Here is a 144,179-nt window from a genome sequence, read left to right on the forward strand (position 1 = left end):
TCTCAGCTAGGCTAGGGGCACAAGTGACCACTGGGGCCTGCTAGTGTTCCTTAAAGAATGACTAGGGGTCACCTGGCCAGTGTGGCGGATTGAGCATCTCCTCATGGACTGAGAGGTCCTGGTTCGATTCCCAGTCAGGTAGCGATCAATGTTTCTCTCACATCGATGTTTCTCTCAATCTCTAAAAAAATTAGTAAAAACATATTGAAAAAAAAATGGCTAGGAGTGGTAGTTGTTGTCACTGGGGGAATTAGGTGTTAGATGTTTTTGTGATGTTACGAATGCTTCATATTTTTAAATTTTTGTAGAGTATATACGTTTTTTACGCTGGTTCTGTCTTTTTTCCTCCAAATTATACTCTCATTTTCACTCATTCTTCAGTGGAATCAAAGTGCACGCCAGCAAGTTAACAGCATGTGAGTAGGAAATTGAAGGTTAAAATATTTTTCATGTTTGTTAACTGCACGTTGAGAAACCATGGAAAAACGAAAGAGCAGATTTAAAATTTATTTTAAAATTCAGTGTCCATCCTCAAACTGACCACTCTACCGTTTACTCATTTTTAAATTCATATTTTGGTCACCTTCTTTTCTATGGCATATTTATTTTGGTTACAAAGATATTTTAGTTTTTTAATTGTTTGCTTTCTTAACATTATTAACATTTCACCACTTTGCTGGAAGTTTTCCAACTTTTAAAACAAAGATTCTATTGTTTTAAGGTTGAACATTTCCTTTTTGCGATATATTTTTGAAAAACAGCTTTATTGAGATAAATTTACATATATAATTTACCCATTTGAAAGATACAATCCAGTGCCTTTTTGTATATTTGTAGAGTTGTGCAATCATAACCCCAAACAGTTTTAGAATATTTTCATCAATCCCCCAAACCCCCATACCCTTTAACATTAATTCCCTATTTCTCCCCAACCCTGTCTCCCTCCAACTCTCCCCACCCCCAGTTCCAGGCAACCCCTAATCTATGTCTGTCTCTAGATTTCCCTACTCTGCACATTTCATATAAATGGACTCATACAAGATCTACTTTTTTGCGAATAACTTCTCTCACTTGGTATAATGTTTTCAAGGTTTCTGTGATATCTTTTGGATAAGAGATCACATATTGTCCTGGGATAGCACCCGTATTTCATCGCTTTTTACATGTTTCTATATATTGCTTTGCCAAAGAGACCATAAACATTGAGGGATTATTTTATTTATTTATTTATTTTTTATCCTCACCCGAGGACATTTTTCCATTTTTTGTTCAGATAGAGTGGGAGGGAGAGAGAGGAAGAGAGAGAGAAACATCGATGAGAGGGACACATTGAGTGGCTGCCATCCGCACGACCAACCAGGGCCAGGGACAAACTGCAAGTGAGGTACATGCCATTAGTGGAAACTGAACCTGGGTCTCTCGGGACTGCAGGCCGACGCTCTAACCGCTGAGCCAAACCGGCCAGGGCGAGGGATTATTTTGATACCCCTGGTTTTGTATGTCAAGAACGGCACTGTCTTCTGCTAGGAAATGACCCTTTCAACCATGGTTCCAGGGGAGCACCTTATGGGGCCTTTATACAGACCCTTTATCCCAGGGTTCAGTCTGGGGATGGATAGTCGACCCACCTGATCCTTCCCTGCACGTTTGGACTGATGATTAAGACCTGGAGTCCCTCGTGCGCTCAGAGATGGAGGTGAGGTGGTCATGTCTGCTGTTATGTGGACCCAGGTGGCATGGTCTGGACGAGATTGAAGCCCACACAGAGATGAGCCAAAGGGATACCTGGCAGCATTCGTAGTTCTGGCTCCATGTATTTCTGAGGTCCAGCTGCATCCCTGGCCCTCCCACGTTATCCAAAAGCACCCCATTACACATTTCAACACGCTCTGCAGCAGGTATTTAGACATGGGAATGATCACTGAATCTAAAGTATCTTGAGAGTGTTCAGAAGTGTGGTCAGCTCTCTCTGGGGGCATGATGTTAATGGCTAAGTAGGACCTAGATTGTTGATATTAATATAGGTATTTTATATAAGTTGCAGATTTCCATGAGCAAATTCAAGTTCTCGATTCACATTAGTGATATATCACCAATTTTGTGGGTATTTTTTTGTTCATTAAAAAACGCATTACCTAGCACATGCCTGTGTGGAACACAACCAGATTTTTTTCTTCCACATTTCACTGGTTTGAATGAATAGATGTTCTTTCTCATTTCCGATTTGCTTAGTATCATAAAATAAGTAATTGGAAACAGAAGACAGGAAGGACTTTTGGGCCTGCTGAACATTTTTCTACTTTGAATGTATATTTTAGCAGTTGTGCGTGCGCCGAGCACTTGAAAAACTCCCGAAATACAGAGTTAACCTATTATTACTTTGTAACGTTACATCTGGCTATTTTGTGTTTGAAGAAAAAGGTTTGGGTCTTGACACCTTAAAACTTATGAGACTATAAATATTCTTGTTTATTCAGGTGTATATAAAAGACAAACTCTAAGAAAAAAAACCCCTAACCCCCTTTGAACTACTCCTTTTCTGTGTGGGTGTGTGTTGCAGAAAGAAAGTCTTGGCATTTATAACAATTCTGCATGTTTGGTGGAAAATCCTGGGCTCTCTTTATGCTGCTTGTTTTTCTCCCCAGTGTCCTATTTTACCAGTTTGCAGGTGAACCTTAACATCAGTTCTTCTTACTAATCTATGACATGGCTGCCTGGGCCCAGCCCTGAGGGACAAAGATAAGAGAAACAAGGATGCAGGTGGAGGGCAGAGGGACGGGAAGAAGAGAATAGGAGGAGTCAAGAAGGGAGTGAGACTGAACAGATTTCTGACAAGCTGGGGCAGGAGCAGGAGAAAGGTGCTGCTGGCCCAGCAGGGCAGGGATCAGCATCTGCCGCCGGGTGACTTGCACACCGAGTCTCCATGCGGTACAGGGTCCGACCAGAGTCTGCAGTCAGATGGCGGGTGCAGGGCTTCAGATGTTGAAGTTTCTCATTGAGGTGGAACACAGGGACCGGGCGGATTCATTGTGATGAGATAAGACTCAAGGCCGGGAAGAGCCAGGCTGCAACCCTGTGAAGGTTCTTTGGACCACACTTGTCACTCTGGATGGGGACTTGCTGAGTTGTTTCGCCTGGACCCCTGCCCAGGGGTGCTGGAGGCAGAGCCTCCTGGGCTCTAAGCTCCAAACTCTGCTTCAACCAGAAACATTCCTTTTATCGTTTTTTTGTGTGTGCAAGTGTATGGGGGATGTGCATAAGGTTTGAGAGAGAAAAAGCATTCTGCTGCCAAAACATTAAAAAGTTAGAAATCTTTCCTCCAGAGAGAGGTTACAAGGAGGCCACGAGATGCTCTAGTGGGAGCTGATCCTGTGTCAGAGAACGAACACACTGCCCTCATCCTTCAGGCTGGTCACCCTGGCTGTCGGCGGTCCCTGATGTCACGGTGAGCCATGGAAGAGGCACAGGAGGAAGTGCTTCTGGGAGGAGAAAGGTGAGGCTCTAGGACGTGATGTAAGGAGGGATCCCTGGAGGTAAATGCTCTTCAGGGAGACACCACAGTTCTGTCCTTTGACCATATGGCTTTTATGTCACTTGACCACGATAGCCCAACAGCAGTCAGAGGCCCAGTGCCACCTGGGGAAAATCAGCAAGTTTGAGTCTTGCCCGTCATCTAACAGATGTCCCGGTCCTGGAGGGCAGTTATTTTATTTCACTGAGTGTTTTGGTCATTAAGGGTTGCCAAGTGACAGACCTAGAAAGCTGGGTGGGGGGCAAGGAAATGAATTTATTTTTACTTCAGCCAAGAAATCAGACCCAAGTTTAATCAGTAACTTGATCCGGGGCGTTTACACTCTGTACTGATGCATGCGTGGTGTTTGAGGGGGGAGGCAAGGGGAGTCTTTCCAGGGAACCCCGCCTCTTGCGTGAGGTTCTGCGGGCACCACCAGCCTGAATGAGGTGTCACCCGATTGCACAGTGAACTTTGAAAACTTAAGACCCCTAATTGAGGAAGTCACAGGGCTACTACATGCATGAGAGTTGCTTGAGTGTGTAGAAAAATGCAGGCTCTTTAGGCCTCCCCCCAAAATTCACTGAATGAGACTTTGTGGGGGCGGGGCTCAGGAATATTCATTTACACCCAGTCCCTGAATAACTCTAGGTATTCCAACCTTAGAGAATCATTGCTTCTAGGCTTGGAATGGCTCAGATATGAAGCTTTAAATCTGGAGCAATATGATTCCACATTGCCCTCTGTGGTGTATTTCTCGAATAATGAAGACTTACAAATTGTATTGCAGGGGAATTATTGTGTTTCAAGAACTGCGGGACTGGTGGTGAGGGAGGGATCTCCGGGTAAGACCAGCCTGTGGCTGCTCAATGGGAGAAGAGAGCGGAGGGGAAATCTTGAGGCAGGGAAGGAGGATCAGAAGTTGGAAGAGGTAAAGATGAAGGGAGATCATTTACGAATATTTCTAAACGAGGAAAAGAAGTCAGAATACGAGACCATGACAGGGGTTTGTTACAGCCCCCGGAATAGAAGATTTGGAGGAGGAGGTGATTGGCACTGCTCCGAAGGTGCAGAGTCAGGAGTTTTGAAGAGTGATCACTGGATTTTGGCAACTAATACCAAGCAATTCCTAACCTGTAAGAATATAGTTGTATTCACTGCAGGAGGTAGGGTAGAAAAAAATGTCAGAGAATTGACCAGAGAATGGGGGATAATGAATGGAGGCTTCTCTTTCTGGACGATTAGCCAGCTGGAGGAAAGGGATTTGTTTGTTTGAAGTGGAAAAGCCCCGCCCCCGAGCTGAAGGCCCCCCCCCCCCCCCCCCCCCCCCCCCCCCCCGGCTCTGTAATGTGAGCATGGGAGCATCCTTGGACTCTTTATCAGCCTTAGCATTTTCTTTTCTTTTTCTTTTTTTTATGGTAGCTAAAGGTATACATACCATGTTAAATTAATTTTTTAAAGATATAATTATTTTCAATTCATTCAGAACACGCACATCTGGTATTTTAATTTGTAATGAAATAGTTTCAGAATAGACTTTCTTCTAATTCTGGGTGCCTCATGACTTTATGATGCCAACTAATTGGGACATTTATAACATTTCCAAAAGTTAGGAATTTGCAAGTACTAGGTTATTGTCAGGGTTTCTTTAATAAACTTAGCGTGTAAAATTTGAAGTTTCCACATTGGCACCTAAATTATACACAAACTATATGTTGGACAGTTTCCTTTCCTGATGAGCTATTTCAAAATTCACATAACTTCTTTGAAAACTAGAACTAATCTTTGGAAGCAGACTATAAAACTTAATAGATTTTCCATTTTATCAGTTGATAATGCTTTATCTTAATTTTTCATGGCACACTCCCCATTTTTTGTTCATTCATCCTGCCAATTATAATTTTTTTTTTTATCCTCACCCGAGGACACTTTTTCATTTTTTGTTCAGATAGAGCAGGAGGGAGAGAGAGAGAGAGAGAGAAACATCGATGTGAAAGGGACACATCGAGTGGCTGCCACCCACACGACCAACCAGGGCCGGGGACAAACTGTAACCGAGGTACGTGCCCTTAGCGGGAACCGAACCCGGGTCTCTGGACCGCAGGCCAACGCTCTAACCGCTAAGCCAAACCGGCCAGGGCTTTTTTTTTTTTTTCCCAATTATAATTTTTTATTGTAAAGTAGATTTAAGTATTTGCTTTTTAAAAATTTGGATGCCTGGGGGCGGGGGCAATCAGTGGGGGGAAAAGGAGAAACACCTGTAACAAAAATCAATCAATCAATCAATAAAGTTAAAAAAAATAAATAAAATCTTATAGTGTAGGAAGACAAAAAGAAATAAAAATAAAAATTTGGATGCCTTTTCAAAGTGGCAAGTCTAAAGTAGTTTCCCTCCTTGATTAAAAATGTGTGTATATTTAACCATGTCAACTGTACCAAGTGAAACTCAGCCATACTGTTTTTGAGCAAACTAGGAAAACTGAAATTTTTAAAATGTAACATTTTGGAGTGATAACACCCATGTGAAATGACTTATTGTATCTAGGCTATTGAAAGAGACCACCTTCAATTCACTGAAAGTTTTAGCATTGTCTGAAAAACAAGGGAGCAGGCAAATTGGTAAGAAGTTAAAAGGAGAAAAAAAGTAGTTTTGCTTTAAAATAAAAAGTCTGTGCAACATTGTGAAGAGAGTACAAGCAAGTTTGGGGAGCTTGAGAGGAAGTGAAATTTATCCACTTGCAAATAATAGGTTTAAAAAGAAACAGTGAAATGTATAGGAAATTTGACAGCATTAGATACATTTTGATGGGCTTATTCATAAGATGGAGAAGATGCTGGTGAATACCGTAAAACACTTCATGAGTGATATGCAGAAAGAATGGAATTACAGTGTCATTTTTTCCTGTTAAAATAATAGCGAGACCCTCGTCTTCCAAAAGGGGGAGTGTTGGAGTGGACCAAAAGCCCCATGCCCTGACTGATGTGTAATTAATGAGTTCAAGTACATGTTGAACATGATGTGAAATGTATTTGGCCAGTGGAAATGAAAATCGAAAAGCATTGTAAATATATTAATCCGATTGAATTTTCTGTATAAGTGAAACTTACAATTAAAGCACACAGAGAGGTAACAGAGGAAAAACCCATCTTGGGGTGTTAGACGGAGGGGAAGGAGCCAGGGTGTCCCCTGAGGCTCCCTCCTCTGAGAATGGAGGGCTGGGAACAGCAGCTATATATATACTGCCAGATGACCTCGCTCCTAGGAATGCAGGAGGAGGCCAGGCCATCGTCTCACTGAGACGTGGGTGAGGATAGACTGGAGCGTGAGCAGGGACAGAGGTTTGTATGAGGGGTGTGTGGCAGGGACCCACAGGAAGCATTGCGAGTATGGTTCAGGTGTTCCTCGAAAGTGCTGGAGAAGAGCGCAGGAGTGAAGTCCGAGGTGTGGGCGAGGAGTAAGCACCGGGCTCTTTATCTCCCTCTGCAAAGTGCAGGCAGGTGGTGGTGGGCCGTCGGGAGCCCCCGCCCAGCACTGCCCTTGCCTCTAACCTGTGAGGGTGGTCCCTCTCCCAAGCAGGTGTGTCCCTCAGCCAACCTGGGCTCTGAGATTACTTTCGCCTCCTGTCTTTTTCCCGGATCCACTTTGTCCCATTAAAAGCACCTTCTTGAGACACAATTAACATGATTTTGGCTTTATATACTCTCCCTTATGAATTTACTCTGTGACCTTGGAAACGAAACGCAGAAGAACGAAAGAAAAGAAAAGAAAGATTGTCATAGGGGAGGGTGGTTGGGGGCCTGGGTGAAAAAGGTGAAGGGATTAAGAACTACAAATTGATAGTTACAGAACAGTCATGGGATGTAAATGGAAGCAAAGGGAATACAGTCAATAATATTGCAATAACTATGTACGGGCCGGGTGGGTACTGGAAATATTGGGGGGGGGCGTGCTTTGTAAGGCATATGATTGTCTAGCCACTATGCTGCACACCTGAAACTAATATAAAATAATATTGAATGTGCAAAAAAGAAAGGAAAGGTCACACACTCCTTATCGGAAGTTTTAGAGTTGTTCCCACACATGCGAGGCAGCTTTCTGTTATCTGTCTCGGGAGAGGGGCGCAGGGTTGGCAGGCAGAGGATAAGGAGGAGAGCTAAGAGTTTAGGTGGATTGTCTAAACTCCAATTTCCTTTCCTGATGAAGTGGTGACTTCTCTGCAGTAATTCTCACAAAGTCACTGTGTCCTTGGCCCACGTTAACACATCTTGTCCCCAATACCCGTCACCATATTTCTCTTCTCTCTTAACCAAAGAACCTTCTTCAGGCTCCTCCGTGCGACTGTCACCCCAATTAACAGAGAGCAGCCTTGTTTGGCCCCTGGTTTGATTTAAGAACACGAGGCTCCTATGAGCAGGCCTTGGGTCCAGCGCCGTGAGCAATGCCCAGCGGAGCAGAAAGATGGTGCAGCGAGAGGCCAGACCGGGGACGTGGGGCAGCCAGGGGACATGGGGCAGCCAGGGCGCACACTGCATGGGGCAAGGCCGAGAGGCTGCTCCCAGCTGGGAGGGCTTGGACCGGTTCAGCCGAGGGTGACTTATACCTGGGCTTGCAGGTTTTAAGGGAGGAGGCAAGATGTGGACCAGATGCCAGGGAGAAGGGGCCAGGGCCTTTGTGGTGGAGGAGAGCTGGTGAGCAGAGGCAGGGGGTGGGGAGGCTGGGGAAGGAGGGGGGTGGAAGGAAGGGAAGAGAACCAGGCCAGGTCTGGGTTGGAGTAAAAGCAGTGTGAGGAGAGGTAGGGTATATTCTAGCTCTGCTTGCTTTCTCTGCTCAGGAGTTTGGATTTTCTTCTGCGAGCAGTTCAAAGCCTTTGAAGTCTGCCTATACTTCATTGCAAAGCTTTCTTATTTATCTGCCTATTTGCAGTTAAATCTGTGTTTCCCGGTTTCATCTGTTAAGAAGCAAAATCTGGACCTTCCTTGGTTGCTGTGATGCCATATTTGAGTCCCGTGCTTTCCACGAACCCCGTTTTATCTGGGTCCCCCCTTTTGCTTGGCTCTTGCTGATTGCCTTCCGGCACTATCTGCACCCAGCAGGTTCTGTCGCTTTGCTGCTCTCGAGAGATCAGGATCACAGTTTTCCTACTTTGAGTTCTATTAAGTATTCTTGCCATAAAAGGGAAAAAAAAATACAATTACGCAATGAGCAATAGGCGGCATTCTGAATATTGTTTATGTTACAACTGAGATGAAAACATTAAGAAACACAGCAAAATCTCATTCCCTCAGGAGACTTTTGGCCCTAAAACCACATTAAATAAAAATTGACAAATAACACAGTGAAAAGAGGCTTTTGATCCATATAAGTTTTGCTTGGTAACTTCAATAATGGGAGTTTTGGAGGCTTCTTCTGGCGGCACTTAGCAGGTAGTTCTGCTCTGAGAGAGGAGTTCATGGCTACGTGGGAGACACCAGGGGACTTTCTCCCATGCTGCGTACACATCGTTTCTATTCCACATGTAGTCTCCACATTTTACAGTGCAGTTATATTACATTAATCACAAAAGAGCAAGCCATCTCAATGTTTAATCAAAGGGAACGTTGATGAATATAACACAGCCACTTGGTAGATGCTTTATTAAAAAGGTGATTACTAAGACCATTATGAAAAAATAGTATGATGCAATGTTAAGGGGAGAAAAGCAGAATATAAATGTACATATCCCCTGAGACTGAAACCCTTTGAAATGAAGTGGGTCTATTGTACAGACAGCCTCTCAGGCACAGGTCAAAGGTGGCCCCCAGTAGGGGCTGACCAAATGCAATCCAAATCTGCAGCTAAGTGAGCAATAAGCATTTCTGAAAATAAATAAGTATGTTCTCGAGAGACACCCACTCTAGGGAAACAGTGTTGCGTACCCACCCTCCAGGCACCAGGGAAAACAGATTTGCTGGCCACTCCCTCCTCCTTCACTTTCTTGTGCCCCCCGAATACTTTCCATTTGGGTTGTTTTCTCTCAAACTGATGCACAGGTGAACTTCTCCATCAAATTAATGTTTGCAAACCTCCCCAGACATTCAGACCCTTGGGTTAGACCACTGCTGTCCGTGGCCTAGAGCTTTCTCAGAATCATGAGTTCTACGTGTCTGTGGCCCGTGTGGATCGATGAACTCGAGGCTGCCTCCTTCTCCGCGTGTCTGCGAGTGGATTCCCAGTAACAATCGATCGCCTGGTTCTCCCAGACGCAGGGTCCGGAAGGTAACTTAGGCAGATGAGCAGGTGATGGGTTTATGGTGGAGGGTCCCTGGCACACTGGCAGAAAGTTGCTTTTAGGGAAAAGAAGAAGAGAAGTGGCCACCATTTCTTGGGTTTTGAGTACCCTTCTCTTAAGTGGGCATGAGGGTCATTATTAGAGGTTTTTACTCTCTTTTTCAGTGCTTGCTAGTCTCTGGTGCTGAGCCCTCTCCCCTCCCCCCGCATTACCCTTCTTTTGTTTTATTTTGGGCTGTGCTTTCTCCCCATGCCTCCCATGGAGGGCTCTCAGAGCGCAGTCCAGTTTGCCTGGCCTCCCTCGCACAGCCCTCAGTTTAGGACAAGCGGAAAAGCGAAAGCAAGCTCCCTCTCGGCTCTCCTTGTTCCTGCCCCTGCAGTGGTGGGGTTGACACATCACCCTCTGCAGGGGTGTCCAGCCTGAGAAACTTAGAAATCTGTCTGCATAAGCTGATCTTTCCCCTTCCTGCTTCCCTCGGATTCACCAACCCACTGACAGCAGCCTGGCATGCTTCCGTGTGTGTCACAGGGCCCGGAATACTGCCCCTGAGCGGCGCGTCTCTGTCCAGCAGCATGCGGCCGAGAGCTGGCTCGTTACCTGCCTTCCTTTCTCCCTGACCCTTCGCCTCCGAGTCTGGGAGCTCAGGGGATCACGCGGAATGCAGATCCCGAGACCGTCCGGTTCACGCTTCATTGTCCAGAAGGGGCAACGGAAGCCCAAACAGCAATGCTTGAGACCCCATGAGTGACAGCTATGGGACAGTGGCCTAGGTCACTTCCACCCCATGCTGGCAGCCTTTGTATTATATCATCATACTCACTTGAGTTCCTTTCTTGAGTCCAAGGTGCTGTGTGGGAAAAGCCTGGGTCCTCCTTATAGCTTTGTCCCAACGCTCTCTCACAGACCTTTCACAGACGGGCCCGTCGTAAGACACCCGCATCCTCCAATCTCCCTTGGCATTTTTTAAAGCCACGCAAAGCATGTGTAATCTATAGTACTATCATCCATTAGGGTTAATTATGTACATATTTTACCCTCCCTCCTGGGTTAGGAGAGCTGCTTGAGGCGAGGATGGCCCCGTCTTGTGTCTGTGTGTGCTGGCGGGGCGCTGGGCAGCGGTGGATGCAGGAAGGGTCGCCCGGACAAGGAGAGAATGAATGAACGAATAGCACTTTTGTGCCCCGCTGGAGTAGGGGTGCTGTAAATCAAATGTGAGGCCTCTCTGGGGACTGGGAGGTTTATGAGTGATGGGGAAGTTTTCTGTCTCTCTGGCTGAGCGGGCAGTGATAACATTAAAGCTGCAACCTTGGTGTAGCTAGCAGTGATTTAGGAAGTACATTCGTATGGGCTCTTCATAAATAAATCAACTAAATTGCTGCCACCAGCCAGTCAGGCAGATCTGCCCCTCAGTGGAGCAGGTTCTGGTGTTCACCTGCTGGGCCGAGGGCTGAAGTGGCCTCCTGTGCCCAGGGCCTGCCTACCGGAGGACTCGCCTCCCCAGCTAGGGGAGGGCAGAACGAGCTCACCCCCTGGTCACTGTTCTGGAACCTGGGCCAGCTCCCCAACTTCCAGTCTTCCCTACACATGGCTGATTTTTTTTTTTGGCCTAACTTCACTTGGTAAGTTTTCTTATCGGGCATTCAGTGGCCTTGAGCCCAAAAATTATGTCTCAACTAGGAACTGTGGGAAGTTCTGCTGGATAAGAAAATCCTTCTGAATTCTAAGCCATCTCAAAGAATAAGTGGATTTGGGAAATGATTAAGCGACTCCAGGCATCCTCATCCCCATTAAAAGGCTTTTGCTTCTTTTTTTTTTTTTTTTTTAATCCTCACCCGAGGACATTTTTCCATTTTTTGCATAGATAGAGTGGGAGGGAGAGAGAGGAAGAGAGAGAGAGAGAGGGAAACATCGACGTGAAAGGGACACATCGAGTGGCTGCCACCCGCACGACCAACCAGGGCCGGGGACAAACTGCAACCGAGGTACATGCCCTTAGCGGGAACCGAACCCGGGTCTCTCCGGACCGCAGGTGGATGCTCTAACCGCTGAGCCAAACCGGCCAGGGCGGCTTTTGCTTCTTTATCTAAGTCTCAAAGGCCGGGATCTCTGGATTTACAAGGTGGCAATGAATTGAGTTGAAATGCTGATTTGTGTTACTGAGTTCATAGGAGGTGGTGAGTGAAGATTCTCGAAGTTCCTTCTTTCCCTCACAGTTTATTCAACAACAGCTAGGTGTTGAGAGCCGAAGATGTGTCAGGAGACACCACAGGCCTCGGGGACAGACATATGATATAGTCTGTGCTTTAAAGGATTAAATCATTTGATAGGGGCAGCAGGGATATACACTGATGAGAGTATACAGGGAATAGACCTGTGGTGGGGCCCGGTCCGGGGCTCTGGGAATAGGAACGAGAGAGGAGCATATTGGCTCAGGGAGGGCTCACTGAACGAGGACTTGAGGAGTGAGTGGGGTTTCACTAGAGGAGAGGGGCGGGTACTCCAGGCGGAGGAGCTGCATGGAGAAAGGACGAGCTGGTGCATGCAGGGCATTGGGCTGGTCATCGGCATCCTCTGTTACAGACAATGAAGGAGCAGTCCACGCGGCAGTCTCTGGGCTGACCACGGTGTCACTCAGGAACATAGGGGCTGCCTCAGTTAGGGCTTAGCCTTGCAGATGGAGGGTAGACGAGGCTGGGAGGCTGGGCTGTTAGACTGAGAGGCTCTGGCGCTGGACTGAGGTGTTTGGACTTTGGCTGGAAATGCTTCTGCTTATGGTGTCTAACCAGAGACCAGTCCATGAACGAAGGATGTTTAGGGTGTTTTCATTGAAATTTCTTTCTTTCTTTCTTTCTTTCTTTCTTTCTTTCTTTCTTTCTTTCTTTCTTTCTTTCTTTCTTCCTCTCTTTCTTTCTTTCTTTCTTTCTTTCTTTCTTTCTTTCTTTCTTTCTTTCTTTTTACAAATAATCACTGCAGTGAATAACTTTGTACATACATCACTTCATGCATGTGAGAGCAGACCTTTGGGATCAGTTCCTAACATGGAATCACCAGATCAAAGGGTGTGTGCATTTGTAATTTTGGTGAATTTTGTCCATTTCCCTTCCTTTGAGGTTCATCAGTGTTCACTCCCAGCAGCAGTGTATGTGATGCGCTTTCCTCCCTACTCTGATTCTGAGTACACACGCACGCACACACACACACACACAAACATGCTGTGAAAAGGACAGTCTGTCAATGTACTTTCCAACAATTGTCACTCCTGTGGGGACACAAATGGTCAAGCTCCAGCTCTCTCTAAAGGAACAGAGTGAACTGGAGATGAGTGAACTGGAGTTCTGTCCTGGACAGACCCCAGAGTACCTCCTGTGTTTGAGCTAAGTTCAGATTTCTGTCCCTGGGGACCCAGGGTGAAGCATTACAGGGAGAAGTCACTGGACTCCAGCTGTTAGACACAAAGGTTAGGAGTGTCTCCACATACGACTACTCAGTGGGACCCTTAATAACTCACAGTGGATGGATCATGGATGAAGTCTTAACATTTCCCTGATTCTTTCTCTCATATTTTCAGTGGTGTCACTTCCTGGGGAAATGATTGCTCTTTTGTCTTAAACTTTTAATCTCGGAGTGTGCAGGTCTGTGTAATCAGCCTACCACATCAATAATAGTTTATGCATATTGTCCTTTTCATGCAGAGTAAAAAGCTAGTAGCATGTGATTCCTTGGGCATGTTACAAGAACTTCAAACTTAAACGTGTCTTTCAGTAACCCCACCTCCCCCCTCATACACACATAAGTGGACGATGAAGGCAGAAAGTTGTGCTTTTCGGGCAGAAATCCCATGCACATGAAATAAAAGATAACTGAAGTTTGACCCAACTATCTCAGCGTCATCTCTGTCCTCCCTCTGACTACGTGGGGATCGGCACTGACAAGAGGCTGCCGGATTAAGGATGAAGGAGCTTGGCAAAGGCTCACAAGGCACAATCTTGCAGCTGTTAGCAAAAACATCAAGAGCAAGCTGCACGGTTAATTTGTAGCCACTGTATCAAACAGATACTTATTTTTATGGGATTGTAAAACTCAAGCAAGTAAACAACTTGCACTTATCAAGGGCCTGTTCTGCTGAGGTACTCTATTAGGTATTGTAGAAGGTACTTAATAAGTAAGTAAATAAAAATAAACAAAACAAAAAACAAATAAAAAGTCAGCTCTAAATAATTACAGAGGAGGTGGGACAGTAGATTAAAAAACACTACCAATTTAATGACTATCTGAGAATTAACATTATGAGGGTACAAAAACATAAAACTCTGTTCAGTGCCGTGCAGTTGGGCCTAAGTGACCACAATAGCTCAGAACCAAGAAGGTTAGAGCTCTGTACTTGAAAGAACTCATGGTGCCCGAGGAAAGCTTGCTAGCTAGGGAGCTAGGTGTATCTTGCTCCCTACCTGCTATCCATTGAGCTCCCTTCATTCATGTTCTCGTTGAACATCTCCCATGTGCTTTGCATACACCTTTGCTTTGCTTCCTTCTCCTTGGGGACCTTCAGGATACCCCCTCCTTTGCTTTGCACCTCGGTGCTCCACTCAGGATAGTACTGCCTTCCACCCTTTCCGGGGCTTTGTAGCTGTCACCACCCTTATTCATGACAACAACCCAACCCTGTGCCCCGTATTCTCCCTGCTAGAGGATCAGTAAATGCCGTTAGGTCTTCAAAAAGTTGAACATGGAGCTACCATATGGCCCAGATACCCCCCTCCTAGGTAAAGTCCTCAAAGAACTGAAAACAGGGACTCAAACAGGTATCTGTACCCCAGCGTTCATGGCAGTGCTATTTACACTTGCTAGAAGGAATGAACAACCACACGCCCATCACGGGTGCATGTTTAAACAAACTGTGCTATCTCCATACAAAAATGTTGTTCAGCTACAAACACAAAGAAGTACTGACAAATGACTCCAACATAGGTGAACCTCAGAAACATTACGCTAACTGAAGAAGCTAGACCCTAAAGGTCACATGCTGTACAATTCCATGTATATACAATACTCAGCATAGGTAAATCTGTGGGGACAAAGCAGGTTGGTGGGTGCTGAGAACTGGGCAAGTGTAAACGGAGAGTAGCTGCTTCATGGGTACAGGTTTTATTTCCAGCGATGAGAGCATTTTGGAACTAGATAGAGGTGGTGGTTGTACACCACTGTGAATCTACTAAATGCCACGAATGGTCCACTTCAAAGTGACGAGTTTCATGTTATGTGAGTTTTACTTTAATTAAAACAAAACCAACAACTACTTCAGGAAACATGTCGTCGGGAGCCAGTAGGTTAAATGCTCTTCCTCCTGATATAATAATCACTTATGGTGGTGGGGTGCGTGTATGTTACTGAAGAAACAAAACCTTAACCCGGAAAGGTGACTTCCAGGGTGTAGTTTTCAGCAAATGACAGTAATTCTTCAGACCAGTAGAGAACTTTATAGTTTACACAGTGCCTTATGTTCAACACCTATACACCCCTTACAACTTTCCCTCATCACCCCTCCTCATCTCCACTCCCAGAAGATCATACTTTACACTTCTTGTCACCCGGAATAATGTCACCCCGTCTGTGTTTGAATCTGATTCATTCACTAAGCTCCAGATCAAATGCCATCCCCTGAAGCTTCGCCTGGAAATACAGGCCCCTCTGGCTGCTCCAGAGAACCGCAGGATTAAGACAGTCCCTGATCATAAACCAAGGTAGCTGAGACGGACGCAGGCAGAGATGACACGTGTTTTCAGCAGGTATCTGATATTTGGACACTCCATGTGAACAGCCACCCCCTATTGTCAAAATACTGACGTTATTTATAATCTAAAGGTGTGAGGATGGAAGGGGGAGGGACAGAAATAACAGGAGTAGTCAGAAATGGGTAGGTCAGGGGAAGCTTGTTAAGGGTAGGTCAGGAGAGCCTCTTCAGTGCCCAGAATTCCTGGCGCAGTCACCATACCTGGTGCCTTCCATGGCACTTTTCAAAAATGTTGACCTAGTTCTTTTGTTCATTCATTTATCCATTCCCTTTTGGCAAGAGGATGCTCTTCAGAATGTAAGCCCCCTGAAGAAAAGGACCACGCCTCTCATTCCCCAGCGTCTTGCAGAGTGCCTAGTATACTTCATCCTCCATAAACACTTGTCGAATGAGGGACTGAACTGAAGAGAGAAGGTGAGCTTTGGAGTCCCACAGTCCTGTGCTTAAACCCCAGCTCAGGCCCTCACTAGCTGTGTTCTCCTGTACAAAAGGGAGCTGGATAAACCCAACCTCACACTTTAGTGCTGGACACGTTTCATTAATGAGAGCTGTTATTCACCCATCAGAGAATGATCAAACCTAAGCAATGTGCAAAGAACAACAAAAGCAACTCCCTTTGGCAACTTAAAACCATCAGTTCTTATGCCTTGGTCCCTTGAACCTGGCCGAGTGCTCATTTACCCATTCATCCAATGACTGGTTTTTGAGCTCTTACTGTATCAGGAACTGTTCTAGGAGCCATAGGAAGCCACTGGAGGGTTGTCACCAGAGGAGCAACATGCTTAGATAAGTGTGCTACAAAGGTCGCTCTGCTTTTCTGCGTCAAGATGGCTTAGAGGCTGGCGAGATGAAACACCAGAGAACAAGAGGGTGCGTCTTGGTGGAGAGGATGGCAGCTTCCTGCAAGGTGTGGGTGCCCTTGGGACCCCGTTTTTTTTTTTTTCTTCATTGGAGATTGACCAACCTACCTCTAGGTGGGGGTCTAAGAATGTCTCCCATATTTATGATGGTTTTTATCTACTCAAAACACTTTTGTGAGGGATAATTTTATATGCTGGAGTGCTATCTAATTATTAGATTGTCCTATCTAATTATTTTATTCATTTAAATTCTTCAACGTACCTGTCTCCTCTCATGTATTCACGGCCACCTTTACACATTGTAGAGCCCAAGCAAATAGTTCCTGGAGAGGGTCAATGGTGTTTTAATCTGCTAACAAAGGACTTGGGGTTTTCTAAACAGAAATGACTTCTCAACATTCTGGAGACGAACTCAGAGATCAGGCCGTCAGCGTGATGGGGTCCAGCGAGTGCCCTTTGCACAGCCGCAGCCGCCCAGGTCCTCGTGTGGGCTGGAGGGGGCTGTGAAGCTGGTGAGGAGATGTGGACGATGTGTTAGAGACTGAACAAGGAGGACCCATGACGGGTTGGGCAGGGCTGGGGTGAGGAAGAAAGGAGGGCATAGGTTTGAGGCTCAAGTAACGGGGTGAGGGGAACTGCTATTTCCTGACTGGGTGGACACTGGGGGAGGAAGAGATTTGAAAAGGAGTTTTGATAATCACAGTTTCCATGTAATACCGTTGAGATTCCTATTGGATGTGGGGTTCAGGGGAGAGATCAAAGGTGTACACATCTACTTACAAGTTGGTATAAAGGCCTTTAAAAACATGAGAATGAGGAGATCCCTTTTAACAGATAAGTAAGGGAAGGCAAGGAACTGGGCTGTGAGGGGTGCCTACATTTATTTATTTTTTAAAATATGTTTTTATTGATTTTTTAGAGAGAGGGGAAAGGAGAGAGAGAGAGAGAAACATCGATGTGAGAAACATCCATCAGCTGCCTCCTGCACACCCCTCCTGGGAGTGGAGCCCACAGCCCGGCACGGGCCCTGACCGGGCATGGACCGGGACCTCTCGGTCCACGGGACAGCACAGCCCCCTGAGCCACAGCGGCCAGGCCAGGGGCTCCCATGTGTAGAGGTCAGGAGAGAAGGAGCCCCGCACGGAATTCGGGGAGAAGTGTTTCTAGCAGGAGTGGCCGGTACATCAGCTGCTGCTGGGAGGACGGATGAGACAGGGAGGGATCTCGGAAACGGGCATCGTGGAGGTCACGCGTGATCGGGGAAGGGCAGCTGCGATGAAGTGAAGGTCGTGGGAATCCCAGGCGCGTGGGTGGGTGGGCCCGTGGGAGGTGAGGAAATGAAGGCCACGCGGACCACTCCGTCACGATGCTGCCTGTGACGTGTCCCGCGCCAGGGACTGTGGCTCCAGGTGGATGCGGGGTTCAGGGCGTTTTGCCCTCTTCCCTACAGCGTGCCTGTGGGTTGATGGGAAAAGCCAGGAAGAGGGAGAGACCAATGATGGGGGGGGGGGGGCACTAACAGCAGGAGCGAGTCCCTGAGAAGGGGAGGGGGGAGGGGTCCAGCCCACGGAGACGGTTGTGTTTTGAGAGGCTCTTCTGGAAGAGGGAGAACGCAGGTGATGTCCGCTGGGGCAGAGTCGGGGCATAGGAGTAAACACGACTCGAGGACAGTGAGCTCAGTGGACCAGGTGCATCATCACTCTCCTTAAATAAAAATGTGATCCTGCGAGTGTAGGTCAGCGACCCCCTATTGTCAAGATATTTCCAGGAGGTCTGATGTGCCTAGGCTTGAGGCATAGGGAAGGACCCGGCAGTTTCTAGAGAGGGAAGAGTGGAAACGGAGGAAGACAGTGTGGCGGGGACAGAGCAGAAGAAAGAGAGAAGAGAGGAGGCAGGGAGAAGGTGAGCGCTTTGTCTGAGGCAGCCCAGGGGCACCTGTGGCTCTGCCTTAACTAACTAACTAACTAACTAACTAACTAACAACTAACTAACTAACTAACCAACCAACCAACCAACCAACCAACCAACCAACCAACCAACCAACCAACCAACCAACCAACCGCTAAGAACAAGAGGCGGCCTGAGCCCCAGGAAACTGCAGCCCCCAGGTGCCAGGGCCGGCCGGCCCGCCCTGCGGGCGGCGGAGGAAGCGCAGCCAGCGCCTGGCTATAATTAGCAGCCACCGAGGCCTAGAAAGCCGCCTGCCGGAGCACCGGGAGTCCAGAGCCAGCGCCGCAAGCAGCTGGGGAAGCTCCGCTGGAGGCTGGCCGGTGAGGTCAGCGTCTGCCTGGCTCGGAGAAAGGGCCCTGCAGACGGTGGCGCTGGGCACGGCCCCTGGAGCCGGCATGGCTAGTGTCAGAAGGAGGGCGTCCAGAATTCCTGGACTGTCACTTATCTGTCTGGGCAAACGTCCTTCATGGCTGGCTTTCCCTGGCTCCCGGGGCAGCCCCCGCCCGTGGGAGTGGCACTGCCTTGGCAGACGGGCACGGCCTTGGCAGGCACGAGAGCGGAGCTCTCCCGAGGCCTGTCTCCTTGGAGTCTGTCGGGTGCCCGGGCACATCCACACTGCTCCCCCCACCAGGCCCATCTTTGGCTTTGCTGTTCATTTCCCACACGAGGACATCTTTTTAAAAATCTTTACTCTGAAATAGGGAGGAAACCCTTCAGCAGTGAACACAAAAGGTCCTCCTGCTGCTACTGAATTACTTCTCATTTAACCTTAGTGGTGGGCGGCAGCCATACCACCCTCCCAGGCTCAGGAAGCTGACTCCCAGCCCCAGCGGAGGAGTTCTGACCTCCTCCCTCTCTCCACCTGTCCGATCCGAGGAAACTTCTTTCTCATACAGATCCTACAGCGATTTCCTGGTGACTCTATCTCTAGTCGTGGTTTTCTCTCTGAACATCCCAGATTTAGTTGCCTCCCCCTTCCAAATAAGAGCCTTCCTTATGTTTGTGGAACAATCATACGTTGCTGCCTGTTTTCTCTTTTCCAGGCGGATCATCCCCAGTTAGGGTGAGCCTCGTTAACTCTCTAAAGATCCGTTTGTTGCCAGCCCAGTGCCTCTGTGGTGCTGGGTGAAGGGATGTGTCCATTCACAGATGTAGCCCTGGGAACTGGAGGAACTCACATTTTTGTTTCTAGGAACACTAGTGGACAAAATAGAAACATCATAAGATGAGAATGGGAGATGGTAAGAACCATAATAAAAGAGAAAAATTTCTATCATCTGTTGAGGCTTATCTCATAGGGTACAAGTGTGCCGTGCACACGATCTGAGAATTCACAGCATCATCATCGACCTATAGGTGGTCAAGCACCCTGGCAGCCTCACAGGCTGTTTAAGGTGGCTGCCAACCTTGCGTTGAAGGGCAGTCCCAGGATTTCAAACCACTGAGTTTCACCCTCAAGTTCACACATCAAGGGCAAGGATTTGAACTCAGGACATCTAGCTGCAGAGCACATCTCTTTGCCCATGATGCCGTCTTGCTTTCCTGGAGGGTTGTGGGAATACCGAGACAGCAGGATATAGGAGCCTCCCTAGCAGGGCTACTGCCTCCAACCTGTGCCGAAGAGATGTTTTTAGCTACTCCCCCAGCAGGAAGCAGGATGTGCCGGCTCTGACCTTGCTGTGGTTCTTGGCATGGGCCGTTCAGTTTCATGTTACTGACACCTCCGCTGCTCTGAATACACACTTTCTTCCAGCTCTCTCTTCACACTGTCACGGAATCTATCACGCAAAGATGAGGCCGCTCCAGGCACTTCCCACAAAGGTCCCTTCTGAGAACAATCACCTTCTAAGGCCATCCTGAGGGCTTTTGAATGAACTTCTGCCACTTGGAAGCCAGCAGTTGTCCTGGAGAGGAAGGGTCGAGCGCTTCCACCATCGTCTGACAGCCTCATTCTAACTTCTTGGGGGAGACGAGGATGCCCTGCGTGCTTCTGTGACATAACCGCTTAACACCTGCTCCAGGTGCCCACTGTGAGGGGCACAGGGTGGGGAACTAATAGCTGTCTCCGTTCACCACCTTCCCTGCCAGGCCATCAGTAGGCACTTCTTGGCAGGTTCTGTCAGAGCTCAACGGGAGACCACATGCTATTCCATTTCCTGGCTCCAAGCAGCTTTTCCGATAATTGCATATTTCAGTACGGGGCGGTGTGTCTGCTTATTATTTCATTCTGGATGGTAGTGTGACCTGTACTGAGTGTGACATGCAGGAATAATTACTATTATCATCATGATTTTTAACATCAGTTGTGTGCCAGTGGGTGTTGTTAGAGAACAGGATTAGGCCTACCCATTCCCCCCCTCTATTTTTTTTTTTACCCAATTGGCTCTCAATTTAAATTAAACAGAGATTTCTCATCAACAGGAGGTTAGAATGGTGATGCTGAGGGGTGTGAAGCACAAGTAAATGTAATTTGTTCCTCTCTTTTTATGGGGGAGGGGGCAGATATTAATCCTTATATTTCTTCTCTCTGATTTTTTAATAAAAACCTATAACAATGATAATGATATTATGCAGAATTTGGACCTCTCAGGCAACATTTCTGCAATGATTTCCAAACTCTGGGTAAACCAAGATTCATTAAATTTGAATTCGCATGTGCAACAGCCTGGGGAAAATTGCCATCATGGTCTTGGGGGAGCCTGGGCTGACGGGGGCGTCAGAGACTTTGCTGCTCTGAATTTTCTTTGTTTGCTTGTTCTTTCCAGAGCAAGTATCCAGCTTCTCTGTGTCATGATTGCTTTGTCAGTAATGACGTTTATGTGTCCCTCTGTTCCATGTCTCCTTTCTGTGAACTACTGCCCTTCTCCCAGCACCAGTTCTAGAGAAACCTTCCCAAATGAGCTGTTCCATCCAGGCCACCCCAGTTCTCAGAAGTCTTCACCACTTCTCTTTGGGGTGCTGCTACCTCAGAGCTCCGCTGTCAGCTCATCTAAGCGTTTACAGATCCATGTCCCTCCATCCCTTCAGCCTCCTGTGTGCTCTTCGGTTGCAAAGACTTGATTTTCTCATTAGCTCACAAGCTCGTCTTGCTTCCTTCTGCTCTGGGTCTCTGGTCAAGTTACTTCCCTGTTTGGCCATGATCTCCCTTCCCCTCCACTCTCCTGCTGCCACCCGGGTCCTGGCTGCTGGCACCAGCTGCACGACCTCACTTCTCAGACTTGGCAGGGATCGAATTGTATTCCAGGCCCCGTGTCTCCCAAGCTCCTCAGTTGTTCTTTAAAGGTTTTCTTTCCTTTTCAACATGGGAGGGCCTCCCCTTTCCAACCTGTGTGTGTGTGTATCTGTCTGCCTGTTTATGTGAATATGCAGTACACCAATTGCAGCACTCTACCCACGGGAATTATGGCTCCAATAGGTTCTTTAGTGCCAGATAGTGGCAGACCTAGTTTTTGTTCAGATCCGTGGCAGCTGTTGCCTAGATGGTCTAGCATCTTGCTTTACAATATGGAAACACTTGGCCTATGTTGAAATGACAAGACAGCCCTGGCTGGTTTGGCCCAGAGGTTAGAGCGTCGGCCTGTGGTCCAGAGAGACCCGGGTTCGGTTCCCACTAAGGGCATGTACCTCGGTTGCAGTTTGTCCCCCGCCCTGGTTGGGTTGTGTGGGTGGCAGCCACTCGATGTGTCCCTTTCATGTCGATGTTTTTTTTCTCTCTCTCCCACTTTATCTGAACAAAAAAATGGAAAAAAGTGTCCTGGGTGAGGATAAAAATAAAAATTGTATACCTTAGAGATCTTTCCATGTTCACTATCTCATAATTTTAAATGGTTGGATAGCTTTCCTTCATATCTTTTACTCTTCTATAGATATTTTAAAAACATTGATATTATTTATGTTTGTTTTGCTATTGCTAGCAATGATGCAATAAACAATGTTGTACACATATTTTCTATATACTTTCAAGTATATCCATAGATAAATTCCTATAGATAGAGTTACTTAATCAGAATGCACAGGCAGTTTAATATTGCAGAGTGCCTCCAATATACTTTATACTCACACAGGCAGGACTTAAAAATGCTTGTTCATCCACATCTTTGCCTGCTAGGTTTTAGCATTAAAAAAACTGCCAATCTAATAGGGGAAAAATTATATTCTTGTGTTTTGATGTGCATTTATTCATTAACAAGCTTAGACATTATTTCAAAAGTTTGTTCATCATTCTTATTTTTCTTTTTATTTACTCCTCCTTATGCCCTTTGTTCATTTTAATATGTTGCTCCACTTTTTATTATTGATTTGAATGATGTTTAGAAATTAAATAAAATTGCCCTTTGTTCATCATATGTTGCGAATATTTTTCCAGTTTGCAGTTTGTCTTCTAATTTTGCTTATGGCTTTTTGTTTTGTCACAATAATTAAAAAAAATATGTAGTCAGATTTATTGTCCTTTACTTTCATGTCCTTGAGTTCATGGCTTTAAACATCTAAATGGGAATTCTTCTAGATTGGTAGATTAAGAAAACGACACAAAATATTTGTATAAGGACTTTATCCACGTGTTTTATTATTATTTTTTATTTATTATTTTTTTTATCTTCACCCGAGGACATTTTTCCACTTTTTGTTCAGATAGAGCAGGAGGGAGGGAGAGAGAGAGAGAGAAACATCGACGTGAAAGGGACACATCGAGTGGTCGCCACCCGCACGACCCAACCAGGGCCGGGGACAAACTGCAACCGAGGTACATGCCCTTAGCGGGAACCGAACCCGGGTCTCTCCAGACCGCAGGCCAACGCTCCAACCGCTGAGCCAAACCGGCCAGGGCTCCACGTGTTTTATAAAATTAGCCACGATATCCTTGTGAACAAAATGGAGAAATGAGAGTTGGACGATGATATACATCAACGTGGGTTTATAGTTTGTTCAGTGAACGTACATGAAGAGTACTGATTGATGGATCCATGTCAACTGGGTTCCCTCGGCCTTGATGAAGATAGAAGATACAATTCTCATTTTTTCAGACAAGAGAGGTCAAGATGGGATATTTAATCCCCTGGATAACAAAAATCAAGATTCAAGAAGATCTTGACAAGCCAGAATAATGAATATAAAACCAAGAAGAACAAGTTTAAGAGAGAGAAAGGTTTGTATTTTTGTAAAAATTCAAGTATGCAAGAACAGATGAGAAGGCATAGATACCAGATATTCATGTAAATAACATCACAACAAAGATATAATTCAGTTTGAGTTAATTATGTAAATACCAAGAAAGTCAGTGTGGTCTTGGTTTTTTTTCTGAACTACTCAACATTAAACAGAAACAACAACCTTTTATTTTGAAATAATTATAGACTTACAGAAATTTGTAAAAAGAGTCTAGAGAGGTGTCATGTACCTCCTCCTCTAGATTGTTCCAGTGGTAACGTCCTACATAGCTACAGCACAGTATTTTTATTTTTATTTTTGGTACGTGCCCCTAGCGGGAACCAAACCCAGGACTCTGGTCTGCAGGCCAACGCTCCAACCGCTGAGCCAAACCAGCCAGGGCTACAGTACAGTATTAAAAGCAGAAAATTGACATTTGTACACTCCATACACCTTGTATTTCACCAGTTTGTACATTCATTTATATGTGTAGGATTCCGTGAAATTGTATCACGTGTATACATTCAATACATTCTTTGCAGTTTTTAATTATAAAGTAAAAATAGACTTCATCTGTAGAAAAATTGGTTCCTCTCTTTCAGACAAATCAGCTCTGGAGTTTTGACATTCCCTGGAGAGAAGAGTAGACATGGAGTGAACTTGCAGAGTGCTCCTGCTGTACTCTGATCATGCTGTATTTGTAAGCCTGGGATTATATTAAGCTGTGTATTGACAAACCATGAACTGAAGGGAGATGGGACCTATAGCAATGATTTTCTAAGGTCCTGTGAAGGCCTGTTATGCAACAAAGGTATTAGGCTTATTCTGCGTCATCGCAGTGGTGGTTTAGAGAGATCGGAGGCAGTTATAACAAAACTTGTAACTTGAAACTTTGACTTATTGAAATTTTGATTCAAGGAATTGTTTCTAACAGGACAAGCTGTAGAAGAGAAGGCTGGAATTGTTTAAACAAAGGCAGAGTGACCACATTTCAAGAGGGGCTTAGAAGGGGTTCTTGAATTAATTAAAGTTTGGATTACAAGACTTAAATTCTTCTCAACTCAAAGGCTGTAACACTCTATGGTGATGACTATCACAAAGGAGCTGGAATGTTTGAGAAGATGGGTTTTTCTGTGTATCCCAGAAAGGGAAAGGAAGTGGAAGAGGAGGGAAGGGAGAGAGAAGAGACAGAGGAGGTGTTGGTGGTCCTACTGGCACACATGTAGTAAGGAAAGAAACAAAAGCAGCATGAAGATATACCTTTAAAAGCGTCCTCTGTTTCCTATCAGCTTTGTAGAGAGCAATGGCTGTAGGCAGCTATGGTGCCTTTAATTATGAAGATAAAGATGTTTGATAGATGTTTTTGTTACTGTTACTCTCTCTTCTTTGACTCTCTTTTCTACATAGATGTTTTGCTCTAAGAATACTGTATCTAGTAGACTCCTGATACTGTTTTGACTGCTTTTTTCTAATCTAACATGAAGAGACCTAGATTATTAGCTGGTAAATTCACAGTTCTTTGGGTCACACACTGTCACTGGTAAGGATCCAAAGAGATTGGGGGTTGAGCATGATGTGGTTGCTGTCATTCTCTGAGGCCTGGAGTAAAACAGGTGCCTGTGTAAGAGTAGAAGCCTGGCCCTGGCCGGTTTGGCTCAGCGGTTAGAGTGTCGGCCTGCAGTCCGGTTCGGTTCCCGCTAAGGGCACGTACCTCGGTTGCAGTTTGTCCCCGGCCCTGGTTGGGTCGTGCGGGTGGCAGCCACTCGATGTGTCCCTTTCACATTGATGTTTCTCTCTCTCTTCCTCTATCTCCTTCCCACTCTGTCTGAACAAAAAATGGAAAAATGTCCTCAGGTGAGGATTTAAATTAAAAAAAAAAAAAAAGAGTGGAAGCCTGCCCCAAGGAGCTATAAAGGAGAACATAGGCTCTAAAAGCATCTTGAGTAAGAGAAAAGTTGTCAGGTGTATCGGTTTGGATTTCATACAATTGAATAGAAGAGAGCACCCAAATAGAGGGACTTCAGCAAATGAAGACTGATTTATTTTTACATAAGAAGAGGTTAAGAGATAGCACTTGCCATCATTATCTCTATCATGTCAGGGCGGCTTCTCTGCAGTTTTCTGGGCTTTTTCCTCATGGTCTCATGAGGGCTGCTGCAGCTCCAGTCAGCCTGTCAGTATGGAAGGAAGGAAGGAAGGAAGGAAGGAAGGAAGGAAGGAAGGAAGGAAGGAAGGAAGGAAGAAAGGAAGGAAGGAAGGAAGGAAGGGAGAGTGGGGGAAGGAGGAAAGGGAAATAGGAACAGATCACATCAACTCTTATGAGGAAGTGTAATGCCTTCCCAGAAATTTCCCTCATGTTTCTTTGGCCATAATTTTTCCTTTATCCCACAATCTTGAGTCCCACAAATTGACTGAAGCATTTATACAATGCTTTAACATGAGAGGAACCAAGAGAGGGAGTTTTGTATAATGTACAAATGATTTAAGGACATTAACTTGTGAGGACAGACTAGATCTCAGAGATTTAACTTGACATTTTTTTTTTTTGTAGATCAACCCTTCACTCCCACCCCATACTTGGGATTAAGATAAAAGAGATAGAGGGATAAAGATTCTGATAATTTTTTATTGAATTGACTCATCTACAGGATAAGATATGACATTGATCTCAAAAACTCTTCTTATGAGTGTGCTGTAGCCATTCTCTGGAAAACTACCAATTTAGAGCAATTTCTTCATAGTCTCAGTTTTTTTTTTTTAATTTTTAATTTTTTTATTGTAAACAGGGTAGGGTGATGTTCTGGGCTGCTGCATTCTGGAGTCCAAGTAGGTTTCAGAAGACTGTCCCCCTCCATTTGAGAGTTGTGTTTCTGTAATTGAGACCAGAGCTTGACTCCTTGTGTCCACAGTGCTACTAAATTGAATTAGGGATTTCTTGGAAAGAACAATGAAAACCCAAATTCTGTTACTATGCTATTTACTTAATATGTACGAGCATTCAGATCTTTTAAGTGGTAATATAAAACAGGCACTGCATTCTTGGGCTCTAAGTGCTGGTTTTAGAAAATGTGTTTGTTAACATAACTCTGATTGTTTAAAGGGACTTTGAGCATTTGCGGAGGGAGATCTGGATTAGCCCCCTTTTATAAATGAGGACACCAAGGGTCACGAGAGTTAAGAAACTTGCCTGAAGTTTCCCAAATACCACTAAGATTCAAGTGAATCTTGTCTGATCCACGCACCTTCCTCTTCATAAAAAGGATAGCCTAAACTACTGCTAAGCTCCCCAGAGGAGTAAAATAGGCTATATCTAGGTAAAGAAATGAGGCCCAGATTGAAAAGGTTGTGGCTTGGGCCTGAGGTCACGTGGTTTGGTGTTGGTGTTCTGTCTTGTGATTAGTGTATGTGTGCGACGGAGGGATGTAGAAGAGAATCCGTGAGCTCAGCCTTGCTGTGGACGTGGATGCTGTCTGTCTCTCTGCCTGTCTCTCTGTCTGTCTGTCACTGCTCTCCAACACAAAGGGCACCCTGACCTCAGACGTTTGTCCTCGCAGATGCTCACCTGGTCCCGAACCCTTGCTCCGGACACCTGGCACACTCTCATACTGAGGCCACCATTACACACTCGGCCACTCGCGGTGCACGGACCCCCACCACCCCAGCCCAGCAGAGGGAGGACACAGCCCCCTTCCTCCTCAGCTCTTCAACCCCTCAGAGGAGACTGAACGTTTTCCAAAGAGCCCACACTAAGGGGGGAGGATTCTTTTAAAAGGTGAAAAGATGTAGAAAGAGGTGCATTTAGCAGGAGTGTATCTGGCCATAGATGGGCTTGGCTGGCAAAGCTCATTTTCTTCATGTCAGTCCTGTGGACAGGGTGCTACTCCAAGCCTGTCCTTGGTAATGTCTCCCTTCCCTTCTCTTTTGTGGGGGTGGCCCATCCCCTCCAGCTCCTGGGTACTGCAGAACATGTTCCAGACAAGTGCATATGCATTTGCTTGGCATTCAGAGGCTTTCTTCATGGGTGGCAAAGGCTGGTTTTCATAGGCGTGTAAATTTATTTATTTATATGACTTCTTTTTTATTGATTGATTTTTAGAGAGAGAAATATCAATTAGTTGTTCCATTTATTTATGCATTCACTGGTTTATTCTTTTTTAATATATGTTTTTATTGATTTTTAGGGAGAGAAGGAGGGAGAGGGAGAGGGAGGGAGAGAGAGAAACACTGATATGACAGCATAGCATTGATCGGCTGCCTCCTGCACACCACCCACCAGGGATCGAGCCTGCAATCTGGGCATGTGACCTGACAGGGAATTGAACCAGCAACTTTTCGTTTCATGGGATAACACCCAACCAACTGAGCCATACCGACCAGGATTATTGGTTGATTCTTGCATTTGCCCTGACTGAGGATAGAACCCACAACCTTGGTGTATTGAGATTACGCTGTAACCAACAGAGTTACCTGGCCAGGGCCCCATGTATATTTTTAATGCCATGACTTTATGTGGATATTAACAGTACTGGTAAAATGACAAATAAACAAAGGTTTTATTTACATTCCTGTTTTCATATCCAGCTCTTTAGTGTCAGGCTTGACACTCCTCAGAACAAACCATTATATGTTATGTATACACACATACACATGTTTATGCCCACATGCATGTGTGCTTACATTTTATGCATATACACACATACCTCTGTGTTCGGGGTATAGTTGTTTAGGCTGCTGGAGCAATGGACTGAGCGTTCCTTCACCCATTTGTTTTTAGTTTAAACAATTTAGCTGTACCTATCATGAGTCATAAAAATGGACATACATTTGGACACACTAATTCCTCCTTAAGAAATGATACCAAGGAAATTATTTAAAATAAAGAAAAAGTTATGAAATACATTGATGTAACTTATTTTTTTTTTAACATACAGGGTGTATTTATTTACAGTTTACAAGGCCTTTTCACACATATTATCTTCATTTAATCTTCACAACAACCTCCAGGGCAGGTGGTTTTAATGTTCCTCCTTATTTTATAAATAAGGAACAGGCTTAGAGAGATGGTGTGGTTTCTTTAAGTTTGCACAGTTGAATGAGTTTAGAAAGTTTTGCTTAGTTCGAAAAACAGGGCAACCCAATCAAGAAATATATGACATTAGTCCAGAAGATACACAACGAAGTACTGAAATGTGTATGCACTTTGTTTATGTTTAAAAAAATTTTTTTAATTGATTTTAGAGAGAGGGTAAGGGAGAGGGAGAAAGAGAAACATCGATGAGAGAGAACATCGACTGGCCGCCTCCTGCATGCCCCCCACTGGGATCAGGCCCTGAAACTGGGCATGTGTCCTGACCAGGAGTCGAACCAGCGACCTCTTGGTACACGGGTCAACACTCAACCACTGAGTCGCATCGGCCACGCCAATGTGTATGCACGTTGAAAGAGGAAATGGGAGTCCAAGTCTTCAGGCTCCAAGTTCACGGTTCTCTTCACCACACAGTCGCCATTCCCTGGGAGTGTGCGTAGTGAACCCCACGGAGGCCTGGTGTGCTGTAGGTACAGAGACCGACACAGGATGGAGAGTGTCTGTGTCGTAATTTAAATTGGACTATGAAACAGAGGTTATACCCACAGTATAATTATAAATGTGTAACATGTATTATATTTAAAAATAAAAATTGGAAGGGATCATGGAAACATTAACAGGTTGCTCTGAGGGTGACTGTGCTGCCCTGTGTACTGGGTCCCCTACAAGCCATGTCGCAGGATTGAAACTACATTTTTGTATTTTCTCTTTAATATAGGTAGAATTAACAGTAAATTTATAACATCCAAATACTAATACAAATGGACATTTTTGAGTGCAAGCACTAGGCTAAGCGCTTTTCATGCCCAATTCCAGTTACAATTCCATGAGGCAAATGCTACTGTAATGCCCACGTTGCAGATGAGAGCCTCCTGCCGTAGGAGGATTAAATCACTTCTCAAGGTTGAAAGCTGGAAGTCAAGAGGAGGGTGCGTAGGTTTATGTGCTGTTCCCTCAGCCCAAAATACCAACAACCCCTCAGTGTGTGTCCTGTAGAGGGGAGAGTTGGTCATTAAATGATCCAACTCACTTTACGTGTTGATGCGTCAACACAGACTCTTTTGTCTGATCGTGGAAGAACTTGGGTTGATTGACAGATACTCACAGAGTGTCTGAATACTTAGGAACTCTGCGTGGACCATCACAAATACCGGATGAAGTGCACTGAGGAATTAGAGGTTGATAGCCTCCTCTATAAAAGGGGTCCAGGACAGCAGGGGCTGCGGAGTGTGTAGCCAACACTGAGTCCTTTCTAGGTGTAGTGGCAGCATTGACCAGAATTTTGGCTCATGTGGTCAGGGCGTTTGACAATCCATAGGATGCAGAGGTGGAGCTGCATCTTCCATCCTAAGGAACAGTGTTAGCTTTTTCCTACATCTTCATGACGAAAGCTAGTATTTTGCTGCTCTTCATCCGAATCGGTAGGATAAATGCCTCCGTTCTCTGCTTTGTCCAAGCTTTAGCTATTTGCTGTTGAGAAAAGTTGCTCTCTTAGCAGAAGGGAGCAGTTGAGTTCCTGAGCTGTAATGGGGCTGGGCTTCTCTGGAAGCATGGCATTCCTCCCGAGACTTGAGTAGTCCCGTGTAGAACGCCCTTTCTTGCTGCAGGTTAGTGTTGCTGGTCTGTGGGAGCAGATGCTCTCTGAAAGAGAGTTACAGAGGCTTTGGAGAACACAGCCTCTGGAAGAGCTGGCCTCCAGGTACCTCCCCTTCACAGGACGGGGCTTGCCGTCTGTAGTCCTCATGTGCTCGCTGCCTTCCCCTTCCCATCTCCTCCTCCAAAGCACATGCTCTCTCAAGTGCTTTGTTAGCAATCTTTCTGATTCGTGTCCTTTCTTGGTTATGTTGCTCTGCTTCCTAGAAGAAGCAATTAGAATCACCCCACTCTGTCTCCGCCTCTGTTTGTTTACTGCTTTCAGTTACTTTAAATCTTGAAATGTGCTTATTCCAGGGATTTTGTTCTTTGGGGTGAAAACTGGCCCAGCATTCAAGCTCCTTAGCACCAGGTATAGCACCCCTTCTCGGCAAAGCACTGCACGGAGACTCACTGATTAATCCTCTCAACACCCCTTTGTCCTGTGGAGACGATTAAAAGTTGGCTAACAGCCCTGGCTGGTTTGGCTCAGTGGTTAGAGCGTTGGCCTGCGGTCCAGAGAGACCCAGGTTCAGTTCCCGCTAAGGGCATGTACCTCGGTTGCAGTTTGTCCCCGGCCCAGGTTGGTCGTGCGGGTGGCAGCCACTCGATGTGTTCCTTTCACGTCGATATTTCTCTCTCTTCCTCTCTTTCCCTCCCACTCTATCTGGACAAAAAATGGAAAAATGTCCTTTGGTGAGGCTAAAATAAATAAATAAATAAATAAAAAGTTGGCTAACAATAGGAAGAAGAAAGGAAACGATTTCTACTCTTCATAAGTGTCTTCAGGCTTTGGAGCACATTTCCTGCCATTAGCTAGAATGCAGAATACGGGACAGAGAAGGGAGAGGACAGATTTTTTTTAAATCCTTACCAGAGGATATTTTTCTATTTATCTTCAGATAGCATGGGAAGGAGAGGGAGGAGAGAGAGAGAGAGAAACATCGACATGAGAGGGACGACATGAGAGGGACACATTGTCTGCTTGCCTCCCGCATCGGGGAGGAACCGCAACCGAGGTACGTGCCCTTGACCGGAATCGAACCTGTAACTCATGGGTCCGCGGCCGACACTCTAACCCCTGAGCCAAAGCAACCGGGGCGAGAGGAGAGAGTTTGAGAGGAAATCCCTCTGACCCCTCATGGAAGTCTCCACCAAGGACTTGGGGGCAGGTTCTTTAGGGGGTGCACCATGTGGACCCAGCTTCGTCTAAGGACTCGAGTACGAACTTAATTCTAATCCTAGCTTTCCTTCTGAGTTAGAATAACAGAATGTGAGGATTCAGACCTCAGAGCTACAGACATTCAACTCCTTGTCTTGACCGATAGGAAAACTAAGGCAGGGAAAGGTTAGATGACCTTAAGGTCACACAGGGCTAGATTGGTTTGTTCCTTGACGTGCCCTCGACCTCTCTGTGAGGTGAGATGCCTGCTCACCTCGAAGTCTTATGAAAATGTACGAATTGATTGCGTCTGGCAGTGCCGGGCTGCGCTCGGTGGCTGCGCTCGGTGGCTGCGCTCGGTGGCTGCGCTCGGTGGCTGCGCTCGGTGGCTGCGCTCGGTGGCTGCGCTCGGTGGCTGCGCTCGGTGGCTGCGCTCGGTGGCTGCGCGGCTGCTGTGGGCCTGGCAGCTCCTGCTGAGCCAGACCCCGCGGCAGAGAGAAGAACCGCGGGCGTGCCAAAACGCTTTCTTAGGACACGTGGGGAAGATGGGACATAGAACACGTCATTTGTCTTCAAAGAGAGTCAACGGATAGTTGATTTAAACAAACACTTCATTATGGTGCTCACTGTAGCAAATTCTGTAATTATAAGTTTTATGGCAACTCCCATTACGAAACCATTTTCATCCCTCTCCTAGCTGTCTGAAAAACCATAAATTGGGAGGGAATTTTCGAGGCTCGACCCTGCCTGGTAGAGAATGGATGGCCCCTGGGAGTGTGGAGAAGGCAAGAAAAAAACCTCATTAGCCGCCTCGAAGTTATTACCGAATGAGGAGAAATTTCTTTTCCATTTTTGCAAAAAAGTTGAATGTTTCTCTTCTCTTTATTGTGAAACTGTGAAAATGAGGCAGAAAGAGAGCTCATCTGCAAAGCTGTGTAGAATCACTAAGTAATGTTGGGAGGAAAAAATGCCTCACTGGATTGCTTCTAAGCATGCCCTGGGGATGCTCACCTCCCCACCAACGCTTCCATTTTACACTTCCCTCTGCTCTGTCTTGATCACTGTGCCTTCGCAGTCCTGGGTTTCTGGTTTAGATGAAGGTTGTGAAACCTTAACTTGGAAGGGAGAGACTTGGCACACATCCTGGTTTGTGGTCATCTCTGAGGGGGCAGACCGAGCTTCAAGGGAGAAGTGGATCAAGCTGCTTTTGTACAATATGATATAGTACCACATGCCAGCAGGTGACTGACACATTTTTGAAGACAAGAGTTCTGAAATAGGATTTGTGATACACAAAAATTCTTCCCTCCTACTGTCTTGAAATGTGGCTTTTATTAATCATGAGCAGATTTCTTACCCTCAAGTCAGTCATGTGACTGTCTCCTCTGTGTTGTGTTTTTGACTCGACTCTCTCAGCCCATCTTCCCTTGGATCCTGATTCTCAGACATCTTTTTATTTATTTGTTTAATCCTCACCCGAAGACATTTTTGCATTTATCTTCAGATAGAGCGGGAGGAAGAGAGAGAGAGAAGCATCGACATGAGAGGGACACACTGACTGGTTGCCACCCGCACGACCCCAACCGGGGACGGGGACAAACTGCAACCGAGGTACATGCCCTTAGCAGGAACCGAACCCAGGACTCTCTGGTCCGTGGGCCGACGCTCTAACTGCTGAGCCAAACTGGCCAGGGCCTCAGTCATCTTTTAACGCTAACCTCAGTTTCTTGGTTTCCTCTACTCTCCACTGATTTTCTTAGGCTATAGGTAAGTCTTTGTTCTCAATTTGTTGTCCTATCAGATTCAAATGCTTGCTTATGAATGATTTCTATGGTTTGCAAATGGTTCCACATACATTTCTTGTCTCCCTACCTAGATTGTAAGTGCTTTGGGGACAGGGATTAACTTCTTTTATGTATCCAACTTTAGTATTAGGAGAATTCTAAGACATAGTATATGCTTAATTAACAGTTGCTGAGTAGTAGCTCGGTCGATGTCTCCTGGCCATGATCAGAGCACAGTTTTAACCCAGACAGTTTTGTGGGAAATGCGGTGTGTTCCCTGGAGCCAGAGCGCCTCTGGGGAGACGGAGGGAAGGAGCAGCGGTAGGCAGTGCAGCTCCTGTCCATTGGGAGTGGGGTACTCAGCCCCACACAGATCCCCAAACGACAGCAACAGAGAAGGGCAGGGGAGCCCATGTGGCATCAGACAGTGGGAATCAGAGGTGATTTGGCCCCCTGGGGGAACTCGGACACACTATCCCAGGCTGAAAGCGAGTGCGTGGTTACACCAGCGTGGTTACAGTCAGCTCGCTCTGATTGTGAGTGGTGCGAGGGGCCACAAAGCAGAACTCGGCCCTGAAGAGGATCTGAGAGGATCACCCAGCAGTGATTCCGGGGGACTGATTATTCACTGAAAGAATTTTGATGGGGGCTAGTCAGGGTGGCTGGGAAAAGAGGTGCAATCCTCCCCACCTCAAGTGAAGAAAAGGCGTACCTTCCTCCACCCATGGAGTAGGCTGGACATCGGCACCCCAGCAGCAGGGCCTGGAGGCACCGGGGATTCAAACATTTAGTCAGGTGGGAGCTGGGCGGAAGTCCTGCCCAGTGAGACCTGGCCATGCTGAAAGATGAGAGAGCCAAGCAGGGCGGGTTTCCCCCCACCCCCCACCTCCCCCTGCTTGGGGCGGTGACCAGGGGGTGCCAGCAACCTAGGCAGAACTGAGGCATTGGAAGGAGAGGAAACTACTGCCTTTCTCTCCTACAAGCGATAGGCACCACCCCCGATGCAAATCTGTTGAAACCATGCTGACTGAACCTGATACCCTGCAGAGCCCAGTGCCATGGGGGAAGGGAAAGCAGCCCAGAACAGGTACATTCAAAGGGCAAATCCCAAAGCAGACCTAGCCAGAAAACTTAACTATCCTGGTGAAAGAAAATGTCACACAAGTCCAGGAAACACAGAGAGTCTCAATCAAGATGAACCCAAAAAGAACCACACCTAGATGCATTATAATTAAAATGGCAAATGTGCAAGACAAAGAAAGAATCTTAAAGGCAGCAAGAGAGAGAGACAGAAAGTTACCTACAAGGGAGCTCCCATTAGACTGTCAACTGATTTCTCAATAGAAACACTACAGGCCAAAAGAGAGTGGCATGAAGTATACAAAGTAATGAAAAGCAAGGAATTGAATCCAAGACAACTCTATCCAGCAAGGCTATCATTCAAAATTGCAGGCAAAAAAAGGCTAAAGGAGTTTGCTACCACCAAAACAGCACTGTAAGAAATGCTAAAGGGATTGTTGTAAGAAGAAGAAATAAAGGGGGGGGGGGGGGCATAGGCATAAAGAATAAAAATGACAACAAATAAGTACCTATTAATAATAACCTTAAAGGTAAATGGCTTTAAATGCTCCAATCAAAAAACATAGGGTAGTTGAATGGACAAGAAAATTTGACCCATATATATGCTTTCTACAAGAGAACCATCTCAGAACAAAAGATTCACACAGAATGAAAGTGAAGGGATGGAAACAAATTTTCCATGCAATAGAAACAAACAAAAAAAGCAGAGGTAGCAAAATTCATATCTGATAAAATAGACTTTAAAATGAAGGTCATAATGAGAGACATAAAAGTCACTGCATAATATTAAGGGGATTGATCCAACAAGAGAATATAACCCCTGTAAACATATATGCACTGAATATAGGAGCACCATAGTATATCACAAAACTTCTGGAGTACTTCAAGGGAGAGATTGATAGTAATACATTAACACCCCACTGACATCATTGGATAGATCTAGACAAAAAATTATCAAGGAAACAGAGACCCTGAATGACACACTAGATCAGATAGATTTAATTGATATTTACAGAACATTTCACCCCAAAGCTGCAGAATATACATTCTTCTCAAGTACACACGGACATTCTCAAAGATAGACCACATGTTAGGATGCAAACTTAGCCTCTACAAATTCAAGATGATTGAAATTATGTCAAGCATTTTCTCAGATCACAATGGCACGAAACTAAAAATTATTTACAATAAAAACACTAAAAAATATTCAAACACATGAAGGCTAAATAGCATGTTGTTGGATAATGAATGGGTTGCCAATGAGATCAAGGAAGAAATTAAAAACTTCCTGGAAACCAATGAAAATGAACACCCAATAACACAAAATCTATGGCATATAGTGAAAGCAGTCCCAAGAGGGAAGTTCATAGCATTACAGGCCTACCTCAAGAAACAAGAAACGTTTCTAATAAACTATCTAACCCAAAACTTAAAGAATTAGAAAGAGAACAAAATGAAAAACCTAGTTAGTAGAAGGAAGGAAATGACAAAGATCACAGTGGAAATAAATTACATAGAGAATTTAAAAAAATATAAAAGTTCAATGAAACCAAGAGCTGATTCTTTGAAAAGATAAACAAAATTGATCAACCTTTAGCCATCCTCGCCAAGAAACAAAGAGAGAGGACTCAAATAAATTAAATCAGAAATGAAAGCGGTGAAGTAACAATGACACCACAGAAATACAAAGGATTGTAAGAAAATACTATGAACAATTACATGCCAACAAATTGGACAACCTCGGCAAAATGGATAATATCCTAGAATCATACAATTTTCCAAAACTCAACCAGGAAGAGTTAGAAAGCCTGTAAAGACCAATAACAACTAAGAAAATTGAAGCAGGAATTAATAAACTCCCAGCCATCAAAAGCCCTGGTCAAGATGACTTCACAGGGGAGTTTTACTAAACATTCAAAAAAGGACTAACACCTATTTTTTTCAACCTATTCCAAAAAAATTCAAGAGGAAGGAAGACTTCCAAACTCTTTTTATGAGGCCAGCATAATCCCAAGTCCAAAAAGGACACTCCCAAGAAAGAAAATTACAAACCAATATTCCTGATGAACTAGACGCCAAAATCCTCAACAAAATATTAGCAAATCAGATCCAACAATATATTTAAAAAATTATTTTTCATTACAATGGTATGTATCCCAGGGATGCAAGGCTGGTACAATATTCACAAATCAAGAAATGTGATACACCACATAAACAAAATGAAAAATAAAAATCATATGATTATATTAATAGATGCAGAAAAAAACATTTGATAGAATCCAGCACCCATGTTTGATAAAAACTCTCAGCAAGGTGGGAATAGAAGGATCATACCTCAACATAATAAAGGCCATATATGAGAAACCTATAGCTAGCATCATACACAATGGGGAAAAACTAAAAACATTTTCTTTAAGAACAGGAACAAGACAGGAATGTCTACTTTCACCACTCTTATTCAACACAGTACTGGAAGTCTTAGCCACAGCAATCAGACAAGAAGAAAAAATTAAGGCATCCACATTGGAAAGGAGAAAGTGACACTGTCATTATTCGCAGATGACATGATATTGTACATAGAAAACCCTTAAAGACTCTACCAAAAAACTACTAGATTTAATAAGTGAATTCAGCAAAGTAGCAGGATACACAATGAACATCCAGAAATCAATGACACTTTTATACACCAATAATGAGCACTCAGAAAGAGAAACTAAAAAAAAAAAAAAAATCTCATTTACCATTGCAACAAAAAAATTGAGATACCCAGGAATAAACTTAACCAAGGAGATAAAAAAACCCTGTTCTCAGAAAACTACAGGACATTGAAAAAGGATATAGAGGAAGATATAAAAAAAGTGGAAGTATATATCATGTTCATGGATTGGAATAATCTACATCATTAAAATGTCCATACTACCCAAAGCAATCTATGCATTCAGTGCAATCCCCATTAAAATACTAATGACATATTTCACAAAACTAGAATAAAAACTCTAAAAGTTTATATGGAACCACAAAAGAACTTTAATAGCCACAGCAATCTTGAAAAAGAAAAAACGAAGTTGGAGGAATCACAGTTCTGGATATCCAGTTATACTACAAAGCCACTAAATCAAAACAGCCTGGTACTGGTACAAGAACATGCATATAGATCAATGGAACAGAACAGATAAACCGGAAATGGACCCAAGATATTATGCTCAATTAATATTTGACAGAGGAGGCAAGAACATACAATGGAGTAAAGACAGTCTCTTCAATAAATGGTGTTGGGAAAATTGAACAGCTATATGCACCCCCCCCCAAAAAAAACAAACAAACAAGAAACTAGACCACCAACTTATACCATACACAAGAATAAACTCAAATTGATAAAGACTTAAATGTAAGTTGCGAAACCATAAAAATCCTAGAAGAAAATGCAGACAAAACTCAGACATCACACATAGCGTAATTTTCGCTGATACATTGCCTAGGGCAAGAGAAACAAAGAAAATGGGACCATATCAAACTAAAAAACTTCTGCACAGCAAAAGAAACCAGCATCAAAATGAAAAAAGAACCCACTCTCTAGGAGAACATATTTCCCAATGATACATCGGATAAAGGGTTAATTTCCAAAATATACAAAATACTCATGCAACTCAACAAAATGAAGACAAAGAATTTAATTTAAAAATGGGCAGAGGACCTGAATAGACACTTCTCCGAAGAGGACATACAAATGACCAAGAGTCATGAAAAAAATGCTCAGTGTCACTAATCAGAGAGGTGCAAATTAAAATGACTATGAGGTATCACCTCACACCTATCAGAATGGTGGCCATCAACAAATCATCAAACAAGTGCTGGTGAGGATGAAGAGAAAAGGGTACTGTGGAAATGCAGTCTGGTGTAGTTACTATGGAAAACGTGGTGTTTCCTCAAAAAATTGAAAATGGATCTGGCATTTGACTCAGTGATCATACTTCAGGAATATATCCTAAGAAGCATGAAACACTAATCAGAAGGAATATATGCACCCCTATGTTCATCGCAGCATTATTTATAATAGCTAAGATCTGGAAACAGCCCAAGTGTCCCTTAGTAGATGTGTGGATTAAAAAACTGTGGTACGTTTACACAATTGAATACTATGCAGCTGTAAAAAAAAGTTGTATTACTCTTTGAGATGACAGATGACATGGAGAGACCTGGAGAGTATCATACTAAGCAAAATAAGCCAGTCAGAGAAAAGCAGGTATCAGTTATTTGTGGAATATAACGAACAAAATAAGCTAACGAACAAAATAGATCTGGGAGTAGGGAGCAGACTGACAAACATCAAAGGGAATGTGGGTACTGGGGAGGGAAGAGATAAACCAAAGAATTTATATGCATGTTTGCACAACCAATGGACACAGACAACTGTGTGGTGAAGGCAGGGGGTGGGGCATGGGAGCTGGGAGGAAGGACGGTGTCATTGGTGGGGGGGACATCTGTAATACTTTCAACAATAAAGATAAATTTTAAAAAATGTTTAAGAGAAATTGAGAAAATATTGAATGTAAACTGTAATTGGAAAATAATAAAAAAGAAAACAAACAAACAAAAATTTGCTGAGTTGCCCTGGCCGATTTGGCTCAGCGGTTAGAGCATCGGCCTGTGGTCCAGAGAGACCCAGGTTCGGTTCCCGCTAAGGGCATGTACCTTGGTGGCAGTTTGTCCCTGGCCCTGGTTGGTCATGCGGGTGGCAACCACTCGATGTGTCCCTTTCACATCGATGTTTCTCTCTCTCTTCCTCTTTCTCCCTCCCACTCTATCTGAACAAAAAATCTGAAAAAAAAGGTCCTCGGGTGAGGATAAAAAAAAAAAAATTTGCTGAGTTGTATTATAGTATGTGTGGGAATTTTTCCCCCCCTTATAGGCTGTAAGCTCTTTAAGGACGAATCTTTTAGAACTATATCTTTATTGAGACTTACTCTCATTTGACGCTTAATAACTATTTGTTGAATGAATGCTTTGTGATCACCTGAGCTTTCAGAGAGGCCATTGTCTTCATCTTCCCACCAAATGTCCAGGTGCTCAACACCCTCACAGACATTGATGACTCTACTTTGATGGAACATTTTCATAGCTACTGCTAATTATTTGTAAGGGGCATAGGTGTTTGGGATGATTTTTGGATGCTGTTGCTTTTCCTCTAATACCCGCCTGTTTGCAAAAATTATTTCCATGGAAACTAATTATTGTGCATTTTGCTTCATCCTTCATACACAAAGACAGGAACTTGAAAAATAGTATTATTGCTCTATTGTGCACCTAATTTCATAGCGATACATACTACTTTTAGAGTTCTTCGCCCTTATTTGGAAATAAGTGGAGATAAAAATATTAAATAAAAGTTTTCACGAAGTACTGACCTATATAAACTATAACCCCGCCCCCCCAGCCTCTCTTCCCCAGCCCTCTGGGGCCAGCCAGCATCTATTTATCTTTGAACACACGTATCTCACACGTGGTTGGAACATGATAGACATTCTACAAGGGTTTGTTAAAGTTGGCCATTAGTATCATTGCTGAATATTTTGAAATATTTATTTTTATTAGTTTTATATTGCTACCAAGAAGTGAGTTTCAGGTACTTTTACTGATTCTCAACCATGTACTTAGCCATATGCTTGAAAATTTTGTGTGTATATATATATATATATATATATATATATATATTATATATATACACACACCTATTATATGTGTGTTTGTGTGTGTGTGTATATATATACACACACATACATACCTATTATAATTGTGTATATATACACACACCTATTATATATATGTATATATACACACACCTATTATATATATGTATATATACACACACCTATTATATATATGTATATATACACACACCTATTATATATATGTATATATACACACACACATAGTACCTGACCTCTTAGAATTCATCATTTATCAGGAGAAATAAGTTGTAATAGACAATTATTTATTATTTACAACAGAAGTTTAAAAAATTCAGACATACGACTTGGCTAATGAAACTGTCTGGCAGTAGACATTTGCATCTCTTGTTGTTTTTAGACTATCCGTAGCTCAAACCCAGCTTTCTGTCAGAAAATGCTTCTTAAATTTTAATATGTATTTGAACTACCTGGCTATCTTTACAAAATGCAGCTTCTGATTCAGTAGGTGTAGAGTGGGACCTAAGAGTCTGCATTTGTAATAGGTTTGTAGGTGATGCAATGCTATTGGTCAAAGACCATACTTATAATAGCAAGTTTCTAGGACACTTTTTTTTTCTTCAAACATTTGAAATAATCTATGTTTACTAGATACATGTGTTCTAGTCTACCCTCTTATTTATTTGTCCTGGGAGCACTTTCGTAATAAATCTTCATCCCAGGGTCAACTTCTATTCACGGAACCTAAGATTTCAGCCCCATCCCCAACCCGCCACCCAGAACTAACTACTTAAGGTAACTGGTGAGATGAGCCTTTGTTCCCTCTCGTATGTAAACAACTCTAATTCCTAGTTTCTTCAGATAAAACTTCTGGTGAATTCATATCTTTAATCGGTGAATATTGTACTCACTATTAATGTTCATTAACTGTTCAGGTTAAAAAATAGTTTTTTTAATGCCGATACAAAACATGCTTTGATCTAAACAGTAGTGAAATAGAAGTGGCTGGAGGGCCTGAGGGAGCACAGGGCAGGATGAACCAGGAAGGCAGTGGTCTGGCCCCTGGGGGGGACCAGGCACTGGGACTGTCCTGGGAAAAATAGTTCTGTGACTCTCCTGGCTCCTGCCTCACCTCTGCCCACGCCTCAGCCCAGATCCGAGAGTCCAACTCTTGTATTGTACCTTTTGGGGAGTTCCTTCTTCCCCAAATATAGGTAAACCCAGACGTGGGGAAGGACTGGCGAAGGAAGGGCAGGCTGGGCGTGGGCAGGGGAGAGCCCGTGAGAGCTGGGTCTCATGACACCCCTGGGAGAAAACTGGGGAGCTGGCATGCCCACACCCCATTAATGTGGTGAATATTCACCATTTAATGTGGCACATGTCATGTTCATCACTTAATGTTCCAAAATGAATTTAGTAGTGAAGAAATAAGTCTGTGGTTTCTTCTTTTTCCCTTGCCTATTAGACATAAATTTGTTTTAATTATTTTAAGAGTTTAGCAACTACACAATTTTTTGTTTGTTCAGATACTGAACCTTTTTTTGTTGGGATTTGACTCTGGTTTCTTAAGATCGGGGGGCCCTAATGAAAGGTCAGCCTGAGAGTGACAAAGCTCTTAGGGAAGGAAATGATGATTATTGCTTGTAGCGGTGGATGTGATCCCGCCAGAAGGCAGTATTAGTGATGGCCATTTATCTCCTGAGCACTTTGGAGGAGGAGGATGCAAAGCTATTGAGTTAAGTCCTTACAAAGATTGCTTTCTCTCCTTGGGATGAAAAATGATCACACGTGAGCCACTCTAGCTCAAAATTGGGAAAAGCTACCAAAAATTTATTTCGGTGAAAAATTTGTTCTGATTCCTAGTCCTTGAAGAATACTACCCAGTCTTGGGTCAACTAAGAGTTTGATGACTAGGGTATTATTTCTGAAGTTGATTTTAGTTCACATTGTAGCAGGAAAGGTATTGACTGAGATGATTTTAATTTAGGGAACACATAACAAGGGCCGGAGCCCTGGGACTTGAGAGATAACAGAGAGAGGATGTACAATCACCTCAATAAGGCAAGTGTTAGCTTAACAGGGCATCTCAGCTTGGCCCAGGCTTTCGTGGGATGCAGAGTTAGGAGCCATTTCTTAGTACCAAGTATCTGTTTACATTCACTGAGCTGCCTTCTAGATAAACCACGACACATCAATGCTGATCACAACATAAACTCTTCCATAAATTTGGCCTGAAAATACACACAGACCCTTCTTTTGGATGAAGGAGAATAACAGGGGTGTGGGGTAAGGGCGTGGGGCAAGCAAGATGGCAGGAAGGTAAAGACGTGTCCCCAGAGAAGGTTTGCTGTAAAGGAAGACATTGTTCTGGAGAGTAAGCCAGATTCTACGACAAAACCTATGGGCCCGAGAGGAACAGTGGTTGGTTGCGGTGGGCTGTTGTATAAGCTGTCCTTACCCAGCTCCCTCATGGCTCCTGAGGGCCCAGGAACCCTCACTGTGTACCAGTTAAATGGTGGAAGTTGACAGCACCATGGGGTTCCACTAGGACTTCTGGGACAGCCCCCATTTTAAACATAGCATAAGGCAGAGGAAAGAGCATCATTGACTGCACCTGGTTTGAGGGGCCCGTGGGGACACCATGGCCCCATGTGCAGGAATGTCCCTGAATGCCAGGAGAGGGGCTCTTGCCTGTAGATCCTGGGGCAGCTCATTTATACTCACAGGTGGATGACACAAGGTACAGGGAGGGAGAGTTACGTGGATAAGGTTCCAGAGGCGGCCTCTGGCTCCAGACAAGGGAAAGGGTAGGCATAGGAAGGGCTTGGAGTGAAGTCTGGGTGGTGACTGGGGAATGACACTATGAGACAAGCTGGACTCTCTGGTCTGCGGGCCGACACTCTAACCACTGCTCAGGGCACAGCCTGGATTCTCTAAGAATCTGCGGCTGAGAAGGGGGAGGGGCGATGAGGGCGATTCAGGAATTTCTGGTGAGACTGCATGCTCGGGGAAGCTGTGAGCCACGCACAGGAGGCTCAGAGTTTCTCTGGTCAGAGTTTGGATGGTTTTTGAAATGGAAGATGGAAGTGGAAGAACAATAACTCAAAGGTCCAGGCTGGAGAAAGAACTGGAGAGGTCACTGGAGAGGCGTGAGAACTGAGTGAGCTTCGGAAAACTAGTTATGCTTAAAACTCCTGCCAAGCTGACAATTAAATCTATGCATATAATGTACAGTACCCACATGTATTATACCTGTATGTGCATATAATGTACAGTACCCACATGTATTATACCTGTATGTGCATATAATGTACAGTACCCACATGTATTATACCTGTATGTGCATATAATGTATAGTACCCACATGTATTATACCTGTATGTGCATATAATGTACAGTACCCACATGTATTATACCTGTATGTGCATATAATGTACAGTACCCACATGTATTATACCTGTATGTGCATATAATGTACAGTACCCACATGTATTATACCTGTATGTGCATATAATGTACAGTACCCACATGTATAATACCTGTATGTGCATATAATGTACAGTACCCACATGTATTATACCTGTATGTGCATATAATGTACAGTACCCATGTTATAAAAGTCGCGGTTCCATCACACTGTCGTATAACATGTGCACTAGAAGGGCCTCAGCCGTCATGCACGTGAGCCCATTGGGGAGAAGAGGGGGGGAAAGAGTGTGGTTCTAAGGACAAGTTTCTTAGAGGAGGAGGGGCCTCAATTTAATGAACAACAACCAAAAAATCAGTTAATAGTAATTATCCGGGTCCTGTCATGTCCCTGTGCAATAGGCTGGGCATTCAAAGGTCTCTGCTCACAAACGATGTTGCCCAGTAGGGGTTCATAGCAACCGCGTGCTGGGATGACCCAAGGAGAGAGGGGGAAGGAGTGTGTGTCACAGGGTGGGTGATAACGCATTGACTAGAGACCACTGACAAGACATTTTCCTGGGCGTATTCATGGCACATCTGGAAACATTATTTTTAATAAAATATTTCAAACATTAAAAATTTATAAAGAATAAAACAATGGATTATTTTAACCCAGCGATTCTCAGCCTGTGGGTTGTGACCCCTTTGGGGGTGGAATGACCCTTTCACAGGGGTCGCCTAAGACATAACAGTAGCAAACTTACAGTTATGAAGTAGCAACAAAAATAATTTTATGGTTGGGGGTCACCACAACATGAGGAACTGTATTAAAGGGTCGCGGCATTAGGAAGGTTGAGAGCCACTGTTTTAACCCAAATTAAGAAACAAAAATACAAAACACAGATGAAGTCCCTTGTGTAACCAACCATTCCTGAAACATTTCAATAAGGCTTCACTTGTCTCTAAAAATCCTCACTGGGTAGATTTCTCCTAGGGCCTGTCTTGTTTGGGCTGCTATCACACGACACTGTAGACTGCATGGCTTATAAGCAGCAGAAATCTATTTCTCACAGTTCTGGAGGCTGGAAAGTTCCAGATCGAGGTGTCTGCAGGTTTGGCGTCTGGTGAGGCTTGTTTCCTGGTTCCTAAGTGCAGACCTCTTGCTGCGCCTCACAGGGCACAAGAGGTGGGGGAGCTCTCTGAAGTCTCCTTTATAAGTCCCATCCGTGCAGGCTCCGCCCGTATGACCTCATCACCGACCGAAGGCCCCACCTTCCAATATCATCACATTATGGGTTAAGTTCCAACATAAATTTCGAGGGGACATGAACATTCAGTCTATAGCAGGACTTCAACACGTATAGGCCCCTGGGTGAATTCGGACTGTGATGGGTGAGAGAACTATGAAGTGAGGAGGACTAGTCTAAAGAATACCTACCTGGAGAAACCTCCCTTTTAAAATACCGTCTTGTTCTTTCAGCTCAGAACTTGGGGATCAGGAGGTCTCCTGCCTAATGCCCAGGCTCGGGACTTGATTTCTCTGAGGGCTGAGGGCTTGGAATAATCCAGGGCAGAAATAAATGTGTAAAGGGGCACTTAGTCACCCCATAAGCCGGCCTAAGTTGCTTCTCTATGTTCAAACATGGAACTTCCAAAATCAGCAATTGTCTCTCTTTGAAGAAACTGTCAGTGAAAAAGCTTTTAAAAATAATTTTCTTGCAAAATGCATAATGTTCTTGTGCAGAACTCTCCGACGCTGCTGTTTAGCAGCCTCTTCCATTTGTATGAGCCCTGGAATACTAAACATTCCTGTGCAGACTCACAAAATAGCTTGCTTATCACACCGTGCCTGCCAGTTGCATGGTGGGTGCTGACCCTGGCACAGTGGAGCTGCAGGCAAGTCTGGTTCTGTGTGATACCGTGTGTGCTGCTGAGACCAGGGCTTTTGAAGTCCTGGGGCTTGAGGACTTAAAAAAGAGTGGATGGGGTAGCAGGATCTTTCTCCCCAGCAGTACCCCCCCCCCCCCCCCGCCCCTCCAGCTCTTGGTTAGGCCCTCAGGGCCCTGAAGAGCCTGCCTCACAGGTTCCAGCGGAGGGCGCCAATGATCCTGGGTAATTCTAATCTCCCAGGTTTGGCTGTTATAATCTGCAGCAGGGGTGTGGCTAGAAGGTTCCAAAGAGATTCAGCATGTCTAAGGACCAAGTATGTTTCATCATTTGGCTACTTCCACAAAACAATGGTGACAATAATTGCAGTCAATGATCGTGCATGTACTATATAAGGACATACACTGGATGGAGCTTTTTTAAAAAAAAAAATTTTTTTTTCTTTATTGATTTTATAGGGAGAGGAAGGAAGAGGAAGAGAGAGACAGAAACATTGATGAGAGAGAACACCGATTGGCTGCCTCCTGCATGTCCCCCACTGGGGATTGGGCCCACAACCTGGGCATGTGCCCTGACTGGGAATTGAACCAGTGACCTCTTGGTGCATGGGTCAATGCTCAACCAGTGAGCCACCCGGCTGGGCTAGACTGAGCCTTTTAAGTATATTGTTGTATTGACTCTTACGCCAAACCCTATTATTTATTTTCCCCAGTATAGAATTGAAGAAGAGGCTGAATAACTTGCCTAGGGTCATGTAGCCTAGAGGTAGCAGCGCTAGATTTTGAACCTGGGTCACTGTGGCTTCACAGTCTGTCCTTTTCGCCTTGCTAATGAGTCCCAAATTCATGTGCATAAGAACACCCACAAGTGTCATCGAGAAAATTCAATACTTGGTCCTTGTGCCCCATGGATTCTGGTTTATTAGGTCTGGGCTGGGGCTGCTTCTTTTACATGCATTTTAAACACACTCCGTGGGCTGGCATGTGGCTCTGACAATGGCCAAGCCACTCTCTGGGCATCTGGAGGCAGGCAGGCAGGGGAAACTCTACCACAGGGAGTGGGATGTTAATTCTGGTGTATGTCCTTGTCCTAGAGACCCGTGAGGGGGGAACCTGAGCTGTCCCAGTGGCTTAGGTTCCAGGGCTGGGTTGGTATAAGGATGTCATCAGCCGGGTCTGCTGAAGAAAAGCTCAAGGGTCCAGCTGTTTTCGAGAACTTCTCTGCTATCCACTTATGGTCAGAAATTCTAGGGGCAGTCACTGGGGTCAGGGTCTCTTTGGTCTTTCTTCACCTCATTTGTCTTAGCTCAAAACCATGTATTATACTTGGTTAGAAATGAACTGATTTGGGGCAGGAAACCCCATTTCTTGGTGACATGCTTCCCAATGGCACATGCTCTGATCCTCATTGGGGGGCCATTGGGTCCAGCTCCGCTTTAGAGTGAAGTCTGTGGGGGAGGGACAGCTCAGTCCAATCTCCATCAGTCTGACTCAAAGGTAATGGTCAGTAGATACTTATTGAACGATTTCCCTTCAAGAAACCACTTCAGCAGATCACAGTCCCTACGAGCCTTCTTTGCAAGCAGAGAGGAAAGAGCAAATGAGCAAGGGCTCCGTCTACCCTTCCTCCGTTCTTTGCTGCATCAGCTTGCATTTCCTTCCTTAGTTGGGGTCCTTCTGCCCACAGAGAACCCTCCTGCAGGGGGCCTCCTTCATGCAGCCTCCACAGCCTGGGCTTTGTTGGGTTGCATAATAGGGTTAGAAACACTCTTCTCAAATTGACACACTCAAATTCAGCCAATTTCGTCTCGGCATATAGAAGACAGAGGGCCACACAGCTGCCTATTGAGAGGACCTGGGAGACAGAAAACTGGCTGATGTTTGCCTCATTTCTCCAGGACCTTGAGGTCAAAGGATTTGTCAGCTAATTTAAGATAAAATGTCAGTGATTTACTGGGCTCTCCTGGGGAGCTTCACGTTTGAAAGGAGAGGGCATGAGAAAAAGAGAAACAATACTCTAAAAGAAAACAGCATTTCAGGAAGTGATGGCAACCAGGTAGCCGGCAGGTCATGATTGGGGAATAAAGCCTACGTCTGAGCCATCAGATCAGGGAGGATGAACTTGTAACGCATCCTGTCGGGGACTGTGGGCACCCTTAGGTGGCTAAGCCTTTTCTGAGTCTCCAGGTGAGCCGGGGCGTGTTTAATCTGAGCTGAGCCTGTGGGCACTGGCTGCAGCGGCCACCTCCTCAGTCACTTCCTGAGGGCGAGTCCTGGCTGCATGGGGGTCTTCTCCTAAGGTGGCTTTTCGATGGCACTCAGGCAGTGTGTGTCCCCATTTGGTAGCTTGGTGATCGTCCAAGCAGTTTTCAATGCACTGGAGCAGTGGTTTTCAATAGGGGGCTGATTTTGACCCCCTTCTCCCAGGGAACATTTAGCAATGTCTGAAGACATTTTTGGTTGTCATAACTGGGGTGGTGGTGGTGTTACTAGTGAAACATAATGGGTAGAGGCCATGGTCACTGTTAATATCCCACAATGCACAGGGCAGTCCTGCAAAGCAAAGAATGATCTGACCCAAACATCAGTAGATGAAGCTGACAAACCCTGTACCAGCAGAAGCCTGTTATATCCGGGTAGTGGGACAGGTCAGTGGCTACCGTTAGGGCTGGTGTGGCGTTCTGAGTAAGGGACCTCGGAACAATTTTGAACTCTAGCCGTGATCCACATTTAGCAATGGAAAGTAGTCTTGCTTGCCATTTTCTCTCTAAGGAAGGGAAGAGAAAACTGAAGCCCAACTTTCTCTTTTCCCCCTTCTCTCAGGCACCCCCTAAAACAGGATGTGTATCTCTGCCACGGGCCCAAATGCCCTGAACTAAATGAAGGGGCCGTGGGCAGGCTTTGCATGTGGATAGTGCACGGGCTGTACAGTCAGGGGGACGTGTGCCTGCATCCCGGCTCTGCTACGTCCAGGTGGTGTAAGGTTGGTCAAGCGACTTAACCTCAGCGAGCTGTCTCCTCCCCTGTAACTCAGTGATAACGGCAGTTGTCTACCTAGTTCATAAAGTTCCAGAGGATTCCATGCTACTACGCAGGATGAATAATAATGTCCAAGAGATTTGCCCAAGAAGCTGCAGTCGGAGCATCAGCTAGAAGGGCAAACAAGCACAATTAGGACAACGTAAGTGTCATAGCAGAAAGAGCAATGAGATAATGTATGGAAACGCCTACATCTGCCTGGTACTTGGGGGGATTCAATAAACATTGATTCCCTTCTCCTAATGAAAAGTGCGACGGGATACGGAGGAGGGATGGACATGAGCTGGAGGAGGAGGAGGTTTCTCAAGTTTGCATTCCATGGAACAGGGCTATTTCCAGAGGGAGGACAGGACAGGGGGACAAGGTTTGGGCTTGAGAAGGGTGGGGAGAGCTTGGAAGCTCGATGTTTGGAAAAGGAATCAAGTGGGAATGAGAATACACATGCTGGGGCGCAGCTGAGACTGGAATGGCGGTTGTTTTAGAGAAGCCAGTCGGCCTAGACATGCGCTTGTTCCCTCCCTCTCCTCCGGGATGGACCCAAGGCCGGGCACTCAGGGCATTCATGGTACCGATGAGATCACAGTGAATTAGGGGGGTCCAGGGGGGTGAAAGGGCCCGAGTCCAGGAGTGGGGGAGCAGACTAGGAAAAGGAACCGAGGGATTCCTGGGGGCTACTGGAACGGAGAAAGGATGTAAAGTAGAAGGGCAGGAACCTGGGCTCGGACACAGCACCCAGAGATGCTGTTCTGCAGCAGCAGAGGTTCCGGGGGATGAGGAGTTCCAGAGTGAGGCTGAGGGGACTGAAAAGGAGGTGGGGGCCTTGGAGAAGAAGCAGCGGAGCGCTCTGCATACCCACCTGGCCTGGCTGGTGGCAGGAGGTGAGCCAGCCTGGACGTGGAACCAGGCGGAAAATCTTTTTCCTTGCTGTGCATTGGGTGGCCCCCCAAAGACACGCCCATGTCCTAACTCCCAGTGCCTCAGAGTGCGACCTTATCTGGAAACAGAATTGCTGCAGAGGAAATTCATTAAGGTGAGGTCACACTGGAGGAAGGGGGACCCTCACTCCAATATGACCGGGGTCCTTACAAGAGAGGAGAGTGCCACGTGAAGACACAGAAATACCTAGAAAGAGGGCAGCCACACGCGGACGGAGGTAGAGATCACAGCCATGCGGACGGAGCCAAGAAATGCCAAGGTTGCCAGCGATCGCCAGGGACCAGGAAGGATTTTCCTCTACAGGTTTCAGCGGGCAAGACTCAGCTGACACCTTGATTTCAGACTTCAGCCTCCATAACTATGAGAGAATACATTTCTGTTTAAGCCACTGAACCCTAACCTCCCCTGCCTTCCTCCTCTGAATTCCAGCGATGCTGGAAGTCTGGAACAATTGCGCACACTTTAAGCACGACATTCCGAACGGTTTTATGATTTCCTTAAAATTGATTCCAGATTCGTCTTTACTCGAGGTGTAAGCGCTTTACCTTGCCAGATTTCTCACCCTGCCTAAGGCGGTGCTGAGTGTCTGGTAAGCACTCACTCAGGGCTTGTGAACCTCTTGCTGGGCTTACATAACAGCCTAAACTCGAGCTCCCATTTAGGTCACCGGCAGTGCACTTTTCTGGGGCACTCGCTCCTGCCGGGGTTGAATACTGACGGACTCTCCTGGCTCATTATGGAAAGCTATAAAATGTACATCACCCCAAAAGTCATAATGTGTGTGTGTGTGTGTTTAAATCATGAGAATAGTTCAAATACAGGAGTGCTTAACTTTAAGAAAACAGCCAATACAAAAAAAAAAAAGGATACAGCTGATTACATGGTGGTGGTGGGATGGGGAAGAAAGAATCTTTATTAATGCAAAGATTTTTCTCTTTTTTTGGTTTTAAATTGCCTAAAAGGCAGAGGACATTTTTTGGTTTTAAATAACTTTTCTCTATTTATACTTATCACAATAAAATCTGATCTACACAACTCTCTGGGTACACGTGCACTGAGTAACCTGGTACACGTACACTGAGGCTGAACAAAGCGTAGACAGACGAAGACGCAGAACCTTGTACAGAAGGGGCGCTCTACATGCCTTAGGACAGGTTTGTGCAGCAAATATCTTTTGAAGTTTCTGCAAGAAAATGGTAGTGATGGCTGTTTCTTGAGGGGGGGTGGCTTCAGAACTATGGGCAGGGGGAGAGGAAATGGAGAATTTTTACCTTATGCAGTTTTCTGCTAATTTATTTATTCAGTTTTAGAACATGTGTGCTTAGGGGTGAGAAAGAAGGGAAGAGAGGAAGGAACAGAGGGAGGGAAGCAGGAAGGAAGGAAAGGAGACAAGAAATAAAGGTAGAGCAGATCAGAGGACGTTGGGAAACAAAGACAAAGTCCTCAAGTTGATGGTCTTGATTTGGATGTAGGGTAGAAGCCTGCACTGGGATGAAGTCAGGGAGAAGTCCACACACACACACACACACACACACACACACACCCATTATTGATCAGGTCTGCTATCTTCAAAAGCTATATTCTCATTGCTTTTCATGGGGCAAGATAATGTTATTCCTGATGTAAACCAAAGCTTCTCAGGCAAGATTTTTCTGCTGGTTTAATTGCTTCCCAGTCCTCTCCTTAGGGAGCCTTCAACACCTTCATCCCTTTGAATACCACAGACCTCTCTTCCTTTTATGAGAGTCATTTCCCATGTCATTTTCTTTGCTCGGTGGTCTCAAATTATGCCTTTCTCTCCTTCTGGGACGAACCGCGTGCAGCAAGTACTTAACAGCCTTGCTGGACACAGTGGGCTCCGCTCTCCCCAGGTCGCCGTGACACGGGGAGTAGTCGCCCAGGTCACGCAGCTCACTGAGTGGCAGGCCAGGCTCCAGGCTCCTGGCCCCTTGCAGTGCTCCTTCCCCCACAGCACAGGCTGAAGCCCATGTTCCGCACCTCCCACTGCATCGGAGTGGTGATGGGCAGAGCGGAGAAATCTGGAAGAAATGCTCAGGAGGACATGTTTGTGTCTCAGATGGCAGCAGACTGAATGATCGATGAGGCTCTTTTATGTATCGGTTCACTCTTTTAAAGGAGCAGTTTCCGGATGCCTCACTCATCAGTGGTCCGGTCCTTTGCACCCTCTAGACCGTGTCAGATCCCTCGCTGCACTCATCCCAGCCAGCCCGGTGCCTGACACGTAGTAGGCATGTCACACCTTTGTGTTGTGAATGCACCGACTTGTCATTTATATAGACGGGAGACGTCCTGTTCCTCGAGTTTTGCAGCCAAACTGAGTTCAGTTAGAAGGATCCAGGTGAGGATAAGTGTGGCAGAGGGAAAGGGAAGGCAGAAACAGAGGCTGTGTGACCCCATCTCCTGGTGTGTGTGCCCTGGAGGAAGGGAACTAGTCTCGGGTTCTCGGGGACAGTGGGGCCGAGCCTCTGTGTGCGGGGGGAAGAAAGCAGCTGAGGGGAGGCAGGTGGACCGACGGCTGGGCTGTGACATCCAAGGCAGATTACGGGAGAAAAGTACAACAGCTGGGGCATGAAACAGTCCAGGAATCAAGAACGCATGCTGGGCCCTGGCGGGTGTGGCTCAGCGGTTAGAGTGTCAGCTGTGGACCGAAGGATCATGAGTTCGATTCCCAGTCAAGGGCACATACCTGGGCTGCAGGTTTGACCCCTGGCCCCAGTCAGGGTTAGTGCGGGAGGCAACCAATTGCTGTGTCTCTTTCACATCGATGTTTTTCTCTCTCTCCCTCCCTCCCTTCCACTCCATCTAAAAATCAATGGAAAAATATCCTCAGGTGAGGATTAACCAACCACACACACGAGAAGAACGCAGGCTGGAAGGCACGGAAACTGGTGAGCACGGAGCAGGCACATGTGGGAGACGCAAGGCCACAGGTGCACGGAGCTGCCAGGCAGTGCGTGGGGGGCTGGCCTCATTCCGACGCCCCCACCCCTTTACGTACATCCCAAAGCGGCTGAAGCAAACCTACCATCTCCTGAGAGCCTGAAGTGACAGTTCAGACCTGAGTCTGTTGGCCATCAAGGCTTTTAGGCACATCATTCTCTTGGCTCAGTGAGAATTTTAGAGAAAACTGTCCCTTCCCCAGAGAAATAGACACAAGGAGCACAGTAGACTCCGTGTGGAAGCAAAGCTTTTCTCTTTAGTCATGTGTCTCTCCAGGGACTCTTAGAATCAGCCCCTGAAGAGAGCTCTGAGTTCACCTGGTCTAACCCTCCTTTTACAAATGGAGACAGAAGTGCAAAGGAAGGGTCGTGACTTACGCAGGGTCACAAAACCAGCAAGAGGTGGAAACAGTAGTCAAAACTAGATCTTCCTGTTTGGAATTGCATGAGCTTTCCAGTGTGGCAGTGACCTCACGATGGCCCCTCCAGGGCATGTTGGATTCAAAGTCAGTCTGAACCGCTGCTAACACCAGTGTGGGGCTGCAAAGGATGCTCACCGGGCCCTGAGCAGGATGACAAATTAGGCTGTGGTTTCCTTTGGGCGCTTTCCCTTGATGTTTACAAGCCCTTTTTCATTTCTTGATGTCTGGTTTCTTCTCTGTCCTTGCTTGCCTCCACTGTCCTTGAGGTCTGAGTGCTGGGGGCTGTGCCCACCTGGTCAGCCTTCCTTCCCTTGAAGTGTTCAGGTGCCAAAACACTATTTTCTCTCCGATACTTGGGTCTTGGGTCGGAACTTTAATTAATTTCCAGCAGAGAATCTCTCAGCTACATGGTCGGATGGATTCTGTGACTGGAGTAAGTTCCTGGGTGGTGTGAATGATTTGCCCTTGACCCCATGAAGAGTTAACCCTGTTACATGGGTAGGCTGTTTACTTTGCTGATGTCCCCTTTCTAATCAGCCCCCCCCCACACACACACACTTATGTTAGAAGAACCTAGAAGGAGGAGGCAGAAACTTGGCAAAAGTGATCGGCTCCTGATGCAGTCCACGTTGAGGCAGGAGTAGAGGCAGGGCAGGGCTAGACTCCTTCAACTCCCATGAGTCTCTGGTCTTCCCTGGCCGTGCCCACCTACTTCGTGTTCATAGACAATGAACAGCCTTCACTGGGCGGTGCCCAGGGTGCTGCACACACATGGCTTCATTCCGTTCTCCCAGCCTGGGCCGGACATGATCCCACATCTTGCAGATCAGGGCAGAGGCTTCGGACGATCAAGCACACTGTTCGTAAGCGAGCCCAGTATTTTAACTGAGGTCTTCCAGCTTTGAAGTCTTCCATGCTTCTGTTCCACCTCCCCACCCCAGAGCTTTTTGTGCTTTTTGCTTTTTCCATGATTCCCATAAAAAATTTTACTTGTTTTTTTTTTAATCACTAGCTATGACACTGACTTTCTGTGGATGAATGATGCAACTTTTATTATTCCAAAGCGGGGCGGGGGGGGGGGGGGACTTGAGCAAGGGAGGGACCATCTGATTTCAGGGAGTGTGCGGTATTGGTGCTTAACGGTACTTTATGGAATCACCACCATCTTGCCTGACCTCCCAGAAAAGCCAGCAGGGGAAATGTGTGGGTTAATTAGAAAAATTGCTCCATGAATGTTCAGCATTGTTCTTGTCTGTGGTGAAGAGAATGGCTGAGGGGAATACCTACCCGAGCTGGCCCTGGAAAGCCAAGTTGCTGGGTCAGCCTGACATGGATGCCTGGGGCTGGTAGAATTGAGTCAAGAAAATCGCTCTGCCTTGCTCTGCACAGACAAAGCCCCAGGACAGGCTCAGAAGCTCACCAGGAGAAACCGCTGCAGAACTGTGGTTCTGTGCAAAGAACACAGGCCGGAATCCAGAGACCGGGATTCTCCCAGACCAGCAGAATGGCCCCTCTTGGACCTCAGTTAGACTATATGGTCTTTTCATCTCTCCCATGTCTAGGTCTCTGTAACTCTTGTTTCTCTTTCACATCACAGATTGAAAAAATATTTGTCAGCATTCACCTCTCCCTGTAGTATTCCCCTCACTAGACTAAACATCCTCACATGACACTCTGCTGTCACTCAGGTACCAGAATTGATGCTTGTGCTTCAGGTAGGGCTAGGCTTGGTGGAGAGAGTACGGAGGACTTCCTTTGACCTGGCTGGACTTCAGTAACACCGTCTTCCCTCAGGTGCCCCCACCTCCACGTAACCTGCTGGATAATAGTCAAATTATTCTGTTTACACCAATTATAACACAAGGTGATCCGTGGTGCAGATCACAGGGTTCTCCCGTTGAGACTTATTAAAGGGCTGAGTAACTACAGTTCTGCTTGGGGACCGTGGTGATTTTGTCAGAGTCTCGAATCTTTTCAGAAGCTTCCTTTAAAAAATAAATCCTGCCTTTCAATGACTGAAAAGGACCCAGTCTAATTCCAGCTTTGGTTCCGACTTTGGGAGAGATGGAAGAAAGCCTAGGAAATGTGAAGAGGAAGTAGCGAAGAGCGAAGCAAAGTTGAAATGATCTGGCCCGTGCAAAGGCAGGGGATACCCAGTTGCGACATTTAAAACATCTGAAAGGCCCCACTTCGGAAGTCATCTCATCGTCGCCTACATGTCAGTTCTAATTCCACCGGTTGAGACCTACAAGAGACCCCTGCCCCACACCGATGAAGATAAACCTGCTTCTCAATAGACAGAATTCTTGATTATAGGGTGAGTCTTTGAATATTCAGGAGCTGACTTAGCCAGCAAGACCACAGCTCCGGAAAGAAAAGCCCTCAGCCTGGGGAAACGGTCATGTCGGAGTGGCAGCCAGAGTGAATAGTCCAGCGCTTACTTCTGGCTGGTGACAGAGGAGGGGGTGTCTGTCATCTCAGCCCCTGGTTTTGCACCCAGTGTTTCTGCCTTTCACTCTGGTTACTCGAAATTGTGCTTTGCTTCCCCTCTACTTACGGATTACACTCGGGCTCCCCTGAGCCTTGCAAAGCGAGCCTGCGTCACCACCCCCAGACTAGTACAGGTGTATCGTGGGGCATTCAGAAGGTCCCACCTGTCCACCCAGAAGGGAAGATCGCATCCTGCTTGGGCTCTGTGTGTAGCTGTCACTATTCACTGCAGGAGGCGAGGGAACAGCTCATGTGGTCTCTCAGTCTACCTTGGACACAACCATGGACTCAGACGAGCTAGACTTGGTCCATCTATCCTGTGTCCCTTGCAGCCCTCACCCAGATGGCCCCAGGCCTTCTTAGGAATTGGACACTCTTGAACTTTTTTCTTCTTCCCATACCAGTGATCAAAACAAATGCATGCCCAGGTGGTTGAGGTGCTCAGGGACATTTACCTCTTAGCGTTCTCTAATAGAGGGCTCGGCAAACTTTTCCCTTAAAGGGGTAGCTGGTAAACATTTAAGATTTGCAGGCTGCATGGTCTCTGTTGCAACCACTCAACTCTGCCATTGTCGTACAAATGCAGCCACAAACAACGTGTGAAATGAATGAGTGTGGCTATTCCAATAAAGCTTTACTTATGGGCATTGAAATTGGAATTTCATGTAATTTTCATGTGTCAAAATATTATTCATCTCTTATCTTTTACAAGCCAGTTAAAAATGTAAAAACCATACTTAGCTGTTGGAATGTACAAAAACAGATAGCGGGCCACATTTGGCCTGTAGTTTGTCAATTCCCGATTTGACGTAAGGACTCTGGGCTACAATCTCCAGGCACCGCCGACCATTGGCTCTGGCCTTTCTGGGACTTCTCTCCTCCTTGAGCCAGTTTAGATCGGGTCAGGGAGGCCCCCCCGAAGGGAGGAGCTGCAGTTACCACTGTCCCTGCAGGGCTAGTGGGTCTCAGTTTCCCCCTTTAGAGAACTTGCAGACTTTGTGGAATTCCTTTTACTTTCTTTCCAGAGATGTCTTGGACCATGAATTCGTTTTCTACTGCTGCCATAAGAAATCGGCACAACTTGGTGAGATAACACAGATTGATTATGTCACAGTTTCCTATGTCGGAAGGGCAGGTTGGCGCCGCAGGTTTCTGTGGTCGAGTTCACAGGCTGAAATCGGGCTGTGGACCTGGAGGGGCTCTTCTAGGGGGGCTCCGGGGGGAAGAATCTCCTTCCAGGCTCGTTCAGGTTGTTGGCAGCATCTAGTTCCCGTGCCTACAGGACTGAGGTCCCAGTTCCTCGCTGGTGCTCAGCAGGGGTTTGTTCTGAGCTCTCAGAGGGCTTCCTCTGGTCCTTCCCTGCGGGCACCTACATCTCGGAGCAGCAACAGCCTGTGGAATCCTTCTGGTGCTTGGAATCGCTCTGCCTTTTTCTTCCGCCGCATCTCCATGTCTCCAGCCCAGAAAGTTCTCTGCTCTTAAGGCCCCATTTGATTAGATTGAGCCAGCTAGGTCTCCAGGATAATCTCCTTATCTGAAGGTCTGTAACCTTAATTACATCTGCAAAGTCTCTTCTGCTTTTTAATGTAATATATTACTGGCCCCAGGGGTTAGGACATGGCTATCTTTGAGGGGTCATTGTTGTGCCTACCTTAGCGCGTATTTGGAAACTTAAACCACCCAACAGAGATACCATGTTTGCCAAACGGCTACATCTTTTTAGAAAGTCATTCATCATCTTTTCTGTTAGAACCCATTTTCTTTTCTGAACTTCTGTAACCATTTATGCTAAGTATGACTCGAGTTCACTGCGGTGGTTTCTGCTCTTTGCACTTTTTCTTGTTCAAGTTACAGCATCCCTTGTCCTTTGGGGACTCCTCCTACACTGTCCTCCCAGAGGGGATGCCATCCCATCACCACACGGGTGGATGTGACCCAGCTGAGCTGGGCAGGATTCTCCATTCCCTCAGCATATAGGCCACAGGACCCAAGTGAACCAAGGAAATGTTCCCTGGGCTTGATTTGTGGATGTTGGGAGACAGATATTTTATTTTAGCGATGTTTACTCATTGACAGGGTATGGATCTGGAACCTCTAGCAGCCATCTTTTCTGCCATATGGGGAAAGCCATTTGAAAAATGAAACCAAGGACAGGAAAGATGAGAAACATCTGTTTTGCTACTTTAAAAAAAAATGCTTTTTTGATTTTTCTTAGAGAGAGAGGAAGGGAGAGAGAGAGAGAAATACTGATCGGCTGCCTCCTGCAAGCCCCCTACTGGGGACCGAGCCTGAATCCTGCTAGTTTTGAGTCCCAGGTGCCAGTCTCTGAAACCTCAGTACCTGCAGCTTGTTCTCCTGTCTCGGGAGCTGCCCACATCTCTTGTAGCTAGGTGCCTCTTCCCTCTCAGGCCTGCCGAGTTGGGTGTCAGTCATGTACAATGGGAAGAGTTCTGGCCCACGGCGATTCACAACACAACCACCCCGTAGTCTGTTTACGACGTCTCTGCCACGGAAGGGTAAGCTCTAACAGCAGGGATGGTCTTTCCTCTGTGTCCGCCTCACAGTACTGGGCACGGAGGTGTCTGAATTAAGAAGCACTGAGGCACAGTGGCAAGAGAGCCTGGGGGAGGGGGCCACCTGAGCACAGAAAGATGGACAAGCCACCTGGGTGTGCAAGAGCCAGCAAAGGAGTACATGTGCTCACACACAGACGTGTGAGCAGTGGAAAACTCGGGAGAAATAGGTGGCAAATGGGGCTCTTAATCCACTGTTCCTCTCACTCCTGTCGATGTCTGTCTGTCTGTCTGACTGTCTGTACAACAGCAGTAGACACTTTGCTACAATACCTAGGCACAGTTAGGTGTTTTACTCCTACCTTTCTGGAACTTCTCTACTTCCTGAGCCAGTTCAGACCAGATTACGGAGCCCCCACCGGTGACAGGAGCTGGAGTTCCTCCTGTCCCTTTAGGCCTCGTTGTCACGTGTCCACATTGTGCACATACCTCCCCCCCCCCCCCCGCCTTTGCTACTCTATTCATAGCTCTTCTCAGTCCCTGACTTCCCAAAAGATTCCTCCTCACCAGCTCAGTGTTTCCCTTCCCCTCTGGGGACAGGAAGAGTTATGACATTATTTCTGTGATTGAGGTGGTGAGTGTGGGAGGTAGGAGAGGAAGCCTCTTCTTGGTTTGATACATTTGAGCAGATTGGGCTTCTTCACTCACCGTCTAGCAGTGGTGCTACAGCCCTGTGGTTAGCAGCTGGGCTCCAGGTTCAGGTCCGACCTCTGCCCTTGACACATGTGAGAACTTGGCCTCAGCATCACTGTTTGCATAGTGGGTAACATAATATTACGGATACCATGGGATTATCGATGAGGATTAAGTAATGCAAAATTCCATTAAGTAATGTAAGACATTATTAAATAATATAAAACATATAAAGTGCTTATGACATGCCTGGGGTCCAGTGCGTGCCCAATAAATATGACCTACTCTTATTTTTATGGTTATCCATTTTTTCTGACTCTTTTTCAAAATGAGTGGAACTGTTGAGTTGGCCCAGTTCCCAAAATGTTTTGCTGTTGACCAGCTGCAAGGATATATTTCATAAGAAGGTGAAGAATAAATCTAAAATTCCTGTTAACTGTGAAAGACAATTCTGATCTATGGAGGCGACTTTTGCACAGAGGCTGTGACTGGACAGGGACAAGAACGGTGTGTCCATGTGGCTCAGACAGAACTCAGACAAGTTTCACTGGGGTCTGACAGATGGACTGCCAGTTACAAAAGAAGGATTATCAATTCATGGGTTTTGAGGGAAATTATTACTTTCTTCGTTTCTGGGTGCCAAGAAAGAAGACTTAAAGTAATTTTCAATAGGAATTTCCGTAGTCCATTTGGGGAAAAGGTTTTCTTTCGCATATAATGGTCATTTTAAGATGAATTGTTAGCTTTTCCATCTCAATCTAATGTCACATATTCCAACTTTATTGCTGTGATTTAATATTCTACCTTAAGCACATTTCCAGTGAGAAATCACAGAAGAATTATTGCTGGGGAGGAGATTTCGAGATTTCCAAAGGGTGAGCATTATTAAAGGGGTTATTAAAAAAATGGGTTTCTGGGGTTTTCTTTGAAGAGCTTGTGTAATTTTTAGTGTTTCCTTCTTTTATCTAGAGCAGGATAGATGTGGCTTTGGAAAGTCAGATCACTGGACACAACTCTTTGATCACATTAGTTGAAAGGGATCCCCACATCCTTTGATTTTCTTCAAATACTATGCCAGTAGAACACATCCTGTGACTTTCCCCTGTGTGCTATTTATATCTGTGCCTTATTTTTCCTTCTACATTCTGAACTATTTAAGAGACGGAGGCACATCTTACACATATACAAGTGCTCATCTTGCCCAATGGCTGATGTACGTAACACCAGTGATGGATGGGTGGGTTTGTGGAAGTTAAGCATAGTGGAAAGAGTGATTCCAGAATTCTGTAGATCAGTCACAGTTCATAGTCCAGATCTCATGTCATCCAGTTCCAAGTGAATCAGCTTGGGCCTTGGTATTCTGATTATTCTGAAACTACATGTAGGTGATAACACAGACTTTGTAGGGGAGATTAAGAGTCTGTACATGGCCCTGGCCAGTTTGGCTCAGCGGTTAGAGCGTCGGCCTGCGGTCCTGAGAGACCTGGGTTCGGTTCCCGCTAAGGGCATGTACCTCGGTTGCAGTTTGTCCCCGGCCCTGGTCGGTTGTGCGGGTGGCAGCCACTCGATGTGTTCCTTTCACATCGATGTTTCTCTCTCTCTCTCTGTTCCTCTCTCTCCCTCCCACTCTACCTGAACAAAAAATGGAAAAATGTCCTCGGGTGAGGGAAAAAAAAAAAGTATAAAAAATAAATAAATAAGAGTCTGTACATGGTAGAGCCTGTTATCTGTCATAAAACAAGCACCAAGTTACACAAGACTTTAAAAATAACAACTGTTGTCTGGCTGGCATGGCTCAGTGGTTGAACATCGACCCATGCACCAAGAGATGGCCAATTTGATTCCTGGTCAGGGCACCTGCCCAGGTTGTGGGCCCGATCCCCAGTGCGGGGCGTGCAGGAGACGGCCTGTCGGTGTTGTCTCTCATCGATGTTTCGATCCCTCTCCCTCTCCCTTCCTCTCTCTCTAAAATCAATAAAGGAAAACAAACAAACAATCAAACAAACAAACAAAAAACCCAACTGTTTACAGTAATATGGGTGTTTAAGTAGCTTACAAAGTATTTTTATTTTCTCCCATTGCCCCACCAATTGGGGAAGTTGTCTTATATTTTTTGGAGAGTTTAAAGTGTCCATTTGTCTTTAAAGAAAAATGTGTGCATTCTTTGCTTCCTGAGCATTAGGGTTGGAGAGGATAGTTACAACTGTCTTGATGCAGAAACTGAGTCCAGCTTCACCGAAGGGGGCAGATAGGCCTGGGCCTCAGAGACTGAGTGGAATTGGCTACCTGGAGAATGGGGAGGAGGATATGGTGTTGATTCTACCAGGAGCACGGAGGGGAGGGTGGGAGATGGGGTGTCAGGATGCGATAAAGGGAAGTAGGAACTTATTGGGTATGTTTCAGAAATAATGAGAAGACAAGTCTGACCTATGAGCGAGGCAAAGGGAACCTGCATTTCATAGGCGAGGCACTGTGGCAAGTGCTTTACTCCGTGTTCACAATACTTCCATTGTGTCCTTGATGCCCGAGCTCATTTTATAGATGAGGAAGCTGTTCATGAAAGTTAACTGGCCATTGCTCACACGGTGAGTGTGTTTCCCATCTAGTGTCCTGTGAAGGCTCACAAAGGGGAGCAATTCAGTGACATTAGACAGGAAGCGAGATTGGGGCTATTTTATAAAGGCTTTGATGTCAGGCTAAGGAGGTTTAGGCTCCTCTTGGAGACAATGGAGAGAAAGCCAACGTTCTTAGTTGGGGACTTGAGGAAATGAGGTTTATGAGACAATAAAAGAGAGGAGTTAGGAAGCTTTAACCTGGCAGCTGTAAATTCTTCAGCTCATCTTTGAAATGTGAGCTCCCCACTTTGGTTCTGATCAATCCTGATTTGTGTGTTAGGTTGCACCCTTTCCCCAGGGGGTTTGGGGAGAGGACAGTGGACTCCACCGACCCACACTTGCATTTCTTAAAGGTGTTGTCATCGGGAGCAGGAAGTTTTCCCACTTGCTGCTTGTTGGCAGAGTCCAGAGCAGAGGAGTCCATGCTACTGCTTTCTTAGCGACATCGAACAGTTGTGCCCAAGATAGCATTATGAGCATTCGTTCTGAATTTTTTATCTCCTCCCTATTTCAGTTTTATCCCCTCAAGTCATGTACTAACTTCGGGGCTTTTTTTTTTTTTTTTTTAAGCTCACCATCAATTTCCTTACTGTTGAGGAATAGAGATGAGTCATTGACATTATTACATGATTCCCCATAATAAGTTTAATGTGAAATGGAATTATGTGACAGGACTTGACGGCTGTCTATTGCCTTGAAAATTAACACCTCACCTTCACCCCGATGTTTGTATTTAATAAGTGCTTTACCTCATTATGTGTCTTTCAGCAGCACTTATTCATCCCTGTGTAATTAGGGCAGCTGGCTGCCTCATTAGCCACAGATCCATCTTGGCGTGGTCCACCTTTTCTCTTTCACACTGTCACCTGCTGAGTTCCAGATCTCTTGGTGCTGCTCCCTGAATGGCCAGGTGACCCTGGAAAGCATTTTAAGTAGGTAAAAGTCGTTGACAGTGTACTTCTCTTTCTGGTGCCTTCATGCTGACTCAGGGATGCCCAGGGTTTGCCAAACACGAAACAGCCAGAGGCTTGGCATTATCACACCTTCGGGACTTTCCTGGCTGCCTTCTGCTCTATTAAAACCTACACCTCTTCTTCCCTTCTCTGTTGCTTCAGGGTCTTGTTCTCAGCTAGGTGACCATTAAGAGGCAATACATGAGTCCAAAAAATTTTTAATCCCCACTAATGAGTAGGTGAGCTAATATATGAAACTTCTATTTCAGGGTAACACAATGCAGGCAACTTCTCCCCATTTCTTCTCCTCCTCATAGAGAATTCGGAGCTGCAAGGAACTGAACAGTTCTGCAGTGGGTTTAAGCACATAAGTTATGAAAAAGCTTCTGTCGTTTCTCACGTGTCACTCTGGATAAAAATGCTACTCCCATGAGATAGTGACAGTGAAGTTCTGATGTGGCCCTGTCGAATACAGCGGCCACTTGTCACACGGGGCAGTTTAAATGTAAGTGAATTCAAACGGAAAATATAGTACATCAGTCACACTAGCCATATTTCAAGTGCTCATAGCCACACGTGGCTAGTGACAACCATGTTCAACAGCGAAGACATACAACACTTCGTCAGGGAAAGTTCTAATGGACGTGCTGCCATCCGCCGTGAAGCCAATATTGGCTATTGGTGTTGTAAGTGAAGAAGCCACACCGTGGGAAGCGGAGCAGGATGAGAAGTCAGAAGAAGGTCTTAGGACCCACCTCCTCCGAGGGGGAAAGGACCCGTCAGTGGGTATTTCCTTGGTGCCCAGAATATCAGTCCACTCTGGGTAGATTGACATTTCCAGCCTGGCTGTATTTTTATCAGGGTTTTAGCAATTGGCACAAATACTGCTGTACAGTGACATGGTAATTCTAATAAAACTTACATTCTCCTACTCATGTTTCTGGTTTATAAAGCCACTTCACATCCACTCATTTATGTGATGCTCACAGGATTATAGGAAAGGTCATACTATTTCTATCTAAGAGCACAAGAATATTAATACTCACCAGCAGCAGGATAGTTACATAAATAAACAGCCACAAAAGGAACACATTAGAGGTGTGCCTGTTGATTTGAAGGGGTTCCCCAAGGTAACATGGATCGAGGAGAGCAGATATGGGAACGTGTGCATAGCATGATATTGGTTATTGGGATGTTCACTGCCCGGTCCATTCCTCGCTCGTCCCTGGCTCCCCCCGGTTCTGCAAAGTGGCAGACTCCTGAAATCTCTTTTTTCCAGTTTCCTGTGTCACTTGGCTTCCAGCTGAGTTCGGCCAATAGGAATCATGGTGGATTTTGGTGGGGTTTTAGCCAGAAAGAAGCCAGGGCACCCACCTTGGGCAGGATCTCTGCAGCGGTACCTCTGTTCTGTGGCTCTGTCCCCCGCCCTTTGCAGCTTCGCCGCAGTGCCAGCTTCTACCAGGTGACTATACCTCCTGGGATGGGATAACGTTACCTCTGCCCTTTGAGCTTCAGCCTAGGGCTAGGGGCACTGCTTTCGCAAACTTTTGGGCTGACTCACCGTCCCATGTTTGGCTTCTTAGCGCTCCCATCACCAGTGCAACCCATCTCCTGTACTCAATTCTCTCTCTGAATTATCTTAGAGTGGTTTCCATTTTCCTGCTTGGTTCCTGATGGACACAAATATGATCTTTCTGTATAAAAATGATAGCCTATACAAAACGAGTCTGTGTGTGCTGTATCGGCATGTGTACGATTATGTGAGCATAGAGAAAACCGTAAGAGAGGAAGTACTAGGTTGTTAACGTGGAGTGGCGAGGGGGTGAATGCTTAGGGGGTGCAGAGGTGGAAGAGGGTAAGTATAAAGCTAAACTAAAAAGGAGGATAAAAGATTGCACTAAGAAAGCATGAAATGATAACATATGTATTTACATATGCGCTTACATGTAAATAAGAGCTGATACAACTAGTTGGGGTGGTTTACTGGCCTGCCCATAGGTCAATAATTGGTGGAGCTGGAACTTAAACCCAGGTCTTCTGACTTCAAATTTGGGATCAGAGTAGTGGTCAGGAGCCCAGAGTCTGCAGCCAGACGGCCAGTGTCCGTGGTCGAGGCTTCGCTCCTCCTGCCCTGCAGCCTTCGCCTGGGCCCTGGTTGGCCACACAGGGAGAATGGCAGTGCCTGTTCTCAGCGGTGTTGAGAAGATGAAACGAGTCAACATGTTCAAAACACTTAGTTCTGTGCTTGGCACGTTGTAGGTTCAAAATAAGTATCCAAGGAGTGTTTTTTTCTGTCACTTAATTGTATGAAATGTATCAAGAAAGTGTCACTACTGCCTCCACTGTTTAAATTTTTGCATTTGCACTCGAGGAGGAGCCGGTAAGATCTGATCAGAGAACTCAGTTTAACCCAACACAAACAAACAAATGTGCTTTTGCCAAGGACCAAAAAAAATATTGGAATAGAAATTTCACTTTGGGGAATCTTAGTGAAATAAAGCTAAGTATGCAAACAGCTTTATGTACAAATGGGTTTATTGCTACATGTTCATAATAGCAAAAGATTGGGAGCCACTTAAATGTCTTACCATGAGGGATTAGTTACGATAGCATTAAATATCTTTTTGATGGAACATCATAAACATATAATTGCTTAAGGAAATAGGTAATAACATATTAAGCACTCGTGCTATAACGTTATGTAGGACTACAAACATTTTAATTATACACATTATGATTATATTAAAATCAAATTCTGCAAAGGCTAGAAGGACACAGACTTTTGTAACGAAGGGAACAGATCCTATGTAATTTCCCCCCGAGCAATCAGAGACCGATGCGGAGTGTGGCTGGTTCCGGGCTGTTTGGTGTTGGCAGTTCTGTGGTCTTCGGGTCCCCCCAATGTACATGTCAGTCTTCACTTGGGGCTGAAAACAGAGGTTGGAGGCAGTGCACTGGGCTGGGCATCCCCTTCCTGGGCTGATGACTCCTTGGAAGGGGTATGTGCTGAGAGGCTTCTGTTTACTTAAGGGAAGGCTATTTGTTCCCGGGTTTGTGGAGTGGCCAGGGGAAGAGTAAAGGGAGTGGGAAAAATTCTTCACTCTCTTGCATACCGCGCCCCCCACCCCCCGCCCCCAATAAAGGCTTATCTCTGGGTCAAGCCTAGAGTGCCAGTCTAATCAAATCAGAACCCTACTGGCGTCAGCAATCCAGGTGACCCCGATTCAACCCGGGCCGGAGCATCCCGGAGACTCGGTGGTTCCCTCCCTCCAAACACTCAGCGTGTTTGCTGTGAAGATCCTCAGTATCTTCACTGTGAGCTTTGCGGGCAAAGCAAGGGCAGCGCTTTCTTTTGTTCTGTTTTGGAGAATCTTTACTGAGATATAATTTATATACCATACAATTCACTAACGTGTACATTGTAGTGGTATTTAGCATATTCATAGGGTTGTGCAACCATCATAACTAATTAGTTTCAGAACATTTTCATCACCCCAAAAAGAAACCTCATACCCATTAGCAGTGACGCCTTATTACCCTTTTCTCCCAGCCCCGGAAAGCCACTAATCTGCTTTCTGTCTCTGGGGATTTTCCTATTCTGGACATTTTAGATAAACAGAAACACATGATTTGTGGCTTTTGCATCTGGCTCATCCATGTTGTAGCATTTATCAGCACTTCATCCCTCTTCGTGGCAGAATAATATTCCACTGCAGACTGGAGTATCCTCTCTGCACTGCTAGCAGCCAGCACTGTGCCTGGCACACAGGAAGCATGCATAACAGTTTCCTAGGAAACAGTCCACTGATGATATTCTTTATATTCCTCTTTGCAGGCAACCTAGTCATTAAAAAAATATATAACCTTCACATTTTCTTCTCTATTCTCACTGCAAGTATTGCAAACTCAAATGAACCAGATCACTAACTTCCAGTCTTCTCCCATTCCAGTGTCTTCTCTGGTCACTGATAAGATTTCGCTTCTTAATGACTTCACATAATCAGCTTCTTGTACAAAGATGCCTAGTGGCTTGCATATAATATATGTGGTTCCTGCGCTCATGAAGCTGATAGTCATTAGGCAAGTAATCAAATGAACAAATAATTATAAGTTAGAGAACTTCTATGAAGGAAAAATTAAGAATATGTTGAACTCAGGGAGGAGGACAATCGGCTTTGTTGAGCGAGTCCTCAGGACTGGTTCTGAAGGCTGAGCAGACACGAGCCAGGACAAGGACAGGGGACAGCAGGACTAGCCTGTGAGGACCCTGAGCAGGAGTGTGCGTGTAATTTCCACGTGGAAAGGAGAAAAGGCTGCTCTGGCTGGGGTATTGTGAGTAGGGATGTGGGTGACATGTGTTTTGGCTGGTGAGTTAGGCAGGGGCAGATCATGTTTGGATCTTGTTAAGGTTTTTTTTGTTTGTTTGTTTGTTTTTAATCCTCACCTGAGGACATTTTTGTATTTATCTTCAGATAGAGCGCGCATGAGAGAGAGAGGGAGGGAGAGAGGAAGGAAGAGAAAGAGGAAGGAAGAGAGAGAGAGAAACATTGATGTGAGACACATCAACTGGGGCTGGGGACAAACTGCAACCGAGGTACATGCCCTTAGAGGGAACCGAACCCGGGACTCTCTGGTCAGCGGGCCAACGCTCTAACTGCTGAGCCAAACCGGCCAGGGCAGGTTTTTAAAATATTTTCTCTCAAGCACAATGGAAAGTGATGAAAATATATATATTTTTTTATCATCCTCACCCAAGGACATTTTTCCATTCTTTGTTCAGGTAGAGTGGGAGAGAGAGAGAGAGGAACAGAGAGAGAGAGAAACATCGATGTGAAAGGGACACATCAAGTGGTCGCCACCCGCACAACCAACCAGGGCCGGGGACAAACTGCAACCCAGGTACGTGCCCTTAGCGGGAACCGAACCTGGGTCTCTCCGGACCGCAGGCCAATGCTCTAACCGCTGAGCCAAACCGGCCAGGGCTCTTCCACAGTCTAATCTGCTGTTATAAGGTCAGTTGCTTCTGAAGATGAGATATATAAGACCAGTAAATCCTATGTCTACTGATGAATTAGTTCCCTGGTCATAAGCAATGTTGTGGGATTATTGCCGGTAAATAGGCATTCAGTTGTTTAAAGATGGTGGTGTTGGCAAAAGCATGGTGAACAGCAAATCATGTGCAGGTCCAGAGTAAGTGTCTATTCCAGGGAGGATCCCTGTTCTTGATGGGAAAGGTTCCATGTGCCCACACTGCCACCAGGTGGCAGTCTTGGTCACTGGGGACATGGTACCATATTGGGGGCAAAGGGTTCGGTGCTGCTACTGGCAAATTGGGCACTCAGCAATTGAACTACTAAAGAGAATTTATATTTGTGTTCTTATAACTTCTAAAAATCCTTTTGATAAAGATTTAAAAATCTCATTATCACTCTGTCCTGAATTTTGGATATACTCACCCTATCTGGGCATACTTCTGATTGTGAGTCATTGCTTTTTGAAAAAATTCAATCTTCACTACACTAGCTATACTATTTTTGCAACACTTTCTAGTTTCAAAGTGAGTTATTTTTTAAAATAGAAAATAGCACATTAGTAGTAAATTTTTTTTCAATGGACAGAAGTCTTTCCTCACTCTGTTTACTCTCACCAAGATTTTTAATGCCCCCAAAGGAGCATATCTGTCTTCCTACTGTGTTTATTTTGTTGGCTTAAACTACTGCTTAAAACATTATCTATGGTGTTTCTAAAGAACTGGTGACCCATGTTCTGATTTTCAGTTCTTTAGGTTAGAGTAGGTAACCTAGGAGTCATAGTAAAGATATTTCAGTGATTTGTGATATTTCAGTGATATTTCAGGGACATGAGACATAATAGTTAAATGGAGGATCGTCCTGGAATATCTGGGATGCAGGATCATTGTGAGCATGGGCTTCATGGTGTGAGTTTGAATAAATCATTTTTGTTCTCCAGGCTTCAGGTACCTCAACTGCGATTTATGGAAATTGGTCTCTGTCAGTGGTTTCCAGTTTTAATGTAGATGGAACATCTTTAAGTGGTAAATATTTTGAATGTCTCCTTGACATGATTAAGCTTCAGTGTCATCTTTGTCGTCCTTATGTGTATTTGTATAAGCCACAAATACATATCTTAAAACTCTATATAGTATCATAAGTGTGTTATAGAGGAGAAATAAAAGAAAGTAATTAATCATAAAATGACATGTTTTTAAATGATGCGACTGGTTATTGTCTATATCAAAAGAGAAATAAAGTAATCAGATATTTGCCCCTGTTTGGAGAATTATTGTGAATGCAGCAGCTACAAATGTGGATGGTTAGGTATATGGAAAGGATACTCCAACCGTGAGAAGTGTTGCTGCTGATAATGTTATTTGGAAAATGCTGAGGTTCTCACGATGACATTCTGAACCGACATCAAAGTACAACCTTCCTTTGATTTACATGGTAGTTGTACTCCTGACCATCATGCAAAATTACTTTGTGTTTTTGTGTATATTAGCAATAAGGTCTGGTTTGAGATAATTATAAACACGTTTTAACCACATGATATGAGTCTTAATTTTTTATCTAGTCTAACAGTTTGTCTTACAGTGTTTAGACCATGTATATTTAATATCATTAATATAGTTTGGTTTAAATATATCATTTTGCTATTTATTATCTATTTTTCCCATTTGTTATTTGTTCTTTCTTTTTTATTTGGATTGAGTATAATTTATTACTCCTGTGTTGTCTTGTCCTGTGTATACTTCTTTTTGTTATTTATTTTACTTTTAATGGTAGCTTTAGGGTTTATGACATACATCTTTAACATATTACAGTCTGCCTTCAAGTAATATTATACTACTTCTCATGTGGCATAACAACCTTACTGCAGCATATTTTGGTCTATCTATCTATCTATCTATCTATCTATCATCTATCTATCATCTATCTATCTATCTATCTATCTATCTATCTATCATCTATCTATCTATCATCTATCACATCTCTCTCTCTCTCTCTCTCTCTCCCTCCCTCCCTCTATCATCTATCTAGTATGTTGAGCTTCTTAGATATATGGGTTTATTTCCTTCATCAAATTTTTAAAAATTCAGCCATAATTTCTTCAAATATTTCCCTCTCCTTTAAGATGTTCAATTATATGTATCTTAGGCTGCTCAGTGATGCTCTGGTCATTTTCTTTTCAGTCCTTTTTCTCCCTGGGCTTCATTTTGGACAGTTTCTGTTGCCAAGCCTTCAAGCTTACTAATCTTTTCTTCTTCAGTTCTAAGATACTATTAATTTTATCCAGTGTATTTTTCATCACACTCATATTTTTCATCTCTAAAATTTCAAGTTGGGTCTTTTATTTAAAAAAAAAAAATTCTTCCTTGTCTCTACATCACATGCTCAATCTTTCCTCTGCGTTCTTGAACATATATGTGTATTTTAATATTTTTGTTTACTAATCTGTAATTCTGTGTTATTTGTGGATCAGTTTCCATGAATGGATACTATTCCATATTATTGCTCATATTTACCTGTTTCTGTACATGCTTGGTAAGTTTTTATTTGATGCCATGCATTCAGAATTTTACCTTATGGAGTACTGGAAGTTATTGTATTCTTATAAATATATTTGAATTTTGTTCTAAGATTCAGTTGAGTAATTTGGAAATAGTGTGTCCTTTTTGAGGCTTGCTTTGAACTTTTGTTAAGCAGAACTGGAAAAGCCTTTAGTCTAGGGCTAATTTTACCCCAGTACTGAAACAACACTGTTTATTGTTAAATACCCAATGAGTTACAAGGATTTCCCTTGCTGGTGGGTGGAAAAACATACTATTTCTGTCTTTATGTAACTTTTAAGAATTGTTGCCTTGCTCGGCTGGTGTGGCTCAGCGGTTGAGCGTAGACCCATGCATCAAGAGGTCGCCAGTTCAATTCCCGATCAGGGCACATGTCCAGGTCGTGGGCCTGATCCCCAGTGGGGGGCATGCAGGAGGCAGCCAGTCGATGTTCACTCTCATCTATGTTTTATCTCTCTCTCCTTCTCCCTTCCTCTCTCTCTAAAACCAATAAAGAAAAAAATATTTTAAAAAAGTTGTTGCCTCTGCTTCTTTTGATGGTTCTCTCCCCAGCATTAGGTAATTCCTTCACACACATGCATTGGCCCGTGCTCAGCTGAAGACCTCACATGCTCATCTCCTGAGCTCTCCCGTCCCACCTTGCAGCTCTACATTGTCAGGTACTCTGTCCCGTGAACTACAGTCACCGTGGTCCTCAGACTCCCAGCTCTCTCTCAGCTCAGGGTCACCAGACTCCATCAGGGTTCTTTTCCCTAACACAGCAGTCTAGAAACTCTCTCCAGGCAAATACCCGGGGAAATCATAGGGCTTATACTGTTTCTTTTCCCCTCTCAAGGATCACTGTCCTTTGTTACCTGGTGCCCAATGCCTCATATATTTTATCCTTAAAAAAAATATGTTTCAGCCCTGGCCGGTTTGGCTCAGCGGTTGGAGCGTTGGCCTGCGGTACAGAGAGACCCGGGTTCAGTTCCCGCTAAGGGCACGTACCTCGGTTGCAGTTTGTCCCCGGCCCTGGTTGGCTGTGCGGGTGGCAGCCACTCGATGTGTCCCTTCACATCAATGTTTTTCTCTCTCTCTCTCCGTTCTCTCCCTCCCGCTCTATCTGAACAAAAAAAATGGAAAAATGTCCTCAGGTGAGGATAAAAAAAAAAAAAATGTTTCAGGTGGGAGGGTAAATGTAATCCCTTTCACTTCATCTTGGCTGGAAGCAGAAGTCGCTTGTGTTATCCTTCTAGTTTTTGTATCAACATAATACTAATGTCACTGAAAAATTTGGGCAACTTCCTTGTCTTTTTCCATTGTGTAAAGTCATGGGGGCTTGGCTCTTTTTATTTTTGTTTGCTTCCTTTTGCTTTTGTTTTCTGGTGTTTGTATTGGGGAGAGAAGGAATACTTTTATTTCTCCTTCTGTTTTATAATTATTATTCTTTTCAAGTATTTCCTTTTGTGCTGATTTGCACATTGTACATTTGTCTAGTAGTTGAAACTTTGCACCTAGGTTTTAGAGAAGATGAGCATGTAGTTATTCATACATGCTTCTATGATCTTTATTACCTCTATATCTGTAGTTATTCTCCATTTTCCCTACAGGTTGTTCACTTGGATCTTTTATTAGTCCTTCCAGGAAAGTCTGTGTTATTAGACTTTTCACAGAAAAATAATCCCCTTTTAAGTCAGCATCATTATTTTTTATCTTCTTTCAAAATTTCCCCGTTTTTATGATTTCCAATCTTGTCTTGGATATATTTCATTATCAAACATCGCTTTTCCTGTTATTCATTTTTACGTATTTTACAACTCCTTTACAATATCCCTTTTATCTAATGGTCTATCTAAAATAATTGAGTTTTCATGTTTATGGAATAATACAACAATGTTTTTATTAGTTATTTCTAATTTTTAAAAAAAATAATACTCTTTGAAATATCTGAGAACAGAGTTGCCTTATGATGATCATTTGGAATTAATAAAAATGTTCTTTGTCACTTAATACATTTTTCTTGACTATTTCATAAGTGCATCTAGAAAGATGATATACTGTGTTTTTGTGAAGTGATTGTTCAAATACCCATGTTTGGTTTTTGTCTACCTAATCTATCATTTTTGTACACGAATGTGTTAAAATCTTCAACTATGATATACTATAAACTTAGCTACTTTCTTCTGTGGTTCCATCCATTGTTGCATGATGAAAAGTTATATTACTGACACATAGCTGCTTATGACTGACTTTTTTTTATGTTTGTCCTTTTGCCATTTGAAAACTTAGAGTTATTTTAGTATTTTTACTTAAAATATTGTTACTCAAGGGTTTTGGTTTTTATTTGTTCCATGTTTGTCTTGCATACCTTTTAAAAATCTTTTCATTTTGAATTTCTTTGTGCCCTTCCCCTTTTTGTCTTCTATGGGCAACAACACTGCATCCCTTCTTAAACATCGACTCTGACGACTTCATTTTATTTATTGTTTTAATTTATTCTATTTATTACAGTTATTAATGTGTTAAGACTTATTTTATGATATTTATGGACATGAATGTGTTTTTTCTATGCTTACTAACTTTTCTACTGCACCATTATCTATTGGAAAGAACAATACTTTTTGTTATTTTTCTCCTCTCCCTACTGGTGAGAAACATCCATGCTGTTTTTGTATCTTCTGCTAGTTATCCCTCCTCACCAAGAGCGTTGGCACACTCGGTTCCCCCGTCAACACCTTAGACTTACCGCTAATGGTGCCTTTGCCTCAGGCAGAGTAAGAGCCATACTGAGCTTAGCTCTTGTATTCTCTTCTCCTGACCCAGATCTCTTGTATTATTTGGGATTCTATTTCTGGGTAGTTTTCAATATATGTCTTTGTCGTTATTTATTTAGATCAGCAATTTTCAATCGATGTGCCACCGGAATTTTTAAAACATGCAACACCTGACTATTTAGTCAGGGGCACTGACCTCTTTTTCCTTAGATTGTCAAATAAAAAAATGACAAAAGTCAGCACAATAGCTGTCCAGTGTGAATGAATCAAAATTATACCTATTTTTTTGTCAGATAGGTAAAAACTATATTTTTTGGTGTGCTATAGAATTTTAATAATTAGTTTACGTGTGCCATGAGATGAAGAAGGTTGAAAATCACTGGTTTAGATACTTCCGTTTTTAAAAACATATTTCTATATCCCATTGATACTTGTTGCATTAATTTTTTTCTTACTAAAATAATTTAAATTCTGGCTTCACTGAAAATATATTTCATCCCCACATGTAAACGAAAATGTAAAAGTTATTTTTTATTTTTCACTAGTAGTGTTCTTTTGAGAATAAGGATGTTTATCTGATTTTTTTTTTTCTGCTTTTTCCTCTCTGTAAATTTTTAGATTTTTGTTTTTGTTTTCGATGTTCCTAAATTCTGATATACCTGTGTTTGGATTTGTTTGTTTATTTATATTTATTTAAAAAATTATCTATCTTTGGTAGGCATTCTAGGATCCCTTTTAATTTGTATTATTGTTATTTCTCATGACTAGGTAATTTCTTGGTTATTATGTCTTCAAATATTGCTTCTCTCCTATGGCCTCTTCCCTGTCCTTTGGAGATTTTTATTAAGTTGCTATTGGCACTTCTACATCTGACGCCATATATCTTAGTATTGCTTGTATGCTTTCTACTTTGTTCCTTCCGATTTTATTTTTGTTCTCCCAGCCTACAAATATAAGCTTTAGCTTTTTTCTTTTCTCGTCTGACTTTCATGATGTACATGGAATTGTTTATTTTGACTGATACATTTCCATGGCCACTGTATTGATTTTCTATTACTGCCATGGCAAATGACCACAATCTTAGTGGAACAAATTCTTTATCTCTCTCTCTCTCTCTCTCTCTCTCTCTCTCTTTTTTTGTAGGTCAGAAGTCTGACTCAGGTCTCACTGGATTAGAATCAGTGAGTGGGCAGGGATGTGTTCCTCACTGGAGACTCTGGGGGAGAATCTGCCTCCAGGCTCATACAGGGTGTTAGCAGAATTCAGATTCTAGTGGTTGTAGGACTGAGGTCCCAGTTTCTTTGCTGATTGTTAGCTAGGTATAGTTCTCAGGTTCCAGTGGCCGCTCACATGCCTTGGGTTAAGACTCCCTTTGTCTGTAAAGTTGGCAACATCGGTTGAGTCCTTATCATACATGCCTTGTCTCTCTCTCTCTCTCTCTCTCTCTCACTGATTTCAGCCGATTTTAAGGGCTTATGTGATTATAATCAACTCACCTAGATGATGTAAGATACTGCCCCCTTCTCAAGGTCTGTAACCTTAATCATATGTGCAAAGTCTCTTTTGCCACGTGCCATAACATATTCACAGGTTCTGGGGATTGGAATGTAGTTACCTTTGGGGTTGGGGAGGGGACATTATTCATCCAAGTACTACCATCTATTCTTGCTTTGTGTTCTCAAAATGCGTTTTTATCTCTCTGGGACTATTATTCTGGTTGAATTTTAACTTTCTTTTCAATATATTTAGTTCTGATTATTCTATATAGGGTATTTTGTTTATTGTCTTACTTATTTAGTGTTCGGGCTCATCATATTTCACTGGGGGCCCATTCATGTGACCATGGGACTTGGCTGCTTCTGCTCTTCACATGGAGTGTGTGTATGCTAGTAAAATCTGTTATCCAAGCTTGCGTTTTTCTTTCTAAGGTTGGGGATGGGTTAGGCTGTGCGTAGTATTTGAGGGTTTCACATTTGAAAGTCTATTTTGATCTCTTAGGTGAGATTGGTTTGGGTTTTTGAAATACTCCATCTCTAGTTGGCACTGGTATTCCCCTGTGTACACTCTCCCCACCCCCTCTGGGGCATTGCTATTTAGGGGTGCGTGGTGAAGCTTCAGGCAGGTGGGCTCAAGCCAGGACCCTGTGTTTTAGGAGCCACGAGACACAATTCTGTCTCTGACTGTGGAGGAGAGGCTCCACTTAGATCTCTCCTGCCAGGGATGTATAGTGGCGCTCTCTGTTGAAGCTGTGCAGGGCGATGTTGGGAGAAGAAAGTGTATACCCAGAAATTTCAACCTGCTCTTCTTAGTCTATGGCCCTCTGTCTAGTCTCTGGCCCTTTCTCATCCCAGGCTCTCTTGATCCTCTATCCACTGGCTTCAGATGCTAATGGTTTTCCAGAGCTTTCTCCCAGCTTTTTCAATGTAGCTAGGTGTGCTCGCTGCCTCCCCCTGTCTTTTCTGGCATCTTCCAGGGCTAGTGCCTGGTAAGTGACACTATGTCAACCTAACTCCATTCAGATCACTTGGGCAGTGTCTACCTGTATCAGCCATGGCAGTAGTAACTGTCTCTATCCTCCCAATGTATTCAAAACTTTCAAAGCTTCCTACTTGAAAGCAAGAGAACCTATGACCTATTTACATTGTAGTAATGTGCAACTCTCTACCGAATAGGACTCTTCCAGTGACAAGGGACAGAAACTACATAGTTTAGTTAAAAAAACAATAACAACTGGAATTTATTGATTTCCATATGGAAATGTCCAGGAATGATTCTGTTTTCATGCACAGATGGATTCAGGGGCTCATGTAATATTACTAAGAATACATTTTACTCTCTTTATTGCTTGGCTCTACTCTGTTGGTTTTAATTCTTTTTAAAAAAAATTAATTAATTAATTTTTGTTATAGATGTTTCTTCTTTATTCCCCACTGATTCCCCCTCCCCCCCAGCCCTGTCCCCAGCTTTGTTGTTCATGTATACATGCATTAAAGTTCTATGGTTTATCTCTCCCCCACCACCCCCTCTTCTGAGGATTGTCATTCTGTACTGCACTTCCACGTTTCTAGGACTACCCCATTCCTCAGACTGTAAGTGAGATCATATGATACTCGTCTTTCTCTGTTTGGCTTGTTTCACTTAGGATGATACTTTCCAGGTTCCTCTATGTCGTCTAAAAGGATAAGGGATCTTTCTTTCTTACAGCTGCATAGTACTCCATTGTGTATACGTACCACTGCTTTTTTATCCATTCGTCTACTGATGGACATTTGGGCTGTTTCCAGATCTTAGCTATTGTAAATAGTGCTACTATGAACATAGGGGTACATATATTCTTTCTGATTGGTGTTTCAGGCTTCTTAGGGTATATTCCTAGAAGTGGGATCACTGGATCAAATGAAAGTTCAATTTTTAATTTTTTGAGGTAACATAGTGTTTTCCATAGTGGCTGCACCAGTCTGCAGTCCCACCAGCAGTGTACCAGAGTCCCCTTTTCTCCACACCCTCGCCAACCCTTGTTGTTTGATGATTTGTTGATGGCGGCCATTCTGACAGGTGTGAGGTGATACCTCATTGTTGTTTTAATTTGCATCTCTCTGATGATTAGTGATGTTGAGCATTTCTTCATATGTTGATAGAGTTCTCTTGTTCTTTCATTTGGGATTTGTTTCTTTGTTTCACCATTTTGGCTATCTCAGTGGGTTTTGGAGCCTGCCAAATTTTTCCTGTGGGTGTTGGTGTTCTGCTGTTTGTACCTCCCTGTACTGAGTTTGGATGAGCCTGGGTGGGCCCACGTTAAACACCACTGTCAAGTCTTACTTTCCTGGGTAGATTTGCAAGCCCAGGAAAGGTTCAGTTATCCTCTAGCTTTTTCCTGGAGGCTAGTAGTCTCAGTTACTCAGTACCTTGGAATGTAGCCCTGGTGTTCTTCATAAGAGGATTTCCAGAGGGTGGGATAGATGCTGGTTGTTAATGAGCCTCAATTTGCATTTCTTTGCCTCACCTTGGAAAGGCTGAATCTCCAAGGGGGGGTGGGGCTGCTGCTTTTTTCCACAGCTCTGGGAAGGAACACACTGGCCACTGTCCTTTGTGGCTGCAACTCAGCAAAAACTGAGTGCCCTCCAAATTCTGGGTGTCCCCACAGAGATCCAGCCCAGTCTGCCCTCCCTCTGCAGTAGCCCCCAGGTGAGTGGCTGTGGCTATTTTAGCCTCTGTCCTGGTTCTCTGTGCTGTGGAGGGGGCTTGGTCTTTATTCCCCAAGGGCGCTGCTCACAGCTAAGACTGCTGCTGTCTGTGGGCTCCCAGCCTGCCTCCCTCTTGTGCCTCCACAGATCCTACCAGTGTCCCTGGTTATATGGCCCTGTCCTGCTGCTTTACTGTTGCTTTTTTCCGAGGATTTGTCTTTATTTTAGTTGTAATTCCCATTTGGTCCTGGGAAATCTTCCATTCACTCTGCCTCCATTTTCACATCCTCTATGCCTATCTTGTGCGCAGCTGGGTCTCACAGGCCTCTCTAGTGCCCCCACACCCTGCAGGTCCCGTGGGTAACTGGATTGCATAGTACCTTTGGGGACCCAGCTCTATGCCTATCTTATGGGCTGCTGGGTCGCACAGGCCTCTCTGATGCTTCAGCACCCCGCAGGTCCCGCAGATGACTGGATGGACCAGCACCCTGCAGGTCCCGTGGGCAGGCAGCTGGATCTCACCAGTCCATCTGGGGCTCTGGCTTCCCACCGCTGTTGTGGGCTACTGGACCGCACAGGCCTCTGTGGAGCCCCAGGTCCCGCTGCTACCCCCTGGGGCTCAACTCCTGCTCAGCTCTTGCTGTAGTTTTTGGAGATGGGTCTCAGCTGCTGGTCTGTGCTTCTGATGCCTGAGGATGGATGTCTGCTCCCCAGCCTCTGTAGCTGAGGGTATATCTGGACTCTGATCGAGCTGCTACTGTGCGGGATGGTGCTGGGCTCTGGGCTGTCTGTGGCTTCTGCGACCAGCACCTTGGGAGCTCCACTACTGTGCACCGGTCTGTGGTGACACAGTGTCCACTGGTCCGATGGTGCCAGGTGAGCTGGTGGGCTCAGGTTGCTGGGCCCTAGCCGCTCCCACTGCCTCCTCCCAGGGAAGACCCAGGATCTTCCAAATGCTGGGGCCTCCCCGTAGCGCAGGGAGAAGCGCCCTGAGGGGCTGCTCACCGCATAGCCGGCTGCTCCGTCCACAGCACAGGGACCTTCTGCTCTGCGGCTCTGCACTGCTCGGGTTTGGTCGTCCACCTTCACGTCCACTCACACTCTCTCACACTCGCTCACACACTCACCCTCCCTCCCGTCCTGCCCGCCGCCGTCTTCCGTCCTGGGCTCCGGTTTTAAGTCTTAAGTTTGTATGTTGTCCCTGGTAGCTCCTGACAGTTGTGGCAAGAGTGTCCTTACTGACATCTCATTGGCTCTGAGGGGTCATACGGCCAGGATGATGTCATCATCTGACTGGTTAGGCCTGAGTCACATGCTTTATCCCTGGAGCCAGCACGGAGATGCTTTTAATGCCTCAAACTGAAAGGGTGCCGGTGATGTTTGCCCAGAGCTGTTGACCCCAACAAGGATAAAGAAGACTGGGCATGCGAGAGGAACCAGTAGAAGCTAAGGTGACCACTACTCTCTGTCACCACCACCTCCATATCAATCATTTGGGAAATCCTTAATACATGCACATAATAAGTACAATACCCTATTGTCTAATACTTGCTTTAACATACTATAAAAAAAAGTACGGAGGACTAAAAGATAAAGGAAGATTGGCAAATTGTTGTGAAACCGTTAAAGGTGCATGAATTCATAATATTATTCTACTTCTGTCTATCTTTGGAGATTTCCATTATAAAAAGTTTAAAAAAGTAAAAGAAGAAACACGGAGCCAGGGATCCCTTATTCTGTACGTCTGAAGTGAGGCTTGGACATGAATATTTTTCAAAACCTTTCCAGGTTATCCTGTAGTCAAGAATCAAGGTGGTTTAATCATGTCACCATCAAGATTCATATTCACACCATGAATCATATGGTATAATATGTATGTACATATATTTTTACAGCCATTAGACTTGTTAATTCATGAGTAATTGAGTTCATCATTTGTGTTCTGTTTGGCATACCTTAACCCTGAGTCTTTAATATTGGTGATCCTGATATTGTCACAAAATAAATGATTCTTTCCTATGAAGAAATTGAGAGGAAAACAGAAAACTCTGCTGAGGTCAGAATATTCCATCCCCTTCTTCTCTGTGTTTTGGCCATTAGATGGTCTAGTTTATCGAAAAAACCCCACAGATCCTTTGCAGTTTCTTGCATTGAGAGTGGGCTCTGTTTTCCTACTCTTGTATTTGGACTGGCCTTGTGTCTGCTTTGCATAACAGACTGTGGTGAAAGGGGCACCGTGGGCATCCGAAGTCTAGGAATAGGCTTCCGTTCTCACCCCCTGGCAATCAGCTGCCCTGTGGAACAGGCCAGGCCAGCTTGCTTGAGGTTCACCGCCCGGCCGACAGCCATACAAAGCAGGCAACAATGAGGGAGGCGCATAAACCACGCAGCTGCAGCTGAAGCTCCAGGTACCCTAAGTGAGACCAACAGAAGAACTACCCTGCTGAGCCCAGCTCAAATTGTTGACCCATAGAATCATAAGGAAATAAAATGGGTATTATTTTGCCCTGACCAGTTTGGCTTACTGGTTGGAGCGTTTGCCTGCAGACCAGAGAGTCCGGGGTTCGATTCCTGCTAGGGGCAGGTACCCCCCCCCCCAATTTAAAAATAAATAAATTAATTAATTAAATGGATATTATTTTTAAGCCACTAAGTTTTGGAATGGTTTATTATACAGCAAAAGACAACAGATCAGATAGTATTATATCTAAGGGCCCTCAAGTCAGTGGTTAAGATTTTAAACTGTGTTTTCTCTCTCTCTCTTTTCAATTCTTGAAAATCTCTAGGCTACGCATCTTAGAGATGATAAGAATTGAGTCCCAGATCTCTCAAAGTCAAAAAATATATATCAAACTATATTTCCCTCCAAGGGGAACTTTATTCACTCAGCTTTAGTTTTATCTACTTTTATGACATCTGAATTGCACTAGGATGTGATTTAATTTCGGGTTTGGAACACAGTTTACATTGGCATTGGGGGAGTTTTCCTGAGAGATCCGCTTTCAAGGAAGCATACATTGTAATTCAAGGGAAAATGTGTTTCAAACTAGTGTGATTTCAAAAACAGCAGAGTCAGTCACTGAAGCATTAACTATTCCCCAGCTGCTGTTGGTGATATCTTCTTCTTCTGGGATTAACCCAACAGCCCCATGACGCAGGCATAATATTAGATGTTCAGGACGGAGGTGACGAAAATAGGGTTGAATGGAAAAATGTTGACTTGTGCTAGTTTCTTACCATTGCAGTTAGGGTTATAATGCAAAATCACACTAAGAACCTACGTTTTATTTTTATTTTTTTTATTATTATTATTTTTCTATCCTCACCTGAGGATATTTTTCCATTTTTTGTACAGATAGAGTGGGAGGGAGAGAGAGAGAAACATCGATGTGAAGGGACACATCGAGTGGCTGCCACCCGCACGACCAACCAGGGCCGGGGACAAACTGCAACCGAAGTACGTGCCCTTAGCGGGAACCGAACCCGGGTCTCTCCGGACCTCAGGCCGACGCTCTAACCGCTGAGCCAAACTGGCCAGGGCAGAACCTACGTTTTAATGAAGCAAAACCTTCCTTTTCTCATCGCTGGTGGGTCAGACCAAGAGAAGCACTATTTCCCAACCATTCTGTTCTGAGTGTCTCTGCATGAAGAGAAGTTTGAATGAGAAACTTGCATTCCACATGAAGCTATGTATGCGTCCCGAAGCAGATTAAAGATGTCATAAATTCCTGAACTACACCAGTGGGTCTGAGCCTCACTGAAAATGATTAGCTGAAGTGCTGTTTTAAAAGTGCAGGTGCCTTTGCTACAGATCGAATCTTGCCTGTGTGATCCAGTCTAAAAGAGAATCACGGATGAAGAAGCATCACTTTGGGGAGTGCCATTTATCTTCACATAGCTCAATATATCTAGTTGAGTTTGCAATACAGAACCTTTGACCCTAGGTAATCATTTTCCAAATATATTTTAACTAAGAATAACTATTTCCCCCCTGTCTCAAAAAGGCTATATTAAATATATTTTTAAGTGATGTAGTTCACAGCTTTTCTACTGAAAATAGTTATGAATGAGAAGAAAGCATTTACCACGAGAGAAGGCCGAGCACAGTATGAGGAGCTAAATGGCACAGACAGGCAGGTCTGAAAGCCAGCTCACAAAGAGAGTATGTGAGCAAGCAGCCTTTCAAGAGAAATCTCTTCCAGGTAAGAGAACTTGACCAGCTGTTTCTCTGTGCAGGGCCTTCAACCCGGGCTGCTGTTAATTTTTAAAATAATAAGGCACAGCCTCATCCTCAGGAACTTACAATCTACACAGGCATGGAAGGCATAATGCGTTTGAAAAGTTAAGAGCAATGCAACAGGCCAATAAAAGCACAGGACACTCCGGCCCTGGTCGTGTGGGTGGCAGCCGCTCGATGTGTCCCTTCACGTCGATGTTTCTCTCTTTCTCTCCTTCCTCTCTCTCCCTCCCACTCTATCTGTACAAAAAAAAAGGAAAAATGTCCTCGGGTGAGGATAAAAAAAAAACAACAACACAGGACAGACATGCAACATCACAATAGTACACTAAACGTAAAATGAAGGTATGGTGTATACTACAGGAACTCAGATGGAGCACAGCTTGTTGAAGGCTGGGCCTGGGGGAAAATCATAAATTTTATGTAGCTTGGGAGGTTTTTGGATCCTGAAGAATGGACAGGATTTGGAAGAGCTGAAAGGAATGGAGGGAGTAATTCAGTTTGAAACAGGACAGAGAAATGGGCGTACGGGATGAGGCAAGAAAGCATATGCATGAGCACATTTGGATACAGTGGTAGAAGAGTTTCCTTAGAGTGGAGTGAAGGTGTATGTTGATGGATTGTTGGGCGATGAACTGTACTGGATCTGACTATGGCAGCTCTTAGCGGTCATGGTGTTTGATCTACATTCTCTTGGTAATTCTCTTGAGCTTATATACCTCTTTGGGACTCGTCAAACATCTGTTAAGATGCCTCAGAGAATAAGGACTCTGGGGTCTTGATGAATGAACAGAAACTTTTCTAAGAGTTATCAGCTGAAATAAGATGCACCACTATTTCCACACTTGGACTGAAAAAAGTAATTAGAAGCTCAGCCGATCTATTTAATTTGGATCAAGTTGAGAATCTCTCTCCCAAAATATGAACTTTGTTCCATAATCTAAACTCAGGTTTCTCTTACACAAAACTGGGCATAAGGAAATTAAACACTACTATTCACCATGTTCCCCCACCAAACACAACTGTGTGTGTACAAACATATACATGTGCACTCAAAAGTAACATTCAAAATATTTAACATTCAGAAGGCGATATAAGACATATATATATATTGCATATAATACATGTACAACATATATGTGTTATAGTATTGCTTATTGGGTGATTTAAAATGAGGTGTAAATTGTTCATCAAATCACTCTAATAATTTTCAAATAATTTGTTGATAGTCAGAAATGGCGAATGTAATCTTTTGTTTTAAGTGACTGTCATCCAAAAATAATGCCCCAGTTTGAACCTTGATTTCATGAAGAAAACTGTTTCCAAATTACTTCACTGAATTGTGAGCCGTTAGGTCCTTCGTGCCCCGATGTTTGGTGGCAGACAGAGGCAACTGGATGCCCAACCTGCAGTTTGGGGTACACACCTGGGTGAAAAGGCTTTCCATGGGGCCTGGACCTGGAGACCCTGTGTCTGAGCCTCAGTGACAATGTTGCCTCTCTTCTCCTCCACTGCCCACAAAAGGTGGCCCTTGGAGCAGGAGGCAGAGCTGCACACATCCTGCTTCCTCACGTGTGCCAGCCAGTGTGAACCTCATCATCATTAGCGTTATGTTGAATGAGGTTGCACAAGAAGTGCCTGTAGCAGGGCTTCCCTGTGCTGAGCAAGGAGGGCTCCCACTTCTGCTTTGGTTTCAGTAGGAGGATCTCTACCTGTAACAGTGAGTTTAAAACACTCTACCAATTGTAATAAGAGGCATAGGCAGACCTCTATTTTCTTAACTGTTGGCAAAAATGTACACAAAGATGAATACACTTCTAGCAGTAGGGAGAGCATCTGTGGTCCAGGAGAAGAATGCAGGCTGGACAAGCTTCAGACTCTTAGTTTTCAAGGTGGTCACCATTTTTTCAATTAGGAGACTATATTAGTTACCTATAATGTATATAGAAAATGGAATATGGTTTTATGTATAGAATATTTTGAATTAACCGTCATTTTTATAAAATCCCGAGTGAAATAACTGTTTTTGAGGGGATTATTATTTTTTTTTTATAAACACTTGGACTAGATGGACCCTTTTTGCTATAAATGTCAAGGTCAGGTGCCCAGGCAGGTAGAGCCAGAAACAGCTTCCACTTCAGCATTCTATAACCATGAAGTCCGTTGCTATCCGGGCACACCACATATTGTTAATTTCTGAGTCAGCTGACCAAGGATCACAGCAGAGAGGTTCAAGGCTTAAAGTGCATAGTGATCACCAAAGAAGGTTGTTGAAAGAACAGATCTTGGGTCTCGCCCCCAGAGACTCTGTTTCATCCGAAGAGCTTCAGAATCTTTATTTTTAGCAAATGCGTATGGCATTCTGATGCCCATGGGACTCTGCACTTTACTTAAGAAACACTAAACAGGGGCTTTGTTCCAGGAGATCCTAACTGCAGATCTTTGGATGTTAGAGGGAGAGTTTAAGGGGTAGGATTGAGGGAAGATAATAATGGTATTCTTGGTATCTAAATCAAGAAGTGAAAATATCATTGAGTAGCTTCTCTTTTCCTAAGAGTCACCCAAACATGCCACAGTTTTTTAGACGTGTGCAAAACAGGAAGCTACTAAGGTTAATTTCTCACAAATTTATAGTTGGATTAACACAGAGGTCATTATGACAGGGATAGCAGGCAGGAAGGGGGGAGGGAGTGGGGCTGTCTTCAGCCATTCTCTTTACTTCCAAAACTATTATCATTTATGAATGAAGTGAACACACTGCCAATTCTGATTCTAGATTACTAGCCAAGTAGATAAATTTAATAAAATCCCAGACTAATCCAGACAATTGGTGGCCAACTAGCGACTTTCTCATCAAGGTCTTACATTATATTTATTTTTATAACATGCTGATAGATTCAAAGTCAGTGATCGTCCTAGAGAATACTAAGCATGAGTCAGAAAAAAATGAGCTAGATTTACATGTTGCGACATAAATGGATCTAAAAAAAAAGGACAATGAAAAAAGTAGGGTGCAGAGTGAGATAGAGAAATACCATTTATGTATATAATAAACACACACAAATCAATGCTACCTATTTTTTTTTCCTCACTCGAGGACTTTTTTTTTTGCATTTATCTTCAGATAGAGTGGGAGAGAGAGGGAGAAAGGGAGGAAGAGAGAGAGAGAGAAACATCAATGTGAGAGAGACACATCGACTGGTTGCCACCCACACGACCCCAGTCAGGGCCGGGGTCAATCAATGATTATTGTATGTCTTGAGTTGAGTAGTAGGATGGACTCAATTCTGGGCCTCTGACGGACAAAAGAAAAAATGAAGACTTGATTCCTGTCCTTATGGAACTGTGATTTGGTGGGAGTTAATATGCATGAAATAAGAAAAGATTTAGTCAAGTGTTAGGAGGCTACCAGTGTGTAAATATGATAGCTTAGAGAATAGGAAAAAAAGGAACAAAAAATTACAGGAAATTTTAAGGCAAAAGGAAAGGAAAAAAACAAATGTTCTTTGGTGTCTGGTGTCTGGATGCATTCCCTGTGTGGGTATCTTTGGAAGTCCCTTAATATCATCATTTTCTCAGTGGTTTGCAGGACTGAACACCAGTCCAGATCCCTCCAGCAGGACTGAACACCAGTCCAGATCCCTCCAGCCCTACCCTAGTTCCCAAAGACTGTTTCTTTACTGTGTTCTTTCCCAAATGCATAGGAGCTATGATAGAACTTTGCTTACATTGGGAAAAATGTTATTTTAACTTAATTTCATTTATTTATTCTTGTTCTTCTCTCACACTGATTTTTTACAGTGCTCAGGCTCTGTGAGGTCAGGCGATATTTGCAAAAATTTTCCAGTACTGAAGAATATGCTCTTTTACCCCACATTAGTTGAGGCAACACTAACTGCTATGGTGGAGATGCCCCCAATATCAGAGGCTTAAAACTCAAATCACAGTATAAGAGTGGTTCTCCTGGGCTGCTGGCTTTCCTCCACGCAGAGATTCAGAAACCCTGTTTCCTTTAATCACGACTCTTTGGCATGTTATGTATGCACTTGACTTTCAATTTGCCCTGGGGGTCTTTTCCATGCCAGCCTGCTAGAAGAGGAAAAGAAGGTGGGAGGGCATGTTTCGAAAGTTTTGATGGGTCAGGATTGGAAAAAACATTACACCATTTCCTAGTCCCATCTCACTGGCTAGAACTCAGTCACACGGCTGCCGGCAAGGCTGGGAAAGGTAATATATTAGTATTTATTTATTGATTTCTTTGCATCTCAATCAAAAACGGTGTGGAACTAGGGGTTGGTAAAGGTAATAGCAAATAGACCTTTGATGTATATAGTTGATGTATTTAGCCAGAAGTTAGATAAAGAACCTTAATGTGTTTTTTTTGAAGTCTTCCTCACCAACATTCATTGATTATAAAACATGGACATCTGCATAAATAGAACGATTATATGAATTGGAAGGGCTAGCAAGCCTTCACCCCAAAAATATTCTGGGCAAGAGAGGTAGTGATCAGCTTTGCACTTCTCCTTCAACTGCTTTTTATGATTTCTCTTAGCCAATAGAATCTTCCAGTCTTGATCAACTTTTCTAGATTTTATCCTTGACCTTGCCACACCTTTGAGACTTGCTCAACCCTTTATGCCTTAGCTGATTTTTCCTGGACTCCACTTCTTGACAGCCTGAATTTCTCTGCCTAATTATGTCAGCCCTAGCTGTGCTTGTGTAACTTTTTCTTCTAACTTGTTTGAGTCAGTTGCCTCCTAAATAGCTAAATTATGGGTGATAGTATATTCTCATTAGTATTATTTTGTTGCTGTCTTCATCTCAATGTGACTATGATCTTTAATTGTTGGGATTTCTATGTGAAATCCCCACAAGAGAGCTTAACATTTTATCCCATATATATATTTGCAGATACACATATATCATCCCATATTTATAGAAGAGTGATGAGTAAGCCACATATTCAAAAAAAAAAAGAATGTAAATTTGAATCACGAAAGAAGTTCTCCTTGGGACATATGCTCCCGTGTCCCTGGCTCGTGTTCAGGTATTTGTTCGTCATAATTAGTTTCTATTCAAAATGCTCTGGAGGGAACCGAGCCAAGTTTTCAACTCAGGCCTAGAAAAGTCATTGTGACTAAACAAAAACATTTTTCTTAGGATAACCTGGGGTCTAAAATATGTACAGATAATCAGTTTACAATGCAAATATCGATAATATATTTTTTTTCTCACACACTTACACAATCTGAGCAATAATATATAGTGCAATAATTTCTTTCTCTTTGATTAATAAAGACGAGACATTGGCAGACTATAGAGCCTGCAGGTCAAATCTGGTCCCCTGCTTGTTTGGGTGAACACAGTAATGCTCACTCCTTCACATATTATCTCTGGCTGTTTTCATATTACAATGGCAGAATTAGTAGTTGTGACAAGGACCGTCTGGCCCTCAAAGCCTTTTATGGAAAAAGTGTGCTTACCCCTGCTTTAGGAGAATGCATTGATAGCATGTATATAATTCCTAACACAGAATAAATGACCAATAAAAATGAATCTTCTAGTCCCATCTTTCTTTGCTTATGTTGTTTCTTCTACCTGGAATTCTTTGATTTGCCAATCAATAAATAATTGCCAACCATTTATTTATTTATCCACAAGCGTTCACCACGTGGCGGGCACTGTTCTTGGCTCTGGGCCAGTAAATATAACATACAGAGTTTCTGTCCTCATGGAGCTCATTTTCTACTGTGGTGGGAAGCCAAAAGACAGATAATCATGTAGATCTAGAACATCTCATGATTAGCAGCGTGAAGGTAAATAAAGCAGTGTACAGGGGTCTCTCCCTGTTTAATTCCTGCTCATACTCCAAGGTCTTATTCATGCCCAGCTTCCTTCATGAGATCATCCTGGTCCCCACATTTGGTCTTTGCTTCTTTCCCTCCCTGTTAATTCACAGTTCTTGTGCTTTTAAGGCATTTATGTCATTTTACAACTGGAGTTCCCTGTGGAAGTTTTTCTTCTCCACCACAGATTGTGAGCCCAGAATTACAAGGGCAATGTGGCAATTTTTGTTTCTTAGCAGCAACTAACAGTGCCTGAAAATTGCTATGAAATTGATCAAATCAAATTAAGCCAAGTCTTGGTTCTAATAATGGAGGTTTTCAGTACACAAGAATTGGATGCGTCCCCCACAGTCTGTGTCTTCCTGATTTGCCACCATCACTGTGGCTCATCATCACTTTCATAGACAGGAGGGAATCTCCCAGGAGCTAAGATCCCACGGGCCTGTTGGGACCATAAGATTTATCTTTTCTCCTGATGGAGAAATCAGATAAAATCTTCCTAATTGGTTATTCCCCAAATTTCCCCCAGCAAGAAGGGAAAAATCCAACCAATCAAGTAAGAGGGAGAAAGGGAAGCAGTTGCACAAGTAGTTACCAAATAGGTAATTAAATAAGAAATTCTTGGCTTTTTGTTGCTGTGTTCAACCAGCTCCACCCCCACCCCCAGCCCCTCCACCAAGCTGAGTTCGTGGGCTGGTCTGTCAGAAGAAAACAGGTTACTCTGTTGGAAGGAAACTAGCGTTGGAGGTGGCATTAATCAGCGCCTAGGGACTGGCCAATTTCTCCCATGCGTGGGATGAATGGGGTTATTCATGAAAGGGCATCTGGGCAGGAAATGTGGGAGTTGTGGCATACTGTGCCAGGCTAGCCCCCAAGAGTGAAAGGGAAATCTGTCCTCAGAACAAATGAGCATCAGCTAGGTGAGGGAGAGGGCAAAGGTGCTGGGAGAAGGTGAGTGAGAAGGAAATGAAGAATAACCTGTTACTGATTAGTACGCTTCTTGGGGCAGAGCCACCGGCAGAGCTGGGCTGCAGGTCATAAGCGTCCTGCATTACACTCATCACTGAGCCCTCTGTGGAGAAGACCAGTGTCAGTGACCCTTGGCTTAGAAGAGACTAATTTGTTATTGTTTTAGTCTCTTCAGCACTATCATCAATGTTCCCCACTCTCAGCGCTGGGAAGAAAGAGCCAGTATTGAGGTCCATAAAACCTATTAAAAAATAAAAATTCCTCGATGCTCTTAGCTTCGATCTGAGGACACCCAAGTTCCACGGAAATAGAAAGTCTGAAAATTTCTGTTGACTGTGGGAGTGTTTATATGGCAGAAACATGGCAGAGCAGCCAACATTCTGTGGGCACGGGGACAAGAGTCTCTCCACAGCCCATGCTGGATGCCTTCCCTTTGAACTTGGGAAGCCTGCCAGGATGATCCAAATTATTCCTACTGTGCTACAAACCATGCCCTTGAACAAAGCAATCCAGGACTCTGGTCTCTTAGAATCCAGGCTGTGTGCTTGTGAAACAACCTGTTTCCTGGGGTGACCATTTCCTATGACTTTTCAAGGTTATCTAAAACGTTTCAGATTTCAGGCTGGTATAGGCTACATCTATACTAAAATAATTTAACAGTAAGAGACTCCTCATCTCTGTTTACATTGCATGTCAGGAAACACACAGAAATTATTTCTAATTTGAGATAACATTTAGAAATAGTCAAAGGCACTCTTACTTGAAACATCTTCCATGTGATTAGCCAGCAGCTAAGTTTTCGGTTTCACTAACAAAGAGAAGGGGTTTGCAACAATGTATCTGGAATGAAGGAATTTGAGATTCATGATCCGCTTCATTTTCCTTTGATATAAGCAAAGTGAATCCATTTTCTGATGTAATAGTTTCCACTCTCAAAGGAGCAACATATCATTTTATTTCCACGACACTTTCCAGTAGTTTAATTCGTGTCTTGATTTGAATCTAAAATTCCACAAAATGAATGACAAAGTAGACCCCGGGAAGAATGACAAAGTGAGATTCTTTAGATTCTGAATTCAGGCTCTTGACCCTCCACCCCTGTTTTTATCTGTACTGCTTTGTGAGTAAGCCTGTTGGAAGCACCCGGAGGGCTTGGAGGTAATGGTGCATGTGGTAGTCATTAGTCCAGCAAATGATTTTGGCTGCCTTCCAGATATGTGGCTGATTGCACTTCCTGGCTTCCTTAGAAGTTGGTGGGGCCATGTGACCCGTTCTGGCCAATGAGTTATGCTGGGAATTGTGTGTGTGACTTCTTCTCAGAGCATCGCCTTGACAGTGCCACCCTCCAGCCCCTTCCCACTGCCGCGGACCAGCAATGAGCTGTAGGTAGCTGTCCTGTTAGAATGACAGTGTCGTGGAAAATGCGGACACAAAGGATTGTGTAACTAACATGAGCAAGAAATCAACTTTTCTGTTAGGTTATTTTAAACCACTGAGATATGGGGGTTGCTTGTTACTAGAACATAAGCTGGCCTGTCATGAGATCAATGTTACCAGTTAGAATATTGTGTGAAATAGTTCAGCCCAAGAATCACCAAGATGGTACTGAGGAAGGGTAAGGTGGAAGAATGGGGAGACTTTCCTTTCATATTAAGCTTTATTATAAAGCTACAGTAATTAAAACAGTTTAGTATCATTAATATGATAAATAAAATGGCCAGTGAAAGAAAAATGAGGGTTCAGAAGCAGCTCCAAGCATATTGGGGAATTCTATATTTGACATACACAGTGTTGTAAATCACTAAGGAGAAATAGAATAGTCAAGAAATGGTGCTGGGAATGATGTTCCCCATGGGGGGAAATGGAAATGAATTTAGCTTTCTTTCCCAAACACAAATATCAATTTTCAAGTGAAAAGTAAAAATTTAAAACTTCATTGGAAGCTTTGAGTAGCGAAATAATACTTAAAAGAGATTTAAAAATTGATAAATTAGACTACATTAAAATTAAAAAGTCGAAAGCCTCCACCAAAAAACTATGAAAAGATAAGCCACACAGCAATGCATAGAATGTGTAAATATCACATATCAGAAAGTAAAAGATAACTTACTTTCTAATAATAATTTAGTTCATATGCAAAAGATCACAGCCATTTTATAGAATAGGAAACACAGCGGCAAATAGGTGTAAGAAGAGACACATCATTAGTTTTCAGGAGAATAAAAATGAAGCACACACAAGAACTCAAAACTTACAAGTCTGCCAATCCTGAGTATAGGTGAGGCTAAAGATCTATGGGAATCCTCATTACTCCTTATAGGAGTGTAAGTTGGTATAATTGCTTTGGCAAACAATTTTTCATTCTTTTGTAAAGCTGAATGCTTTGTAGCTCTACTACCGAGTATCACTCATGGGTATCATGAAGAAACACTCTGAATAGGCATACTAAGACTCATGCAATGGTACAGCCATCTGGAAAACACTACAGAAGTTCCCACCCCAATGAAAAATGGAACTACCATATAATCAAGCAATTCCACTTCTTAGTATATATCCAAAGGAAATGAAATAAATATCTTAATGAGAAATCTGCACTCTATGTTCATTACAGCCCTACTTACAATAGCTAAGATATGGAATCAACCTGAGTATCTATTAATGAATGAATGGATTAATGCAATTAAATACATATATAATGAAATAGTATTCAGCCTTAAAAGAGAAGGAAATACTGTTCTTTGTGACAACATGAATGAACCTGGACAACATTATGCTAAGCGAAATAAATCAGGTGCAGAAAGACAAATACTGCATGAGCTCAGTTATATGTGGATCTGAAAGAATCTAACTAGTAGAAGCAGACAGTAGAATGGTGGTTGCCAAGGGCTGTGGAGTAGGAGAAATGGGGAGATGATGTTTAAAGAATACAAACTTTCAGTTATGCAAGATGAATAATTTTGGGAGATCTACTGTACAATATGGTGATTATAGTTTTTTTGTTTTTTTTTTTGGTACATGCCCCTAGCGGGAACTGAACCCAGGACTCTCTGGTCCGCAGGCGGATGCTCCAACTGCTGAGCCAAACTGGCCAGAGCTGATTATAGTAAATAGTACTGTACTTTATACTTGAAGTTTGCTAAGAGAGTGGATCTAAATGTTCTCACCAAATGCACACAAAATTATAACTATGTGAGTTGATGTATATGTTAATTAGCATTATTGTGGTAATCATTTCACAATGTATACCTGCATCAAAAAACAATTTTTATTTGTCCATTATACTTCAATAAACCTGGAAAAAAAACCACATAAAAGGCCCTGGCCAGTTTGGCTCAGCGGTTAGAGCGTCGGCCTGCGGTCCTGAGAGACCCGGGTTCGGTTCCCGCTAAGGGCATGTACCTCGGTTGCAGTTTGTCCCCGGCCCTGGTCGGTCGTGCGGGTGGCAGCCACTCGATGTGTCCCTTCACATCGATGTTTCTCTCTCTCTCTCTCCCTCCCACTCTATCTGAACAAAAATGGAAAAATGTCCTCGGGTGAGGATAAAAAACAAAAACAAAAAAAACACAAAAAACAAACAAACAAAAAAAAACTTTAAAAAACCACATAAAAGAATGTTCATACCAGCATGTTTGTAAAAATCATGAAACAATCAAAATGCTCATTAAAAGACATACCATTAATTGTGGAATATTATTTAAATGGAATATTATATGCCAGTGAAAAATAAATTAGATATACATTAATGTATCATTATTAATGAATATTTGAATACTAAATGAGAAAAAAGTCATAGAATAATACCTACAGAATTATACTGATTAAAAAAAATTTTTTTCCCATATAGATTTTAGAGAGAGAGGGAGAGAGAGATAGAAACATCAGTAAGAGAGAACATCAATTGGCCGCCTCCTATACCCCTCACTGGGGATTTGGCCCACAACCTGGGCATGTGTCCTGACCGGAAATCGAACCAGCGACCTCTTGGTGCATGGGCCGATGCTCAACCACTGAGCTACCCCGGCCGGACTATACTGATTTTTATAATGCGTAAAAACAAGAAACTAAATAAATTGAGAAGGAAGCTAGGGAATGAATGAGCTAGGGAAAGAACACATGTAGATACAATGGTTTTGGTAATACTCCAACTCTCAAGTGGGTGCTAGTAGGTCTAAACATGTTCATTTTATTACTATATTTTCTCTTTTATGCAGAAATCACGTATGTAATCTTATATATTTTATCCACCCTCCCCCCTTCCCCAGAGATCTCATATAGGAAGAATTCTTCAAATAAGTATCCAATGAAGTTTGAATGAAAGATCTCTTCACCGGGACTCTCTTTCCAGCAATATGGAAATTCCTCGTTTTCTAAGTACCTTTGAACAGTGTTCAGAATTAGAGTTGCCTTTTCTAATATTTTTCATTTCTGATTTTGACATTCATGAACGCTTCTAAAACCCTCAAGTAGTGAATAACAGAAGAAGGACTCTTTCCCAGGTGACATAATCTTTTACTTATTTTCTTTCTCTTTCTCCCGTCTCTTTTTCTTTCCATTTTCTTTAATTTCAGTGGCGTTACTGACAATTATTTATTGCTGTTACTAATTTTTCCCTGGACACACATCATTTCTAAGAGATTTGCCTCTCAAATACTTCTTTCTTTTTGTCAATACCTTTCAGATGATAGCTTGCTTTCTAAGATTTATTTATTTATTTATTTATTTTTATTATCATCCTCACCCGAGGACATTTTTCCATTCTTTGTTCAAGTAGAATGGAAGGGAGAGAGAGGAACAGAGAGAGAGAGAAACATCGATGTGAAAGGGACACATCGAGTGGTCGCCACCCGCACAACCAACCAGGGCCGGGGACAAACTGCAACCGAGGTACATGCCCTTAGCGGGAACCGAACCCGGGTCTCTCCGGACCGCAGGCCGACGCTCCAACCGCTGAGCCAAACCGGCCAGGGCTGCTTTCTAGGATTTTAATAGAACTTCTTAGATGATTCTTTCATACCTCTGTGTCGGTGCTTGGAATTTCCTGGGACTCTGAGAATAATTATGATAGCTACCATTTACAAGGCGTGTGCTGTGTGCCAGCTTCGAGTGTAAGGGTCACCTCATCCAAATCCTCACACACACCCTGTTATCCCACATCGCAGATGAGAGAGCTGAGGCATGAGAGGTTAGGGAATCACAAGTGGCAAAGCCAGAATTCAAACCAAGCAGTCTAGTTACAGTCCATGCTCCTACCACAACACCATGCTGCCTCTTTGGTTTTATATCAGCAAAGCTGTGCATTGCTTATAATAAAAATGTTCCATTGCATATCATCCAACACACCTGCGTGATGCCCACTGGGATGAGATACACGTCTTTGCCAAGACCGTCGCCTGACTTGCAGGTATTAGATTGGCTCGATCTGACTCTGGAACATGCAGGTATAACCAGTATAACCTGCAGGACTAATCTGAGGTACAAATACAGTCCTGTTTCTTTTCAAAAAAATGAATTAAACTTGTTTTTTCATGGTCTGTGTAATAAACTTACATGATTCAAAATTCCAAGAATATAAAAAGGATTATATAGCCTGAAATATCTCCCTCCTGCATCCTCCACCCAGCCACCCAGGTTCCCTCCCTCATGCAATCAGCCTATCAGTGTTTTGAACCCTGCAGAGCGAATACTTTATATACAAGAAAATATGCATATTTTAAAAATCCTTTGTGTTTTAAAACATTCATTTTGCACATAACTTCATGTCAGGAGAAGGACTCTTTCCCTGGCCACATAATCTTTTACTCCTTTTCTTTCTCTTTCTCCTCTTCCTGTCTCTTTTCTTTCCATTTTCTTTAATTGCAACTCAGCAGTATGCTAAACCCTTTCGTTTAATCCTTCCAACAGCCCAACAAGGTAGGTTTTCTGTGTCTCCATTTGCAGATGTGCAAACAGAAGCAGAGACACACACAGAGCCTGTCTGACTCCAGGGCCCACGCTCCGAACCATGGTATTGCCTCTCCATGCTGAATCTTTTTCGAGAAAAATAAGGTAAGTGGGCTCTTTAAAGTTTACATAGCCCACACAGGAGGACAATTATCTCCCTTTCTCTAGAGAGAATAAAATATGTACTTGTACGTTTCTTTTTTCAAACAGCTTTAGTGAGATATAATTTGTATACCATAAAATTTACCCATTCATAACATGTACTCTTTTAAAATATACAACTGAATGATTTATAGTATATTCACGGAGTTGTGCAGCCATCACCACAGTCTAAGTTTAGCACATTCTCATCATGCTAAAAAAAAAAAATTCCCTGTGCTCACCATCAGTCACTCTATCTACTCTGCCCACCTCGGGTCTCAGCAGCCACTAATACACTTTCTGTCTCTAGAATTACCTATTCTAGACTTTTCGCATCAATGAAATCATACAATATATAGCCCTTTGACTGAACAATTAATGTTTTCAAATAATTGTTCAATCCTTGACCTGTGATGGCAGCAGGCAGTTAATATTTTCATCTTTTTCCTGTCTGCAATTTCCCAATCACTTCAAAATCCTGGTGCAGCAACTGGAGAAACAGGTCAGCCCTGCGGGTGCTTTGGTGTCTGCTCCAGGATATGTCATTTGGAAGCTGGTCATGCTCGCTCTGCTGGACTCTTCCAGACCGCGGGCTGTGCCTTCATTCCCCCGGGTTCTGCATGCAGCGGCACACGCCTGATCTCCAGGGCTTGTTGCTGTGGATTGCGTGGCTTACTCAACCACTGCTTTCCCCACGCAGAAACCATGGTGTCGGGGGGCGAAGTTTAAAGGTGCCTCTAGCTTCAGCCTGCACCAGAGCTTTAGATTCTTCTGCTGGAACTGGGACAGCAGCAGTCCTGTTAGTAAATTTTCTTTTAGGGTCCTTGGGGGGGTCTCCACGGGCACACAGAACTTGGAGCAAACAACCCTAAGTCCTAGAACTTGGAGTCAACACCCTAGGGAGCTGGCGTTGGGGTCTTTGTTTCTTCCCTCTCAGAAGCCTTGAGAAAAATCATTCAGCTTGGTGTATACTCTCCTGGTACCACTGGACACCTTACAGTCCTGCCGTTGTTAGAACATAAAGGAAATCTGTTGTACACACTTCTAGAGCAGTAAGCGCCTATCAGATAAGGGAGACCCCTTAAATTTTTTTTCTTGACTAAGGAAGGCCCTTTCCAAGGTGACTGGTTCTGTCCAACCAGGCAAAGGAGTGGAGTATGGCTTCGGCACCCCATTATACAATGTAAGGGTTTCCATCCGATCATTTCTTCTCGTTTTTTAAAATATCATCTGTTACGCTAGGTCAGTGTCCCTCATAGTCTTCAGATGTGTTCCCTTGAACTTCAGAGTTGTGTTTGAGAGTGACAGTCTGGACTAGGAAGTTTGCTCATTCGTATTAATTTTTCCTACCTTTAAGTTAAACTGATGTTTCCTTTTCAAAGAGATGGATTGTCCTGCTTTTGCGTGGGGGTGGGAGTAGATTCAACATTCTCTGTATTCCGTCAAGTTTTCTTTTTCATGGACACAGTGAAGAGCAAGTAATTTAACAGTTTAAAGGAAATGTGCAAAAATGAAGTGTAGAGCAGTTTGAAAGAGATTCACTTACGCTAAGTGCACCTACAGATGTTTGCTGAGTTACTACCAGCTGCAGTGCTGAAAACATTGGGTGCAGAGATTAGAGGTCACCCACAGAGGGCTTTGTCTTTACTGAAGTGTACAAGGAGGAAGCATCACAAATTCAGCAGGTGTAAACCTGGAGTCACCTGGATTAGAATTATATGACACGTGTTTGCAATTGGAGGTGTATGATACTCATTTTCTTGATTTTTTTTTCCTTCTAGTTCTCTACACACTACATCTACTTTTATTATGATGAATCTTGGCCAATCTGTGAGAGCAGAGAGAAGCCAGGTGAGTGGCATTGCAAGAAATTACTTATTTTTCTTTGGTAATAAAGCAGATAATCCCGCCGGTATGATTTATGGTTGTTTATCGTAAAGGTTACTAGCCCCAAACACGCCTTCACTTTCTGATTAAGATTCAGAAAGAGCCGAATAGCAAACATACCGAGTTCACTAGGCAGCGCGTGTGTAGTTGGAGTCCGGGGCCAGGCCTCCCAGGGTGAGGAGCACAGAGCAGACAGAGCGACACGGGTCCTGTTGGCCCGAGCTCCTTGGTCATGCCGAGGGCTGTGCTAGGCTCTTCCCAGGTGTGGAGAAAGAAAATTAAAAGCCATGCCTTTCTATCCACAGTTTTACTGGGTCACAATTACGGTTGAGCAATTGCTGCAAATCTCAACAGATTTAAAGAAAACAGGAGTAAAAAAGACAACAATCCAAGGGACTATGGGAATAGAAAGCCTCAGGCTAGTTCATTATCTTTTTTCTTAAAGATAAGAGAAGAGATTAAAGAATATTTACCAAACAATTACCATGGCAAACAAGAACAAACTTTAGCCAGGTGCGACGTGTTCTTGAGAAATGATAGGTACCTATACTCTGAATTATTAAATTAAATTTCTCACTACTTTATTTGTTGGAAAGGATAAAATCTCTTGTGAGATATTAAATACACACATTATTGCTGTTCTCCTAAGGGATGTACTCTTAACCACAGGGTTGTGACTATTGCAAAAGTGTATATATTTTTGTTCAGAATTCTTATTTATTCATTTTAAGTTCAAGAAGAAAATGTAATTTGTTAGAAAAAGTTATGGAATTTGAATGCATTCACCTCAGTGTTAATGCACACACTGTGATGATTAACTCACATTGTTATGACATTGTTACCTTTGACATTGTTAAAGGTCATTGTTACCTTTGATTATGACATTGTTACCTCTATTCTGCACGGCAAGAACTCCCTTGGTGGAAAGCATGAGTGCCCCATATTGTGGTGTTTCTTCCTGTGGCCCGTGATTCGGGTTAATTTTGAACCACACCGTGAAGTTTGTGTTTTGGTCTCAGATGTTATTTTCAGTCTTCACAAAACCCCTGAGAGAATTACGTCATTGCCAGTAAAGCACCCCTGAGAAAGTGGAAGCTTAGAGAGGTTGAGGGGAACATGGAGGTGTCAGAGCCAGGAACTAAACTCGGACCTGTCTGCCCTCATGGCCCAGCTCTTTCCGTGTTCCTGCTGGCTCCTGAGAGTCCCCCATGTTTCATGACACATGGAGGAGGCTCAAGAATAAAGCTGATGTTTAACATGAAACAGAAATGGCAGGAGGGGAAGGGCTGAGGGCATCGAATCTCTGAGATCTAGTCCTTATTAGACAGTGGACCTGGATAAGGTTAAACTCTAGCCCGGCCAGTGTGGCTCAGTTGATTGAGCATCATCCCATGGACTGAGAGGTCCTGGTTCAATTCCCCGTCAGGGCACATGCCTGGGTTGTGGGCTCGATCCCCACTAGGGGGCGTGTAGGAGGCAACCGACCTGTTTCTTTCTCACATTGATGTTTCTCTCTCACATTGATGTTTCTCTCTCTAAAACGTCAGTAAAAACATAAAAAAAGAGTTAACTCTGTATTCTTAAAACTATAAAACAGGGAGAAACAAAAAAGTAATACTACTTACCTATGGTCCTTATGAAGATTATGTGAAATAATGCATGTAAAGTACTTCACACGATAAATGTCAGTGCTGACCGTTGTTTTAGCTACGTCAGGAGACAGGGTCCTCTTCCTTCTCATCCACAGTGACCATGAGGCTTCTCTGTTGGTATTTAGGCCCATTTTTCACGGACGGTGGGCTAACTGCAGAACCACTTCCTTTCCCTTGTATCCTCTTGGCCCATCTATCAGGCTAATTACCATTTTTTAATGGCTCACCTTACTCATCTTTACTTCACTCGTTTGAGACATTTAAATAACTTATAGCTTTATAAAAATATTTTGAGAACACTTTCATGGTTGCAATGATATTAAAATATTTAAGGTACTTTGTAATGCATGAGGACCTGGGACCAGCAGAGATGCTCTTTGCTTTCTCCATTACTGGAAATCTAATAACACGTAACTCAAAATAATTTGGATTGTTTCAAGCACTAAATTACCAAGTGGGTAAAACAGAGTAGGGACGTATGTAACAAAGGCATTCTGTATAATTCAGCCTGCTCAGCACAATTACTCTAAGAAGTTGCAATATTTTTCTCTTATTAACAGACTGACCTCATATTTTTATGGGAAAATTGATAAACTTTCCTTCTTGGTATCCTCTTAAGATGCACATGAATCGTATTTTAAAGTGGGCAGCCAGTAACCTCCTTTCATTTCTCCCATCTGCAGCTCTGACCTCGCTCTTTAAAGAAATGCAGCACCAGCATCTTTCTCATCTGTTCTGTTCGCTTGCCAGAGATCTAAGCAAAATTTCCCCAAAACCAATTGATAAGGTTGGGGTAGGGAGACACTAGTGATCTCTGCGATTCTCTTTCACTTCGACCCGTTCTGCCTGCCCTGGAGAACACAGTAATTGGACAGAGCAGACCCAGTGGCAGCAAACTAGTAAAGAACCCTGGACACTGTGAGGGGACCTGTCCCAGTCTCCGTTCTACCATTTGCTCTGTGACCCGGAATCAGTCCTTTCTCTTATCTGGGTGTCATTTTCCTCATCCGTAAAAGGAGAAGCTTTTACTAGGGACTATCACACAACACAGGTGTGTGCTGTGGCATAAAGGTGACTTTACTATTTCCGAATCAAATGGATCTTGATTGCGCACCCTTTTCTCCGGTTTTACTTGAACAATAATGGGCATTGTGTCACTCAGGCCTTGCTAAGAACTGCAAGGAATAGAAAGCCACCAGGCTAGTTCAGATGTAAAGGGAGGCTATCGAAGGACTGTGGGGACTGTCTGGAAGGCATCCTAAGACAGGAAATGAAGTTCTGCCAGGCCACGAGGGGAGGAAGGCAAATCAGGAACTGAGCCAAGCATCCCAGCCTCAGAGGATCTCAGGGTTTCTCAGTGCTACTTCCTTCGGGCATTTGCTTCCTCCTGCAGACTGGTTTCTTCTACTTAGCGCTGAATTTTCTGCTTCCTTGTACTTTTGAGTTGTCTTGGCACAATGCCAATGCCGACTAATCTTTATGAGCTTTAATTAATAGTTTCTATGTCTTTCATGATCCAATTTCCTCAGACCCTTAGAGACCCCTTTCTTCTACCTGTAGAATAAAGGCCCAGTTTGGTTCCGTGTCTATCCCTGGTGCAATCAGTGGTGGCCAGGGGGCAGATGGAGCTGAGATACTCCTGTCAAGGGATGTGGATGGGGCAGTTTCTTTGAAGGGGGGTGGGGCAGTGGGACAGGGTAGGCATGTTTACTAGAGAACTAAGGACAATCCGATGTAGCGACTCTTGGGCTTTAGTTAGACCTTTGTATCATTTATCAAAATCCACTGGCGAGGTCAGAGTGGGCAGGGACTAATGAGTCTCCCAGCCAGTTAGGCGCCCAGCAGTACTCACTGAACTCCCTCACGGAGGGATGACACCCGTGTACTCTAGTCGATGCGGAGTGCTCAGTGTGGGGCCTGCCACAGACTGTGAGCTCCGCAACTGGTGGCTCCCTCCTCTCGAGGAATCTCAGTCATGGCGTGGCGACAAAATAACCATTTATCCAGTAAAGTACGGGAAATGTGAGGTGGATCATTAGATTTCAAAGAAGAGAGAACTCTCTAGGGACTAGGGTTGGGGTCAGGAGAATCTCAGGTTTCCGTTGAGCCTTGAGTAGTACATAGAGTTCAGATAGACTATGGAAAGGGAGGAGTAAAGGATGCATTCAGGTTTCAAGAATATAAAGAGGCCCAGAGGCCAGATGCTGAGATCTGTGGAGTAGAGCGTAGAGCACTTCTGGTTGGAGAAGAAAGTTTGCCAAACGAGTAGCAAAAGCTCAACCTGTTGGGAAATAAGAACCTCCCCAGAGATGACTAATCAGTTGGGTAAAAGCTAATGTAGTTCTTGCTTAGGCAGACTCTGAGATCTTGATTGGGTATCCTGGACTCAGAAATGCTGTCAACAACCCAGTGTGTCACAAACTCCAGTGGGTAAGGCTCTTCATGAGCTGATGTTTAGGTGACTTCGAGGCTCTGCGTAAGCGCTGGTAAGATATCTATCATCCTACCTCTCAGGAGGAAGCCTTGAAGGTGAGTAGAAGCGCTGGTAGCAGGTGAGAGCTGGCAGGTGGACATATTTATAACCTAGAAAGTGGATTTTAAAGGGCAGGGTTGGTTGCAGCTGGAGACTGTTCTCTTGGGATCAAATAGATAATGTTGCCAAGAAGGGTTTAAAAAGGAAAAAATGCACGATAAAGGCGTGTGTTCTGTGTTACCAAACACAAAACTTTTCTCTTCTTGAAGTTCCCCATCAATTAAGGCTCTAGTGTGTCTTGATTTTAAAAGCTGCTTTTGTTTGTTAGTGAATATAGGATTCACCGCCTTGGGGATGATAGAAACTTACACATACAGCACCACTGTTGTGTCCTGCCACCGTGGGACACGCGTGGCCCTGTGCATCAAGCTATCCATTGCTATGTAATAAATTACCCGGAAGATTAACAGTTCAAAACAGTGAACACGTATTAGCTCGCAGTTACTGAGAGTGAGGTATCCAGGAATGGCTTAGCTGAGTGGTTCTGGCTCAGGGTCTCTAGTGAGGTTGCAGTTAAGCTACTAGCCAGGGCTACAGTTCTCTGAAGGTTTCACTTCCAAGGGGTGAAGGATCCACTTCCAAGATCAGTCATGTGGTTTTTGGAAGGTCTCAGTTTCCTGTTGGCTGGAAGCTTCAGTTCCTCACAATTAGACCTCTAATAAATTGCCTGAATGTCTTTACGATATGCCAGCTCTCTTCATCCAGATTGGAAGCATGTGTGCGGGGAGAGAGATTCCCAAGATTGAAACCACAGTCTATTTATCATCTAATCTTGGAAGTGACATATTATTTCTACCGATTGCTATTGGTCACACGGCCAGATCCTGGTACAAAGTGGGAGGCAGGGACCTCTGGGGCCATCTTGGAGGCTGGCTCTCATACCCTGAACTTTAAGCAAGACAGATAACTTCTCTGAGCCGCATCTTCCTCTCTGTTAAGTGGGAAAGTGCCGGCTAGAGATGCTGACTTCATGGAGTATTACTGAGGAGCTAGTGAGGTGGTAGATGAGAAAGCCCTTTGTACACTGTAAAGTACATTGGATGAAACATGCCTTGTCGCTGGTCTGGAGGTGAGGATTGAATGTCAAAGGCAGGAGAGAATTCCGGTCCAAGAAAAGGAGAGACACAGGCTACCTAAGGCCCAGCTCTCTTCTGCTTTACAGACACTCTAAGCTAGTCCGTGGGCTTGGCAGATTCAGACCATGTAGAGCTTGTGGTTAGCATGTTTAAATTTCTTTTGACACACCACATTTTATGGTTCTAAGGAGAATAAATGGAGAGAAAAGGCCTCGCTGCAAAGTTTGAAAATTTTAGGACATTAAACGTGTTCTCGCCATACAATTTGTCAACGAGTCCATTGTTCACGCATTAAAAACACACGGATTCAATTTTAATGAAATAATGCAGGGCTTAGAAAAAATATAATTTTGGTTGCACTGAACGTAAGGACATTGAGTAGCATGACCTAATAAAAAGTGACCTGTGTCCTGAGCTGACCCTTGTTCAGGTCAGCATCAGGGTTTATCCATAGGCAAAATATTCTTGCCCACAAACTGGCTGATACCATTTCTCCTTAGTACCCGTGGGGTCTATCTCTTGATAGGGGTTGTTGCACAAATAGAATTTGTAATGAAGGTGAGAATGTGATGCTGAGAGTATAGTGTTAGAGGCTGATCAAGCCTCTGGCTCCCAAAACAACCCGCCTCATAATTGTGTCAGCTTTCTACTATGCACACTTCGACTTACTTCTTTGGCCTCATTATATTTTGTTATCTTTCCATCATCACAGTTCTCGGGTGATTCCTTTACCACTAGAATGATGGGATTATCATGGTTGGCGTCCAGAGAGAATCTTAGAGAATTTAGCGGAAGGAGATAATACGTGAGGGGAGAGAAGGTGGGGTTCGAGGAGTATTCAGGCCTCTTGAGGTTACATGCAAAGCGTTCTCGGTTTATATTTGAGGAGCCACAGATGTACCAGCTTCCCTAATGACACCACCCTCTACTTCGCAGATGAGAGTATTGTGAGCTGAACTGTGTCCCCTCAAAACTTATATGTTGAGGCCCTGACCCCTAGTATCTCAGAATGTGACTGTACTTAGAGATAAGGCCGTTAAAGAGGTGATTAAGTTGAAATAAAGTCGTTGGGGTGGGCCCTAATTCAATATGACTGGTGTCCTTATAAATAGGGGACATTTTGACACAAAAAGAGACACTGGGGTGTGTGTGTACAGAAGATGACCATGTGGCCCTGACCGGTTTGACTCAATGGTTAGAGCATTGGCCTGTGGACTGAAGAGTCACGGGTTTGATTTCCCGTCAAGAGCATGTACCTGGGTTGCAGGTTTGATCCCCAGCCCAGTCAGGTTCTTGCAGGAGGCAACCAATCAATGTGTCTTTCTCACATCAATGTTTCTCTCTCTCTCTCTCTCTCTCTCTCCCTCTCTCCCCCCCTCCCTTCCTCCCTTCCACTCTATCTAAAAAAAAAAAAAAAAAAAAAATCAATGGAAAAATATCCTTAGGTGAGGATTAACAAAACAGCAACAACAACAAAATGACCAGAAGATGACCACGTGAAGAGGCCTCGGGGGACAGCCATGTGCAAGTTTTCCAACATTTTCACAACCAGTTCTCTGGCTATAAACAACTAACTTTGTTCTGCTTGAAGCATATACAGGCATACTCAGCGACATTGCCGGTTTGGTTCCAGGCCACTGCAATAAAGCGAGTTATAATGTTTTTGCCAGTGGAGGGTCCTGCCTTCAACTGGTGAAAAAAATACAGCAGCTATGAAGCGCCATAAAGCAAAGCCCAGCAAACCGAGGCGTGCCTGCAGAGTGGCTCCTTTTAGCTCATCGCTCACCAGCTGACATAATGTCTGAGCTTGTGAGCTGCACTTTGGCATCTTTCTGGGACTAGAGAGGAAAACAGTAGGAATCTAGGACCCATCATGGATTTCACCCTGGTAGGTTCATCAGAAATAAAACATCTCCCATGTACCAGAGTTTGACTTCCAGTCCTCTGGGTAGAACGAAACCTCAAGTCTTGAAATTGGATTAATGGTCCTGGACTACTCAAGCCTCCCAGGCTTCTTAAATTAACCCATTTTGGAAAATTCTCCATTTTATATACTCAAATGTTGCTTTTGCTTCTCTTCCAGGAATAGCAACTAATTGTGCCACATCTTTTCACTGCACGCTCCGTGTCTCTTACCTCCTGCTCTGTGCTTTCCGTCCAGGTGTCTACCAAGCTTCGTCTTCATAGAGTCTTTTACCCTCATTTTAAGTTCCCGGTAATTCTTCTAGCATAATTACCTGGTGTCTCATTGAGAATTAAAGCCACCCCTTTAACTCTTAATTTTTGTTATTGCTTTATTTTACAATTCTATAAGTTCTAGGTTTTTTCCAAATCTATGGTCACTTTTTAAGTCTCCAGTTTCTTGCTGAATTTTTCACAATTTGGCTCTATCTACATTTTTAATTTGTATGTTCTCAATAACATGCTCAAATTATAAATAAAAAATTAATAGAACTACAAAGAGAAATAGACAAATCTGCAATCACAATAGGATATAATAAAACATCTCTCTCAGTAGTTGATAGAAGCAGATAAAACTTACTAGTAATATAGGTGATGCCTATATGTAGAGGTGATACCCAACAACTGTAGAATGTATATTACTTTTGAAGCCCACATGGAATATTTATAGAAATTGAGACAAACCTATAGATTTATAGATTCATTGGGAAGATTTATATCAAAAATGTCAGTTTTTTTCAAATGGATCTATAGAGTCAATGTAATCACAACCAAAATACCAACTAGGCATTTCCAGAACTTGACAAGCTTATTCTAAAGTTTGTACTTGAATTTAAAGAATGAGAATAGTCAAGACACTCTTGAAGAAAGAAAGAAAGAAAAAAAAAACAATTGGGAAAACTTGGCCTACTCACTATTAAGACAGTGTGGTATTGACAAAAAGATAGAAAAATAGACCAATGGAATGGAAGAGATGATCCATATATTTATTGACATGTGGATGGATACCTGATTTGTGACAAAGCTGACCATAGAGTATTACGAAAAGAACATTTTTTTCCAATAAATAATGTGAGGGTCATTAGATATTCACATAGACAAAAGTGAAGTAGGACCTTTCTCACACTGTACAAAACTATTTTAGGTAGATGCAGACCTAATTGTGAATGGCCAATCATAAAAGCTTTTAGAAGGTAATGCAGGTAAATATCTTCAATACTTTGGGATGTGGAAAGATAAGACTCAAAAAAACTCTAACCATAAAATTAAGGATTGATATATTTAACTGCACTAAATCAACATTTTTTACTCGCCAAAAGACAATGAGAGACAAAGGCCAACCAGAGAGTGGAGAAATGTACATATATATCATCTATAGTTAATGAAAGGTTTATATGTGAAATATATTTTAAAACTCCTTCAGATTAATCATAAAAGTACACAATATCCAATGGAAAAATCAGAAAAGGCTTAAATAATAGCTTCTGTCGCTAGATTGTAATTTTGGCGAGGACAAGATTTTTTTCGTCTGTTTTGTCCTGTGCACCCTAATGCCTAGGAAGTGTCTGGCACATAATTGTTTCTTAATATATATTTATTGAATGTTCTCACTTAACTCTTATAGCAAACCCACGAGTGAAGGATTCTTACTGTTCCCAGATTCCGAGGAGAAAATAAAGGCTCAGGGAGCTCATAGAGGGCTGGCTACATAGCTACATAAATGGTTCACTACATAGCAGATGATACGGTCAAAACTCGAATCCGTGTCTTCAGACGCCAAAGCCCACTTTATTCCCATGGTATTAACTGTGACACTTCATAGTGCTGCTGAGGGCCAGTTATGGGTATCCAGGTAAAAGTACTTCAAAGGGAAACAATGCAGGGCCCAGGTGACTTATACTTTTCACAGGGGGTTACACCAAGCTAATGTAAGTGGCTCAAAAACCTGGTGATGGGCGTCACCTTCTTCCTGGAAATTGTCACGTACTTTTCATCGACTTTGACAGCTTCAGATGAGATCGTTCTCACTGGGGGCAGGGCTGGGTAGTCTCCATTCCACCAGGTAAAGCGAGAGGCTTTCTTCTCTGGCTTGGCCACTGTACTCATTTCTGGCGAGACAAGCAAAACGAAAGCCTGTTTTCGTCCGCGGCCAACACTCGGAAGCCCAGCTGAGGACTCTCTCCCCTTATCATGATCGGCACTGCTAGTGTTCCTCTCACAGGCTTCTGGCTCCATGTGCAGTACAGGCGAAGTGGATTGTTGGGATGAAAAGACCTTAAGTTCATTTACTTATTCTAGATTTAGACAATGTGATATAGCATAAAAGCTGATGAAAATGCCAACTGTTTCTCTCGAGTTCCACGAAGGCCGGTCTGCACTTCACCAAGTCAGATACAGCGGCAAGAGCAGCGTGCCGGATTCGAACACCAGCCCTGGCCCAGAGCCTGGATATGCCCGGTGCTCCTGAACACAAGAGGGCGTGGTGCTCCTATAAAGAGTCGATTTAGCCCTGGCCGGTTTGGCTCCGCGGTTAGAGCGTCGGCCTGCGGTCCGGAGAGACCCGGGTTCGGTTCCCGCTAAGGGCATGTACCTCGGTTGCAGTTTGTCCCCGGCCCTGGTCGGTTGTGCGGGTGGCGACCACTAGATGTGTTCCTTTCACATCCATGTTTCTCTTTCTCTCTCTGTTCCTCTCTCTCCCTCCCACTCTACCTGAACAAAAAATGGAAAAATGTCCTCGGGTGGGGATAAAAAAAAAAAAAAAGAGTCGATTTAATGAAATGATCTTTGGAAGAAGGCAGTAGCACATTTTTATTTTTGCAGGGATATTTTTTTTTTTTCAGTGTCCAAGGGCAGTTAGTACCCAGAAATTTTAAGAGTCACGCAGGAATGATGCTTCCTTCGCTTTTGCAGAAACTTAAAGATGTTATTGCCACTTTGAACGTCAGATCAGATTTGTTGCTTGATTAGAGAATAGGGCCATCTTCGGTCTTTGTGCATGCTCGTTTCCATGGATTTCCACTCTTCCTCGCTCTTCCAGAGCCTTTTCCTTCCGCAGGGCGCATCCTCCTTGCTCTGTGGCTTGATGTTTCATGCTGCCATGGGTCAGCTGGTTAGGAGGACTTTGTGTCTGGGTGTTGCCAGAGCAGAGGCATGGACCAACTTAGATAGTTAGCTGCCAAGCAGTGTGACTAGTATTAAAAAATATAGTGGTTCAGTCTGGCCTGTGTGGCTCAATGGATTGGGTGTCGTCCCATGGACTGAAGGGTCCCAGTTCAATTCCCAGTCAGAGCACATGCCTGGGTTGCAGGCTTGATCCCCAGTAGGGGGCATGCAGGAGGCAGCTGATCGATGTTTCTCTCTTACATTGATGTTTCTATCTCTCTTTCCCTTCCTCTCTCTCTCACTTACCCTTTGAGACGACATGGAGGGACCTGAGAGTATTATGCTAAGTGAAATAAGCCAGTCGGAGACAGACAAGTACCACATGATCTCACTTATGTAGAACATAATGAACAAAATAAGCTGTCCACCAAAAGAGATCCAGAGTCATGAAAGTAAGAAACAGACTAACACACCTCAGAGGGATGGGGGATGGGAAGAGATAAACCAAAGAACTTATATGCATATATGCATAACCAATCAACATGAACACTAGGCTGGGGAAGGCAGAAAGGGGGTGGGAGCGGGAAGGATGGGGTAAATGGGGGGGTGGGGAGAGGGACATCCGTAATTCTTTTAACAATAAAAAAATTAATAAAAACATATTTAAAAAAATACAGCATTTCAAAGCCTGGTCTCCTCGGCATTGCGATCCACGGGGACTGATCTGCTTATTCATGTCACCCAGCAGTCTCTGAGCTGCGGTGGTGATCTTTCTAGAGAGGTGACGGCCAGTGCTTCGGTTTCAAGGGTCTGTCCCAGTTGAATGTGCAGGGACAAGCTCTGCACGGAGCTTACGAGAACTTGTCAAGTTATCAGGTGTAGTGTGCTGAACTGTGGCTCTAAAAGCCAGGTCTCGTTCTAACCCGTGGACCCTCTGAAAGTGACCTCCTTTGGAAAAAGCCCCTTTGCAGATGTCCTGAAGTTAAGAATCTTGAGATGAGATTATTCAGGTAGTTCCTGAATCTAATAACAAGTGTCTGTATGAGAGACACACAGAGGAAAAGACAGAGAGAGGCCAAGGCCCTGTGAAGACAGAGGAAGAGACTGGATGGAGTGGTGTAGCCACAGGCCCAGGGATGTCTACCGCCATGAGAAGCTGGAAGAGAAAAAGAGCAGAATCTCTGGGCTCGATGACACCTGGACTTAAGAGTTCTGGCTTCCAGGACTATAGGGAAATGAATTTCTGTTGCTTTAAGCCACCCAGTTTGTGATAATTTATTATAGCAGCCCTAGGAAACTGATACAGCAGGCCCTGGGCCCCGACTCGGGGGGTGAAGGCCCACTAGGGACCAGGTGCAGCCAGTGACCGGGACCGACAGAAGCCCAGTTCTAGGGCTGAGACCTTCCAAGGGAACCAGGCGTGGAGTGGATGGTTCAGATGGACGAGTGCCAGGTTGGCCGGCAGCTCATCTGGGCCGTGAGGCTGATTGCAAACATCCCACTGATGGGGATATGGTTTATGGTGAGACAACAAGTTCAGTTATTTTTTATGAAAATCTGTATTGTTTCCTAAACTATGAGTCATTACCTATTAGTTGGTTGTGAAATCAGTTAGGTTGGAGACAATAGTTTTCATTTTATTTATTTATTTATTTATTTTTCTTTGCATTTATCTTCAGATAGAGTGGGAGGGAAGAGAGAGAGAGAGAGAGAGAGAGAGAGAGAAACATCGATGTGAAAGAGACACATTGACTGGCTGCCACCCACATGACCCCAACTGGAGCCCGGGACAAACTGCAACCGAGGTATGTGCCCTTAGCAGTAACCGAACCCAGGACTCTCTGGACCGCGGGCCGATGCTCTAACCGCTGAGCCAAACCAGCCAGGGCAAGAGAGACAGTGGTTTTCATTTGTTTTTAAGAATGCAATAAAGAATATCAGACTGAACCACACACAGTGAGGGTGTGGATTGTATCAGTGAGATACTGTCAGGAAACAGATGGTACTCAGACAGAATAATCTGAGGAGAGTTTGATAAAAATACTATTTGCAAAGGCAGAAGGAGCCAGAGGTGGTGCAGTATCTGGTCCTAATAATAGAGAGGAGACCTTACACTCTCAGGACTGCAGAGGTGAAGAGAGAGAGAGCTTCCAGAGTACTGGAAGGACACCTGACAGGTGCTGTGATCTCCAGAAGAGGCAGGCAGACATCACTGTGGACTGGCAGGTGAGAGCCAGAATAAGCAATGCCCAGCCCCACTCCTTCCTGCCACCCACACCTTCTGCTGGTGCCTCCCACTGGCCAAACCCACCTTCGACTGAAGGCAAGAGAGGCTATAGCTCTGATCCATGTGCATTAGCTGGAGAGGGCTGGGAAGAGGATGTAGAAGCGGTGAAGAAACGAATCCAGAAGAGTACTGTTTCCTGATGCTTTTGCATGTGAATCCTGAGTTGCAATAAAAAGTGTGCTGTGGTCAAAAAGTTGGGAAAAACTGGGATCATGGATGGAATTGCTCTGAAGCTACAAATGGAAATTTTTTCGGAAATGGCAGCCAGGTCTGCTGTGTGATGGGCAGGACGGCCCCGCGAAGGGGTCTCCCTGCAACGCCACACGGTACCCAGCCCTCCATGTACTGACGACCTGAGGCTCCTCCTGCGCAATGTGCCCCTTGATTGTAATTTTTTATATTCACTGTATATTATGCTGTCATTTTCAATTATTATTATTTTTAGATAGAATGGGAGGGAGGAAAGGGACGGGGAGAGAGAGAGAAACATCAATGTGAGAAAGACACATCAATGAGTTGCCTCCTGCACGACCCTGACCAGGGCTGAGGATTGAACCTGCCACCCAGGTACGTGCCCTTGATCAGGAATTGAACCCACAACCCTTCCGTCTGTGGGCCGTCACTTTAACTGCTGAGCGAAACCGGCCAAGGCAAATGCTTTGTTTCAGATACATAAATCAGATCCCCCGTGATATTTAAGCTTCTTGAGGGGAGAAGCAATGTCATGGATTTCTTTTATAACCTCCACAGTGCTCAGGAGCTAGTGATGCTGGAAACTAGATATTTAATTACAATGAACTGGAAGAGACCAGATGGCCTTTTGGTCTTTCCATCAAACCTGGCTCTGCAGACATTCATTCACTCTGAGGAAACTAGAATGAGCTGAACTTAAAATCTGATTCCTCTTAAGAAAAGTTTCATTTTAATGGGCACTCAGCTGGAAGCTTAAGCCAAAACACATTTAGAGTTACTAGACTCAATGCAACCCTCCCAGGATTCATCTTTGAATCCCCCCCCTCCCCCAACTTTGGCATTCTTATCTAAACTCCAAACCCAGAAACCGTCCAGACCCTATCTTTCCAATTGGATTTGAGCATCTCCGTTCTCTGCAGAGCTGACATGTGTAAAAAAAAAAAACACCCCAAAACACAGAACTCTGAATTTCAAGAATGCACATTCTACACCCTGGTTTTTCCTGGTTTTTGCCAGTAAGCATGTGAGTAACCCTGAGCAGGTGTGCTGGCCTCTGGCTTCAGCCACCTCACTACCAAAGCCACAGGGAGTTGCTTGGATACTAAAAGAATAGACCAACACAGTAGTTGAGATTCAGAAAGGAAGTGCCAAGGGCACAGATGCAAGGCTCCTTCTATCTTATAAAGGCCTTAAAAGAAGCCAAGTTGATTTTCAGTCTTTTTCAGATTCTTCTCCAGTCCTTACCCACACACGCGCGCACGCGCGGACACACACATGCACGTGCACGAGGATCTCAAGGGCCACTGGTTGGGTAGGACATCAGTTATCTTCATGGGTGACTGTGAAATCAAACGTGGCCGAAGGAAAGCTCCTCCTTGGTCAGTACTCGTCATTACATGTACACAGGCTGGTTTCTGAGAGAGCAGTGTGGGTCCTAGCCATACCGCACAGGGAGGCAGCGGGGTGGAGCTAAGGATGTGTGTTTTACAGCCCTCACATTGGACGAAGACAGATGTTAAAGGGTTTTAAGAAACACACAATTGGTTTACAACGTTTAAAAGTTTATATACAAACTATGTGTTTTTCGAAGCCCCTTAATGTATTATCTTTAAGAGTAAGTAGATGGGGAAGATATTATTACCTGTTAGGGGTTGAATTTTGTCCCTCAAAAGAAAGAGGTCCTGACTCCTGGTACCTATTATGAGACCTGATTAGGAAATAGGGTCTTTGCAGATGTAATCAAGTTGAGACGAAGTCACATTTGATTAGGGGGACCCTAAATTAATATTATTGGGGTCCTTCTAAGACGAGGAGAAGAGACAAGGGAGAATGCTCAGGATGGAGGTGGAGACTGGGGGATGCGTTTGTAGGTCAAGAGGCCCAGGCTGGCCGCTGTCCCCACAGCCCAGGAGAGAGGCAAGGGGCAGACTCTCCCGCAGAGCACTCAGAGGCACCAGCCTGCTCACACCTGGGTTTCTGACTTCTGACCTTCAGAAGTGGGAGAGAACACATTTCTGTTGTTTCAAGCACCCAGTTTGTAGTACTTGGTCCAACAGCCCTAGAAAATTAATACACCGCCTCGTTTTATAACTAAGTTGTGTGAGGTGCGGTAGCTGCTACCTGCTTCTATATAACTTGTGATCTCTACTCTTCATGTTCCCAAAGTAGCAGTTTTTAACATTTTATTATATAGCATAATATATCGGGCACATTTTATATGTTTAGTGCTATGATAGCACTCTTGCTTTCCCTTCTGAAAAATGATGGAGCTAGACGCGTGCTCTCCAAGGTCCCTCTTGCTGTCTTCTCTGACCCTCATGCCCTGCCTAACGAAACCTCTGGCAAGGGAGCCGGGTAAAAATGAAGTCAGGCAGAGAGTTGGAGAGTGACCCATTTAAAACTGCCTCCTAGAAACCGAAGAGCATCAGATACAGAAGTTCTTGGTGATGCTGAGACCAGGGGCAAGTCTGCTACTGAGGGGTGAGTGTCTGGTCCCATCCAGGAAGGATGGGGTGCAAGATGCAGGGAGACTGAACCATGACAGACAGATGGAGGCATCAAGAAGCCCTTCTTCAGATATGCTACCTGCACCTCCCTCAAAGGGACCAACATGCATGAGTGACGGGTTGCCTCAGGGACCCTCAGAGCTTGGCCCAGCTTCTCTGTTCTTCCTCTGAAAAGCTGCCCTCGGTCCCCTGGGGTTGGTCTGCTTCCCATCACACTGACACAGCTTGTTGGCTTTTGTTTTCTTTCTCCTTCCTTCTTCTTCTTCCAGAGCTCCTCACAGGAGCTGTTTGGCAGGCACCTCAGAACCCTGCTGCAAAGGCAAGTCAACAAGCTCAGCCGCTGGATTAAACAGGACAGGCAAGGGTGACACCAACATGAAAATTCCTCCCTCTGACTGTCCTAAGGGTCAGGCTTGCTAATGAATAGGGTCTGATTGTCGCCCGGTCTCTCAGGTGCCTCCTGTTGCTCCAATCTGGGGACCCTTCTGCTTGGAGTACATCCTCGAAGGAGGTGCGGAGTTCTCAGCAGAATCTGTGCAGGGGTCAAGGTATGTCAGCCCTTTTAGCTCCTGCTGTCAGACCTCCTCTGTGCAGTTTGGAGGAGGAAGGTGATTTTGTCCCGACTAGGTGCTGCATCCAAGGCACCTGCCGGGATGAAATGGGAAAGAGTCAGCTTCACAAATCCTGAACCTTTAGGTCTGGGCGTTTCGAACTGGGATCAAGCTGGGACTCTGAGAGTCCGCTGGGAAGCCTCAAGGGCATAATCGGTCCATCTCTTCGTCTTCAGGGCCTGCCGCTTACAGCTTTGGAGGACAGTGAGGTTGACCTGTAGATCTACCTCTACATGGTTCTTAGTGGACAACCCGGCAGGAAGTAACTGCAGGCCTTGACTCATTTAATTCTCATTTATTCTCTCTCTCTCTCTCTCTCTCTCTCTCTCTCTCTCTCATACAAGGCAAATGGAACTTGGTTCTTCACTGGTATAAAAGGGGATTGAAGATATTCTCTAAAGTAACTCCTGCCTTCAAGAAGTCTATTGTTTCTATTTTAACTACTTTCACCTACATGTCCTCTTCTGTGGCTCGAGACTGCCCATTGTTTGGAATGGGTTTTTGCCCCAACAAGCAGTGCATGAGAAGTTGAGCAGGAAACTTGCTTCGTATCAGATTTACTACAGGACATGACTGGACATGAAGACCTGAAATGATGTTCTACATCCCAACCTCCCTCCCGACCTGAACACAGATACCCACATTCTCCTGAACTTGTTCCGACCGTCCGGGATATCTGACCGCGGTCTGCCTCGGCCTGCGGTGGTCGCAGGCGCTGCACTTGCGGCAGACCTGAGGATGGGTAACTGCCTGGCTCCACACTCGCGTTCTGCGTAGGCTCTTCAGTGTGTGCCCAGCTTTCCCCGACAGCAGCAGCCTCTGGGCTCTCCCGGAGGAGCTGGGCTTGCTATGACTTCCTGGGTCTAATCCCCCATTTCCACCCTCCTGACCCCCTCCTCCAGATCGGGGGTACATTTTCTGGGCCTGATCCCCACTGAGGTTGGTAGGCTGAAGGGATAGTTTGTCAAAGTGATAGAGATTGGGAAGTCCAGTGCCCTCGTAATGCCTGGACGGATGAATGAGGAGTGTTTCCAGGCGGCACGGCAGTGGGCACAGGGGCAGGCAGGCAGGAGCACCCGGTGAGCCCTGCGGAGGCTGGGCACCGGTTCCCGTAAGAGCACAAGAGAGAAAGGCAGGGCTGGAGCCTGTGCGTGAGAAAATAGGATGTGAAGCTTCTCCCAGGCCTTGTTGAACAAAGCTTAGTTTTCGATTAGATGAGGCCAGTTATGAGAACCCGGCTGTAAGATGAGAATTGCCTTAGGAGCTGCTATGGGTTGAGCTGTGCCCCCTCAAACACACTTGTTGAAGATCGACCCTTAGTATCTGTGAGTGTGACCTTAGTTGGACAGAGTCTTTGCAGATGTGATCAAGTTAAGGTAAGGTGTCACTTGACTAAGGTAGGCCTTACCTAGAGTATGATTGATGTCCTTATAAGAAGAGGGTAACTTGGGAACAAATACTCAGGGAGGGAAGGCCATGCGAAGACAGAGGCTGAGGCCGGAGTCAGGAATGTTGGTTGCCGGCAACCGCGAGAAGCTAGGAGAGAGGCGTGGAACAAATTCCCCCTATTACTCTCACAGGGACAAGGGAGAATTTGCTTTCAGACTTCTAGCCTCCAGAACTATGTAAGAGAATACACTTTTGTTTTAAGTCACCCAGTTTGTGGGAATTTGTTACAACATCTTTAAGAAACAAATATAATAACCAAGCTAATGTATTGTGGAACCATTGAGGTGGTGGTCACTCTTCTATGTCCTCTGCATGAGGGTAGGATTGGTTTTAAAAATGGATGAAAGACTGAAATAAAAGATGCGATGATCTTTAAATGCTACAGCCGTGGTTCTCAACTGATATGTGTGGCCGGGGTGTTAGGAAGGTGGATGCAGTATGTGTGTTGTTATACACCATAATTACTGAGACATTACTACCAAATGGATGTGTGCCATGATTATCGAGATGGGATGCGTCTGTAAATGGGCTGGAGCAATTAGATACACACTCTTTATATCCCCCTCTCTGTCCTTTAAGGTGTGAAATTGCAACTCTCTGTCCTCCCACCCTGACTCCTTCGCCCCAACACACAGTTTGAGAAACACTGTGTCAGAAAAACGTAGAGGCAAAGAGATAAAGAGATTACTGTGTAGTTCATCTGATACTGTGTGTGAGTTAGGGAAATGCTAGGTGATGTAACTAACAAATTTCAGTGTCTTACATAATCGAAGTTCTTTTCTCACTAATATAACATGCACTGTTGGTGTTCCTAGACAGCAGGCTGAGCTCCTCCACAAGGTGACTCAGGGACCCAGGCTCTTTCCATCTTGTGGCTAACATCCTGTATGGCAAGGACGGGGAACGTCTGGCCGTGGGCGGTATAAACGCCTGTGAAATCATTTGGTCTGGCGCTGCCAAGGCAACCGCAGGCAGGACTCAAAAGTCAATAAATCGAGGAGCTTTTTTCATAGCAACATAAATTTATATTAAGTGAATCATAATAATAACGTGAATTTTGAGGACAAGCAAGGAACGTCCATTATGGGGTAGACAGGACACATACGATTACATGACGGAACAGACATGTATGCTTCTTTTTGGCTGCCCACGGCCTGTCTGCCTGTATCGCGGTGACTCAGAGGTTGGTCAGTGCCAGGCAGGCTGGGAGTGGACACATTGCAAAAGCATTAACACTCTGTGGAGAAACTACGGCGATCCAGCGATGATAAGACGAGATGTGACGAGATGATTCCTTGCGATGTTGTTGATCTTGCCTCCGATGACTGACAGTGTTGTCGACTTCTTTGTCAACACAGATGATAACTCCAATCCAACCTTTGTCCACATGTCAATGATCAACAATCCTCGAAAAAACTGAATCTCAGATGAAGATTAAGAAAATTACAATAGACAGAAAAGACCTCAAGAGTTGAAGATACGAACATTGGATATGTTCTAAATCCAAGATGCAGGATTAGAATAGTGATCAAAGCAAAATAACCCCACCACTGGCAACACACATACTGGATAGTTATTGAAATGTAAGTGGTGTGACAGCCTACAAATGGGGACTACAGAGAAAAGTTGATGCAGGGTGTTCATCTCTCTGAGAGAAATGGAAAAATGATTACTTTTTTGTTGAAGTCAGAGGCAAACCTGTGTGCCTAGTCTGTGGCGATGCATGAGCAGTACTGAGAAAAGCCCATCTGGAGCATCATTACCGCTCAACACATGCTGAACTCCATGAACTGGGAGGCCAGATGTGTCCGGATAAAATCAATGCTCTTCAGTGGAGTTTGGAATCACAACAAGCCGCTTTCACTAGACCTCCTTGTGACAGAGACAACGTTATGCAGAGGAGTTGTGTAGTGAGAGAGCCCATCACAAAGAAGCTGAGTTCCCCTGTAGAGGGAGAGCTGGTGAGAGAGTGGGTGGCGGCTGCCGCCGAGTGTTAGCACCAGACCAAGGAAAATTGTTGCAGAGGGTTAGTTTGTCTCGGAGAACTGTCTCAGATCTGATTACTGACTTAGCACAAGATACTGAGAAAACACTGAAAGATTCTGCTGGGGATTTCCAATTTTTCTCTCTGGCTTGTGATGAGACAATGGACATAACAAATATTGTCCAACTGGCTGTTTTCGTTCACGGGATAACTGCAGAGTTTGACACGCGAGGGGAACTGCTGTCACTGGAAGCCACTCATGGCTCTACAAGAGGTGAGGACTTGTTTGAGAGACTTGCTTTATTAATGAAAAGACTTGAGCTAACATTTGAAAAGTTAAGTGGGCTTAGTACAGATGGAGCTCCAGCTATGGGTGGCTCAAAAAAGGGTTCGGTGCATTTGTCAAGAAAGAACTGAGTTGTCTCAGTCTTGATCCAAGTGATTTAATCATATACCACTGCATCATATACCAAGAAAGTCTATGTGCACAATTGTTACGGCTCAACACTGTGATGTCAACAGTAGCATCCTGCATAAATTTTGTCAAAAGTGGAGGCTTTAACAGCCACCAGTTTATGGAGTTATTGAATGATCTTGACTCTGAGTACAGTGATCTTGTTTCTCACTGTGAAGTGCAGCAGCTGAGTTGTGGGAACTTGCTCATGAGGTTTCAGGAACTGTGGGATGAGGTCAAGCAGTTCATGGAGATGTAGGGAAAACCCGTCAGGGAACTCAATGATAAGTGGCTGTGTGATTTAGCCTTCATGGTGGACCTTACCAAGTACCTCTCAGAGCTGAACGTCAAGCTGCAGGGCCCCCGACCAGCTTCTCAGCTCCCTGCTTTCAAAAGTGAAATCATTTGAGGCTAAATTAAGGCTGTAGAAAGTGCAACTTGAAAGGAATAACATGATGCATTTCCTCACTATGGAAGGTAAAAGCCTTCTATGACACTTGAATATGCTGGTCAATGTGTGAAACTAATTGAAGCATTTAATGAAAGATGCAAGGATGTGAAGAGTAAACAAATGGAATTGACCATCTTTGCCACACGGTTCAACGCGGAACCAGCTGATGTGCCTGATAACCTACAACAGGAAATCATTCCGCGGCAAAGCGATAATGAGCTGCAAGCTGGGTACAACCACCTCCCACGGCCTGACTTCTAGAAACGTTCCACAAGCAGTGATGAATTTCCCACTTTGAGGAGAAACGCACTGAAATATGTATCTGTGTTCAGAACAACTTACTGCGGCGAGCAGTTCTTTTCAAAACTCACCATCGCAAAAAGTCAACTGTGCTCCGGACTCTCCAGACTGACCAACACGAACCTGGAAAAGAAGTTGCGAGCAGCAACATCCTCAGAACCGGCTAACTTCACAGCCTCACCAAAGAGAAGCAGTTCCAGCCATCACGTTAGGGGTACGTTAATTAAATGGTTGACCAAATACAGCAGGCTAATTTTTAAGCTGATAATTCTGTATGGGCTGTGAGGGATGTTATAAATATCCAAATGGCCCTTGGCAGAGAAAGGCTCCCCACCCATTATATGGCCTTGGTGTTCTCTGCTCTAGCCTGCTGGGGAAAGGGGGTTCGTGAAGGTCCCATAGACTTCTCAAAGGTTTGTAAGGGACATATATGACTTATTTCATTCCTGTGGGAAAGACAGCTCCATGGCCTTACGCGGGAAGGGAGCATTTGGGACGGGGCTAGGGAATGTAGTACCTGGTCTGTCTTCCAGCGACACTTCCACTGCTGAGGGGCACAGTCTTTGGTAATCAGCTATCCATGTCTCATGCTCCTTCAAACAGTGCTCAGAAATTTCACACCATAGATCTCAGAATGTCCTTTTATTCTTTGTTAGAATTTTTATGTAACGAAATTATAGAATTGGCAGCTAGCTACGGTAAAAAGCAGGCGACATTTTATTTTATTTTATTTTTTTTATCCTCACCCGAGGATAAATGTTCAGATAGAGTGGGAGGGAGAGGAAGAGAGAGAGGGAAACATCGATGTGAAAGGGACACATCGAGTGGCTGCCACCCGCACGACCAACCAGGGCCGGGGACAAACTGCAACCGAAGTACGTGCCCTTAGCGGGAACCGAACCCGGGTCTCTCGGGACCGCAGGCCGACGCTCTAACCGCTGAGCCAAACTGGCCAGGGCAAAAGCAGGCGACATTTTAAAATATAACTTGCGATTGAAACCTGGCTTCAACATTTAATAACTGTAAATTTTGTGTAATTCACCTGAATTTTCTGAGCTTCAATTTCAGATTTGTAAAATAAGGCTAATTATATTCTTTATACATTTAATAACTGGAGATGACATATATAAAGGACTTGCCATATCATAAATGCTTATTAAATGGTAGCTTTTATTTTATTTTTTTATTTTTTATTTTGTTCAGATAGAGTGGGGAGAGAGAGAGAGAGAGTGAGAAACATTGACGTGGAAGGGACACATCGAGTGGTTGCCACCCGCACGACTCAACCAGGGCCGGGGACAAACTGCAACCGAGGTACGTGCCCTTAGCGGGAACCAAACCTGGGTCTCTCTGGACCGCAGGCAGACCCTCTACCGCTGAGCCAAACCGGCCAGGGCTAAATGGTAGCTTTTATTTTAATTTCAATAAAATCACTGCCAAGTGATTTTGTCAGTTAACACATTACTGTTGAACTCAAAATTTCCTTAGAGATATTATTGTTCTGTAATGTAAATTAGTTTCTACTTATTCATAGAGGGTTAGAGTTAGATGTCCCTTCGAGATCATCATATTTGATTTCTGGGGACATTGAATGATGTATTCAAGGTCACAGAGGTAATTGGTGGCATAGATAAGACTAAAGCTTGTCTTTTTACTTGTCGCCCAGTGTACTATGCAACTCTTCTTATTAAATTGCCGAAAAATGAGCATCCTAGAACTGTCGCTTTTAAGTTGGAACTTTTAAATGACCCATATGTCTGGTTTGGTTGGGTATAATTTCTGAGCTAGCTGTCATTTTCCTTAATTCTCTGCCATTTAATGTCACAGTATAAGAATTACCTTCAAATAACGAATCTTGTTGTTTTCAGAGAGGTTAATTCTACCTAGTCATTAATATGTGACTTTCAGTACATTTCCCCCCCAAAATAAAGCAGTACTTTGGAGGTCAGGCTATTTCAGATTCTCTAAATGGCACATTTTGATGAATGTTTTTATTCTTTCTTCTTCTTTTCAACCGTTGGGCCTTTTTTCTTTCAATGATTTTCTGACTATTAAGAACATAGGGGTGTGTGTGTGTGTGTGTGTGTTTTCTACTCAGTAAATATATTATAATATTCCTTAGTGAAGATCTCAGACGACTCGGTGAAAATTTGTTGCGAGAACTGAATTTCTCACAAACATCACTAACAAGCTATAAATCTGCAGCCCTGACCACACGGCCATGTGTTGAGTGTTCAGAGAAGGAACACGCGGTCGTTGCAGGCACTGTCTCACGTGACCTGGCTCCGGCTCTGTTCCTTCTTTTCTCTCCTCTGCGGTGTCTTAGCCAGCCCAGCGGAGAGGACTCACGAATCAGGAAACATCATCGTGCTGCCCGTGTGTCTTGAGGAGTCCTCTGCAGAGCCTCTAAACCCAAGACCACCAGGCGAGGCTCCGAACCCCAGACTTCACCAGATCAAACACTGTAGGATGTGGGAATATACAAAGGATTATTAGCATTAGTGGCCTAGAGGGTCATAAAATCAGAGACTGGACCTGTCTGCAGCAGGCTTAATTCCTCTCTACCACACTCCAAAGGTGGTTCAGGCTTAGGTCTTTGAAGGGAGAATATCCCATGAATGTTCCCCTTCCTGTCTGTCTCTTGCCTGTTTTCATGCATCCCCACCTTTAAAATTCCTCAGTCTGGCTCTCTGCACCCTCAGCTTCTCGAAAGGCCTTCTCCCTCTCAGCCTACCCTGTGCATCAAAGGTGGGGGTCCTTGGTCCTTCCATTTCTTGTCCATTAAGAGGGTTTGTTCTTTGGTCAGATATTAAAGGAAGTGCTCCTTGCCTTAGCGACAATACATGGATCAGGCAGAGTATGTTCTGGTTCCAATAACTACAGCCCATTTCCTCATTGTTCTCCCAAGAAGCAGGCACATTTGGCCAAAATGAGAATTCTAAAAGGCAGCACAATCTAATCTCACATGAAGAATGGAGAGTCCTAGAGTGCATTTCACTTCACCTGTTTTAAAAGATCAAGCCCTTGCATGATTGTGTTAAGGATAATTTGACTTCTTCCTAGGCCTGACTGACCTTATAGGATTTCCCCACCCTACTTTCTATAAATGCCTGGCACACTCCCATCGCTATCCGGAAAGTATCGCCCTAGTTCTGATGGTCTTCTATTCAAATATACCCACGCTCTTAAATGTGGGAATCAGCGACCCTCTGGGACGATGCCACCAGAAGCGATCTGAGATCACCCTGCTTCCAGAACCACTCACTGGGGAGGGGGTACTTCCACTATTTAGCTAAATCTGGGTCTTATGCCCAATTTTGAGTAGCAGGGGGCTAGCCCACCCCAATCACAGGGGTCGCGCAGAATTACCGTAGAACGGGGAAGAGGATGTTTCTCACAGGAAGGAACGCTGTGTAGCTGACAAACTTCCACACGTCTACTCTAGAAAGTCTAAGAAACAATGAATCAACAATACCAGAGAGTGTGTAATTAAACACTGAAATGCTGCATCCAGGGGGGCCGTGTGGAAGGAGCCCCTAAAAGGAGGGCCGTCGGAGACGAGGATAATGGGAGCACATTTTATACAGAGGTGCCCTTTGGCCTGGATTTTAGGGAAAGCTGTCAGACAGGTAGATAATGGCTAATAAAAGAGGTAAAGACAGGCAGCAAACCAGTGGGGAAGCCTGGGACAGAGAACAGCACGGCCCAGCAGAGACAAAGGATGGGGTATCACGCGATGCCCACCCGAGCGGTATATTTTTCAGCAAATTTATGAAGTTTTACTTCCAGGATTCCCTTGGCTTCCCTCAAGACTCAATCAAAGCCCTGTTGGTGTCTGGGGAATCCGAGGCCTGTTGAATGGTGGAAGTTTGGTGACTGGAGGTGAAGGGAGCAGAGAGACTTGACGACTAGCCTTCTTCATTGGCCAAGGAGGGGACCACTCAGGAGAGATGAGGGTCCCTTTCTCCTCAAACCCCTCTCTCACCTGCTGGTGGATGCCTAAAATTGCATCAAGGAGATCATGCGTATGAAATAGTTTACGCGCCCTGGCCGGTTTGGCTCAGCGGTTAGAGCGTCGGCCTGCGGTCCAGAGAGACCCGGGTTCGGTTCCCGCTAAGGGCGCGTACCTCGGTTGCAGTTTGTCCCCGGCCCTGGTCGGTTGTGCGGGTGGCAGCCACTCGATGTGTCCTTTTCATGTCGATGTTTCTCTCTCTCTCTCTGTTCCTCTCTCTCCCTCCCACTCTACCTGAACAAAAAATGGAAAAATGTCCTCCGGTGAGGATAAAAAAAAAAAAAAAAGAAATAGTTTACGTGACTGTTGCTGGATTGAGGGGCTTTGGGACAAATTCTTTAATGTTATGATGTTCCTGAATGAGATCAGATCCTTGGAAGGTCCGGTTGATAAGGGTGAGTAAGGACTAGAATGAAATAAATTCCTGGGAGTAAAAGGTAGGTGTTGAAGAAAGTGGGAGAATGAGTTCAGACAAAGGACCCGAGTCAGGGACAAAATACCTACTTTATATGCTAGGGGGCTGAGTACCTGACAAATCATGTTCTTCTGTGCTGTCATATGACAGAAACTCTTACAACACACATTCTGGAAAGCAATGGAAATGTTTATTTGTAGGTACCTCACATTCTATGTGCAGTGTGTGTGTGTGTGTGTGTGTGTGTGTGTGTTGTCCATGCTGTTACCTCAAGAACTGTGTGACCTTTTGCTCTTGGAGTCAGCATGTCATGCTTGGGGAAGAATGTCCCAGTCTGACGGGTGTGTCCTCAGGTAGTGCACAGCACAGTGAGCAGAACAAGCAGACAGAGCTGCAGACGGGGAGGGCAGCTATGATCCTAGCCTGCTTTGGGCCTGGCAGAGAGAAAGACTTTGCAGGGGGGCCTTTGCAGCTAGCTGGGCCGCACTCCCATGCTTATTTTGGGAGCAGTGGAGACTCAGAACCCAGCATGACACTTGCATGACAATTTCTTTTTAAAGGGATTATAAATATGTAACTCCTTTAGTGGAAATCAAAGCTCTTCTGGTATATTTTATAATCAGTTACCAGCACCCTCTAACTCTCTGAAGTAAGCTAGATTACATTTTAATGCAATTTGCATTTGTGATTTCATTTTCATTAAATTATCAGGATTTTTTTTTTTTTTGGCTGGCACTTAAGACACGCTCCGAATGGTTGTCTGTTGCAAAGCCACGCACAGGTGCCGGGGGGTGGAGGCCGACTCAGGGAATAGCCCCTTCCTCTCGATTTGAGGCATTGCCTCTCGGTTCTGCTGACAGGCATCCTTTCTTGGAGCACAAGCAGAGACCCCGGTAAAGCAGAAGAAAACAAGGGAAGACAAAAGATGGACCAACATACTCTTCTTTTCCCCACTTTGCCACAGACTGGTGAAAAAAAACCAAAATCCTTGTAAGATAAATCATTTCTAAAGTTCTTTGTGATTCTGAGATTTTATAATTGCTGGTATATAAATATTTATCATGCAAGGTGGAATCACTGGGTGCTATAACTAGGGAAAATAAAAATATGAAATTAAAAAAAAAGACAGAATGATGAAAATAGGTATATTTTGAAACATTTTCTGTGGTGGGGAGTATGGACTTGAATTAGACATGACTGGTAGGTTCAATTCCAAGATCAATCATTTACTACTAATCTTAGGCAAATTACTTAACTTTTCTGAGTCAGCTTCCTTATTTGTAAAATGGGGATACCGCCCTGGCCCGTTTGGTTCAGCGGTTAGAACGTCGGCCTGAGGTCCAGAGAGACCCGGGTTCGGTTCCCGCTAAGGGCATGTACCTCGGTTGCAGTTTGTCCCCGGCCCTGGTTGGGTCGTGCGGGTGGCAGCCACTCGATGTGTCCCTTTCACGTCGATGTTTCTTTCTCTCTTCCTCTCTCTCCCTCCTGCTCTGTCTGAACAAAAAATGGAAAAATGTCCTCGGGTGAGGATAAAAAAAATAAAAATAATAAAATGGGGATACTACTTTCTTCCTCTTGGGCCTGTTATAAAACTGAAAGACACCATGTATGAAGCACCAGGTAGGTAATAGTCTCTCAGTATTAGGTTCCTCCTTCACTTAAAGCAGAGGCAGGACAATTCCAGCTCATAGAAGGGATACATTTACTTTATTTTGGGGAGTAATATATCAGCCAGAATAGGCTAGATTATGCTGCGGTAACAAACAATCTCCACATTAGTGATTTATAAAAACAAAGGCTCATTTTTCTGTTTGTGCTACAGGTTCACTGTGGGTCAGTCTTGTCCTTCTTCCTCTTCACTGTGGGATTCAGGAGGATGGAGCAGATTCTATCTGGAATGTACTGATCATGGTGGCAGAGGGGGAAAAGCTAATGAACTCTAAGCTGACTCTTACCTAAGGTGACACATACCACTTTGCCCACGTTTCATTGGCTAAATCAAGTCACGTGGATACACATGTTGTTGATGGGGGAGAGACGTAGAATTCTTTGTTCATCTGTGGCTGGTGGGGCTGACTTGTCGAGAGCATAAAACTGAGGTCTGAACCAGGGTGCTGCATGAGAGTCACCTGTACAACTGATAAGACCCTAATAAAGCAAAAATCTTACGTAGGCCCAGGAACACACATTGTTGCTGCTTTTCTCAGGCAATCCTGGTACACACAATCTGGTTGACAGACCCTGTGCTAGAAGGTTGAGTTCAGAATCAAGAAAATTAAGAATCTGATTAGTTTTCGAGGGAAGTGTTGAAAAGAGATAACTGTTTTTTGTTTTGTTTTGTTTTCCTAATTCTGACAAGGATCTCTTTTCTTTTTGAAAACACCATCAGCACCTTGACTGAAGTCTCTCTAGGGTGTGTGAAGATGGATGTTGGAGAGAAGTCAGGCCTTGGTTAGGAACTGTCTACCCCCTGCTGTGCAGGTGGTCTCCAGGCAGTTTTTCATTACTTCGTGAATCCATCAAGAATTACCTTCCAGCATACTAATTTTTTCCCCTTATGACACAAAATAAAGTCATGAAAGAAAACCACCGAGAAGGGGGTAGGAGGGAAGAGGCACAGAAAAGCAAAGGGGTGAAGGAGCATGTCTAAATTGAGCACCCCCACTTTTTTCCCCCAATATTTTTCTTTATTGATTTTAGAGAGAGATGGAGGGAGAGGGAGAGAGAGATAGAAGCATCGATGAGAGAGAACATTGATTGGCTGCCTCCCACATGTCCCCCACTGGGCATGTACCCTGACCAGGAATCGAACCAGCGACTTCTTGGTGCATTGGTTGATGCTCAACCACTGAGCCACACCAGCCTGGCGGAGCACCCTCACTTCATTTTTACTTTCAAGAAGGATAAATTTTATTTATTTATTTATTTATTTTTATTAATTAATTAATTAATTAATTTTTGTTACAGATGTTTCTCCTTTTCCCCCCACTGATTTCCCCCTCCCCCTGTCCCCAGCTTTGTTGTCCAAGTCCACTGTTTATGCACACATGCATATAAGTTCTGTGGTTTCTCTCTCCCCCAGGCTTCATTAATCACATCTTCCATTCCCAGATCTTCCTTTGACTAATAAAAGGGGGTCGACTCAGCACTCGCCCACATCCTACTGGGGAAGGGAGCCCATGCGAATCACCAAGGTGCTTCCCAGCCGGTGGAGCCTCAAGCAGGCTTGGGAAGTTGTGCCCTGCTGCAGCAGGGGCCCAGGGGAGGCTTCCCTTTGTTTACTGCTGTTTCTCAGGCAGTCCCCTTTGTCACCCGCACGCGCATGGGCACTGGGTACTTTACTCACTCAAAGGGAAAATGACAGGAAACTTGGAGAAGGGTCCTATAGTATGTATTGAGCAGGAACAAAAGCCTTAAAGCAAAGGCTTCAGCATGAGGAGGATTTTAGGGGTATAGTGTCAGGAATTTCCTGTTCCTAAAACCATGCCTCATAGTTTGAATGCCAGAAAAGGTCAATCATGTGGTGAATGGCCGAGTCTTGAAATTTAGCAGAGAGATGGGATGGATACCCAGAGCGGGTAGGACGTGGGGAGAAGGTTTATTTATGTTTTATTTTTTAATGGACTAAACAGAGCATACCTGGGTGTCCATGGGGATGATCCAGGAGACAGGGAATAAGTGACAGTGCAGAGGAGGGGACCGAGCAGGCGTAGGAGCTGGCCTTTCAGAGCAGGAAGGACAGTTCTCTCATTGTCAGGAAAGAAGGATGAGAACCAGGGAGGATGTTCGGGGGCGTGGGGGATTACTCGCTGGGAAGATGCAGGTGCTTCTGTCTGTTTCAGGTCTCAATGACTTTTGGGGGTATCAAGTGCTGAGGTGGGGTTTTTGATCAGGGAGCATGCCCTGGAGATTTGAAGATGGAGAAAAGACGTAAAATAGTTCCAGGGAATGTTAAAGGGAATCACTAGGGAACTTGCTGGGCAGAGTTGAGTGCTGATTTGGGGTTGGAGTCATTAGATTAAGGTGACTTAACATAATAATATGTGTGGTATTTTTTTTTCTTTTAATTTAAAAATTTTACTGATTTTAGAGAGAGAGAGGATAGGGGAGGGGAAGAGAGAGAGAGAGAGAGAGAAAGAGAGAGATTTGTTGTTCCATTTATTTATGCATTCATTGGTTGATTCTTGTATATGTCCTATTGGGGATGGAACCTGTAACTTTGGCATGTCGGGATGATGCTCTAACTGAGTTACCCGGCCAGGGCTATGTGTTCCTCCCCTGCTAGAACCATTTAGTTATTAGAGAAAAAGTTCAGAGCATGGAGATATATTAATTTGACAAGGGTTGGGGTCTTTCTAGATGTGTGAAAATTGGGGACCAGTGGAGCTAAAAGTGTTTTCACTGGAAAGCTCAGAGAGGTTACCTGACTCAGCCCAGGTCACACAGCAAGTCAATGGCAAAAGCCCAAAATGTAAACCCTGGTTTACCACTCCCCCATTATCACACCCTAGTAGGGCCCTGACAGTTTAGGCTGGATAAAGAGGGAAGAGGGACATGAAGGGGTGATTTTTATCCAGTCTAAAGTGTCTGGCCCAATATTATTACTGTAATTTGAAAAGATCAGCATTGCAAATATGGTGCCAAATAAACCTTGACCTGTCTTTTTTAAGCCAGCAAGTGTCTGTATTTAATAAGAACGTCCCCACAGTATCTTTGTACTCAAGGAGACCTGCACGGAACCGGGGAGTATCGATTAGAGGGTGTACCCGGAGCTCTGCGGGGCCTTAGCAGCACCGTTTGTAAATGGACAGTGAGGCATGAAGTCATGAAATGTTTTATGGAAAAACCCATGAAAGCTGCAAGCCTTCTATAAGACTGATTAAGAATAATTTAAATCATTCATATTTTATTACAAAATGTCAGTGACTGCGAATTAGTCAATTTCAGATCAATGTTATTTGTGTGAAATTGGCATTTTAGAAACTGGATTTATGGCTCACAGTGACCTCTTTCAATGTGAAATTATTGCAATATTAGTAGTTAATGCACTCTGATTGAATCTATATCATGAATCAAATGTTTCCGAATTGACCTCCTAATCATGTGTTATAAGATTAAGTGAAAAGACCCAGAAGATGCTGGCTGCTTTTCAGGGCTCAACCAAGGAGGAGGAAATGGTGACTCTGGAGGACACTGACTCTTTTTTGTTACTGCCTAGAGTCTGAAACGCCTTCATACGTTTGAGGACTCTGGCAGCTGGTGAGCTGTGGTAGGAGGCAGAGAAGGTGGCAGGATACTTTCCCAGTGTCCCTTGCAGCTAGCGTGGGCATGTCACTGAGGCCCCATCAATCAGCTTCCCCGCTCCCCAGAGTTTACATAGTTGCTAACGAAGCACAGGAGGAGGTAGTGGAGAGTCCGGTCTGGAAACAGGTGATGACAGAAGCAAATGAGGCCAGTGGCAGGGGCGATGCAAGCTGGCGCCCACGTTCTTCAGTTGTAGCAGGGGTGTCCGTCAGTCAGTCGTAAGTAAGATGACAGTACCCCCTGATTTTCCTGGGGTGGTCCCAGTTTATGCCTGTTGCCTTGCGTGATTATTGATAACATCCTTCTTCACTTTCAGAATTGCTCCAGTGAACAATTGAATGATTGTTAAATTATTAATTTTAATAATACGATTACCTCAGTCATAAGTTAAAAAATCCCTTATGCCTTCAGCCTCCTCCCAGATTGTTCCCTTCACCTTCTTGCTTTGAAATTAGGCTCTTTGATGAGAACACTTCTTTATTTGCATCACTCTTGGTGGTGACTGTCTTACCTTCTACACCCCTCATTCTTTTGAGCCTGGAAGGAGGCATATGTTTTTCCTGTCATCCCTGCTTCTTAGTACTGCTTCCAAACCATCCCTTAATTTCTTCCTGACTCTCCAGACATCAGGTCACCTGACTCTATGGCTGTGTTGTGGTCCCCTACAGACCTCTTGTTCCTTCATGAGTTTAGTCCTTGATACTGTCTCAATCTCCATCCCTCCTCCTGTAAATACTCTGGGTGATTTCAATATCCGAATAGATTATCCTTCTTCTATTGGCCCCTGGTTCCTTCAAAGAGCTTGTCTTCCACCACCTCAGCCACCCACTCCTGTGATCACGTCCTAGACCTTGTTTCACTAACAACTGTTCTCCATTTTCAAATGTTCCACTCACCAACTATTGCTTATTCCCTTTCCAATTCACTCTTCCCAGAACCCTACTCCAACAACTTTTTGGCTCCACCAAGACCTCCAAGAAATAACGATATCACTTTCTTAGTATCATGACCTCATTTATTGTCTTTCTGGGCTTGAATTCCACGGTGGATTATTACTACCATTCCCTTGTGTACACCAGCAACTCCCTTTACTCTTTGCCCTCTGACATACGTGCCTGGAAAACCCTGAACCCTGACTCTGTCTAGTGGCAGACTTGAGATTAAGGCAGGAAACACCACGTGGTCACGCTGCGACAGAGGTTGCTGGTTTTCTACTCTTATAACCCTTCTCTCTTGCTTCAACATCATCGCTGTTCCTTTTGCTCTTCTTTCTGCTTTGACATGGAAAGGAAGACATGATAGAGGTTGTGTGTGTATGTAGGGGAGATCTGTCTCTAAATCTTAGTATTTATTCTCTTTGGCCTTAACTATAAAATCAGTTCAAATCAACAGAGAGTTATATAGAATCTATAAAACGAAGATGTATTTAGTAAGGAGTTACAAGGTTATAAAGTAATGTAAGTGCTTATCATGTATCCTAGATAACCCAGAGAAGTTCCAGTATAAAATACTTTTACTTGCTATCTCCATAATTACAGCTGTCTCTGTCAGCTTAAGTAACCAATTTTAGGTTCCAAAATAACGCAGTCACTCACAAACGATCTATCTTTGAATTCATTTAGGGATATCATGCCTGAAAGGCTGTCCCACATGAGTGGATAGGGTCTGAGGGGAGAGGGGTTCCCTGGAGGGGCAGGCTGAGTGTGACCAGTGCTAAGCAGTGAGTCGTTTTGGCTGAAGAGCTATGGTTTGGCTCAAAGTATCCTGTAGTGTAGGCAGGCATCCAGCTTTAGTAGAAGCTGCCATTTGTCCTCCAAAGTGGCTGCACTATTTTACACTCCCACTTATTCCGTGTCTTGGCCAATACACGAATTCTGTCTTTACAATTTCGGGCCATTCTGGTGGATATGTAGTGGCATCTTTCTGTGGATTCAATTTGCTTTTCCCTGATGAGCAATTATACCAAGCACCTTTTTAGAGGTTTATCCGCCGTTTGTATATCTTCTTTTGGGAAATGCCCATTAAAGTCTTTTGCCTATTTTTATTGAGTGGTTTGTCTTCTTATTGTTGATTTGTAGGAGATCTTTGTATGTTTTGGATACAAATTCTTTGTCACGTAGAAACCAGGATTTCTTCTGAATGCAAATAACAGAACTTGACTCGTGGTGACGTAAGCAGTAATGCCAATGATCTGGTAAGACAGACAGTCCAGAGCCAGGCAGTTCATGGCTTACTAAGCAGATCCGCCATCCTTAGCAGTTTGGCTTTTCATGCTTGTGCTTGTATCCTCAGGGCTGCAAGGTGGAGGTCATTGCTTCAGGCACCGTGCCTGCATTGCAAGGCAAGAAGCAGTGGGTGCCACCAGGAGGCACTATGAAGAGGTCCTCGTATGATTGATCCTTTTTTCAGTGGAGATAAAAATTACTTCTCAGAAGTGCTCTCAATTTTTCTTTTTTTTTCTGATTGGCCAGGATTAGGTATTCTATAGACATACTAACAACAGGAAGGCTTGGGAATGGGCATTGGACAGTGGTATACTACACTGTAGTCATGATTGAATTAGACAATGATGATTTCTGCCCTGAGGCTGGGACACTGCATGAACACAGGTACTATTAGTTAGGAGAGAGGAATGGCTGCCGGATAGACACCTGACATATTCATATCAAAACCCCCAAATCTATATGTTTCTCTCTGCGGCAATGGGCGATCCTTTGGAAAATTTTGAAAAGCTTTGGTAAACTCATGGACAACAGAGAGGTATCAGAAAATAAAGTTAGAAAGCCAAGTCCTTTGACTAAATTGCATGACATAACAACCACAACAACAACAACACAAACTCCCATTAAATATTTGATCATGAAGAAGCCCTACTGGCTTGAAGAGCCGAATCAAGTTGTTAGTTCTGATCACGTTTTATTACTGCAATAAGAAGGCAGTGTTCACAACTGCATTGTCCAAGAAACAAGGCCAGATGAGCTCCAACAGGAGTGCTGGAGGCAAGTGGGGTGGAGGGTCCTGCCTGTGTCTAGGTCTCCTCTGGAAGCAGAGTCTGAGGCAAGGACATTGTAGGAAGTCTGTTTGGGAAGTGCTCCCAGGAAACGAGAGTGAGGGATTGGGGGGAGTGAAATGGAGCGAGAAGGCCAGGCCAAAGCATATGAAGAGCTGGGCCTTTCCCTGGGCGGCTGGCCCTTGATTGGCTGGAGCCTCTGAGGCTCTCTGTAGAATACACGGCAGAATGTTCTTCAAGTGTGGCCCTCACACCCACTGGCATCACCGCGACTGTGTTACACATGCAAATCCACGGCCCCCACCCTGACCTCCTGAATCGCAATGTCTGGTGGGAAGTGGGCCAGGATGTTATATTTTAACTCTTCAGGTGATTCTTACGCATGTTCACATATGGGAAACAGAGGTCTGCTCTACAGAGAGAGCATTTACCATTCGGCTCGCTTCTTCCAATGGTCAAACCGTGCGGGGTTAACTTCCTTTTGCTTTTAGGTTGCTCGTGCACACGTGTCCCTCCCCACCTGATAGAGAAGCCACTGTAGAAAGCAAGTGACATTCAGTGCAGCTGAGGCAAGGCCTGTCCACCAACATTCACGGGATGCTGCTTGCTGTCGACAGCAGGAGTAGGAGGCCAAAGAGTGTGGCATGAGAGATGCCTGATCCCCAAGGGGGGACAAGGACTATGACAGTTTAGATCATAACAGCTTCTTCAATCCCTGAACTTCCTGCAGGGATCCAAGAAATTGCTTTCTAAAACATTAAGCTCTTTATAAGGGGCCGTAAGCTCCTAGAAGGAAACACGGTAATTGCAGAGGACATTAGTATACAGGCAACATTCACAAGGCACCAGAGAACCAGTAGCTGTTTATGCTGCGATATATCCTTGAGGCAGGTGGAGTGTTTCCACATGTTGAAGGAGGCCCCAGTGACATCTCCCTGTTGGGATCAAGTTAAAGAGAATGGATTTTTCACTTTATTGGGGAAGAGATTCTAAACAGAACATGTTCATCAAGCCTCTCTCAGTTTCTTTGGGAACATAAACCTGTGCAGTTTTATCTCTCTCTGTTCTTTCCTGTCACCCAGGAAAACATTTACTTCTTTACCAGCCTTTGCTTCTCTTCCTTTGATCCTAAGCAAGTTTTCTCCTTTGATCCTAAGAATGTCACTGGTGGTTGTGATTTGATATGAATTATTTTTAGAAAGGAGAAAAAAAAAAGTCCTGTTGAGATTAGAATGATATGGGCAGGTGGGGACATGGATGATTAACTTGGGTGTGGAGGGGTTCCTCCTACACGTCCTTTGTGAGTGATAACTGGTTGAACACTGAACTTTCAGATTTTTATGCAGAAATATCATCAGTCTGGAGCGGCAATAACATGAGCTGCGAAGATTGAGAGAGAATATTTGCAGACTCCTGCTGTGGGCGGGAGGTACTTTAAAACTCAGTCTAAAAAGTTACAGCCACTGCAGTTTGGAAGTTAAGAGTTCATGAGCACAGAGACTTCCCTGAAGGAAAAAGTGGTCAACGCTTCCCATATGGTCCTCACCTTGGGACCCGCATTCTAGTGCACATCTCCTAAACACCAGTTGTATCAGGTGGTGACACTTAGTCCGTCCCCATTGCTGGGGACCGAGACTGCCCACTGCACTGGTCATGGTATGGACCAGAATAGATGAAGTCTCTAAGGAGACTAACAGGGGCCCTCCCACAAAAGCATCTTTATTTTACACTCAGAAGGTGGTACAGCCCAAGGGTCATTCCCCAGGAGCCAGGTTTCATACACTTGGGTTCCACTTATTGTCGTTGATTCTGAGCCAGGACATCCTGCTGAGTGCATTTCAGAGACAGAGTCTCTCTCTCCGAGCTCTGTCCTGAGTTTCGCCATCCCATTGGGGGTGTTCTCCTGTGCAGTAACATTTCAGTTCTTCTGCTGGCTTCCAGGACATGGGCAGCATCTCTTTAGAACTGTGGTGAGAGCAGAGATGGACCTCATTCTTTCTGTTCCTTTTATCGTCTCTAAGGCAAGTCAGTTTTCAAAATGGACCATTCACTTACCAATGAAACAAACAGGGAAAATATAAAAAACAAGAAAACAGGAGATTCCAAAATGGCAGCAGAATGAATGGAAGCTACACAGACCATCTCCCAGGACCAAAGTCGAATTACAACTAAAATAAAGACAAATCATTGGGAAAAGCAATAGAAAAGCAGCTTGTGAGGACCATATAACCAAGGACACCAACTCGATCCTGGTAGGATTACAGAGGCGGGAGACAGGGGCTGGGAGCCCAATGACAGCAGCAACCTTAGCTGTGAGCAGCACCCTTGGGGTTACACTCCCAAGTGGTTCCACAGCGCAGAGCCAGGACAGACACTAAAATAGCCACAGCCACTCACCTTGGGCTCCGGCACAGGGAGGGCAGACTGGACTGGAACTGTGTGGTGACACGTGGGATTTGGAGGGAGCTCAGAGCTTTTGGTGAGTTTTGGCCATGCAGGACAGTGGCTATCTTACTCCTTCCCAGGGCTCTGGGGAGAGGCAGCTGCCCCTCCCTCAGAGATTCAACCCCACCCGGTGGGCCATTGAAATGCAAATTGAGGCTTATTAACAACCAACATCTGCCCCATCCTCAGGAAATCCCCTTACACTGAGCACCTGAAGGAGTTTTTAATAACCCAAGGCTCTTCAAGTAACCACGACTAATAGCCTCCAGGCAAAAAGCTAGAGGATAACTGAACCATTCCTGGGCTTTCAACTCTACCCAGCAAAGTAAGACTTGACAGTGGTGTTTAACGTGGGTCCTCCCACGCTCATCCAAACCCAGGAGAGGGAGCCACAAATGGCAGAATTCCAACACCCACAGGGAAAATTTGGCAGACTCCAAAGCCCACTGTGTTAGCCAAAATGGTGAAACAAAGAAGCAAATGTCAAATGAAAGAACAAGAGACCTCTACCTAAGATGAGATCAATGAGGAGCAGTTAAGCAAGTTAACAGAGCTAGAATTTAGAGCCATGATCTTGAGAAAGCTCAACAACATGAGTAAGGACATCAACACCATGAGTAAAGATATAGAAACATTAAAAATCAATCAATTGGAAATGAAAACCACTGAGAAGAAATGAAGAATGACATAACAGAAATAAAGAACACATTGGAAGGACTAAACAGCAGAGTAGAGGAAGTTGAGGACTGGATCAGTGAATTAGAAGACAGGGTAGAAAAAATCAACCAATCAGAAAACCAAAAGGAAAAAACAATTAAAAAACAGGAAGACAGCTTAAGAGAACTATGGGACAACTGGAAACATGATAATATGTGCATCATATGAGCCTCTGAAGAAGAAGAAAATGAGCAAGGGTTAGAGAATATATTTGAAGAAATAGTGACAGAAAACTTCCCTAATTTTGTGAAGGAAGAAGGCATTCAAGTTCAAGAAGCACAGAGAGGCCCAAGTAAGAAGAACCCAAACAGGCCCACACCAAGACACATAGTAATTAAAATGCCAAAAATTAAAGACAAAGAGAGAATCCTAAAAGCAGCAAGAAAGAAGCAACAGGTTACCGACAAAGGAACGCCCATAAAGCTGTCAGCTGACTTCTCAACAGAAACATTACAGGCCAGAAGGGAATGGCACAAAGTAATCAAGGTCATGAAAAACAAGTATCTGAATCCAAGACTACTCTACCCAGCAAGGCTATCATTCAAAATAGAAGGTCAAATAAAGAGCTTTCCAGACAAAAAAAAAGGCTAAGGGAATACATTAGCACCAAACCAGCACTGCAAGAAATGTTAAAAGGACTGCTATAATTAGTAGAAGAAATAATATAACCACACTAAACAAAAATGGCAATAAATAAATACATATCAATAATCACTTTAAATGTAAATGGATTGAATGCTCCCATAAAAAGGCATGGAGTAGCTGATTGGATAAGAAAGCATGACTGATAAATATGTTGTTTACAAGAGACTCAACTCACAACAAAAGACCCACATAGGTTGAAAATGAAGGGATGGAAAAAAATCTTCCAAGCAAACAGAAAGGAAAAAGAAGCTGGGGTAGCAATACTCATATCTGATAAAGTAGATTTCAAAATGAAGGCCATAACTAGAGACGAAGAAGGCCACTACATAATATTGAAAGGATCTATCCAACAGAAAGATATAACCTTGGTAAACATATATGCACCCAATATAGGAACACCAAAATATATTTAAAATCTTCTGGAGGACTTCAAAGGAGATATCGATAGCAATACAATCACAGCAGGGGACTTCAACACCCCATTGTCATCACTGGATAGATCTTCGAGACAAAAAGTAGCAAGGAAACAGAGATTCTAAATGAAGCAGTAGACCAAAAGGATTTAATATAAGTCTACAGAGAATTATACCCCAAAACTACAGAATTCACATTCTTCTCAAGTGCACATGGGACACTCTCAAAGATAGACCACATGGGAGGACACAAGCTAAGTCTCTACAAGTTCAAGAAGGTTGAAATCATATCAAGCATCTTCTCAGCTCACAATGGCATGAAATTAGAAAACAATTGCAACAAGAACATGCAAAGACAATTGAACACATGGAGGCTAAATAGCATGTTATTAAACAATGAATGGGTTACTGAGGAGATCAAGGAAGAGGTTAAAAACTTCCTGGAAACCAATGAAAATGAACACACAACAACACAAAATCCATGGGATGCAGTAAAAGCAGTTCTGAGAGGGAAGTTCATAGTACGGCAGGCCTACATCAAGAAACAATTCTAATAGACTATCTGACTTCACAACTTAAAGAACTAGAAAGCAAATGAAAAGAAAACCCCAGAGCATGTAGAATGAAGGAAATAGTGAAGATCAGAGCAGAAATAAATGACATAGAGACCAAAAACAATCCAAAGGATCAATGAAATGAAGTGCTGGTTTTTCAAAAAGATAAACAAGATCGAAGGACCCTTAGCTAGACTCACCAAGAAACAAAGAGAGAAAACCCAAATACACAAAATCAGAAATGAAGGAGGAGAAGTAACAACTAACTCTGCAGAAATACAAAAGATCATTAACCACTACTATGAATAATTATATGGCAACAAATTCAACAATCTAAGTGAAATGGACAAATTTCTAGAAACACATAGTCTCCCAAACTGGACTGGGAAGAGTTAGAAAACTTGAACAGACCAATAACCACTGAGGAAATTGAAGAGGTAATCAAGACTCTCCCAGCAAACAAAAGCCCAGGGCCAGATGGCTTCACAGGGGAGTTTTAGTGAACATTCAAAAAAGAACCAACACCCATTCTCCTCAAACTATTTCAAAAAATTCAAAACGAAGGAAGACTTCCAAACTCGTTGTATGAGGCCAGCATAATTCTAATTCCAAAACCAGAAAAAGACACTACAAAGAAAGAAAACTACAGGCCAATATCCCTGATGAACATAGATGCCAAAATCCTGAACAAAATACTAGCAAATCAGATCCAGCAATGCATCAAAAAAATTATTCACCATGACCAAGTGGGATTCATCCCAGGGATGCAAGGCTGCTATAATATTCGCAAATCAATAAATGTGATACACCACATAAATAAAATTAAGAATAAAAACCACATGATCATATCAACAGAAGCTGAAAAAGCATTCACCAAATTCAGCACCCATTTCTGATAAAAATGCTCAGCAATGTGGGAAGAGAGGGCTCATATCTCCACATAATAAAGGCCATATATGAAAGACCTACAGCCAACATCATACTCAATGGGCAGAAACTAAAAGCATTTCCCTTAAGAACAGGTACAAGACAAGGATGCCCACTTTCGCCACTCTTATTTAACATAGTACTGGAAGTCTTAGCCACAGCAATCAGACAGGAAGAAAAAAATAAAGGGGATCCAAATTGAAAAGGAGGAAGTGAAACTGTCATTATTTGCAGATGACATGATGTTACACATAGAAAACCCTAAAGACTTTATCAAAAATCTACTAGACTTAATAAATGAATTTGGCAAAGTGGCAGGACAAAATCAACATCAAGAAATCGACGGCATTCATATAAACCAATGATGAACTCACAGAAAGAGAAACGAAAAACAATCCCACTTACCATCCCAGCAAAAAAATTTAAGATACCTAGGAATAAACTTAACCAAAGAAGTAAAAGACCTATTTGCAGAAAACTACAGGACATTGAAAAAAGAAATAGAGGAAGATATAAAAAAAAGTGGAAGTATGTACCGTGTTCATGGATTGGAAAAATTAACATCATTAAAATGTCCATATTACCCAAAGCAATCTATAGATTCAATGCAATCCCCATCTAAATACCAATGACATATTTTACAGGGCTAGAACAAATACTTCAGAAGTTCATATGGAACCAAAAAAAAAACCTGAATAGCCACAGCAATCTTGAAAAAGAAGGACAAAGTAGGTGGGATCACAATACCAGATATCAGGTTATACTACAAAGGTACTATAATCAAAACAGCCTGGTACTGGCACAAGAACAGGCATCTAGACCAGTGGAACAGAACAGAGAATCCAGAAATGGACCCAAGACATTATGCTCAATATTTGACAAAGGAGGCAAGAGCATACAATGGAGTAAAGACAGCCTCTTTAATAAATGGTGTTGGGAAAATTGGACACCTACATGCAAAAAAAAATGACACTAGATCATCACCTTACACCATACTCAAAAATATAATCAAAATGGATAAAAGACTTAAATGTAACCCATGAATCCATAAAAATCATAGAAGAAAATGTAGGCAACAAAATTTTGGACATCATATGCAGCAGAATTTTCACTGATACATCACCTAAGGCAACAGAAACAAAGGAAAAAATGAACACATGGGACTACATCAAACTCAAAAGCTTCTGCACAGCAAAAGAAACAACCATCAAAATGGAAAGGCAACCCACTGTATGGGAGAGCATCATTGCCAATGATACATCAGATAAGGGGTTAATTTCTAAAATATATAGAGTACTCATACAACTCAACAAAAAGAAGACAAAGAACCCAATTAAAAAAATGGGCAGAGGAGCTGAATAGACACCTCTCCAAACAGGACATACAAATGGCCAAGAGACATATGAAGAAATGCTCAACATCACTAATCATTGGAGAGATGCAAATTAAAACAACAATGAGGTATCACCTCACACCTGTCAGAATGGCCGCCATCAACAAATCATCAAACAAGTGTTGGCGAAGGTGTGGAGAAAAGGGGACTCTAGTATACTGTTGGTGGGAATGCAGACTGGTGCAGCCACTATGGAAAACACTATGGTATTACCTTAAAAAATTAAAAATTGAATTGGCATTTGACCCAGTGATCTCACTGCTAGGAATATATCCTAAGACACCTGAAACAACAATCAGAAAGAATATATGTACCCCCCCCCCCCCATGTTCATAGCAGCACTATTTACAATAGCTAAGATCTGGAAACAGCTCAAGTGTCCATCAGTAGACGAATGGATAACAAAGCAGTGGTACATATACACAATGGAGTACTATGCAGCTGTAAGAAAGAAAGATCTCTTATCCTTTGAGACGACATGGAGGGACCTGGAAAGTATTATCCTAAGTGAAAGAAGCCAAGCAGAAAAAGACAAATACCACATGATCTCACTTATTTGTGGAATATAATGAACATAACAGTCTGAGGAATAGGGTAGACCCAGAGACATGGAAGTGGGGTACAGACTGACAACCCTCAGAAAAGGGAGTGGTGGAGGGAGGGAAGAGATAAACCACAGAACTTATAAGCATGTATGCATAACCAATGGACATGGACAACAAAGCTGGGGATGGGTTGGGGGGGATGGGGAGGAGGTGTCAATGGGGTAAAAAAGGAGAAACATCTGTAACAAAAATAAAATAAAAAAGAGTAAATTAAATAAATAAAAAATAAAGGAAATAAAATAAAATAAACAAGCATTAAAAAAAAAAAAGACATTTCCTGGAAAAAAACAAAAAAACAAAAAATCCCCCCAAGAAAACAGGTTTGAAAAATGTCTATTTCTGAAATGACCTTTCCCAGTTTCCTCCTAAGCTCAGAGTCCCTTCCACCTCCCCAATCCTGTCGCAGAAAACAGAGTTGGCAGAGTTTCTCTCCAGCCTCCATTTGTCTCCCCCTTCATGGCTTCGTGGACTGGCCCACAGGTCTAAATAGCACAGTCCTGGTGCCTGGACCTCTCAGTGCCTCACAGTCAAGGTCGCAGGGGGTCTTCTACCCTCATGCTGTCTGTCTAGGGCTCTGTGGCCCACTAGGACATTTTGTCTCTAAGGAGCTGTCCCCTTTCCCTACTTACTGGCAAATCCATTGCGATCGAAGCAATGAATGACTTCAGCATTTCAAAGTCACGCTTCCTATACACAGGAACTCCCTTGGACTTCAAAGAAGCCCAACAATTTTATGGTAAATGAAAATAAAAATATTACTCAAACACCAAGAGCTATGGTGGAAGAGACTTTATCTGGGAATCCAAAATATTACAGTCTCTGATCAGTAGAATTATTCTAAAAACATTTAAAACGGATTTTTCTATTTTCAATCTTACTGTTGTCATAATTCAAGATGCATGCCATAGCTTTGTTCCCTCGGGCTGTGTTTCATCAGAGTCCGTGGTTGTTCGATCTGGCAGATGTTTTGGCAGGGAAATACTCTTTTTGAATAATAATTGCGAAAATATAAATGACCCTTATTCCTTAATTCTACACAGAAAGTAAATTTACAAAATTGGGCTGGATTTCAGCTCTGTTTGGCTCCAAGTTTTGTTTAAAGTTTACTTAAGTTTACAAGGGTTACCAGAAGAGACCATTGCTACAAGCAGTAATAATGAACAAATATCCCAGATACTTGGGAGAGTTGATGTATTGTCTTAACAATCACTTACTTCTCAGAGTGAGTTAATATATTTTATTCTTTCTTCACAGTGGGTTTGAAGGGAGAGGACAGTGTGACACAGGACTGAGAGGCATTAAGTCTGAACGCTGCCTTCTTTATAGTATCCTTACAGGTTATCACGATGCCTTTCATCTGCAATCATATCACAAATGTAACATTACGTGACCCCTCCCCCCAAAGTATTCCTGATGTAGCTCTAAGACTTCTCGCTCGCCCTACGTGGGTTCAGAAAGCAGCCTTGCTAATTCCTTTCAGAGGGTGATGAAGAGGCAAATTCAGTTTTCTCTCCAGCATACCCGCCTGGCAATGAGATTTCTAGCCCCACGTGGCTTTTACTGACGGCTCCTCAGATCCAAATATTTTTGCAGATCTTGTGGGTTTTGATAGACCATGATTTTTATGCTGAGAATTTCCTACGGATATTTGAGGCTGATCTACTCTAGGAGACCTGGCCTCCCATGGGGAGGTGCAGGGAAAGACACCCATAGCGAGAGGCTCAGACACACCAGAACACAGGCCCCAAGATGTACCACAGTGGAAGATGAATCCGCAGATGTCCCCTCCCAGAGAAGAAAACGTTGTTGAATACTCTTCCATATTGCCCTCTACTGATGACTAAAACCCAAGTGGGCTTCTTCTATGAGTGTGGTCCTTGGGAGGACATAGAGGATAGAGACTTTGGCCCTGGCTGGTTTGGCTCAGAAGTTAGAGCGTCAGCCCATGGACCAGAGAGTCCCAGGTTCAGTTCCCACTAAGGGCACGTACCTCGGTTGCTGTTTGTCCCTGGCCCCGGTTGGGGTTGTGTGGGTGACAACCACTCGCTGTGTCTCTCTGACATTGATGTTTCTCTTTTTCTCTTCCTCCCTCTCTCCCTCCTGCTCTATCTGAAGACAAATGCAAAAGCGCCCTCGGGTGAGGATTAAAAAATAAAATAAACGACCAGGGAGGATAGAGACTTTGTAAGTTAGCTCATGTCCGCAGTCCTAGTTGATGAGTCAACTTGGAAACCTCTCTTCCCTTGTGTAGGCTTCAGGTGGTGGTATTTTCCCCCCTTTCTAAATAAGGAATTAGACTGTTTCAACATTTTCCTAATTAGGTTAACATTTTCCAAAACATGTTACACTTGAAGAGTTGCTAGGTGTTATAAGAAAAAGAAGGTTCTGTGCTTAAGTGTTTAGGAAAATGGTTCATGAAACAATGCACAATTTTCTTTACCACAGAACTTCTAGTCTCTGCTATGCAGATGTGCTTTTGACCCTATAATAAGGGAATTAAAATGTTTGCCAACATTTATCTTAAAATGTTTCTTTTTGAGGAGCATCTTGTGACATTGGTGTTTGCCATCGTTCCTTCAGCTTTACGAGTCCCATCATAAAAGACGCACTAATTGTTTGGGAAGAATGGCTGGAATGTCCACCAAACCCAATACTCTTCAGTGCCCTCCCTGCCAAAGACCCACATTCCCTGGATTCCACTCTTCCCCGACAGACACCTACTGCACTCGCTGGAGAGAGTACTGTGTCTGATCAACCCAAAGGGAATTATTGGAGAGAGTGCTTCCGAACAATTTGATGCCAACTTCCTTGACTTTAACTGACTAACCTCCCCATACAATGATTTCCTCCTGTTATTTTCTGAAATGCAGCCTTATGTAAAAGTCAGCACATGAAAATCCAAACACATAAAGCATAAAAAACAAACAAACAAACAAACAAACAAAAAAAAAAAACGGGAAAGCTATTCATATAACAGGAGAATTCTTTACTGTACAAATAGACAGTCTATTTTAAAGAGACAACTGAAGACATTGAAGGAAATTCAATGGTCTCACAATTTTCTCTAAATTCTATAGCATCGCTTAGTCTTTTAGTAACCGTAGACTTTAAAAGTACTTTTTAAGCCCTGGCCGGTTTGGCTCAGCAGTTAGAGTGTCGGCCTGCAGTCCAGAGAGACCCGAGTTCGGTTCCCACTAAGGGCGTGTACCTCGGTTGCAGTTTGTCCCCGGCCCTGGTTGGTCATGCGGGTGGCAGCCACACGATGTGTCCCTTTCATATCGATGTCTTTCTCTCTCCCCCTCCCACTCTAGATGAACAAAAAAATGGAAAAATGTCCTCAGGTGAGGATAAAAAAAAAAGTACTTTTTAAGATGCCCCTGTCTACCTTCACATTAAGACCATGTCCTTGGTTCCCTCCCTCCACCCCGGTGAACAGCAATGGCTGGCTATAGCATAGCTAGCCTTAGAAATGGTGCATCTCCTCTCTCACACTGCTGCTGGTTAAGGAAGAATTTCCCACCCTCTGGGAATCAATGTTTAATGGCAGATAGACTCCTAGCTAGCTAGAACATCATTATTCATTTTCCCAATGTTGCTCACAGCTTGGAGACCTATTTATTTATTTGTAGAACTTATCATCTTCCATTGAAAACACATATTTGGATATTAACTTTTTTTTTTTTGCTTGTATCTGAAACGTATGTTCTATTTTTCCAGCTGCCCGTTTTGCTAAGACTCCCCCCTGCCTTAGGAAACCAGTTTCTATTCCAGACAGCTACAATGAATCAAGATGTACACAACCTTGATTTTAAAGGTGTTTCTTGCTTTGTTAACTCAATCATTATAAAGATAAAGGAACAATCAGATCGCTGATGTATTGGTAAAAAGCATTAGCTTTCTAGTAAGGGTGATTTGCCACTTCAGGCACAATTAGGCCACTTAAACACTTATCTTTGTTACTCAATGGACTGGGAAGTCTTTATCTTTATCATGAGTAATTAGTTCAAAGAGAATCTCAGCTCTAAGTGGAGATGCCCTTTCAGTACCAGGTAGTGTCTACGGGGTTGCTGGATATATTAATCTCCAGACCTAAGCACACCCTGCTTTATGTACCCCTAGAAGATTCTCACCTCTAAAATATTTCTTCAGTTCCTCTTTACATAGAATTTGCTATCCTTGGTGACACATTGTTGGAAGGTAGGTGGGTAAACAATGCCCTTTTATAAATCATAAATTGTGGGAGACCATTTGCATGGTATCCATCTTGTTAAGTCTGCTCTGCTGTCTCCGGCCCCAGGGCGGGGTCTCTCCGCGTGCCGTGCCTGCATTCCTCTAGATAATTGTTTACTCCATTCTTTGCTTATCATTTGTTCCACCTGGGGTATTTACTGGAATTGGCTTCAGGTGGGATACTCATTAACTGTTTCACCTGTTTTCCCCCTATAATGTGAACTCCCCCTGAATAAACAAGACTTGATCAGAATCCTATCTTGTCTCCATTTCTCGTGTCTCTTGTCCCACCTCATCCTCACTCCCCCTCTAGAGTCCTCGTTGATCGACCTGCGGGCCGGGTCAATAAATTCAGGGAATGATAACCAATGAAAATACCACATCCTGAGAGTGAATGTTCTTTTCCAGTTCATCCTATGCTAGCTGTTTTGGAAAAGAGAATTCGTAGCTAGTAAGGAGTGGAAAGGAGGTCAAGATTCCTTGCATCCCACCCACCCGCACTCTGTCTGTATCTCAAGCACAGATAATGATAGATGGCTGTACTGGGCTAATTTCTTCTGTGACAGGGAAACATTATGACCTGTCCTGGGGGGCAGGGGATTCCCATCCTGGCTCTGCTGCTCTAACCAGCTCTGTGATCATGGGGAGCAGTCAATCTCTTAGTTTTTTTCACAGCAAAGTGGGGGTCTATCCCTGCCTTGCATGGGTACATAAAATGTTAGAGAGGCATTTTACTGAGACAAGGAGTTTGAAAATTACAAGTTATGATGATTAACGTGGGCAAGGGGCATGTTTTTTCTTTGCTTCTTTTATATTCCGTTTAACTCATATGGAAAGAGCACAGGTATTAGAATTGGATTCACCGGAATTTGAATCCTGGTTTTGTTAATAACTCATTTTTTTTCATTTATAAAATAGAGACGGTGATATCTATTTTATGGGGTTATCATGAAGCATTGGAAAATTCTGCTTCTAATTGCATTATCTGGAATTGTGACAATCTTTTCCTGATATCCCCCCTGTGTGTGTTTCAATGACAAATGTGGCTACATCAACTCTTTCATAGGTCATTGATGGTACAGAGTGGTTGGGTTCTTTCTTCGTAAGAAAATATTGAATTGTGGTATCACATTTCTTGCTACTCTGTTTCTTTTCTCTCTGACATAAGATTACTTCACATGTAATCTTTTAAAAGACATTTTAAGCCATAATTAATGGTCTAAATTTAAGTAAAAATTTAACTTCAGATTAAAACCATAGTGAGATACCAACAGAATATTAAAAAACACCCCCCTTATACATACATACAGCAAAAAACAACCAACCTAACAAAAACCGAGACCAACTACGACAATACCACGTTTCGACAAGGCTGCAGAGCCCCTGAGATTCTTATATCTTGCTGGTGGGAATGCAGAGTGGCACAGCCCGTTGGGGAAAGTATTAGACAGTCTCTAAGAAAGCTGAGCTTACGATCCATAAATAAATGTATATGTGCACCATGTACATTTTGGCAGCTTTTATTTATAGTAACCAGAAATTGATAGCAATCCAATTTCCGTCAATAGCAGAATCAATCAGTTGTGGTGTGCTCTTACAATACAATCCTGGACAGGGTGGGAGGGCAGTGGGAAGCTTCCACGGTGCTGATGATGTTCTGTAGCTTAGTCTTAGAGGCAGTTATGTGGGGGTATTGCTTTTATCTTTTCTTTTAGATTTGTGCCTACGATATATCTCAAATTGATATTTATATATAGTGTGAGGAAGGTATCAAAGTTCACTTTTTTTTCTATTATTATCTAGCGGTTCCAGCTCCATTTGTTGAAAACCAAAGAAACAAATAACACAACCTCTTTTCTTCCACTCTGTTAAACACTTTGCATCGTCTGTTGGAAATCAACCAGCCTATACATGTAGACCTGTTTCAGGGCTTTCTATTCATTTCTCCTTACTCTTAAGCCAGTAACATACTGTCTTAATTACTTTAGCTGTAGAATAAGCATTGAAATCATGTAGTGAGTATTTGTGTATTTTTTATCTTTAGGTAATACTAGTGCATTTATGGACCCCTTTACAAGAGCGATAAACTGCATCTAGTGTCCTTGATGGTAAGTTGATTTTATGTTAGGTGAGAAATAGTCACTGGATTTCAGAAAGCTGTCAGGTAATGTACCTTCGAATACAGAGGTGTCTGCACTACTCAAAACTCTTTCACTTCTGTTTATCAACAGTAGTAAATGAATTTCTTATGACTCTGTTGACATTTCTGCCCTTACCATGAAGGTGGTTCTGTAATAACTCTGACCATATTAAATAGTGGCTTTGGGGATATAGTAATTGATGAATATGCTTTTATTTACATTTTGATCCCTAATGTCACTTTTAGTACACTTATTTGCCCCAAATATCCACTTCTCTTACTTTAATTATTCGGTTTTTTTAAACGCTTTACTTTTTTCCTGTTTTTATCTTTTTGAAAAGTATATTACAAATCAAGATTGACCTTAAAGTCACGAGGTGGCCTCCTTTCCCCTTTGTCAGTGACTGGCTGAGATGTGGGAATGTGGCACAATTCTAGACGATGAGAGCGGATACGCTTTGGAGTTCCTGTGAAAGAGTTTCTGGGTGATAAAAAGAAACTGGGGGTTGGGGGCATGATAACAGTTTCTTCCCTGCTGCTGTTGCTGGATGTTGTGATGTCAGGCTGTGATACCTGGAACTGTGGCAGCCATTTTGTGGCCATGAGGCGAGCTACAAGCTGACTTGCTAAATTAAGCAGAGTGGAGAGAAGGAGGAAATCTGAATCCTCAAAGAAATGAGGGAGCTAAAATAATGTCCTAATCTAACCCCAGTCTTCCAGTTATAGGATTTAATACATTTTGTGTGTTGTTCAAAACATTTGAGTAGGGTTTTCTCTTATTTGCTTCCTAAAGCATGCTGTCTGTTAAAATTGTATTGCATTTTGGCAGCTCTTTGATGTGTTAAGAACTCATATTGAGAAAATTAAATAAACAAGGAATTCAATTAAGAACTAAAGTATGAGCAAAGGCATAAGTTATTGATAAACTTCAATCATTAGAATGTATGTTTCTATAAGGGGGGAGGGATTACTTACCTTCATAAAGTGTAAAACCATTGGATGAACTTGATATTGATATATCTTGGTATATAACTACTCAAGACTCAGGTAACTGTGGATGAATTCAGTAGGCTATTGGGAACAGGACAAGCAAAACCAACTCTAGATTTTGAGAGAAAGTCCTTACTTATACATTCCCCCTATCTGAAGAACCTTTGGACTTCAGAGACTTTAGTAAGGCCTGGGTTTACAAAGGGAGGTCAAATGGCTTAGCTAAGAAGATTGAATGCAGGGCAAGGCCAGATGGTAGAGCTCCAGACTGTCTGTATAGAAGGGACTTCAGGCAGATTGGGATTTGCACTGCTTTTGCCAAGAACTTTCCATATCAGTTGTCCATATAAAAGAATGTGGTGGCTAGGCCATTAATTACCTCCTTTGTTGCAGTGA

The sequence above is a fragment of the Molossus molossus genome, unplaced genomic scaffold (genome assembly GCF_014108415.1).
Source record: "Molossus molossus isolate mMolMol1 unplaced genomic scaffold, mMolMol1.p scaffold_m16_p_6, whole genome shotgun sequence".
In the NCBI taxonomy this organism is placed as follows: domain Eukaryota; kingdom Metazoa; phylum Chordata; class Mammalia; order Chiroptera; family Molossidae; genus Molossus; species Molossus molossus.